Genomic DNA, 144,179 nt, shown 5'->3' on the forward strand with positions numbered 1-144,179 from the left:
GAACTTTCTGAAAAGTCTCCAAAGGCAGCCCCACATAAGAACACAAGAACAGCTGTGACGCTGGGGTGATATATCTCTTTATGTCACGGACAATGCCTTTTCCACAGAAAGTATGTGATTAGGTGGATAATTGGGACTGATAGTTATACCAGCTACAGCCCATTATAAATCATTGTCCGTGGTTGTATATAAGAAAACCTAATAGCGTTGGGGAGAACGCACAAAGAATTGATGAACAGGCAGGCATGAGAGAGACAGCGAATGCCTGAGTAAGGATTGTTTCTGTGGAAAAGGCATTGTCTGTGACATATCAGGTATCTGTATCAATGGGGCAAATTGTGGCATTACTTTGGGATTGAGTATTACATATATGTAATTTTGTAATTTGCATTCATAATTTTGTAGTGAGTATTTGCCCATGAGGAAGAGGGGTTACCTCGAAACAGGCTCAGAACCCAGGTGCCTGTCGGCACTTCTACAGAGTGCTATCGGCTTTATGGTACTTCTACAGAGTGTTATCAGATTTACAGAGCGTTATCAGTCATTCCAACTTGACACTTTGATAGAGTGGAATCTGCGATTCTCAGCACTTCCACAGAGCGTTATTTACAATCTCATTTGAGGACATTTACATCGGTGGAGTGGACATTTCGATACAGTACATTGTGACCTGTATTTGAAGATATCCAGTTTGCTCCAGTTTGTGTTGAATCTTCAGTGATCCTCAACAGTGATGCACACCGGTTAGATCTTCTATGTACTCTACAATTTTATCCTTTAGAATGGATAAAGCACCAGGTATACCTGGACTTCCAAAAAGCTTTCGACAAAGTTGCTCATCAAAGACTACTGGGAAAACTTAGCAGTCATGGGATAAAGGGACAAGTACATGTGTTGATTACTAACTGGCTGAAGGACAGGAAACAGAGGGTAGGTATAAATGGAGAGTTTTCACAATGGAAGTAAGTAAGAAGTGGAGGGCAATCGGCCGAGGGCGGTCTTCTTTCCCCGCTGATTCCGCCAAGCCCGTTCCCTTGGCTGTGGTTTCGCTAGATAGTAGGTAGGTAGTTTCGTGGTCTGTGTTCTACTACCTGGGAGGGCATTGCTTTTAAAGCAATCTCTGGGGAGATCGTTCCAACACCTCCTTTCGAGACCTGTAATTGTGTAAGGGTTTTTGGCTGCCATATAGTATATCTCATTCAACGGTTGGTGACAAGTGTGGTCATCTGGCAATTGGGCAATTGTTGTAAGGTCCTACCATGGCTGGAACTTCAGGCGCAGGTGGGATTTTTGCAGTGGACCTGGACATGCCTCTTTTAACATATTTGAAGAGTAAAGGGTCAAATCCCTGGGCAGAAGATGCTTTTACAGGGATATGCGCTTTTAGAGACTTCCAAACTCAGTTTGAAGAGTTTAGGAAGAATAAGAAGAGGATTTTTAGACCGCAGAGTAACCATAAAGCTTGTCTTTGGGGTTTGTTTTTGACATGCAATGTACTAGACGAAGAGAACCAAAAGCTATCTGACCAATTACAGGAGGTTCAGTCCAGAATGAAGCTCCTAACAGAGCAAATTGAAAATACTAAGTTGTTCTGTTCCCAGATTGTCACACAAAACTCTGAGCTTTCTAATAGAGTTTGTTCCTTGACACAAGATTCCCTAAGAAAGGATGGGATTATCCATGAATTACAAAGGCAGGTAGCGCAATTGGGGCAAGAATTAAAACTCTCAGTGTCTAAAACGCAAGATGCTGAGACCGCTTTTAAGTTAATTTTGGAACGGAAAGAGGAAGAGAGAAAACCCACTGGGGAGATACATGAAAAATGTTTGACAGAAATTCAGAGACTAAGGAATAAGCTCAAAGTTAGGGCTGCTATGATTGCCACAGTAACTAATGATTCCCCATCAGATCGTACCATGAGAGTTTCCCCAAATTCTCCCCATAGTGATCAAATTGGCTCCGACCATGTCGACCCGAGTAGGGATGTGCAAAAAATTTCGGGCACAGAACGATCTGTGCCCGAAATGAACAATTTCGGGTGATTCGGGGCCGAACCGAATCACCCCCGATGCCCCCCGAATTTTTTCGGGCACGAGCCGAATCACCCGAATTTCGGGCACAAAAAATTCGGGTGATTCGGTTCATGGTTGATTTTTGGCGATTTTTTAAAGTTTTAGTGACTTTGGGGCAGTTCGGGGGCATAGCATGGGATTTGGGCAAAAGGAGTGGGGTGGGGTGGTAGCGCCTAATGAGTGCAGGCTACCACCCCAATTTCAGGGGGATTGGGCAAAGGGCTGATTTTTGGTAAATTTCTGAAAATTTCATGTCTTTGGGGCAGATTGGGGCATATTGGGGCAGAAAGTGGGGGATGGGGCAGAATAGTGGGGTGGGGTGGTAGTGCCTAATGGGTGGAGGCTACCACCCCAATTTCAGGGGGTTTGGACAAAGGGGTGATTTTTTGAGAATTTTTGAAGTTTTGGTGACTTTGGGGCAGTTTGGGGGCAGAAAGTGGATCTGCCCCAAAATAGTGGGGTGGGGTGGTAGTGCCTCATGGGTGGAGGCTACCACACCAATTTCAGGGGGATTGGGCAGAGGGCTGATTTTTTGAGAATTTTTGAAGTTTGGGTGTCTTTGGGGCAGATTGGGGGCAGAAAGTGGATCTGCCCCAAAGGAGTGGGGTGGGCTGGTAGATAGTGCCTGATGGCTGGAGGCTACCACCCATCCCCAATTTAAGAGTGATTGGGCAGAGGGGTGAATTATGATGAATTTATTTGTATGAGGTTTGTCTTCATAAGGTGAAGTGTGCTAAATTGATTACTTCCTCATATTATTCATAGTAAAGGAAAGTGTGAAAAAGTGAAAGTGGGGTCATGAGAGTTGTTTAATTGAAAAAAATCTCATTTGCTATGATAGAATGAGAATTCACACCTCAGAAAAAACTTCTGAGGTGTGAATTCTCATTCTATCATAGCAAATGAGATATTTTTCAATTAAACAACTCTCATGACCCCACTTTCACTTTTTCACACTTTCCTTTACTATGAATAATATGAGGAAGTAATCAATTTAGCACACTTCACCTTATGAAGACAAACCTCATACAAATAAATTCACCATAATTCACCCCTCTGCCCAATCACTCTTAAATTGGGGATGGGTGGTAGCCTCCAGCCATCAGGCACTATCTACCAGCCCACCCCACTCCTTTGGGGCAGATCCACTTTCTGCCCCCAATCTGCCCCAAAGACACCCAAACTTCAAAAATTCTCAAAAAATCAGCCCTCTGCCCAATCCCCCTGAAATTGGTGTGGTAGCCTCCACCCATGAGGCACTACCACCCCACCCCACTATTTTGGGGCAGATCCACTTTCTGCCCCCAAACTGCCCCAAAGTCACCAAAACTTCAAAAATTCTCAAAAAATCACCCCTTTGTCCAAACCCCCTGAAATTGGGGTGGTAGCCTCCACCCATTAGGCACTACGATCCCACCCCACTATTCTGCCCCAGCCCCCACTTTCTGCCCCAATATGCCCCAATCTGCCCCAAAGACATGAAATTTTCAGAAATTTACCAAAAATCAGCCCTTTGCCCAATCCCCCTGAAATTGGGGTGGTAGCCTGCACCCATTAGGCACTACCACCCCACCCCACTCCTTTTGCCCAAATCCCATGCTATGCCCCCGAACTGCCCCAAAGTCACTAAAAGTTTAAAAATTCACAAAAAATCAGGACTTTGCCCAATCCCCCTGAAATTGGGGTGGTAGACTCTACCCATTGGGCAATACCACCCCACCCCAAAATTTTGCCCCTGGGCCCCTTTTTACCCCCCCGAATAGATTCGGATTCGGATTCGGATTAAATCCGAATCCGAACCGAATCAAGGGTGATTCGGGTGACCCAGATTCGGGCACAAAACAGAACGGGGGTGATTCGGCTCGGGTCCGAGCCGAATCACCCAAAAATCCGAATTGCACACCCCTAGACCCGAGGGCTAATTCTACGATGTCAGAAGGGATTAATTATGTACCTTCGGCGCCATCTGTTGACACAATAAGGAATTGTAGTGTCCCGACTTATCCCACTGATTTATTAACGCCCTATAAGGATTCTGGGAAGTGGGAGATTATTGATCAATTATTCTCTGAACCAGAGGAGGTAAAGAAGGAGAACGCCAGGCCTGTTTGTGCCCTGACTAAAACAAAAATTATGAGGCAATCTGCTGGTGGAGGTCAGTTTTCCCAGGACTTAATGACACGCCCAAACGGGCCATGGGATCCCAAAACTTTCATGCAAGGGTTGGAAAATATTGAGCATGCAGTGTTTACAGAATTAGAGCAGGAACACAAGACTGAGGACCCCAATTTCCATCAAAAAATGAGAGCACTCATGGTAAAAAAAATTCGAGGTCCTTTAAAAGACTTTGCAGAATCTGGGAATTCTGGTCAATCGATAGGAAGCTTTCCCAAAGTGGAAACTGAGGAAATTACAGCATATAAAAAGTTGGGAATGGTAGAGATCCAGGCGCTGTCCAAACTGGTAGGGCCTTTGGGAATAGACACCTTCGCCAATTGGATACCTAAGGCAGGGTTTGGCAAGTGCATAATCTTAGTGTGTCAGATCTAAATAGCTTGGCTGTTTGTTGTGCCAATGATTCTGTGGACTCCTCCCTGTTTTCTAACCTAACTGTGAGTGAGGGTAGTCCTGAAAAATGGTTTATGCAGGTTGTTGAGTCAATTGTTTCCAGGACTATGGATCCCGGTTTCTTTTATCAGGTTCAACAAAGACCAGGTCAGACCCCAGAGAACTATATTTCTCAAAAGAAGGCATTTTATGCAGTGACTGGCCTAGCCAGATATATCCCAGAGCAGAGGGATTGGGACTTTGAGGATGCAGAATTCAGAAGGGCATTGATTGCAGGATTTCTCCCTACTGTTAACGCATTTGCCAAGTTTGATGCGGGAATATCAGGTGACTATGGGATGGGAGATGACACGGCCACTATTATCAAAAAGGCTAGGGAAGCCTGGAGAATTGCCTGTGACCTTGGTCATGTTAAGAATAGCTGTACTCAAGGGAACAGGATTGCACAAATTCAACCCCTTAGATCCATCAGTAATTTCCAGGAGCAGACTCCACGTGGCTTTTCAGAAAATAGGTCCTTTAGAAATCAGGAACCTAGGGGAGAATACCGAAGCACAATTCCAGTTCCTACTCCCAAAAGGGTAAGATGGGATGATACAGTATATCGTCCTCCCGGCCAACCAAATTCACCACGACCTCTTCCACAAGGGAATCAGGGTGGTTCGCTTCGGTATCGCAATGAACATGCCTCCCCAGGCCCTTTTAGGAGAAATCCAATAGGGGAACCTTCCAATTCTTGGGACGGGCCTTCCCAAGACAACCCTCCGGAAATTATTCCTGTTAGAACCCAGCTCTGGCAAGCCTTGAACAGCCTTGGGGTAGACATGAATAGAATGCATAATCAGTCTACTGATGGGTTGTTGAGAGAATTGCTCCATCTAGTGGGTGATTCAGGTACTGGGGCTGCACAGGGACCCATAAGGTCGTTCCAGGATTCAGGACAGGCAGCCCCTGTCGCTGCTCTGACCTCTGACCAAGGGATGTCCCATTCCGAGTCTATCACCTCGGGGGCTCGAGACTGAAGGTGCCCCGCCCCCACTGAAAACAGACTATTGTTAATCTCTGATTTGAAATTGGATGAACATAGCAGACCTACTGTGAAAATTAAAGTGGGGGAAGGGGATGAAGATAGATTATTTTCGATTGAATCTGGAGCTAGTCTTGATGTTTTCAAAACAGAATGTGCACCTCAAAAATGCATAATTGGACAGAATGTTCCCCTTGTGGGATACACTGGGGCAACACAACTGGGGGTGGTTTTAGAAGATGTTCCTATAGAAATTGGTCCTCTGAAATTTCAGGTGGGTGCAGCAGGCAGTGACATATCTGATGTAGGAATTCTGGGTGCTCCCACTATGATGGCTGGAAATCCAATAGTGGACTTAGTGTCAAAACATCTGTATCATAACCCTGAGGGTGTAAATGGTGTCCAAATTATTCCCTCTGAGTCTCGCTGGCAGAAATCAGGTTCATTGTTTCCGATTGTGTTGGATAAGGAAGATTATTGGGTCAAGAAGTTCCCAAGTGTAGGGATCACCAATCAGGGAGAAGTGGGTCTAGTGAAGAATTATATAGTACCTAAGATTCAGGGAACTCTTACCCGACTAATGAAACAGTATAAGATTCCAGAGGAGGCTCGGATAGCGGTAGGGGAAATAGTGGACAACATGAAGAAACGGGGCATTTTGATACCAGGGTATAGTCCTACTAGCCCTAACCACTCCGCTGCGCTTGATCCCAATGATTATGTTAGGTTTTCAATACAGCATTCTGGTGAGTCATTTAAGGATGACATATCGATGATGGCCAAACCCCTGGCAAAGATCCAAGAACATGCAGAGCAGGCAATGGAGGTTATTCAGGAAACCGGGTTCAAAATGAACCAGGGCAAGGTCCAGTTGTGCAAAGAAGAGGTCAGTTACGTGGATATAACACTCGGAAAGGAAGGAAAGCATCCAAATACCCAAAGGGTCAAGGCAATCATGGAATTGCCCATCCCGGGTCTGAGAGTGCTTTGCACAGGTTTGTGGGAGTAATGAACTTCTCTGGGGACTTCATTCTAGACTTTGCCTCTATCACCAAGCCCCTCTTCTCTCTCCTGAGAAGGGATGCAGAATTTGTTTGGGATCCAGGGGGAGGGGGGAGGCATGATTTCCTGTTTCCTCTGTTTATTTTCTCAGATGACGAAGCCAGGATTTTGGACAGTGTTTTGGCCATGGAAAAGACGACAAGCGTGGTACTCCGCACGGGAGACCATGCCAGAGACATACTGTGGAGTCCCACCAGTTCACTGGAGTCCCTGTCATGCTTAGAAAAGGGGGAATGTGGTTTTCCCCAGTATTTCCCCCACTGTTTCCATGCTTGCATGTTGTTTGCTATTGTTTTCATTTGTTCCTTGTTTGTCTTATTTTCTTTCTTTAGTCCCCTTTTGGTAAGCAGAACTGGCGCTGCGGGATGAACCGAACGCCGGGTTAAGGCACCCGATGCCGATGCTCATCAGACCCCAGAAAAGGTGTTGGTTGATATAGACAGCAGGACGGTGGCCATGGAAGTCGGAATCCGCTAAGGAGTGTGTAACAACTCACCTGCCGAATCAACTAGCCCTGAAAATGGCTGGTGCTGGAGCTTATTTTAGACTAAGCACAGAAGCCAATCAGAATGAATTTCATGTGCCATGGTCTTTTCAAGCAGACTGGAACCAAAAGTGATCATGATACCTTGGAGCTGTGTACACTGTACCGCAATGGACAAGTTATAAACACCATGCCTTGTGGCAGACAAAGATTTTTCCAATATTCCACGTTCAGTACGGACCCAATGTGGTAAAAGCTTGGCCAAATCTCTGTCATTTGCAGAAACAACATTTAAACCCTCTGACAATATAGTCAGAGATTGAATATAGTCTCTTCACCTCTCCTCGTGTCTTCTTGGCTCTTGAGATTCTTGACAGCCAGCACCATAAAAGGAACCCACTGGTAATGTGAGAATTTTTGAAGTCCTCATTTATTCCTGGTTGCAGGAGTTTTGGGGTGACAAAAATCTCTTACAAGTCCCCCAAGTATCTGTAATGGGACTGGTGCTTTTTAATTTATTCATAAATGATCTAGAAGCAGGGGTAAGCAGCGAGGTGGCCAGATTTGCAGATGATACCAAACTCTTTCAGGTTGTGAAATACGAAAAGGATTGTGAGGAGCTCCAAAAGGATCTCTCCAAACTGGGGGATTGGGTGACAAAGTGGCAAATGCGGTTCAATGTTAGCAAGTGTAAAGTGATGCACATTGGGACAAAGAACTCCAACTTCAAGTATATACTGATGGGATCTGAGCTGTTGGTGACTGTCCAGGAGAAGGACCGTGGGGTCATGGTGGACAGCTCATTGAAAGTGTCAACTCAATGTGCGGCAGCTGTAAAAAAAAGGCCAATTCCATGCAAGGGATCATTAGGAAGGGGACTGAAAATAAAACGGCTAATATTATAATGCCCTTATACAAAACTATGGTGCGGCCAATTCTGGAGTACTGTGTACAATTCTGGCCACCACATCTAAAAAAGGACATTGTAGAACTGGAAAAGGTGCAGAAGAGGGCAACCAAGATGATCAGGGGCCTAGAGCACCTTTCTTATGAAGCAAGGCTACAACACCTGGGGCTTTTTAGTTTAGGAAAAAGATGACTGCGGGGAGACATGATAGAGGTCTATAAAATCATGCCTGGTGTGGAGAAAGTGGATAGAGAGAAATTCTTCTCCCTCTCCCATAACACTAGAACCAGGGGTCATCCCATGTAATTAATTGGCAGAAAATCTAGGACCAACAAACAGAAGTACTTTTTCACACAACGCATAAGCAACTTGTGGAATTATCTGCCACGAGATGTGGTGACAGCCAGCAACCTGGATGGCTTTAAGAGGGGTTTGGATAACTTCATGGAGGAGAGGTCTATCATCAGCTACTAGTCGGAGTGCTACAGGCCACCTCCAGCCTCAAAGGCAGGATGCCTCTGAGTCCCAGTTGCAGGGAAGTAACAGCAGGCATGCCCTCAACTCCTGCCTGTGGCTTCCAGTGGCGTCTGGTGGGCCACTGTGCGAAACAGGATGCTGGACTAGATGGGCCTTGGGCCTGATCCAGCAGGGCTGTTCTTATGTTCTTATGTACTTAATGCTTTCCATCAATTTGTCTGGAACAGATGTTAAGCTAACCAGCCTGTAATTTCCTGGAACGCCAATGGATCTCTTTTTGAAAATCGGTGTTACATATGCTACTTTCCTATCCTTCAGTACAGACCCTGATTGTAGGGATATGTTATATATTTTTGCAAGGAGGCTGGCATTTTCACACTTGAGTTCTTTAAGGACTTTTGCATAGATGCCATCTGGCCCTGGGTATTTGCTAGTTTTCAATTTTTACAGTTCAGAACATAAACTCTTGTCACTACTATCTGACTCATTTCTTTATCTTCCGTCCCTGAGAAGCCTGGTTCAGGAACAGGTATATGCTCAGTATCCTCTGCCATGAAGACGGATGCAAAGAACTCATTTGGCTTCTCTGCAACTTCCATATTCTCCTTAATAATCTCTTTTACTCCCTCATTGTCTAATGGTCCAACCACCTCCCTGGCAGGTTTCCTGCTTCTGATGTATTTCAAGAAGATTTTGTTGTTCACCTTGATGCTATTAGCTAAATGTTCCTCAAACTCTCTTTTCGCCTTCCTTATTCACATGGAGCATTCCACATGGAGCAGTACTTATAATGTAGGTACACTTGTGCAATTACTTATAAGGAAATGACTTGATTAGCAAGCCAGAGGTTGCTGGTTTGAACCCCCGCTGGTATGTTTCTCAGACTATGGGAAACACCTATATCAGGCAGCAGCGAGATATGAAGATGCTGAAAGGCATCATCTCATACTGTATGGGAGGAGGTAATGGTAAACCCCTCCTGTATTCTTCCAAAGACAACCACAGGGCTCTTTGGTTGCCAGGATTTGAAAGTGACTCAATGGCACACTTTAATTTTACCTTTAAGTACACTTAATTATTGCAGATTTACCGTTTACAGCAGACAAAGCCATTAGCACAGTGTCCAATTGTTTCGTAAGGACTACATCGACTGAATGAACAAAACCCCCCTTTTGCTTTACACTCTGTCTGAAGTGGATCCCAAGAAACACCTGCAGTTATGAATTCTGCAAAAGAAAAAAACAAAAAGAGAGTGAGTCAGCCTCCTTCTTAACCTCAAGAAAGAAAATGCCAGTGAGCTCAGGTGGCTCCATGATGGATGTCATCAGATTGATACAGAAGCCTCCTCAGTCTCCATTCCTCAAGATTGTTTGGTTTCCAGGTGCTGTCAGTTGAGGAAGCAGACAAATGGAAGAGAGACATCCTATTCCATGTGCACAAGGTTCTTGTTCTTCATGGCTCTTGACAACAACAACAACTACTAGCACTATGAATATGCCTGTACCACTCTTCAACAAAATTCTCAAAGTTTACATTGAAAAATAAATAAGATGCCCCCCTGTCCCCAATGGTCTCACAATCTAAAAAGAAACTTAGGGTAGACACCAGCAACAGCCACTGGAGGGATGCTGTGCTGGTGTTGGATAGGGCCGGTTGCTCTCCCCCTGCTAAATATGAGATAATCCCCACTTTTAAAGATGTCTCTTTGCTCAGTTAGCAGGGTTTAGCTGTTTTTTTTAAAGATGTAAGCCGCCTAGAGTTGAGTTGAGGTGGTATATAAATCCATAAGATAAATAAATAAACAAACTAGTCAAGGAACTGGATTGCCTGTTTCAGCTCGAAATAGTCCCGGATTCAACCCGCCCTGGGTGGCTTGGACTTGATTGAGCCCAGCCTGGTTCCACCATCCAGCCAGCTTAAGGGGCTCAATGGCTATACCTTTAAAGGGGAATCCAGCAAATATTCCCCTTTACAAGTAAAGGGCTATATGTGGTGTAGTGGGCTTGAGTCACTGCAGTTTCCTCCCCCCGACATCCCCATCGCTATGTGGCAGCTTGCTTGCAGACTCTCTCAAGAGCTGCCACACATGGGATTAGCGACGGGTACGCTTAAGAGAAATATATATAAAGAAGATAGTGTAGTGATTTAAGTGACTAGCGAATTGTGGATTTAAGCCCAGCCTTTGTCTTTGAGCAAGTCCATGTGGGGGAAAGAAAAATGCTGATTCCTTCCCACCATGTTTGCTCAACAGAGGCTGTTCCTTTAAAACTTAACTGTTTCTTGGTAAACGCTGCCAACACACCCTAATTAAAGAGTTTTACTCCTCCCTGGATTTGGGTGAGTGTCCAGGGAGACTGTCTTCCTCTTTTACCAGTGGAAAAATACAAACACCCCTCCACGTGCAGCTTCCATGTGGTGGGAAACTTGGTAGGTTTCTGAACAATTAACCTTGAGATCTGTTTGCACCATAGTAAAAATCCCTTTCCTGAGTTAAAAATCCACTCAGAAGCAGGTAAAATACAAAGAATAAAAAAAGAGAAAAACGTTATTCAATATACTACAGACTGCTTCAGTCTGAGGCTTTCCCAGCTTTTAGTTACAGGAAAGAGAAACACTCCGTACTTGCAAGAATACTTCAAAAAGCACTCCAGCTGGTATTTGGAGGGGCACGCTTTAAATTCATGATTACCCAGTTGCATGGATGATTCAAAAAGCACCCCCAGTTGCAAGGAACCTTTAAAAGTGCCTTTACAGGATACAGAGTCTTCTACAATGCCCTAGTTGAAAGGAAAGGGCAGAGGCTCAGTTTCTCTTAGTTTGTTACACTACAAATAAAAAAACATACAATAAACCAGTTGTAAGGATTTGCAATAGCACGAAATCAAAGAAATCTGACGCAGGCTATCTAACACATGGTTCCCTGGCTAAACCCTTCCCCGAATCCAATGCCCTGGCTTCTTTCCTGAACTGACCAAATCCATGGTGGAGACTTTAAACTTCCTGAAATCCTGTCTCTCAAGGATCTGCAGATGTTCTTCCCCTGAGAGAATTCTTCAGGCTAGCTTTTAACCAGGAGGCAGCAAAAGCTCCATTGCTGCTCTTCACTAAGCCTTCAGCCCATCCTCTCTCATCTCCTGACTGGCCACTTCTTTAAAAATCACCCCTTTCACCAATTTCTTTGAAATCTGGGTGGTAGCAGGCACTCATTAGGGCACTACTACCTGACCCACTCTTCTGCCCCCCAAACCCCTTTTCTGCCCTGAATCTGCCCCAAAGACATGCCAACTTCAAAAATTCTTTAAAAAACCACCCCATTGCCCAATTAGTTTGAAATCTGGGTGGTGCCTTCCTTGCATCCATTGGGCACTACCACCCACCACAACCCACTCTGGGCCACCCTGGTGCCCCCCAAATGGAGCTATAAAGCTGCTGAAATCCCCATTACTCCCTATGGGAAAAAACTTAAAGACACACCAACTTCAAAAATTATTTAAATATCACCCCCTTGGCCAATTTTGTTGAAATTTGGGTGGTAGCTTCCACCCATTGGGCAATACCACCCAACCCACTTTGGCCACAAAATGGGGGTCCAAATCTCTGAATTATTTGGGTCCGAATCTGGGGTGATTTGTTTTGTACCCAAATCTGGAAAATTGAGGACAGGGGTGATATGTTTCATCTACAAATCACCCAAATTGACCAGATTTGGGTACAAATCATTTTGTACCCGAATCGTTTCATGGATCCCTAGTTAGCAGTGAGTTATCTCCACTGGGCTGCATTTTTTAAAAATTTTTCCATTCACCTCTATGGTGGGAAATCCTAGTTTTAAAAAAGGTTTTAAAATTGTAGTTTCTGCCATTTTCCTGCTCCTCCCCACAGGAGCATCAGCGGTTGACCATTGCCATGGCTGCTCGTTTCCCTCAGGCTGCTGACAGGCCTTTGCCCGTCCCTTGCCTGCCTGCCTCCCTCCACCAATGGCCTCGGTAGCTCCAAACAGCAGCAGTGGTTGACTGGGCTCTTCCTTACTGCTGCTGCCGCCATGGCTAATCATTCCCCTTTGGCCACTGACAGGCTCGGGCCCATTCCTTGCCCTTCCTACTTTCTTTCTCCCCCTCTCCCCCCCTTCCTGAGTTAACAGCTTATTAATCTTGTTTCTTTATCTAATTCACACAATGGCAGCCTACTTCTCCTGAAGGGGCTCTTTCCTCCCTCACAACCCCTCTCTTCACAGACCCCTGCCCACTATCCTTTTATATATATAGATTCCTCTCCTCTACAATCAAGATCATATTTCAACCAGTAACAATTTCATTCCAACTGACCTTAACAATCACAGCTCCTCCTCCCTATCTTCATATGGAATCCCCTCTGCCCAATCACCATGGTGTTTCTACTCTCACACGCTCCTTCTCCCTATCTGCATATGGAATCCCCACTGCCCTATCACCAAGGTGCTTTTGCTTGCGAACTCTTGCAAGAGCCTCCACACACAGGATTAGCCACGGGTACACCTTAAATAATTATATATATAGATTCTAATATTAGAAACTACCTTGGGATGAATTTTATGAAAGGCAGTATAGAAACACAACTATACACAAACACATGAACAAGTAAAGAATTTCCTCTAATAATTATACTTTCACTAATGGGGCAGATGTGTCCAGCTTCGACCTGTGCAGTTTCTTAAGTAGTCAAACACTTTTGCAGGTGGAGCTCAAATTCTGAAACAGGCAAAGCTTCCTAGAAATGTCACTTTCCCATTCCAGTCCATCCATTATATTTACCTGTATCAATCTGCCAGAAAATATAGCAACACTGTCACAAACATTCCTTTGAATTTGTTCCATTATGTTTAAATGCAGCCTACCTGGCATAATCAGGAGTTCTATGAAGAGAAGCAAGGAGAAAACATAGAACATCTTCATCAGGGTGTTGTCTTTGATCTCAAGGTCACTAAGAGAGAGGAGAGAGCAAAGCATGAAGGTAGTAACACAAGTTTGAGTTGACTTTTCACCCCAGAGATATATAGTCCAAGCCCCTATTGAATCTAAAAATTGATCTCCTAGGGGTGCACAGTTTTGGCCCTCCAGCTGCTGTTGGACTACAACACCCCTCATCCCCAGCCACAGTGGCCAATAATCAGGGATGAAAGGATTTGTGGTCTAACCACAGCTTGAGGGCCAAAGCCGTGCACCCCTGTCCCCTTAGAGTCACATATCAGAGATTTCACATGAAAATGGCACACCCCACCCAAACAAAGACCATTCATGAATCCCCTTTTTCAGACTTATGAAGAAATGAATTCTTACTGAGAGCATAGTGGCTAAGAGCAACATTGAACACATGGAGCTGCCTTAAAGTAAGTCAAACCATTGGTCCATCTAGCTCAGTACTGTCTGAACTGACTGGTAGTGGCTCTCCAAGGCAGGGGTCTTCGCCACTCCTACCCAGAGATGCCAGTGACAAAACCAGCATGCACTGCATTCTGCATTCACTCAACTATAGCTCTCCTCACCCCAGTTAGGCATGAATACATGATCGATCTGGCTGATCAGAAATAATTTAGCGTGACATCACAGCTCCACATAGGCAATTGGATTTGGCAATCTGATGATATCATAAAGTCAAAACAGAGTGAGGGCAATGCTTCCTGCCCTCACACTGAATGGGAGAAATATACCCTTTTTTCCAGGCCTTCCAAATTATCACCCAAATGGAAAGACATTTTACAAGGGATGCAATCCCCAGTGACATTTATTCCTGAGAAGTATGTGGATCCTTTTATTTTGGTGGGGGGGGGCACATTCAAGGAAAGGATGGCTTTCTGCTACCAGCCACCTGTAAGATGCCCTTTAAGTTTCTTCTACCAAATTTCGTTGAGTCCCTGTGAATTCACCCCTGATAAAATCACTTCACTGAATCTGCCATCTGCTCTAAATTTGAGGTTGAAAATTCTTCAATGAAAATGTTTGGCTCATTGCCAGCATGTATGGGGAACAGATAATGTACTCTTTATGGGGAATATGATGGACTTTGCAGAATGATAGTGCCTGACTAGTGCTGCTCAATAATCAGGGATATGAGTGTGCTATGTGTTCAGATCCTGCTCCTCTCCTGGTGCACTGGAGCAATCTTGCCTAACCAGGAAGAGGGGCAGTTGGACTGTGCCACTCCCCCATGTGAAAGTGAAAGACTATTTTAAAAAATTGCCTCATGTTATTAGGCAATGTCCTGATAGGGGTAGCGGAGAGGCAGGTTGTGCCTACTCATGAGATGCTCATATCCCTAATTGCATGGGATGAGGAGGATCAGATGGCATCATTGGAAGGAACCACCCAATGTGGTCTTTCTCTGATCTGGAAAATTCCTTGAGGACTTCTGCAAGAGAGTAAGATTTGTTCAACCTGACAATTGCACCCCTAGACAGATTATGAATGAAAATGCCTAAGAAATCTTTCAATTGCTGGTTCATGATCTTTTGACATTTGTTTTGTGTTTCTTTTAACTTTCAGTGCCAGATACATTCTGATTCTTTGACTATATTCCAGGTTACTGTTAAATTATATTCTCCTGGCTTGGGTCCTTTCTGACTCTGCTCACCAGTGATGTCGTTGTAGTTGAACCACTTTGTGGTTCAGGGAGACATGTCTGGGGCTTCTCTAATGGGGGAGACATTACTAACCTTAATGGCAGCACAGTTTGGGAGGGGTGATGCTATCTATGATACCTTGACCTTTTTGACTTGGCTAAGAGGATCAGTGATCAGCCCGAGGGCTGTGATGCTGCTCGAAGCCAGGGGGTAATTGCTTGACAACAATGTAGGCTTGACAACAATTAGAACCTGTACTGCTGGGATGGGGGAGCAGGTGGAACACCAACCTCATTTCATGTTTCTGTTGGCTGTTGAATTAATTAAAGTTGTGGCCCTTCTTTTCCAAGTTATTCCTTGTGTCTTCATTGGTGGGGTCCGAATGGAATCTTTTAAAAAGATATCATCTGGGGACTTGCAAACTGTGTTTGGGTGTACATGGGGCAAACTACAGCTTCTCCTCCTCCTCCTCCTCCTCCTCCTCCTCCTCCCTCCACTCTCTCCAACATCCCAGTCCAAAGTTCCTTCAACTTTGTCTTGGAGAACCCTGTGGGAGGCACCGAGAATGGAGATGGTGTGGGAGGCATTGGTTTCGAAGCTGGTTTTGTATAATGCTGTTCTGGGTGTGGAACTTAGTGATGAGTAGATGTTCCCCCAATCCATACCTTGATTGTTTCCTGAGTTCACTATTTCCTGCATTCCAGTGACTCTGAATTTGAAGTGGATTCCCAAAACTAATTGGAACATTCTCAGTTTGCTGCAGTTTTCAGTTCCTTCACATGCCTTGCCTGCAGAATAACTGGATCCCCTGTTGAATTACTCTTACTATTAAGAGGTTTCCTCTATGTTTACCAATAGCTAAACTCTAGCTACCAGGGGAAATTAGGAATAAAAAGTTCCAACATATTTGATGCTGTGACTTGGATCTTGAGCAGCTGTCATTTGTTTTGCTTGGAAGGTGAACTACAACACAATTTGGAGTTATAGGATATTGGTGTTAGTAAGTGGGGTCTTGGATACTCTCTTGTGCAGATTTTTAAAAAATCTGAGATACAGAGAAGTTTGTATCTATTCTTTTTATATTGTGGACAAGAAAGGAAGGGAGAGTGTGTGTTTTCTAGAGAAAATTCCAGTAAAAAGTTAGGGATTCAGGTAGGGAAGATGGAGGCAGCTCAATGAAAGCAGCTTTCAATTTGATGGTGGTGGAAGATTCACCATTGGTTACATACCTCAGATCCAAGAGACAGAGCCCCTGGAGGCTGGGAGCATTCCCAGCTAAAGAAACACTGTCAGCATTTGAATTGGAATCTGATAAATTTCACAAGATTAATAAAATGTGTCCTGGTTGGAACAAGGTGAAAGCAGTTTGCTTATGGGGACATCACCAAGTTGCCCAGACCTTGGATGATGAAGTGGACAATTTTTCACTTACCACTTTTCAACAAAAGGTTTGCAAAGCGGTTTACATAGAAATGGAAGAATAAGAATAAGACGGTTCCCTGTTGTGAAAGGGGATCACAATTTTAAAAAGAAATGCAAGGTAGACACCGGCAACAGCCACTGGAGGGATGTTGTGCTGCTGTGGCTGGATAGGGACAGTTGTTCTCCCCCCGATTAATTTAAAGAGAATCCCCACTTTGAATGGTACTTCTTTGCCCAGTTAGCAGGGGTACTGGATGATCCTGGTGAAACACAGAATTGTCTCCCCTAGATCTTAGTGTGTGTGACAAGCTGTCAGTCCCCCTCTGGGGATAGGGCTGTAGCTCAGTGGTAGAGCATCTGCTTTGCATGCAGGAGGTCCGGGTTCAACCCCTGACATCTCCATGTAGGGCTGGAAGAGACTCCAGCTTCTCCTGCTTGAAACTGGAAGAGCCATAGCTAGTCAGTGTAGACAATACTGAGCTTGATGGACCAATGGTCTGACTCAATATAAGGAAGGTCCCTATCCAGAAGACAGCCCCCAATAAAAAATACCACATATGACCTATTGTGTCAAATATATAATTTTTTACCTCAGACATTCATCTCCTAGTTTTGTTATATAAAAACCATGCAATCACTCAGTTGTTTTAATTTACGAATTATCAAGATAACTTTGAATGGTAATTTAATTAAATTTATATAAAGATATGAATATATTAATATGCATATCAATTTAATTTGTTATATAAAAAGCATGCAACTAGTTCTAATTTATGTATTATGAATTTAAGTTTGAATGGTTTTTAATTAAGTTTATATTACTATACATTTGATTTATGTTTAATAATTACAATATACCTACCATATTAAATACTTCATTTACTATATGATTTATATTTAATTTATATTGCATTCTAAATTTAATTATTCTAAATCAATACTCTATAATTGAAATGTGAAAAGTGTAAGTGTGTGTGTGTGTGTGTGTGTGTGTGTGTGGTGTATATTAAAATGAAGTTTATCCCCCCGGGTCTGAATCTATGCCCTTGTATATTACACAAATATCTCATTTCTAGGAACCAGTCTGGGACAACTCTTAGGATAACCCCCCCCCCAATAATTTCATTAAAACAAGCATCTGGGTCTTTTGGTGTATGCTGCAATGTTAGCAATATGTCCCAGCATCTTACCTGAGGTCCTCAGAAGCAAAAGGATGGTGAAGAAGAGGAAAGCATAGATCAGCTGCTTCAATTTTCTCAAAGGACAACCATATTTAGTGTGGGAGGTTCTCCTTATTTATAGGTCACTGAGTGTCAGCAACGCCTGGAGGCAGGGGCGTAGCTATAATTGAGCAAAAGGGTTCAAAGAACACGGGCCCCCAGCTGCTGAGGGCGCTCCAGCATCATCCCGCCCTATTTTCTTCATTATCTCCCTCACTCTGGGGGGGCTGCCAGAGAGAGGGATGAACACGGGCCCCCTCTCCCCTAGCTACGCCCCTGCCTGGAGGGACTGGAAGGAGAATGAGTTGCACATTTCTGGCAACAATGAAGTACAACCTCTTAGTAGCCAGTTTCATTAAGAAGAAACAGCATCAGAAGCACATTTCACCCAACAGGCACCTGTGGTGCTAATATCCAATTCACAATAAAAAGTGGAAAACATTAAAAGTACCAATGAATCTAGGAAGCAGTGTGTGCTGGACATGGGTCCACTAGAGCAGTGTGGTTGATATGAACAAGGGACAGTCCTCCTGGGCCTCAGGCAAAGCATCTGTCCTAGCCCATCTATCTGAAAGCTATTTTTAAACAACCGGAGATATCTGGGATTGAATCCATGATCATCTTCATGCATACAGTACCTTCCACTAATGAGTTCAGTTCCTTCCTCTTAGATGGAGTACATGCATGTTGTGGGAGAAAGTTATTATTAGCCTGGTGCTCAAGTTGTCCTCCTTGATATCTACCATCCATATTTTTATGTGTGGCCAGGGCAGTCAAGCGTGTGGTATGCTACCTGTTCCAGGCTTTTGGGGATGAAACTGATTTCCTAGATCCATATCAGTCTGGGTTTGGGCCAGGAATCAGGATGGAAATGGCTTTAGTAGTCCTAGCTGATAGTCTGCATCCAAAGGCCAAGATGGAGGGTGTGAAGTGAACTTGCTTGGTTTCCCAGGCCTCCCAGAGACATTCAGGTTTCTGAACTGATTACGAATAAGTGTGCATGCCCGAGCATTCAGGAAATGTAGCCTTTGACATTCCCAGTGGAAGCAAAGAGGAGATCAAGGCTGATATCTTCAACAAACAAGTTCCCAAAGACGTTTACATGGGAATAGAGGAAGCAGATGGTTCCCTGTCTCCAAAGGGCCCACAGTAGAAAAAGAAACATAAAGGCAGACACCAGCCAGCAATAGGGCCAGTTGTTCTCCCCTGTTAAATATAAGAAAATTGCCATTTTGAAAGTGTCTCTATGCTCAGTCAGCAGGGCAAAAGCACCATAATAGTGATTTCCATATAAAGTTACTTATGGTTCTCACTGGATGATAAAATGTTGTGAAGTATGTCTAAATGACAGAGGTAGAGATGCGCAAAATGTATCGAGCTCAAAATGTTTTGAGTATATCGAGCTGAAAACAAAATGCCCTTCCAATAAATGACCTGTTTTGGGCTCAAAACAAAACAACACTGCTTCGAAACGAAACATTTAAAGTGCCATTTTGGAGGGCTGTTTTTCCGGGGACAGCTAGTCTACTCATTGGGGCAGATGTGTAGACCAGTCCGAGGTGGGCCGATGCACTAAGTTCTTCGCATGGTAGGTAGACCAGGCCTCCGCTCCGATCACAGCATGTTGGCCACCTCTGAGGACTGGTCTACCTACCACATGAGTCAGGGAGAGCAGGACTCTGCTCCAGATTTTGCACATTGGTCTGCCTTAGAAGACTGGTCTACCCACCAACCCCAATCAGTAGACCAGCTATCCCTGGAAAAACAGCCTTCCAAAATGGTGATCAAAACACTCAAAAAGTTTCATGTTGAAGCGGGGTTGTTTTGTTTCATGCTCTGAAATGGCACTCAAAACACTTGAAATATTTCATGTTTGTTTCATTGAAACACACGTGTAGGCCATTTCCGATATGACACTGACCAGGGCTGCAGGGAGGTATACTGTAGCCAGGTGCCAATGCTTTTGGGGACAGCACCCGTGGGGAGAAAGTGGTGGGGCAGGTAAGGGCACCCTTCCTGCCACTTAAAGGACCCCCCACCTCCGGGGGTGCACAGACTAGTTTGTGTACATCCCTAGTTGTGAGTAGTAAATGTCTACTCTGCTGCGTGTTCTACATTTAGGGAAACACCCCTGCCCCCCTTTACTGGTAAAGGGAATCCTCACCGGGTAAGAAGAATGAAGTAAAAGGCCAGGGGAAAGGAGATAATGCCACCAGGTTTAGGAGAGTGAGATCTGCCCAGAATATGTTAATTGATTCAGGTAGAGTTACTACCTCTGACTGAAGCCAACCCTGGATATTTTAGCCCAATATTTCCATAAGATCAAGCCATTACATCTTCAGGATTGGAGATGGAAGCATATTATGTGGGACTCCAGGCCACTTCTGGAGGGGTAGCAACAGGGGCGCAACGATAGGGGGGGCAGGCAGGGCACGTGCCCTGGGCGCCACCCCGGCGGGTCACGTGGGGGGGCGCCAAAAAGTGGCATCCCCCCTGACCCCCCCTGGATCGCCCGCTGAGTGCGGCGGCGGCGGCAATTCGGTGGTGCTGGTGGCGGCAGTGGCTGGCGGCGATTCAGCTGTAGCAGCCTGAGTGGTGGCGGATCGCTTGCCAAGGAGTGCAGCAGAGTGATGCTAAGGCCTGCCGTCTGGCCCGGCGTCACTTCCCAACTGCGCAGCCACCACTGGCACCGCCGAATCTGCCGCCTGGGGCGCCGGTGAAGGTATGTGGGGGCCTGGGGGGTGGGAGGGGTGGGTGCAGGGGGGCGCAATTTCAGGGCCAGAGCTTGCCCTGGGCGCTGTGTTCCCCCGTTACGCCACTGGGTGGCAACCCTAAATTCAGGACAGGATCTGGCGCAGGGCCATCTTGCACCTCCCCCTCCTTCATTGGGGGAGGAGGCATTGGGTGGAGTCACGCTGGTACATTTTATCAACAATTAAAAGGGCTAGAGGCATTTTAAAAAGGAAACACAGATTCTGGACATTCAGAGAAGGGTCCTGGTGTTTATCCAAGGGGTCCAGGTGCCCATAGCCCCCTGTCGCATCTATAGGCTATGTATCTTGATTGCAAATCATGTTGTGGAAGATAACCCAAATCTTTCAAACACAGAGGGAGATGTAATTGCTAGAGAACTGGTTTTATCAAAGAACTTCCAAGCACACAAAGGCATTTTTCTTTATGGTTCTTCAGTTGATGAAAAGCCCATTATGAAGAGTTCATCCATCCAGTATTAGAGCAGGAAAGGATAATTCTTCAATCAGCACAGATGAGAAGTTCCCCATTACAAATACCTAAAAGTGAGAAGTTTTGATATTCTTGGTTAAAATCAACATATACTAGGACCCATTCAACCCTCAAAGCTCTCCACTTCTGTCCTCCAACGGTATATTTATCTCTTTCCCCTGTCTTTCCTTTTGTACCTATTATCAGTTTGTTCATAATACAAATAGAACAGATTTTGAAATGGTCCTTAACAGATATATACAAGTGGAAAGTGCTTTTGGAGGAAAGAGAGAGACCTGGACAGGACAGGGAAGGCTCCTTAAAGACTCATAGTCCTTCTTCTGTCTCCAGAGGACTGCAGAAAATGTCAGCCATCATATGCAAAGTAAATATCCTATTGTCCTTTTCCATGACCCTCTAGCACCACCCTCTCTGTTTCTCCTGTGGTCTCAATAACCTCCCCATTTGTATTTGTCAGGTCACTTTCCTTCCCTCATTGAATTCACTTCTTGACATCCATTTATCTGGCAAAGCCCTACCTGAACAATCAAGTGTCAGTTCTCAAATGACAGCAGTGGTGTGGGTGCTGCTCTCTTGTGGCTCTTCCTAACATCAGTAATCTCTTGAACCTGTGAGATTATGGGAGAAGGGCTGATTATTTGGTCCTTCAAATAAGACCTGACTTGGCCTTCCTCAGATCACCACGGCAACTTGACACACGGGTTGTGATTTCAGTGATGCTTTTGCCTATCTCTCCTTGAGAAAGACAGACACTCCCAGAGTTACCCGGCTTACAAATGACCTGTACTTACAAACAAGCTCCATAACATGTTATATTAAGGAAGTCCCCAGCATACAAATGCTAATCCGCGGATACAAACAAGTCATCACTCTTGGGAATTCCATGAAACTGAAGGCTGGGAATTCTGGGACCAACAAATGGAAGTAGCTAATGTTTTGTAAATTTATGGAGGAGAGGTTTATCAGTGTCTGCTAGTTGGAGGGCTATAGGCCATCTCCAGCCTCAGGGGCAGGATGCCTCTGAATACCAGTTGCAGGGGAGTAACAGCAGGAGGGAGGGCATGCCCTCAACTCCTGCCTGTAGGCTTCCAGCAGCATCTGTTGTGAAACAAGATGCTGTGTGAAACAAGATGCTGGCCTAGATGGGCCTTGAGCCTGATCCAGCATGACTGTTCTTATGTAACTTCAGTTTTGCAAAAGGGATCCAGGTGAGATCTGGGAAATTACAGCCTGGCTAGATTAACATTGGTGCCGGGTAAATTGATGGAAAGCAGACTTGAGGACAAAATTGTTCAACATATAGAAGAACAGGCCTTGCTGAAGGAGAACCAGCATGGCTTCTACAGGGGCAAGTCTTGCCTCACTAACCTTTTGGAGTTCCTTGAGAGTATCAACAGGCATTGATTGATTGATTGATTGATTGATTGTTAAATTTGTATACTGCATTTCATTAAAACAATCCCAAGGCAGTTCACATTAAAAAAAAAATTAAAATAAGACTATAAAAATTACACAATTAAAATATTAACCTAAAATATAAAAACAGAGATCTAACTAAAATCATTTTTAAAGAACATGCATAAAATAACCATACAAAATACAAAGAAGCAGCAGTAGAGAAAATCACATAAAAGCCTGAGTAAAAAGCCAAGTTTTCACATGCATTTGAAATGCTGTGATGGAGGCAGAGCAACAAATAGCCACCGGGAGAGCATTCCAGTCTGGGGGCAGCAACAGAGAAGGCCCTGTTCCACGTACACAACAGCCGAGCCTCCCTCATAGTCAGCACCCAGAGCAGAGTCCCCTCTGATGACCTCATCAAGCATCCAGCAACCTTTGGGAACAGGCTGTTGCTCAGGTATCCAGGGCCCATACCATTAAGGGCTTTAAAAGTCAAAACCAGCACCTTGAATTGGACCCGGAAACAAACTGGCAGCCAGTGCAGCTCTTTCAAAATGGGTGTGATGTGATCCCAGCAGGCATGTGGATAACTGTGATCCAGTAGACATAGTAATCTTAGACTTTAAAAAAGCCTTTTGACAAAGTTCCCCACCAAAGGCTCTTGAGTAAACTTAGCTATCATGGGATAAAGGGACAGGTTCATGTGTGGATTGGTAACCGGCTGGAGGACAGGAGGGTAGGAATAAGTGGAGAGGTTTCACAATGGAGGGAAGTAAGAGGTGGGGTCCACCGTTCCCTCTAAGGTGAATGGCTGCATGTGCACACATAAGCCTCAAGCTGCCCGTGCAGCGAGCCCGCTCACTTCCTCTGCAGCTGCTGCTCTGACCCACCGCCTTTTCCCATTCCCTCTTCCCACCCACCCCGCCTCTTCCTGCCTGCCGCTCGATGCCATGTGGCGGCAGCAGTAAATGGGACTCAGTTGAGATTATTCCCTCCTTCCCAAGAACCCGAGCAGTGGGCGGGTAGGCGGAGGTTAGGGATCTTGCCCAGAGCCCATGCCTCTGCCTCTCTCCGCCTGCCGCTTGGGCTCTTGTGAAGGAGGGAAATCTCCCTCCAAGTCTTCTTCACTGCTGCCAATCCCACGTGGCAGCAGCAGTAAATGGGACTTGGATGGAGACTATTCCCTCCTTCATATGAGCTATTCCCTCCTTCACATGAGCCCGAGCGGCAGGCAGGGAGAGGTGGAGGGGGTTGGTGGGAAGAGGCGGTGGGGAAAGGTGGCAGGGGGAGCAGCAGCTGCAGAGGAAGTGAGTGGCAGTCTTCACAAGAGCCCAAGTGACGGGCAGAGAGAGGCAGAGGTGTGGGATCTTGCCCTGCAAGTGGGAGCTCAGAAGAAGACAGAAGGGGAACAGCTTGGGTGGGGCACTGACTGACTGCTGTCTTTGCCTCTGCCCCACCTTTCCTCAGGTGTGTGTAACATCTCCTTGGGCTGCTGCTGGGGCTTTGGCTGCTGCTGTTGCTGCTATATAGGGCAGGCTAGCCCAAGGGCGCGAGCCTCTTGGTGTGAGCCGAAGGGCAAGAGCACAAGGGCTCTCGTCCTTGTGGCTCTGCCGTGGGGCGAGCTGCCTGAGGCCCAGAAGATCTCTCTCCTTCTGCCTTGAAGATCCGTCTTCCCACAATTAAGAAGTCAGCAGGAGACTACGCAAGCCTGGTTTTGTTTTGTTTTGTTTTGAATTAAGCCAAGAAGCCGTGGTGGGTTAGTCTGGGGAGATGTGTCTGGGAGAGCAAAAAAGTGGGTCTGGAGTGGGGGCAGCAATATCACAGGTAGCGGGCAGAGGGAGTATGGTGGTGGGAGTTGGGCAGGCCGTTACAGGGGAAATCGGTCCAGGCAATTGAGGCCTGTTCCTTTTTCTGGCCCTTCTCCCAACCCTCTGACCCTAGGGAGCTCTGAGAACACTCCTTCGAGGATTAGGGTGCTGCTGCTGAATGCCAGGTCAGTTAACGCAAAAACATCTGGTATGTGTGACGGAGACCTGGTTGGATGCGCTGGGCGGGGTTGGTCTCTATCAGCTCTGTCCTCCAGGTTTCCAGATCGTGCAGCAGCCCCGCCTCGAGGGTTGGGGAGGAGGCGTTGCAGTCATCTTTCGAGAGACCCTCCCTGTTTCCAGGTACCCGGTCAGGCAATCTCAGAATTTTGAGTGTTTGTCCTTGAGGGTGGGCCTCCAAGATAGGCTGGGGATTCTGTTGGTGTACCGACCACCCCGCTGCACTTCAGTCTCCCTACCTGAGCTGGCGGGGGTGGTCTCGGAGGTGGCCTTGGGTTCCCCCAGGCTTATTGTTTTGGGGGATTTCAATGTTTACACTGAGGCCCCCCTAGTGGGTGTGGCTCAGGATTTCATGGCCTCCATGGCAACCATGGGCCTGTCTCAAGTGGTATCGGGCCCTACCCACGTGGCGGGACACACTCTGGATCTGGTTATTGCCGACCGGGAAATAAATGATCTGGAGGTGGGGGAATTTGAGACCACTCCCTTGTCATGGACAGATCATCACCTGGTGGGGTTTAGTTTGACTGCTCCATCTGCCCTCTGCAGGGGTGGTGGGCCGATTAAGATGGTCCGCCCCTGGAGGCTTATGGATCCGCTTGGATTTCAGACGGCCCTCGTGGAGTTTCCAGTGTCCAGAGCTGGTGACCCTGTCGAGGCCTTGGTGGATCTCTGGAATGGAGAGATGGCCCAGGCTGTTGACACGGTTGCCCCCAAACGCCCTCTCCGGCTTGGTGGAGCCCATTCTGCTCCTTGGTTTTCCTCGGAGCTTAGGGCGATGAAGCAACTCGGATGACGGCTGGAATGACGCTGGAGGAAGAGTTGTCACGAATCCGACCAAACATGGGCTAGAGCCCATTTTAGGGACTATGTCGTGGCGGTGGGGGCGGCGAAGAAATGCTTTTTCTCCGCCTCCATTGCGTCTGCTCAGTGCAGACAAACAGAGCTGTTTCGTGTGGTGAAAACCTTGCTCCACACATCCCCCCGGACAATGGGGGAGGAGTCATCTACAGCTCTTTGTGATCGGTTTGCCTGTCGCTTTGCAGATGAAGTCGCTTGCATCCGTGCTGACCTGGACTCCAGAGTTTTGGCAGTTCCGGCAGACATACCTTTGGTACCATCTGGTCCCGTTGTGTTGGATTCTTTTCGGTTGGTGCGGCCTGAGGATGTGGACAAGATCCTGGGCACTGTCCGGGCGACTTGGTGCGCTCTTCACCCTTTCCCTTCATGGCTAATAAAAGCTGCCAGGGAGGGGACAGGCAGATGGCTGGAGGTGATCGTTAATGCTTCATTAAGGGAGGGCAGGATGCCATCGTGCCTTAAGGAGGCGGTGGTAAGACCTCTATTAAAAAAGCCCTCCCTTGATCCCTCCAACCTGGACAACTATAGACCTGTGTCTAACCTTCCCTTTTTGGGCAAGCTGATGGAGCGTGTGGTGGCGTCCCAGCTGCAGAGGGTCTTGGATGATACGGATTATCTGGACCCTTTTCAATCTGGCTTCCGCCCCGGGTATGAGACTGAGACTGCCTTGGTCGCTCTAGTGGATGACCTACGCCTGGAACTAGACAGGGGGAGTGCATCCCTGTTGGTTCTGCTGGACCTCTCGGCGGCGTTCGATACCATCGACCATGGTATCCTTCTGGGCCGCCTCTCGAGTATGGGAATCGGAGGCACTGCGTTGCAGTGGTTCCGGTCCTTTCTTGAGGGGAGGGTCCAGAAGGTGGTGCTGGGGGACTACTGCTCGGCCCCGTGGCCGTTGGCTTGTGGGATCCCGCAGGGTTCGGTCTTGTCCCCCATGCTGTTTAACATCTACATGAAGCCGCTGGGAGAGGTCATCTGGGGATTTGGACTGAGTTGTCAGCAATATGCGGATGACACTCAGCTCTATCTCTCCTTGTCATCTGAGCCTAGGGAGGCGATGGATGTCCTGAACCGGGGGCTGGAGGCCGTGATGGGTTGGATGTGGGCTAACAAACTGAAATTGAATCCGGATAAGACGGAGGTACTGTTGGTCAGTAGGAGAGCCAATCCGGATGAGGAGATTTTACCGGTTCTGGATGGGGTTGTACTCCCCTTGAAGGAGCAAGTACGCAGCTTGGGGGTACTACTGGACCCGGCTCTGCTTTTGGAAGCTCAGGTGGAGGTGGTGGCCAGGGGTGCCTTAGCACGGCTTCGGCTGGTGCGCCAGCTGCGTCCCTTTCTCGAGAAGGCAGATCTGGCCACGGTTACCCACGCCTTAGTCACGTTGCGGCTGGATTACTGTAACGCGCTCTACGTGGGGCTGCCCTTGAAGAATATCCGGAAACTGCAGCTAGTGCAAAATGCGACAGCGAGGGTTTTATCCAGAGCTGCCCGTTGGGAACATATCACCCCCATTTTGAAAGAGCTGCACTGGCTACCGGTTTGTTTCTGGGTCCAATTCAAGGTGCTGGTTTTGACCTTTAAAGCCCTAAACAGTTTGGGCCCAGGGTATTTAAGGGACCGCCTGCTCCCAAGGGTTGCTGCCCGCTTGACGAAGACATCTGAGGGGGCCCTGCTCCGGGTGCCGACAATGAGGGAGGCCCGGCTGTCGTGCACTCGGGACAGGGCCTTCTTTGTTGCTGCCCCCAGACTCTGGAATGCTCTCCCAGTGGCCATTCGTTCCTCGGACTCCATCACGGCTTTTAGAAAGCTTGTAAAGACTTGGCTTTTTACCCAGGCTTTTACATAATCACTTTTACTGCTGCTTCTGGGTGTTTTTATTTGTTGTATTGTTTTATGCCTGTTTTTATATGTTTTTATACTTTTAGCATGATGTTTTTATTGTCTTTTTATTGTATGTTTTTAACTTTTGTAAACCACCTTGGGGCTATCTGTTAACGAAAGGCGGTATAAAAATGCAAAAATAAATAAAATAAATAAAATGGCAGTAAATGGGACTCAGAGTCCAAGTGGTGGGCAAAGAGAGGTGGAGGGGTGTGTGGGAGGAGGATGGGATGTGGCAGCGGCTCTCCCAAGCAGCTCAAGGAGACTGACAGAATGTCGAGGTGGGGCCCTGGGGTGGGGGGAGATTAAAAAGATTAGTGGCACATTAAATATTTCTCTCTCTGTGTGTATGTATGTGACTGCTGCCCAGAACAAAACTCTTTCAGCTCACTGATGATAAATGTTAGAGGGAACAATGTTGGTGTGTCCCCCACCCCCACCCCAGGATCTGTACTGGCACCAGTGCTTTTAAATGTATTCATAAATGATCTAGAAGTTGGCTAAGCAGCAAGGTGGCCAAGTCTGCAGATGACACCTAACTTTTTAGGGTAGGGAAATCCACAAAAAGTTGTGAGGAACTCCCAAAGGATCTATCCAAACGGGGGGAGTGGGCAACAAAATGGCAGAAGCAATTCAATGTAAGTGTAAAGTGACGCATATTGGGGCAACCCCCCCAACTTCACATATACACTGATGGGGTCTGAGCTGTCGGTGACTGACCAGGAGAAGGATCTTGGGTTTGTGGTGGACAGTTTATTTAAAGTGTTGACTCAACGTGCGGCTGCTGTGAAAAAAGCCAAGTCCATGCTTGGAAACGTTAAGAAGCATATTTGCATATTAGGAAGAACTCAGGTACCTACCCTTCCAGGTACCTACCCTCCCTCCTGGCTATGCAGCCCTGGTGGTGGCTGCTGGCCTCAGCCAGGGAGCATCTGCCTGGCCCCCACAGGATAGCAGCAAGTTGTCACTTGGAGAGAGCGAGTCATTGCAGGATCGGGGGCAACTCATGCAAGATCTTGGCCTGCATTCTCACAACACTTGCCCCACCTGCCAAGGGCTATATAAACCAGAATTGGGCAATGATGAGGGGCCAGTCCAGAAGGAGAGCTACCAGGAGAATGGACTCTGTGACTCCCTTGGAGAACTGGAGGCAGCAGTTCATTGGGGCTGTCTGTGAAAAGGACCAGTTGTCAGACAGTGGAATAGCGCGCCCACAGGGGCCTTTATTCTGAGGCTGTCTGGAACCCTCTACTCAGGAGAAGGTGGAACCTTACATGGCCAGAGGAAGAGATCAGATGCCTTGGTACTGTCCAAGAGAGGAGATGTGATCAATATGTTTGTGTGGGAAGGAGTTCCAGTTAGGTATCCGGAAGGTATAAAAGAGGGGCAAGAAAAATAATTATTTTGACACCCTCCCACCCCCCAAGCCTTGATCTATTAGAGAAAATATTCTCTGCTCATATTTGATGTCAGGAGCCCCTGGAGATAAGCAACTCAGGCTGGTCCCTTGTACTGATATTCTCTGAACTTTGGAAAGGTGAGCATGGTGTGCTAGACATTTGCTGTAACTGTTTTACTCTTTAAGCATTGTAATTCTTTTTATTACTGTTTAGACAATTGGATTTTTAGATATGCAGAGCATATTGGGAGGAGAACTAGTCTTGATTGTGAGCCCTTTGGGGACAGGGATCCATTTTGTTTATTTGTTATTTCTCTGTGTAAACTGCCCTGAGCCATTTTTGGAAGGGCAATATAGAAATAGAATAAATAAATAATATTGGGAGGAGATCTGGTCTTGTGGTAGCAAGCATGACTTGTCCCCCTAGCTAAGCAGGGTCTGCCTTGATTGCAATAGAATGGGAGACCACATGTGAGCATTGTAAGGTGCTCCATCCCTCAAGGGATGGAGCCACTCTGGGTAGAGCAGAAGGTTCCAAGTTCCCTCCTGGCTTCTCCAAGATAGGGCTGAGGGAGATTCCTGCCTACAACGTCGGAGAAGCTGTTGCCATTCTGTGAAGACAATACTAAGCTAGATAGAACAACGGTCTGACTAAGTATATGGCAGCTTCCTATGTTCCTAATTTCAGTGTTTCAAATGCCCCTTTGTCTCTACCCCCAGATCCCCTCTCTCCATCTGACTGCACTTCCTAAACAGATCAGTTAGGGATCTACTAATTATTTCTGAACATTGCAGTTTAATAAACTAGCTCTATTTTATTTGAAAAAGAAGTCCATTTTTGTGCTATTATGAAACCTTTTGGGTATTGGTTCTCATAAAAATGTTGCAGATAATACTGCTGTCCTGCTCCTCCTTATATTTCACAGAACCATAGATTTTTTTGAGTTGGAATTCTCCTAGTCCAACTGCCTATGCAATACTGGAATCTGCTACCGCATCGTTGACAAATGGCTGTTAAGTCTCTCTTGGGAAACCTCCAGTGAAGGGGAGTTCACCACTTTGTGAGGCAGACTGCTCCACTGCTAGGAAAAGCTCCCTAATGCCTCATCCAAATACACTTCCTTGTAAATTTCACCCATTGATTCTAGTTCTTGGGAACAGCAGCTAAGGAGTCTGTTCCTCCTTCTGTGCAACGGCCCTTCAGATAATTGTAAACATTTCATCTGATCTTGTGCCATTTCTGTGTGTCTCTCTTTGACAGGCCTATTTACAGTCATTTGTGGGGAACTTTCTCTCCTCCTTCCTCTGCTTTTTTAGTAAGCCTCAGTAACTTTACTGTCACCCCCCACAGTCATCTTGGGATTAAAGGGTATAAATGGGACCTGCTTGAACTCAGGTTTGGCAAGCAAGTGGTACACACAATCTTGTTTCATCTCAGCTTTGGTTTACTACGATAAAATTGCAAATGTGTTCTCCATCTAACAAAACAATAATAAAGAGCTGAGTGCATGTACAGAGATTGCTAAATGCTGAAAGGTCATCCCATCTCCCTATTGTAATGAAAAAGTTTCATTGCAATGTGAAGTTCCATGCCAAGATAGTGAGGATAGTAGGCTTAAAAATCTAGTAGTATTAAGATTTCTCTACATAACAGCATTCAGGGGAAAAACATCCAGACTCCTGAGCAAGAGGCAGCAGCTTTGTAAACTGGTCTGAAGAAAAAACAATTTAAGTGTATTTTGTCAATATATTTTATCCTACTGTAAAATGTACTCAGTTTTAAAAAGACCTTTCAGGCGTCCTTCCCCAGGTTGTTGTTGGAGCTAGGACCCTGGCAGCATCAGCTCTCAGCTGCAATGCCTCATAGCAACCACTGGGGAAGCAGCGGGGGAGGGTTAAGGTCATGGATAAAAGTGCTGGACTCCTATCCTCTCTCTCTCTTTTTTTGGCAGTGTTAGTCTACATTTTGTCTGTCCATAGATGGCTGTTTGTTTAGTCTCTCTCTCCCCTTTCAGCCTTTAGCTTAGCTTTCCTATCCTCTTTGTAACATCTAAATCCATTTTGTTCTTCAAACTTAGAGAACTGTCTCCAGACCTCTTGCTTAGTTGAATTCTCCCTAAACTGGCTTTTCTCTGCTAATGGGAGTTGAACTGCAGTTCTTCCCCTACAGTTTTGTGTGGCAGGCAAGGAGTGGAAGAAAGAAGGCCTTGACACATATTCAGGTGACCGGTAATGCTCTTCACCTGCCATACAGAGAGCAATAGCAATTTGCATCCTCAGGCCCCCAATGAAGACAGGACGCGCTTAGTTGGAGTAAATAAGGGCCACTTTTATTATTGTACAGAGGTAACAACACTTGCAATGGGGTCCCAATTAACCAGAATGTGGGTACTCATCTTGCGTGGTTGCCCTTCCTAGTGAAGGGCACCCACACCATGGTGAAGGGCCGGGTCCTGATTTGGTCAGGCTCAAAGTCCTGACCTCCTCTCACCATGGTGCTCCACCCCACGAAGGGGGGGTAGACTGACAACCCCCAACCCTAATAATAATAATAATAATAATAATAATAATAATAATAATAAATTATATTATTAATATAATAATATTTTTATTATTGCATTTTTCACACCGTTCCTCCAAGGACCCCGGAGAGGTGCACCACATACGCAAGTTTCTCTTTCACAACAACCCTGCGAAGCGGGCCAGGCTGAGAGAACAGCACCTCCCCGGTCCTACTCCGCCATTCCAACCACGACAACACGCTGGCTTGTAATAATATGGACGCGTTTTAACAGCAATTTATCAAAGGATTGTTATAAGGGTCTGGCTGCTATAAGGGTCTGGTTGCTAACTCTTGCATAACCTGCATAACATATGCTGATGTGGCATGTTCCTGACCCTGAGAACAGAGAGTACGCTAATCCATAAACAGTAATCCAAACAGCATTCATCCTACTTATATCTACAAAGTGGTTGGAAGTAGCCCAGGTTCAGTTCCCGGCCTCAACAGCCAGGATTGGGAAAGACTTCTGCCCGAACGCTGCTGTGCCGACAACACTGTGTTGTCTGCAGTCAGTGCAGGCAACACTGAACCAGACGTGTTTGCAGGCATTCAGATGGAATTACTAATCAAACTATTTATAAGCAAACTAGTTTTCTCAGTGATTTCCAGGCACACCTAAAGTGTAAGCAGTATTGAATTTCAATGGCTTTTCAACCATGATCATTTGCTCCAAAATCAGAAGTGTCTTATGTGGGTCAAGTGAATGTCTGGACTTCGACCTATCGGTGATCTCTTATGAGCTAGCAGTGCAATCACAATGCCTTTACATAAATGGGAAGACAATCAGGTTCAGTCCCCGGCATCAACTGCCAGGGCTGGGAAAGTCTCCTATCTGAAAGCTGCTGCCATTCAGCATAGACAACACTGAACCAGACGGACCAATGGTCCGACTCAGTACAAGACAGCTTCCCATGTTCCCGTGAAAAGCAGCACTGGAACTGCAATTAGAAGCAGAAGAGAGGAAAAGAGTTGTGTAACCCTTTAGATCTGTGCCACTTCTGCCCTGAAAATAACACCCTCCCAAGCTTGATTTCTACCATGGGGGGGGGGGGGAAGGTCCCCCTTATCTTTATACCTGCAGGATAAAAACAGTTTAGGGAAGAGGCTATTTAGAGATGACAAACTGTGGGAGGGGAAAGTTCACATGTCTATCACCTTTTGTTTGGCTTTCAAGTATTCTTAGTGCCAACAGCTTGAGACTGGCTCAAGCAGTGACCCACTATCTGCACGTCCTGACTCAAGTATCTTTCAGGGGTGGGGGAGTAACATCTAAGGGAGAACCATCATCTGAGATGGTTGTTCTTGATGTTACTATGTTTTTCATTTGTGCAGACACTAGGGGAGTCAGGGTCACTGTCATGACAGCACCTTAGCAACACTGGAAGATTAGAAGAGATGAAAAATTTCTCATAAAGCTGCCTCCCAGAAGGCACGGAATCTCCCAACTCTGCAATACAATCCAGGCACTTTGCCCACATGTCAGGTTTATCTGCATGGATTCAAAGATGTAATTTATTTAAGTAGGAGGAGTTAGAACTGGAGGGTATTACCAGGCATTTGTAATAATAATTTCATAAGTTTAATAATAAATATGGAGTTTTCAGATTTGGGAAAAATTTCCAACTACCCTGGCAGGGAATTGAACTCCCAACCTTCGCCTTCCCAAGCAGACGCCTACCACACTCAAACCTAGTGGACTGGATGGACAGTATATCAGTGACTCCTTCATGCCCATAACTTCTCCACTTGTTACACATTAATCTAAGACTGCAACCCTATGCACACTCACTCCACATTCACTCCCAAGTTATACCCATTGAACATCTTGGAGTTTTCATCCAAGTTGTTTTGTGGCCCCTATACACAGTGCTTTACAAAGAATGAGATGGTGAGTTCCTGCCTCAAGGGCCTTCCAATCAAGAAAACGGACACCATGCATAAGACTGCACAGTGACTTACCCAACAAATCTTTAACCCTAACCCTTTTTTCGTTGTTGCTGCCGCCACCACCGTTATCTCTCCTTGCCCAGCCCCTGCTGCCCGCTCTGATCTCTCCTTGCAGACCTACAAACTTCTCCCTCTCTCTCACACACACACTCTCAAAAAAGCGCCTTCTCCTTCTCCCCACTCTGTCTGCCCAGCTCCTTGTTGCTGTTGTTCAATCCCTTGCTAATTTTTCAGCCCTGCTGCTTGGCTTGAAACGAAGCAGGAAGTCGCCTCGGGAGCAAAGGCTCCATGTGGCTGATTTACAGCCTGAAGGTTCTTTCAGCTTGACTAGAGGGTGGCTGCCTTTTTGACCCTTCCTCTTAAGGAGGTGGCTCTGTAAGAGTCAACCTCGCAGGAGCTATGCAAATACCAGGCTGCTGCTCCTGGCTTTGGCAAGATGGGGGGAAGCATCAGTAGCTTTACCTATTCACCTCCCTGTGCTCATCTCGCCCGGCAGTCCAGGAAGGGTCAAAGGCACACAGGGCTCCTCAAACCCCATGGCTTTGTGTGCAGCAGGGTATGGGAGAAGCATGCGAGCCCCAGCCGCCTCAGGATGCTACACTCCGTGTGCCACTCTGTCACTTTGGCTTCGAGATTGTGGAATGCGCTCTCTGCTGAGATACGATCCTCCCCATCTCTGGCAATTTTCAGAAAACACCTGAAAACCCATCTCTTCAACCAGGCTTTACCAGCTTTTTAAAACTTGTTTTTAAATTGTTCTGATTATTTAATTGTTGTTTTATGATGTTTTTAATTGTTTTATGCTTTATTTATTTATTTAGATTTTTTTTTAAATTATTAATTGATTTTAATGGTGTTCTGCCCTGAGCCTTTTGGAAGGGCGGAATAAAAGTTTTAATAATAAATAAATAATAAATAATAATAATGGCCACCTTTACAGTGTATTTCCAGTGGCTGTTTGCTGGTGTTCCCTTGTGTCCTTTTTTGTTTTGGATCATGAGTCATTTTGGGTCAGGATTGTTTCATTTCTTTTGTATATAGGGATGTACACAAAACTTTCATTCAGAACAATACACTATACTATGATCTTAATTACTGTGAACGAAACTCAGAGGTCAGGAATACAGCAATTAAGGTCAGTAGGCGAAAGGTCTATCAGTGCTTTCCTATGGACCCCAAAATTAATTCTTTAAATTAATGGGTGCCTACCACCCAACCCAATTTTGGAGGCTTAAACCAGTTCAAACTGGTTTGAATAGAACCAGGCTCTGTTTGGTTCTAACCCAGACCGGCATTGCCAGTTCAATGCCCTGTTTGGTTTGAGTTCGAACCGAACCGGTTCAAATTTGAACCAGTTCGAATTCAAACCTGTTTGCACATCCCTAGCTGTATAAACTGCTTTGAGAACTTAAAAAAAGTTCTCAAAAAAAGTTGAAAAGCAGTATACAACAACAGCATCATAGGAGACCCTCATTATTCATGGATTTGTATATTCGTGGTTGGATAATGGGGACCCAGTTTCTTTATTCACATGGAGAAAATAGGGCTATTTTTGCCTATCCTTGGTTCTCGAGTGGCCAGAAATGACTTCTGATGTCATTTCCTGTCACCATTTTGTAGTGCAGAGCTATTTGAGTCTTTTCTGCACCACCCCCATGAACAAAAGGAGGATTTGGGAGTTGGGGGGCATTGCTGGAGAGCAAGGTGCTGTATATATTTTGCCCCCCTTTTTTCTTGTGATTTTCAGCACACCTTCACTGAGGAACCTAACTCCTATTCCCATAGGGTTCAGATCTCATTTTTTGTGCTTTTGTTATCTACAGAAATAAGCAGGAATGGAACCACTATGAATAAAGAGGGCCTCTTGTAATAATAATAAACACTCCCCCAAACCCTAAAATTGAAATTGCTGCTTTAAAAAAATTTCATTCTTGTTTTTCTTTTCTCTTGTAGGAATATAGAAAAACAAAGGAGCTCTCAGCTATGAGATTCTTTCTGTTTGTGCTTTTCTGTTTGGTACTCCTGGCTAGTTCAGGTAGGCTCCATTTCACAAGTCTGCTTTTTTCTCTAACAGTTTCCCTTGGGCAAAGTGGATTTCTTTCTTTGAGCAAACTGTCACACAGCATTTGAATTAACTGCATTAACTGATGCAAGGAAATGATATATGTCACATTAGCAGAGCAGAAAACCAGACACACTTATTTCCCCCACTTTTTGTTTGTGCAGGATTTGCAGCTGACATCCGGAGGGCAAAAGCCTGCAAAGAGGCTCGCGGTCAGTGCAGGTACTCATTTTGTATGCATGGCCCTTGGAAACGGATTGGAAGATGCGACGTAAAAAGGTTTTGCTGTATAAATATTCATAATTCATAGGACAGTCAGGGCCAATGCCACCACTAGTTCAAAATGATTTGTGTGCCAAAATATTTTCTTTTGTATTTGAGAAAGATGATCAAAAATTGATGTATTACCTATTCTTGTGATTTAAAATAAATTTAGCAGCTTCAAGTTTTGTGCTCTTCATTTTTTTCTATAAAACATGTTTTTGAAAATTGAAGTTGAATTTTTTTTCGGGGGCGGGGTGTGCAGGTACATAGCCTTGCCTAGGGCGCAAAATAGTCTGGCACCAGCCCTGAGGACAGTAATCTAGAAGCTAGTCTATGGCAGCCAATGCAAAGATGTTTTTCCCCTTAGTGCTTGTGATGTGCAGGGGTAGGCATTGTTTGCTCATCAGCTGTGGCATTACAAGATGGCTGTGCTCATGCTAAGAAATGCTTAAGGTTTGTACTGAAGTGACCAGCAGGAGACCTTTGCCTGGAACCTTGTGGAGCTGCTTCTTAACAGTGCAAGCAACACTGAGCTAGATAGATCAATCGGCTTCCTCAGATCAGGTGGCTTCCTACGGATCTCTCCTCAGCTACAGAGCTGTCATTGGGTGGTTTGAGACAATGGGTAACACTTACAAGCATCTCTAATTCTGAGCCACAATGGGCAACCAGCCCAGCCAACTCCACATAGCCCACTGGAGTCCTAGCTAGCTTCCATTTGCAGTATATTCTCAACAGTGAGAAGCAAGATATGAATTAAATAATGCATGATCTTATTTTCCCTGATCCTTTAAGAATCTTAGAATGTTCCTGTCTAGTGATTTCAACTGCCCTTGTTTCTCTAGTAATAATCCAGCATCTGACAGAGTATGTTGTTTTCCATGAAAGCATGTTCTATATTAAACCATTCTAGAATCCTTTCTACAAGGATTCTATTTCTTGCATTGTATTTCATTACTCTGTGTGTGTGTGTGTGAACAAATATTAATATGACCATGAATGCACAGCATTCAAGGAGAAAACATATCTATTTCTAATAACAAAAAAACTTTATTCTACACACACACACACAGGCAAAACGTGCATACATATATGCTAGCACATTGCTTCACACACATCTCTTCCAGTGCAGCATCTGCTGAGCCACCAACCTTCTTTCTACAGGACATGCAGTAAAATATCTCACAGTCCCATACTTCATCCTGCAGACTCACTTCCCTTCCCTTCCCTAGTGGACACAGACTAGACATGGAGGCTGTTCTCATGCGCAGGCAAAACCGGGCTACGGAAGCCCAGCCTGGTTTTGCCTGCGTGTGAGAACCACCAGGAGCCGTGCAGCTGAGGCCGGGAGACTGCAGGGCTTTTTGCTGGTGTAGGGAGGATCCCCATAATGCACTGCACACTCACACAGTGCATTATGGGTGATATGTCACCACTCCAACCATCCGCGGTGTCCAAGGAGTCAGCTGCATATCTGGGTATGTGATCTCTATGCCCAGACGAGGATCCTCTGTGGGGAGGTAAGCTTTTCAAGGCTCCCTCTCTGCTTGCCATCAAGCCCTTCTCACCAATGGTGAGAAAGGGCTCAAGAGGTACCCTAGATGGACACAGCTAGGGATGGGCCCGGACCAGTCCGGAGGCCATTCTAAAGGCCTCTGGACTGGTCCGGACTGGTCCGGACCTGGCTGGTTTGGTGCGGGTGGGGGGGGTTCCTTTAAGTGGGGGGGAGGGTTTACTTACCCCTCCTGCCGCTTCCCCCCTCCAGTGCGTGTATTCTATGTAGTAATTGGGGTGGCAGGATACCTCCCTGCCGCCCCTTCTCCAGCTTGAGTGCAAAGGCTGCACGGAGCCTTTTGCGCACACGCACGTCGAGCACGCGCTTCACGTCTCTGCGATGTGCGTGCGTGTGGCCACGCGCGTGCGCAAAAGGCTCCATGCAGCCTTTTGCACTCAAGCGGGAGAAGGGGCGGCAGGGAGGTATCCTGCCGCCCCAATTACTACGTAGAATATGCACGCTGGAGGGGAGAAAGCGGCGGGAGGGGTAAGTAAACCCTCCCCCGCCCTTAAAGTTCCGCCCTCACACAGTGCTGGACCGCAGCTCTGCGGTTCCATGCACACCCCTAGACATAGCTACCTCTGCAGTTCCAGCTATCCTAGATTTGAAGTGGCAGAAGGAAAACTGGTCAGTTTCCCAGCGATTAGCCCTAGGTCTATTATACCCTCCCTTAATACCACAGCTCACTCTGAAAACAGCTTTGCCACAATTTAGGAGACAGACTCTTTGCTAAAAGATGCCCTATTATGTTCAACACTGCATAATAGGGCATCATGGGAAGAAACTGCACATAGAAAAATCGAATTAATAATAATAACTTTACCAATCTACCTTCTGTGTACTGCCCCTGCCAAAACAGAAAAGAAAAAAAAGCTTTTGCTATACATTCCAAAGTGAGCGATGGCATTTTAAAATTAGGATTCTACCGCCCTCCAGGACTAGTCTCTGAGTAGAAGTGAGGATAATCCAATATCTGTTGCAGAGATAGTAATGGACTTCATCCTTTCATGCTGCATAAAATATAGGGCAGGTAACGTGACATGTTTCCAAATAAGCTCATAGGAGAATTTTTTTTAAAAGAAAGGTGTGCTGTCTCAGCAGCATCACAGGTTTGTTATGCATGCAGGTAGCAAGCCAGGTTAATATTGTTAGAGTTCCTCTTGGTGTATGCAACTCTAAGACGCATGACTTAGTCTATGTTATTAGAGGAACTGGAATAGGGATGTTCAAATCGATTCTGGTACAAAATGATTTGTACCCGAATCTACCTGTTTGGGGAGATTTGTGGACAAAACAAATTGCCCCTAAGCTAGCTGGCCAGATTTGGGTACAAAACAAAATGCCCAGATTTCGGAACGGAAAAATTTGTAGATTCAGATCTCCATTATGTGGTGATCTCTCTTGCTGTCTCCATTTTGTGTAAGGAATTTTTAAAAAAATCCCACCCTCCCAGGCTTCAGATTGGTGACTTACAGTGTGCAATGATTGGCTGGTGATTCCTCCCCCTGGTTCCAGATTGGCTTGTTTCCATTGAAATCTAGGGGCAACTGACACTGCATTGGCTAGGGGAAGGGTCAAAGAAGGGACAACGTTGGGGGGAGTTCAAAGGAGGGATTTTCAAATGTACTTAAGGAAGCAGCCAGCCACCATTCTGCCTTTCTGCCTCATGGGAGGAGAGAGAGAGCACCAGAGGAGCTTTGCTTTGCCTTGCTTGCCTGCCTGCTACCTGGAGTAGATTCTCGGCTTTTTGTTCCTGATTGAGGAAAAGAGAAAATAATTTTTCTTCACCCCCTTCCTGCTTCTGAGAGAATCACTGCCTGCGCCTGCTGTCTATGCGAATCGATTTGGGTACAAAACTATTTGTATCCAAATCTACCTGTTTCAGGAGATTTGTGGAGAAAACAAATCACCCCTATGCTAGCTGGCCAGATTCGGACCCAAAACAAATTGAGGGTGATTCGGTTCGGGTACAAATCAAATTGAAAAAAATTGATTCATGCATGTCCCTAAACTAGAGGCCATGTTGACCATGTAAGCAGAGAACAGATAATACAGACAATTTAGAATCAATGTATAGGGAAAAGCTTAGTAGGTCTGTCTCAGTCTGAGAACCAATGAAAGCACTGGATCCCCTTTCACCTTCTCATTGTGATCTTACTGGCAGTGGGGAAAGTGCCCTCTCTGGGAAAGAGACTTTTAATCCTCACCTGAACCTGGCTGAAAACAATGGTCTTTTAACCTAATGGGTTTAATGTCCAAGCATCATCAATCTGAATGATCTCACCAACAAACTCTGAGGAAACAGCATCTATTATATGTGAGTTATGCTTTCGCATGTTAGAAAACAAAAAATCATTTAACTTTCTTGGCTATTATCTAATTTGAGTAATACTGCATGGAATTGTTCAGAACAAAAGGAGAGAAGAACAGTCAGAACAGCTACTCTTTGGAAGAGATTGTGAGGTGGTTCCCACAATCAGTGGGAGCCGCCTGGAGAAGGTTTGCAGGGAGAGTGGACTAAGCCCTCTCTCCCCGCAGACGAGCAGTCAGTCTGCTACAGGCGGCCGCAGCGGCCGCCCACACAACTGCTGGCACCATCATGGAGCCGGCGGGGTCTTGGGAGTTTGGGGGTGCGCAGGGCATGCTGGAGAGACCCTTGAGCCAGGAGGCGGCTTTTCGCCACCTCTCTGGGGGTCTCCTCATGAGTTGCTGTGGCACGGAGCCATGTCGCTGCAACTCTCGATCATAAAAACCAGGTTTGCTGAGCGCTCATTGGGAATAGCCTCAGAGACTGGAACTATAAGAATCTGCCCAACCGTAATTTTGCTATGAGTGATGTAATAGTGGCAATTCTTGCCTAATTATACACACAGAGCACATACTTAGAGCAGTATTTATAATGTAGGTATACTTGTGCAGTTACTTATAATGTAGGTATATTTGTGTATACTTACATTGTAAGTATATTTACTTTTAACGTAAGTACTCTTATTGCAGATTTACCTTTTACAGCAGTAGAGGCCATAAGCACAGCATCCAAGAGCTGCATCCAAGGACCACATTCCATGTGTGAGCCTCACACTCCCTTTTGTATTACACTCCTTCTTAATTTCGTCCCAAGCAGCACCTGCAGTTGTGAATTCTGCAGAAGAAAAAACAAAGAGAGAGAGAGAGAGAGAGAGAGAGAGAGAGAGAGAGTCCTTCTCAACCTCAAGGAAAAAACAGACAGCATTGCCAATGAACTCAAGTGGCGCATGATGGATGTCATCAGATTGATACAGAAGCCTCCCCAGTCATGGTGGTTCTCATGGTGGTTTGGATTCCAGGTGCTGTCACCTGAGGAAGTTGACAATTGGGAGAGAGACGTCCTATTCCAGGTGCACAAGGTCCTTGTTCTTCATGGCTCTTCACATCTGTTGTTTTAGGACATAAAGTTGTTTTAGAATGTAAACCACCTAGAGGCATGGGTTGAGGTGGTATATAAATCCATAAGATAAATAAATAAATAAACTAGCCAAGGAACACTGGCTATTGGGATGTGCACGGAACTGGATTGCCTGGTTTGGCTCGAATCCAAACTGGTTTCAAGCCACCTCAGGTGACTCATTCTTGAGCTTGATGGAGCCCGGCCTGGTTCCACCATCAAGCCAACTCGAGGAGCTCAAAGGCTATACTTTTAAAGGGAAATCTGGCAAGGATTCCCCTTTGCAAGTAAAGGCTATATGTGGTGTGGTGGAATTGGGGCGAGGGGAAAGGTCTCCTTCTGTCTTTTACTTTTTCCAAATCACACTTCTGTGTGTTGGGAAGGTGGTGGCTTCAGTGGCTGTGGGGATGGTGGTGATGGGGGGGGGTCCTTGCACCAGCCTCCCAAATGGCAGCCCGGAGACATGTGCAGAGTGACTCCCCCCCTTTGAGGGGGCCTGTACACAGGCCCATATTTAAAATGAATGCATGTACTTTCAATAGTATCATTAGCATGTGTGATGGAGGAATCTAATTATGAAAATCTTCTAAATTGATCCATTTTTCCTCACACCCACTTCAAATTGGATTTAGAATTGTGTTTGTAAGTGTGTGTGTTTGTCAGTTCTAGTGGCTAACATGTTAATATGTTAAAATAATAGTAAGAATAATAACATTAGAATCATTTATTGTTCGGCAGGGGCCCCCACTGGCCTTAGAGGCTCCAACGTTCCCTTGGCAGAAAAAAGCAGGGAGGCCCCAGGAAGAGAAGGCCAATGAGCGGCCAGTCGAGATGCTACAAGACCAAGAAGCAGGGCTAGAGGGACGGAGGAAAGAGTGGGGGTGACTGAGGGAGGAGGCAGCAGCAGACAGAGGCACAGCTGATGGCGATAAGGGTGAGAGCAGCCTGATATAGCAGGGCGGAGGTCCAATCAGTGGGTCAGGGGATGAATAAATTGTCAGGAGGGATTTAAGGCAGGCTCAGCCAGTGATGAGGGGCAGTTGAAGGGTGAGTGGTGGAGGTCTCCAGAGAGAGAGATTGCCACAGTGACCCCAAGGAGCCTGGAGGAGGAGGACTCAGGTGAACCAAATCCCCTCCCCTCAAAAACTCTGAGGCTCTGCCTGGAGGAGGTGAGAAGGAGAAGTAAAACAAGAGAACAGTTGTGGAGAGACCAGTGCTGTGACATTTATATAGTTCAAATACAATAAGTTGAAGACAGATCATCCTGGAGAGAATCTATCTATGTGGTTGTTAAGAGTTGACAATGACTTGATGGCATTAGACTTCTATACTGCCCAAACTTTCATCTCTGGGTGGTTAACATAAAACAATTAAAACACATATTAAAAAACAATGCAACAATTTAAAATCAGCCATAAAATTAAAAACAGACAGTTTTTAAAAGCTGGGAAAGCTTGGGTGAAAACATGGGGTTTTGGGGTGTTTTTAAAAATTGTCAGAGAAGGGGAGAATCGTATCTCAGCAGGGAGCGCATTCCACAATCTTGGGGCAGCAACCAAGAAGGCCTGTCTCTGTGTAGACACCAGATGAGTCGGCAGTAACTAGAGACAGACATCCTCAAATGACCTCAATGAGCGGTGTGGCTCATAGTGAAGATGACGCTCTCTTAAATACCCTGGGCCTCAGCTGTTTAGGGCTTTATAAGTTATAACCAGCACTTTGTATTTTGCCTGGAAATCTATTGGCAGCCAGTGACGCTCCATCAGCAGAGGAGTAATGTGGTCCCTCCGAGATGACCCAGAGACCAGCCTGGCTACCGCATTCTGAACCAATTGAAGTTTCTGGACTATGTACAAAGGCAGCGCCATATAGAGTGCATTACAGAAGTCAAGTCTGGAAGTTACCAACAAATCTACCACTGTTTTGAGGTCATTGATCTCGAGAAATGGGCGCAGCTGGTGTATCAGCTAAAGCTGATAGAAAGCACCTCTGGTTACCGCCTCAACCTGAGAAACCAAGGAGATGTGTGGATCCAGAAGTACTCCCAGACTGCGAACCTGTTCCTTTTGGGGAAGTGTGACCCCCATCTAGAACAGGGAGATCAAGATTGTGTCTGGAGTTCTGACCCCGCACAATAAGTACCTCTGTCTTCTCGGGATTCAGCTTCAGTTTATTCTCCCTCATCCAGCCCATTACTGCTTCCAGGCAGGCATTTAGGGAGGATATGCCAGCTCCTAAAGAAGTTGGCATGGAGAAGTAGATCTGGGTGTCATCAGCATACTGGTAACACTCAGCTCCAAATCCCCTGGTGATCTCTCCCAGCAGTTTCCTGTAGATGTTAAAAAGCATAGGAGAAAGTATGGAACCTTGAGGGACACCATACCTAAGCTCAGATCTGGAAGAGCAACAGTCTCCAATCAACACCACCTGGAATCTGTCTGAGAGGTAGGAGCGGAACCACTGTAAAACTGTGCCTCCCGCCCCCAACACCCTCAGACGTTCCAGGAAGATACTATGGTTGATAGTATTGAAAGCCGCCGAGAGATCCAAAAGGACCAACAGAGTCACACTTCCTCTGTCAACTGCCAATTGGAGATAATCCATCAGGCTGACCAAGGCAGTCTCTACTCCATAGCCTGCCCGAAGACCAGATAGAAATGAGTCTAGATAATCCATTTTCTCCAAGACTATCTGGAGCTGAGAGGCCTCCACCCTCTCAATTACCTTGCCTAGCCATGGGAGGTGGGAAACAGGCCTATAATTGGTCAACTCTTAGGGATCTAATGCAGGCTTCTTTAGAAGAAGTCTAATAAAAGCTCAATCAACGATTGACTTAATCAATCAATCAATACTTATTAGAAATAATAATTTGAATAAAATAATAAGATTGATTTTTAAAATTACAATAATATTATCATTAGGCCTGTACATGCTTGAAAAAGTCAGATCTGCTCCAAATTCAACTTGGACTGATTCTGAAGATATCAGGATTGGATTTGTTACCCCTTGGGCATGTTGGATATCAGGTCGGAATTGGATTTCCAGTCAGAAATCCAATTTAAAATCAGATTTCCTCCTATAAAGGTTAATCTCTCCCCCCTCAAGGTGAAATTAAAAAGAACTAAAAATCACTGGTTGGTACTAGTGCCTTGAAACTTGCCATACCTGTTTCAAGCCAGGACTTTACAAAAAGTTCTGGATTTGAAACTCCTCCTTAGACCATCATTCCACCTCCATGTGGAGGAAAGAGGACATTACTTTGATTTTATTTTAATTTTTCTCTTTCTCATTGCAGGAACAGGCAGACCTTTTAAAAGGGATTAAAAGGACTTCACACCTCTTGATCCCCTAATGTCTAAAAGGGAAAATGAGAAATTAGTTCTAACCACAAAAACAGAAACAATCAAAATACTTCCACTTTTAGTGAATGTGTGCCTGAAACAAACCAGATTTCACAATTTTAGCCATTAAAAAACCAAACCAAACCAGAAGAGTGACCCAAAGCTTTGGAAAATAATAACACAGAGTCCTACCAATGTGGACTTCATGTGTGCAAGATTTCATAACTGTATGCCCATCCCTTCTGAAAATATAAAATGAGGGAAAGGCGGCATGCTGTGTTAGCCCTTTCAGTAAGTCAGGTAGTCAGTGAAGTGATCATCACGATCTCTGTAGTAGGCTACTGCCTTCTGTGGGGAGGAAGCCCAAAAGCGCTTACCTCCCTGCAGATGATGACTGCCTCCTCTCTGGCGAGCCGGATTGGCCGCCCACATGGCTGCTGGCTCTGTCACGGAGCCAGCGGGGGCTGCGGGGATCAGGGGCCATGTGGCCGCCATAAGTTCCAGAATGCCCCGTGCAAGTGCAATGAAACGCGCAACAAAACGACAAACAAGCAACGAAATGAAGCTAATGGAGCGCTCGCTCCATTAACCAACATTAATGGAGCACTTGCTCCATTGACAAATAAGACAAAACAAAAACATTTATACAAATCATACATACATCACTGACAATCATTGATTACATATATATTTTCTTATATTAACAAGACACACTTAAAATGTGCCCTAGATGCTAAAAAACCAGATTTAGGTACTTTATAGGTGACATAGGTGCGCTTAAGCCAGAAATTAATAGTGGCCATCCAAATTCTGGCTTCTACTCTAATCACACCTGCTTCCAGCTTTAGTGCAGCATCGGCAACACATCTTGGAGTTCTAAAGGGGGCTCTTAAAACTCCTGATTGGACCCTCTCAAATAGGTCAAAGTTAATATAAAGGCCCAATTGCGCTCCATACAAGAGTTGTGCTGAAGATTTTGCCAAAAACAATGCGATAGCCGCAGGGAGGAGACTTCCACACTGGGCACAAATAAATCTCAAAATAGCCATAGCACATCTTTGAGCTGACAAACCAGCATACTTGGTCTATGCAGTTTTGTCCACTTTGGTCTGGGGAAAAAGCCTAAATATTTGAAACATTTTACTGGCCTAGAACAACACACCATGATTTACATTTTAGAATAATTTATAACCAGGAGGTCTTCCTCACTATATTACGCAATGGGCTTTAAGAGCTCAGATTAGGCCAATTTGAGTCTGTGATAAAATAACCACCTAATCAGCATACAATACAATAAACAGACGTCTCTCTGCTAAGTTAAGGGCATGAAGATTGAGTCCTTGAAGTTGCTTAATTAAAGGAATATATATATATATATATATATATATATATATATATATATATATATATATATATATATATTCTTTTTATATACAGTGCCAGAATAGATAGATCTAGATAGATCTAGATATATTATTTATTTATTTATTTATTTATTTATTGACACAGTCAGACAGGTGTTATTGACTGGTTTGCTAAGGGGACAAGTCCAAGGGGACGGGGGACAAGACTGGCTTAGCTAAGGGGACAAGTCATGCTTGCTACCACAAGACCAGCTCTCCTCCAAAAGGTCAAGATGTAATGAAGTACTCACGGGTGTATTATACCAGTTAGTGTCTGCATTACTAACCTCATCATTCCATTAACTCTACAAACACCAGCCTCCAACACTGTATCAGAAAGATGATAGCATTTCCCCTTCACAGAATCTTCCAAAAAAAAAAAAAGAAAAAGAAAAAAGAAAGAAAGAAAGATAATATCAATGGCAAATGGTTACTATAAGGCCTTAGGAACAAATTCAAAATGAACAACTTTATTAATCAGATCCCAATATGAATATAAATACAATGAATATTGATTTATTGCTTTTCAATAAAAGTTCCCAAAGCAGTTTACATAGATTTAGATTAATTAATTAAGTAAGTAATAGGGATGTGTATGAATCAATTTTTGTGATTTGATTCAAGGTTGCATTAAATCAACCAGATTCAATTCAAGCTCAAATCTGCAAACTTGAATCTGATCAGATTCAATTTGAATTGGATTCAATTTGATTTGAATTCAGATCGATTTGTCCCACATCTAAAGGTCCTAAGGGCACCAAAATTGGGTGGTGGGTAGGTCCCCATAGGTGCCACCCACCACACAAATTTGAAGGCAGTGGGGCACTTGGTTGATTTTTAATTATTTGTTTTAGTTTTTACTGATTTTGTATATTTCCACCATAGGAAATAATGGGGATTCAAAGTTGTCCTGTTTCTAAAGCTAACATGGACCCCCAGCTCCCCCCACCAAAGCTAAGCTCTAGCCCTTGTAGAATTGGAGTTATGGATTCATTATGAGGAAAGGTTATTAGACACCAAAGAGTCTAAACACTTAAAATTCCTAGACCATAAACTGAGTAATACCCCACTGCCTTGCAGGTGGGAGGGGGGTGTAGTTGGCACATGGCAGTTGACAGTTGGCACTGTCCATTTACAGTCAAAATGAACAGAAGAAATGAAGCAGAATAATGAATCCTCATAGGGATTCACTGAGGAAAATGAAAGAATGAAATAAAATCAAATAAAATGAAACAGTGACCGCACATTTTGCTCCATAACTTCACTTCTACAAGGGCTAGGGCTTAGCTTTTTTAAAAAATGAAAGCTGGTAATATGGAGGAATTAATAGGAGGAACCTGAATCTTACATCGATTCAAATAGAATCTGGTACAATTTGATTCGAGCTTGAATTTGGCCAGGAGTGTCTGGACAGATTCATTTTGAGCTCCAATCACCCGAATCGACCAGATTCAGTTTGCTTTTATTCAAATCCAAATCAATTAACTCATCCCTAGTAAGTAAGTAAATAAAATGGTTTCCTGTCCCCCGAAGGGCTCACAATCTAAAAAAAGAAACATACGATAGACACCAGCAACAGCCACTGGAGGGATGACGTACTTGGGATGGATAGGACCATTTGCTCTCCCACTGCTAAATAAAGAGAATTACCACTTTTAAAAGGCACCTCTTTGCTCAGTTAGCAGTGAGGTATTTCCTTTGGGGCTGCATTTTTTGAAATTTTACCATTCACCTCTATGGGGGGGAAAATACTATCTTTTTAAAAAGGGTTTTAAATAGTTGTTTCTGCCATTTTGTACTTCTGACCTCCCAATGTGGCTCCCAACATGTATTCTGACTTTCTGACATCATATCAGATATTTCTGATCTGATATCAGAAAGTCAACGTTGGACTGGAAATGTCAAATTATTTTTGCCAATTTTTCAAATTTCAGATATATCCCAACATTTCTGATCCGACTTTGCACAGGCCTAATTATTATGACTAATATATACTTATGCATTCTATAATTATATTATTTAACAACAATAATAATTCTAAAATTAAAAACTGCCTTGGGATGAATTTTATTGAAAGGCAATATAAAAACAGAACTATATACAAACACAAGCAAGCAAGCAAAAAAAATAAAATCCTCTAATAATTATACTTTCACTAAAGGGCCAGATGTTTCCAGGTTGGACCTGCTACCTGTGGAATTTCTTAAATAGTCAAACACTTTTGCAGGTGGAACTCAAATTCTGAAATAGACAAAGCTTCGGAGAAATGTAACTTTCCCAATCCATTCCATTCATTATATTTACCTACATCCATCTGCCAGAAAATATAGCAACACTGTTACAAACATTCCTTTGAGTTTGTTCCATCATTATGTTTAAATGCAGCCTACCTGGCATAATCAGGAGTTCTATGAAGAGAAGCAAGGAGTAGTCAAAGAGAAGATGGGATTTGTGGTCCAACCACAGCTGGAGGGCCATAGACGTGCACCCCTGTCCGAGACCCTTAGACTCACAGTTCTCTATGATGATATCAGATAATTCAGGTTGCTTAGAAGCAGATTTGCTTGCTTTGACAATCTCTTGCCTAAATCCTTTGCTAATACGACATGTTCTGTTTTCAATGGTTTGATTATGTTTGCCCTGTTAAACTTCCAGTTTCCTGGGTACTGTTCTGATATGCATTGCAAATTTTATTACTTTCCTCCAGCAAACATCTTGGAAAGATCTAGGGAGCCTTAGGCTAAAACCCTAAAAAGAGAACATAAGAATAGCCCTGCTGGATCAGGCCCATGGCCCATCTAGTCCAGCATCCTGTTCCACACAGTGGCCCACCAGATGGCAGTGGGAGTCTCCAGGCAAGAGTTCAGGGCAAGCACTCTCTCCTGCTGTTACTCCCTTGCAACTGGTGTTCAGAGGCATCCTGCCTTTGAGGCTTGAGGTGGTCTACAGCTCTGTGATTAGTAGCTATTGATAGACCTGACCTCCAGGAAGTTATCCAGACCCCTCTTAAAGCTATCCAGGTTGCTGGCTGTCACTAAATCTTGTAACAGAAAATTCCACAAGTTGTTCCTAAGTTTCCTGGCTATCTATTTCATGGGTTGACTCCTGGTTCTAGTGTTATGGGAGAGGGAGAAAAATTTCTCTCTATCCACTTCCTCCACACCAGGCATGATTTTATAGACCTCTATCATGTCTTCCCTCAGTCATCTTTTTTCTTAATTAAATAGCCCCAGGTGTTGTAGTCTTTCCTCATATGGAAGTTGCTCTAGGCCCCTGATCATCTTGGTTGGCCTCTTCTACATCTTTTCCAGTTCTACAATGTCCTTCTTTAGTTGTGGTGACCAGAATGGTACTCAGTACTCCAAGTGTGGCCGCACCATAGTTTTGTGTAAGGGTATTACAATATTAGCATTTTTATTTTCAATCCCCTTCCTAATGATCCCTAGCATGGGATTGGCCTTTTTCACAGCTGCCACACACTGAGTCAACACATTCAATGAGCTGTCCACCACGAACCCAAGATCTCTCTCCTGGTGAGTCACCGACAGCTCAGATCCCATCAGCGTATACTTGAAGTTGAGTTTTTTTTTTTTGTCCCAATGTGTCAGGGGCGTAGCAAGGTTGGAGTGCGCCCAGAGACGAGATTTTAACCACAATAGAACATTATCCTAAATTATTTTTTAAAAGGTTTTGTAAATTGTGGTCGATGCAAGTCATTTACTGGTACTAGAGAAAGACATGCTGTTCTGGTAGCTCCAGGTCTTAACACACACATCAATTTTGGAGGATGAATACAACTGAAGGAAGCCTGGGTGGGTGCACGGCTGGGGGAGTCCATCATGTGACTTGCCTCTGGGGCCCCCCCCAGGCAGTGGGCCCCCAAACAACTGTCTCCCCTTGCCCTATTATAGTTACGCCCCTGCAATGTGTATCACTTGACACTTGCCAACGTTGGACCACATTTTCCATTTTGTCACCCACTTACCCAGTTTGGAGAGATCCTTTTGGATCTCTTCACAATCTGTTTTGGATTTCACTACCCAGAAGAGTTTGGTATCATCTGCAAATCTGGCCATCTCACTGCTTACTCCTACTTCTAGATCATTTATGAATAAATTAAATAGCACCGGTTTGAGTACAGAAGTTTTCTCAAGAGTCTTTGATGAGGAACGTTGTCAAAAGCTTTTTGGAAGTCCAGGTATACTATGTCAACTGGATCACCTTGATCCACACACTTGTTGACACTCTCGAAGAACTCCAAATGGTTCGTGAGGCAAGATTTACCTTTGCAGAAGCCATACTCCTTCTCCCCCAGCAGGACCTGTTCTTCTATGTGCTTTACAATTTTATCCTTGAGAAGGCTTCTCACCAATATGCCTGGAACAGACGTTAAGCTAACCAGCCTGTAATTTCCCGCATCGCCCCTGAATCCCTTTTTGAAAATGGTGTTACAGTGGCTACTTTCCAGTCCCTCGGTACAGAGTCTGATTGTAGGGATAAGTTATATATTTTTGCAAGGAGGTTGGCAATTTCACATTTGAGTTCTTTGAGGACGCTTGGATGGATTCTGCCTGAACCTGGCGATTTGTTAGTTTTAAATTTTTTCCAACAGTTTAGAACATAATCCCTTATCACTTTTATCTGACTTAGTTCTTTAGCATCTGTCCCCAAAAAGCCTGGTTCAGGAACAGGTATATGCTCTGTATCCTCTGCTGTGAAGACAGATGCAAAGAATTCGTTTAGCTTCTCTGCAACCTCCATATCCTCAAAAATTCCTTTCACTCCCTCATTTTCTAATGGTCTAGCTGCCTCCCTGGAAGGTTTCCTGCTTCTGATATATTTCAAGAAGTTTCTGTTATTCCCCTTGATGCTTTTAGCTAAATGCTCCTCAAAGTCTTTTTTCACCTCCCTTATTGTCCACCTTGCATTTCTTTTGCCAGAGTTTGTGTTCCTTTCTGTTCTCTTCATTTGGGCAGGCCTTCCAATTTCAAAAGGAAGTCTTTCCCTCCTTTTTAGCTTCCGTGACTTTACCTGTTAGCCATTCTGGCATCATCTTGGACATTTTATTTATTTATTTATTTATTTATTTATTTATTTAGATTTGATTTGTATACTGCCCTTCCAAAATGGCTCAGGGCGGTTTACAATTAAAAACAAACTGCTAAAACAATAAAGAGCTAAAACAAAAATTAAGAACAACATAACAACAATTAACAATTTAATTGTTAAAATTGTTAAAAACATTTTAAAACAAGAATTGAACAATTGCAGTAATTAAAACTCCCAAAACCAGGTTAAAATATTAAAACCGATTTTAAAACCCTGGAAAACCAGGCCAAACAAATATCTTTTAAGGGCTCTTTCCTGAAGGCTAATAGAGAATTCAAATTACGGATTTCCGCAGGGAGTGCATTCCACAGCCCCGGAGCAGCTATAGAGAAGGCCCGCCTCTGAGTCGCCACCAGACGAGCTGGTGGTAACTAGAGATGAAGCTCCTCAGATGACCTTAATGTGCGGTGGGGATCACACAGAAGAAGTGCTCTCTGAGGTAACTCAGGCCTAAGCCATTCAGGGCTTTAGAGGTAATACCAAGCACTTTGTATTTTGCCCGGAAACATATCGGCAGCCAGTGCAATTGTTTCAAAATAGGCGTAATATGGTCTCTCCGGGTTACCTCAGAGACCAATCTGGCTGCCGCATTTTGAACTAATTGAAGTTTCTGAACTACATACAAAGGCAGCCCCACATAGAGCGCATTGCAATAGTCAAGCCGGGAGGTTACCAGCTGGTGCACCACTGTTTTGAGATCATCCTCTTCAAGGAATGTGCACAGCTGTCAAATCAACCGAAGCTGATAGAAAGCACTCCTGGCCATGGCCTCCACCTGAGAAACCAGGGTGAGGCCTGGGTCTAGGAGTACTCCCAAGCTGCGCACCTGCTCCTTCTGGGGAAGTGTAACCCCATCCAGCACAGGAAGATCTAACTCACCCCTCAGATTCTGAGCCCCCACAATGAGCACCTCCATCTTGCTTGGATTCAGCTTCAATTCAATTGGATTCAACTTCAATCAAATGCCTGTAGGCAGGCATTTAGAGAATGAGTGCCATTTCCTGAAGAAGGAAGGGAAAAGTAGATTTGCGTGTCATCAGCATACCGATAACACCCAGAACCAAATCTCCTGATAACCTCACCCAGCGGTTTCACGTAGATATTGAAAAGCATTGGTGGCAGAATGGAGCCTTGAGGGACTCCATATAACAGCTCCTGCTTTGAGGAGCGACTGTCACCAAGCGCCACCATCTCGGATCTACCCGAGTGATAGGAATGGAACCACTGCAAAGCAGTGCCCCCTATTCTCAACTCCCCCAGGTGACCCAGAAGGATACCATGGTCGATGGTATCAAACACCACGAAGAGATCCAAGAGGACCAACAGAGTCATACTCCCTCTGTCGATTCCCCAGTAAAGGTCATCTATCAGGCCGACCAAGGCTGTCTCAACTCCATAGCCTGTTCTAAAGCAAGTTTGAAATGGGTCTAGATAATTAGTTTCCTCCAAAACCGCCTGGAGCTGGTTAGCCACCACCCTCTCGATTACCTTGCCCAACCAGGGGAGATTGGAGATTGGCCTATAACTATCCATCGCTGAGGGATCCAGGGAAGGCTTTTTAAGAAGAGGTCTAACTATTGCCTCCTTCAAACAAGGAGGCACCCTACCCTCCCACAGCGAAGCATTTATGACATTAACTAGGCCATCTCCAACAATCTCTCCACTAGAGTGAAGCAGCCAAGTTGGGCAAGGATCCAGAGAACAAGTGGTAGGCTGTACTGCTTCAAGCAGCTTGTCCACGTCATCAGGAGTCACAGATTGAAACTGATCCAACCTAACACTGCAAGAAGGATCATTGGATACCTCCCTCACAGACCCTGCAGAAATAGTGGAGACCAAGTCGGCCCGAATACAGGAGATTTTATCTGCAAAGAACCCACTAAAAGCTGCACAGGATTTCATTAGAATACTGTGTGGGTGAAGATAAAAGAACCATGTTTATCATGCTGACTTTATTGCCCTGCCTTTCAGAGATTTAAAACAGAGCCAGAATGACTGAATCCACTTCTTATAGCATGCAAAGGATTAAGAACCCCATTCTTCACACGTTATGTGGAACGATTGTACAATGAGTGTACAGTGTATACAGATACAGATAAGTACAAAAATCCAATGCTTCACATGTTATAATGAACAAAGGTACAGCAGTCCACTTTCCTTCTGTACTGTGTACTTGAGGGGCCTGTATCCAGATTCACCTTTAATGTAGGAATGTAGGTACAATCATTCACACAAACACATGTATGAGTATGCAGATGTCTGTACACTCTTACCACATAATGTCTGAACTGGGCTAAGGTGCAATAGTACTGTTTAGGTTATCTGTGGAATGACCAGAAATTCTGTTTGAAAGTGGCACACCCCACCCCAAAGAAGACCATTCATGGATCCCCTTTGTTCAGATGTGAATTCTTACTGAGAGGATAGCGGCTAAGAGCAAAATTGAAGATATGGAGCTGCCTTAAAGGGAATCAAGCCATTGGTCCATCTAGCTCAGTACTGTCTGAACTGACTGGTAGTGGCTCTCCAAGGCAGGGGTCTTCGCCACTCCTACTCAGAGATGCCACTGATGAAACCTAGGAATTTCTGCATGCACTGCATTCTGCATTCACTCAGCTATAGCTCTCCTCACCCCAATTAGGCATGAATACATGATCGATCTGGCTGATCAGAAATAATTTAGAGTGACATCACAGCTCCACATAGGCAATTGGATCTGGCAATGTGATGATATCATAAAGGTCAAAACAGAGTGAAGGCAATGCTTCCTGCCCTCACACTGAATGACTGGAAAGAAAATGCATTGCATATTTCTGTCAACACTGAAGTACAACCTGTTAGTATTATCCTATCTATCTATCTATCTATCTATCTATCTATCTATCTATCTATCTAATTTCTATACCGCCCTTCCAAAAATGGCTCAGGTTTGTTTTTACATTAAAACAAACTAAAATCAACTAACAATAAAAAAATCAAAAACTGTAAGAACGAAATAAATTAAAACAATTTAAACAGTCTAAAAATCCTGGAAGGCCAGGCCAAACAGATAGTTCTTAAGGGCTCTCCTGAAGGCTTATAATGAACTCAGATTATGGATTTCTGCCAAGAGTGCATTCCACAGCCCAGGAGCAGCTACAGAGAAGGCCCGCCTCTGAGTCGCCACTAGACGTGTTGGTGGTAACTGAAGATGGACCTACTCAGGTGACCTTAACGTGTGGTGGGGATCATGCAGAAGAAGGTGCTCTCTAAGGTAACTCGGATCTAAGCCATTTAGGGCTTTAAAGGTAATAACCAGCACTTTAGTAGCCAGTTTCATTAAGAAGAAACAGCATCAGTAGCACATTTCACACAAGAGGCACCTGTGGTGTTAATATCCAGTCCACAATACAAAGTGGAAAACATTAGAAATACTGATGAATCTAGGAAGCAGTGTGTGCTGGAAACACACTCCAGTGGTCCACTAGAGTAGTGTGATTCACATGAAGAAGAGTCAGTCCTCCAGGACCTCAGGCAGAGCATCTGTCCTTGCCCACCTATCCAAAAACTATTTTTAAACAACTGGAGATACCTCGGATTGAACCCATGAACATCTTCATGCATACAGTACCTTTCACTAATGAGTTCAGTTCCTTCCTCTTAGATAAAGTATATGCATGTTGTGGGAGAAAGCTATTATTAGTTGATAACAGCCAGATAAGGCCTGGTGCTCAAGTTGTCCTCTTAGATATCTATCATCCATATTTTCATGTGTGGACAGGGTTGTCAAGCGTGTGGTATGCTACCTGTTCCAGGCTTTTGGGGATGAAACTGATTTCATAGATCTATATCAGCAGAGGCGTATCTAGGGAAAATAGTGCCTAGGGCAAGCACTGAAATTGCGCTCCCTGTCCAAACATCTGACACCCATCTCTCAGATAACTTTACCTTAATATCAGCTCAAAAATACAAGTCAGGCTCATTAATCTTTTAATATTTCTTAAACTATTTAGCAGAGGACGTAGCCAGACCAAAAAATGCTGGGAAACTACAAATTTCAGTATGCTGGGGCTCATGAAATACCCAAATACTATGTGGAGGTGTACTTGGAAAACTAAACAGAAGTGCCTGTCTAATTCTCTACTATTCATTGTATTACATACGTTTTAAAAATAAATGGAGAATTTGACTTTTCCCAGATACTCTGAAAATAATTAAAGAATATGCAGAGTAAACTGTATCACTTCTTGGAATATATTCTAGTATTTCAGAAAGACAGTTAAAATGAGAGAAAGAGAGCAAGAAACTCCCAGTGGGCCTTAATACTAAGGATTTCACACTGATTCAAAGACAAACTCACCATTAATAGCCATATTATTAAGACATCTCATTTAACTCACTTATCACAAGAAGCAAAGTAAGAGCAAATGAATACAATCCTAGTTCATAAGCTTCAGCTCATTATTCACAAGCCCTGATTCTCTGTACTTAGTGCCAAACTACATATGTGTACCGTGACATATTTATTTATTTATTTATTTATTTATTTATTTATTTATAAAAATTACCTGTAGCCCCTTTGGGGAGGGCTTCCTAAAGGCCATGTGTGGGGGGTCTGCAAAGGTTCCCCCTCCCCCCGCTGGCTTCTAGGGCCTCGCAGGGACCATTTGAGCATGTGTGGTGGCCATTTTAATTTTAATTTTTTAAAAAATGGCTGCTAAAAACAAAATGGCCACCACACATGTTCAAATGGCCTCTGCAAGGCCTGTCATGCCATTTGAGCATGCACAGTGGCCATTTTGTTTTTGGCAGCCATTTTAATTTTTTAAAAATATTTTCAAGAATGGCGCCCACTTCAAGTGGCGTCCAGGGCATGTGCCCTGCCTGCCCCACTCTAGATACACCCCTGGTGCCTGTACCTTGGCTACCTGAGTGTCAGCAGCAGCAACCTGATGATGCTGATGCTGATGATATCATACTAAAGGCATCCACTGTGTTGCTCACTATTGCTCCTGTCTCAGCGAGCACCACTGTTACCCTAGTCCTAGAATTAGTCATTTCACTTACTTGATCATAACATGTTTTCTCCTGTGTTTTTTCTTTAAGTGACACTGACACCTTTCCCAATTTTGCATTTATGAAGATTGTTTATATTCCCTTTTCCTTTCTCTTCTTGGGATTCTTGGTAACTCTAGGTAAGTTTCACTTAGAGTTAATGGACAACTTAGGGGGATGATCATAAGACGTGATGAAACAAATGGTGTTGGTGGTGGGGAAACTTCAGAAGTGCTGCTTCTGGAATTGCCTGTTCATAGTAGCATTGGTGCTTGCTCTGCAGTATGCAGCAGTGAACCAGTGCTGTCTAACCTGTTCATAAATGATCTGGGGTTAGAAGGAAGTAGTGAAGAGACCAAGTTTGCAGGTGACACCAGTCAATTAAGGGTGGTGAACTCAAGACCAACACTGATTGTCTTGGTGTGTATTGGTTTTACTGACTTTGTTAGCCACCCTGAGAAACTGTGCGATGGAGGGGTGGGGTATACATCTTATAGATAGACAGATAGACAGACAGATAGATAGATAGATAGATAGATAGATAGATAGATAGATAGAGAAGAGCTCCAAGAAGATCACTCCAAACTCGGTGAATGGACACCCTAACGGCAAACATGGTTCAATGTAAATACATGTGACTTAGGGCAAAACATCCTAGTTTCACATAGATACAGATGAGGTATGAGCCATCAGTGACTTAGTAGATCTTGGGGTTGTGATGGATATCTCAGTGAATACATTGACAAAGTGTGCAGCAGCTCTAACAATGGCAAACTCTATGTGGGGTCAGTAGGAAGGAGATTGAAAACAAATCTGCAAATATTATAGTACGTGAACCAGCTACTAAGTGGTCAGTACCATCTAGGGGGATGAATACTCACTGTGATTTTTGACAAGGTTTACACCCCTTGAGATGGAAATTAGGTTGCAGTACTTTGCTGTACATCCAGCTTCCTGTGTGTTCTCATGCTTTTATAGTCTTGACCATCAAGGCTTGCAATGGCCAAATTTGTCATGGTGTTTTGAAAGCTTTTCAAGGTATTTAAAACATAAAATTTCATCAATGTCGTCAAAGGAATGGAAATGAAAATTGGCATGAATGTTCTCAAAAGATTACTCTATGGAGAGCGTACAACAATTTGTTCACTGTTAACCTAACCCTGACCTGAACCCTCTCATCTGTGCAGAAACGACTGCAATTTTACCTTAATTGATGGGTGGTAGATATAGAGAAAGGGAGGTAGCACTCAGAGAACTATAAGTGCAACAATGCTATCACCTATATTTTTCATCTAAGGAACTTGTAATTTTTTAAATTCTGGCAGCAAAAAGACAAATTGTTCAACGATGGAAATATTTGGATCAATTGAGCAATGGTATAATAAGGTGTGGTCTATTGAGCTTTTAGAAAAGATCACTGAGAGCCAGCGTGGGGTAGTGGTTAGAGTGCCGGACTAGTACTGGGGAGACCTGAGTTCAAATCCCCATTCAGCCATGATACTTGTTGGGTGACTTTGGGCCAGTCACTTCTCTCTCAGCCTAACCTACTTCACAGGGTTGTTGTGAGCAGAAACTTAAGTATGTAGGCCTGTTCAAACCTGGGAAGCCTGACTTTCGTACCTTGATGTTTACCGAGGTAGGATGAAAATAACAGTTGTCCTACCTTGATATTTGCTCATGTTCTGAAAGTGCAATTATAAGCAGTCTCCGGCAGCTGGCAGCCATATTTGTCAGGGAGATCTACAGCTAGAGAGGCCAGTCAGAGCAGAACTTCTGGTGCTCTGAGGGCAGGGATTATGATGCATCATGGGACACCTTGGAGGACCCAGCTCCATTTTCTCCGTGTGAAGCCTTCTCTTGCTGCTATAACTTGTGGGGTGAGTTAGCAGAACCAAACAGAGAGGCTCTACACATGGATGGTCTGTAGAGACTGGGAGGGTTTGGCAAGGAGAGTGGGCTTAGCATACTGGGGAGAGCCCCGTGGAAGGAGGGCTTGTTTTAGCCTCCTGGTGTGGAGCTGCAGTGATTCACAATCGCCTAAATGGAACTGGTTGGTTGCATTGTCTGATCCAGTCTGTACTGTTAGAAATGAGAATTCTAAAGCAATGCTTTTAGCATGTTTTCACATTTTCAAAATGAACACAGCGTAGGAAAGTAGAAGAACATGCACTGATTCTTTCAGCAACATGACTGATAAGAGTTTCAGTCTGTGCATGTTTGTGAATGATAACTGTAAATTTTGTGAAATAAATAAATGAAATATGGATCAACACATTAGCAATTGTCCAATGAAATGGGAATATGTAGCAATAGCAGGATGGAAGGTGAGAGCAAAGAATAGAAGGGGGTGGGGAGCTAAACTGGATTGTGCCATAATCTTTCCTTCTGGTGAGTAGCAGTAGGCCTATCCACAATTATAATGCTCAGCACCAAGTAAGAGACTCCCTCCCCCAAGTTCTCCATGCATGGCAGAGAACTCAAGAAAGGCTGAAGTGTCTCACTCTCTAACTGAGAGAGACTCCAGCTGCCATGAAGTCAGAGATGAGTCACCTCCTTTCTCTCTGAATACTCTATGCTTGTGGGCATGTGTGGGGTATGAGTGTAGAGGGGTGGAAATGTCGACCAAAATTTCTAGTTGTCTAAAAAGATCAGACGCAATTTGTGGATCAATGGTTGGTAACGAAGGAGGTCCAAAATATGGTGGAAGATATAACTGATCTCAAACTGATTTGGTTCCCCTCAACATTTCTTGCATTGTTCTTGGATTGTGCTTGGATTGTACTGAGAAGGAACCTGAAAAGATCTTGAAGTTTTGCTTTGATTGGCATTTTGTCACTCTGCAAACTTGTGTGCAAGTTTATTCCTAAGAGATTCCTAGCAAAAGAGATTGTCATGGGACAACTGGATACCTGGCCAGAAGCTTCTGCACAACCCAATGGAGAGAGGTCAACTATGACCCAGGGGAAACCTGAAACACCTCCTGACTGTGTGGTGGGAACAGGACACTCACTGCATATAAAAGCTGGCAAAGAAGCAGGGAGAGCTCCAATGAAAGGACCTGAAGGCTGCAGCTCAACTTCTTTCTTCTGACACCACCATTCCTTGTTGGCTTGGAAGGGGCTGTGAGGTAGGAGAAGGCTTAAAATCCTCATAATCCTCATAATGATAGCTTAGGGCTGGTTCACACAAATTAACACATACCCTGGGCAAAGAGGCAGCTCTTAAACTGGTGGCTGCTTAGCTTTGGCAGGGGGTAGAGCAACTCTCCCTATTTAACCCAGCATAGTACTTCTTCTGGTGGCTGGTTGCTATGCCTCCATTGTGCTTCTTTGAGAGCCTCTTCGAGAGACAGGGAAGCATTTCTTCATTCCTTTTACTATGCTTTGAGAACTTGTTTTGGTTGAAAAGCAGTATATAAATATTTTATTAATGGTGGCCAACATCCAGACTAAGGAAGAATGCATGCAGTGATTCAGTATTCACTCTTTAGGGGGTTACTGTATTTTCATTTATCTTCTCTGCCCTCTGAAACCAAATGTGATTCTCAAAGATATGTCCCTGATGGTCACACAGCCCTCAGGGACATATTTTTGGGAGTTACAGTTGGCTTCAAAGGGCAGGTGAAACCAAAAGTTGTCCCTCCCTGAAAGAATCCACACAGCATTACTGTACATGCCTGGATGTCATCCAGTAATAACATTAATATCACCAGGCAACATTGTAGTCAGGTTTGTGGAGAAACTATCTGCTTGCAGGGGGATAACCACCTGTTTCAGTGATCATGGTTTCCCTGACTAAGAAAAAGGGCTGCCGGAACAGTGGAAAATGGTGCGCCCTTCTAGTGTGAATGGTTGCTTCATGCTCCAGTCTCCCTAGGTAGCTGTTTATTTGAGTCTATAATGATGCATAGCAAATAAAGCATTCTTATTTGGTTGAACCAAACAAGCAGTTCCTATTTTCTCCATGCCATGTGGAGAGCAAGAGCTGCAGCTTTTAATGTTATGGTAAGAGAAAATGGCATGTCTATTTCCATGTGATCAGTCATTCCATGCCAAGTAGAGGAGGCCCCCTTTATGCATGGTGGTCCCGTTCTCATCTGTAGGTGCAAATACAGAAACTGTGAATAAAGAAAGCTTACCCCTAGGGGAATCCAGGGGTTAGGTTTCTCTCACACCAACAAAGGGGCCAAAACAGTGAGGGGGGCAGAAATAAGAGGAGAAAAGCACAGTAACTTGCTCTCCAGGTCTCCAGGAATGCCCCCTAAACTGCCCAAATCCTCAGGGGTTTTTGTGGTGAATATTTGCATATTTTTGTTTGCCAAAAAAAAGAGCCACAAAATTGCTCCATGCTCCAAAATGGCTGCCACAAATGACACCAGGAGTCATTTCTGGCCACTTGGGAACCACAAAGAGGTGAAAATATTTTTTTCTCCTGTGGATACAGAAACAGGGTCTCTAAGACCCATCCACAGATACAGGAAACCATGATCTGCCAAAAAACCCAGATAACGAGAGCCTCCTGTATCTTTAGGTGGCTGTGCAGCTGAGCATCTGACCACATGAAGAAAATCAGTTCTTCTTGTCTATGTGAACCAGGCCCTATATGTGTGTCTGACGTGCATCCTGGTGACTTCCAGATCTTCTACCTCCTCTCTTTTAGTGGTGTCAAGATATAAAAAGAACATTCCACTATGAAGATCCTTTACTTTCTCTCTTTGCTTCTCATCATGGGGTTTTTGGTTGCTCCAGGTAAGCTGCATTTAAATGTTTTCAAAGCTTGTTTCCAAAATGTTTAAATATACAAAGGTGTCTTCAGGAGAGGAGAGCTGGTCTTGTGGTAGCAAGCATGACTTGTCCCCTTATAGCTATGTAGGGTCTGCCCTGGTTGCATATGGATGGGAGACTAGTCTGAGCACTGTAGGATATCCCCCTTAGGGGATGGAGCTGCTCTGGGAAGAGCAGAAGGTTCCAAGTTCCCTCCCTGGTATCTCCAAGATAGGGCTGAGAAAGATTCCTACCTGCAACCTTGGAGAAGCTGCTGCCATTCTGTGAAGACAATACTGAGCTAAATAGACCAATGGTCTGACTCAGTATATGGCAGCTTCCTATGTTCCTATGTAGTGGCAGTTTGGGCCTGAAAAGCCACATGGCTGAAACATGGATATGTGGGGATATATTAACAGTTCTGAATGTTGTAGAAGTAATAATAATAATTTTAAAAGTAAATAAATAAGACAAACCCAGTATTGGGAATTGTGGGGAAGGGATTGAAAATACAAGTTTTATCGTGGCACTGTACCCATTGATAGTATGGCCGCATTTGAGAACTGTGTGCATTCTCATTATGTGAAGCTGCCTTATGCTTGACCAGAACAATGATCTATCTAGTCTGGTTCTACCTTCTACAATGGGCAGAAGATTTTGAAGGTGCCAAGCAGAGGTTCACCTCCACCATGCTACTAAATATCTATTTAATTGAAGATGCTAGGAGCTGAACTTAGGACTTCCTTTATGCATTCCATTGCTAAATATCACCTGTCCTATCACAAAGAGGATATAGAGCTTGAAAACATACACAAGAGGACAACCAAAACTGTGTAGAGGTTGTGGAAAGGCCCCTATAAACTGTGCTTGCTGCCAGTGTCTGACTTCCAGATGAAATTACTCCTGACTAGACCTATTGAACAGAGGGACTCCTGGGTAGGACTATTGCTTGGTCTGGATGGCAGAGAATGATTTAATGTTTTTCTACAGGTATCATTTCAGAATGATAAAGGTTTAGAGGTCTTTAGAAGAATAAGCTGAGCTGGGGCGATCACAAGGAAGACAGAAGTGGGTGGTTCATGTGGGTAGAGTTTGAGGCACTACCACTTCTGTAGGGGGAACACCAGCTGCCACTGATTCCCAAACATATAAACTCCAAGAACTTAAGAACAGCCCTGCGGGATCAGGCCCATGGCTTATCTAGCATCCTGTGGCCCACCAGATGCCTCTGGGTAGCCCCAAGGCAAGAGGTGAGGGCATGCCCTCTCTCTTGCTGTTGCCCCCCTGCAACTGGTATTCAGAGGCATCTCGCCTCTGAATTTCCTGATCTAAAACACAGAAGGACCCAGACAAAATATGGCCACCCCATTTGCAGAGAGTGGAGTCTGGCGCATCATTGTGAGGGCAGGTGGAGCCTTTGCTCCACCTGGCTTCAGGACAGCAATACATTGGACACAACCATCACATGACATCGTGCTGAAGCCAATCAGTGGCCCAGGGAGGATGGTGTTATGAGAGAGGGGGCAAAATCTCTCCTTAGCCACTCGCTCCCTTCCACTGATAAAGTTATCATGTCTCTTATTTTCCCCAATTTATTCTGCAAAGTATCTCATTTGCATGACATCTTCATAACTGAGTTATGGGTAATGTCAAGAAATTTGGCAAGACTTTGCTACCTGGGTCATTACCAACCCCAGTTGCCAATGGGGATTCCCCCAAAGGTAAATAACCATTGTCAGCGGTCTGTGGCTAGATTTTGTTTTTGGTGACTCTCACTACCACTGCCACCACTGCCAGCTTCCTACCTCCTGCCTGCCTTTCTCTGGGGTCCTTTGCCATGGACTCATCGCCACTCACCCACCGGCCTGCCTCCTGCCCACCAGGCAGTGACATCAGTAGACCAAGCTGCTGCCAGGAGGCATGCGGATGATGACGAGTCTGTGGCCAAGGGCCATAGAAGGAGGCAGGCAGGTGGGTGGTTATGTAGGTAGGTGATGTGCAGCCCCCTGCCCTGGAAGCACTGGATGTCCCTCTACCCCAGTTCCACTGAGTGGCCCATGTCCTCTGCACACGGCCGTCCAATAGTAGGTAACATGCTTGAGCAGTTGTGTCATGGATGGTGAACCAGATTGGATATATGGAGGAATTGAATAATATAATTGAATCATAGAGGTTTAGACTTGAAAGGGACCAAGTCTTTTGAAGGTCTTTATCCCAACCCCTGCTCAGAGCAGGAAGTTGCTACAGCATCCCTGACAGAGGACCCTCCAGCCTCTGTTGGAAAACCGCTAGAGAAGTAGAGCCCACCACTGCATGAGGGAGACTGCTCCACTGTCAAATAGCTCTTATACCTAGGAGAGACTCCTAGAAAGGGGAGAAAGCCTCTGTCCCCAACACCACAGCCCTAATCTGGATTGAGGTCCCATTCTCCTTCCTATTTACATTTAAAAAATCAAGCATACCAGCCCCAGTCATGCAACAGACAAATCACCTAGTTTGGCGCTTATTCTGCCCCCCTTCTGACTCCGATGGCAATTTTATTTTATTTATTTATTTATTTATTTGATTTTTATACTGCCCTTCCAAAATGGCTCAGGGCAGTTTACAATTTTGTCTGTATCTTTTGCAGACGCGAGGGCTACAGTAGAAAGCTCTTTTTTCATCTTTAAAGTTAAGTTGGGTTAGTCCACAGAGGAACGTTTTTACACACCTGGAAGATAAACAGTAGTGATTCACCACTTTTTCTGCTTCAGTATCCTTGCATCACATTAAGAACCCGAGAGATTGTTTAGAAGCTGGAGGTCGATGCATTTCAGCAGGATGTAGAAAAGATGTACATGAAGACATTGGAGACTGCCGTCCAAAAGAAGCTTGCTGTAAAAAGTAAGTCCAAAATCTGATTTTGATCAACATGACTGTGTCTATGAAGGCTGTGGGGAAAGGGCTCATAAAGGAGCTGATATGTAAATGCCAATGACTGTAATCCTGCCCACCCTGTACATAGGAAGCTGCTTTATACTGAATCAGACCATTGGTCCATCTTCCTCATTACAGTCTATCTGATAATAAATGTAGTGGATCTATAGGGTACATAGGAACATAGGAAGCTGCCATATGCTGAGTCAGACCATTGGTCTATCTAGCTCAGTATTGTCTCTACACAGACTGGCAGTGGCATCTCCAAGGTTGTAGGCAGGAGTCTCTCTCAGCTCTATCTTGGAGATGCCAGGGAGGGAACTTGGAACCTTCTGCTCTTCCCAGAGCAGCTCCATCCCCTAAGGGGAATATCTTACAGTGCTCACACTTCTGTTTCAGACTTGAACCTGCTTTCCAACAACAGCTTTCCCAAACAGCTTTCCCAATGCAAAGCAGATGCTCTTTCACTGAGTTTCAGCCGCATCCCCCAGGGTATGGAGCAGCGTCTCATAAGAGAGCAGTGTAGCCTCCCTTCCTCCTGGCTCATGTTCACTTTACCACTCCCCTTCTGAGCTCCAGCTCAGGGACTCCTTTAATTCGTATTTATTTGGGCCACAACAAAAATACGGCACATAGGATGACTTACAAACAAAACTCACATCCTAGAGATTAGTCTGTCTCATCTATGATCGCAATAAGGTCTATTCTATTCTATTCTATTCTATTCTATTCTATTCTATTCTATTCTATTCTATTCTATTCTATTCTATTCAAGAGATTGGTTGAAATCTCTAAAAATTGGTTGAATAGATTTAAAGTTGATAACTGATATTAGCCTTAAAGGGAGTCATTAAGTTTGGAGGCAGAGGGATGGAACAGCCTAGACCTAACCACCTTTGGCCTTCCAGTTGATGTTGGACTACAACTAGTCACACTGGCCAATAGTCAGGGATGGTGGGCATTGTAGCCCAACAACAGCTGGAGGGTGGAAATTGTGCAGTCTTGGCCCAAACACAACATGCTTACCATAAATAATAAGGTAAATAAAATTATTTATTACATTTGAATCCAGCCTTTCTTCCATCACAGATCTCAGGGTGGTGTACAGATACATAAAAGGATATAAGAAGAGTCCTGCTGGCTCAGATGCAGGATCTGCCAGTTCTAGTGTCCTGTTTCCAAAAGGGGTCCAGGAAGCTCAAAGGAAGGACACAAAGACAATATCTGCCCCATACTGCTTGTTTCCCAGCCTCTGAGCATGGAGGTTCCTGTTAACTGCCCTCCATGAATGTATCTAACCTTATCTTAAAGGCATCTAAGCTTGTGACCACCACCATATCCTATGGCAGCAAACCATATACATTCACGATGCACTGTGTGAAGGAGTATTTTTCTTTTGTCTGCCTTACATCTATAGCTGATCCAATTAATTGGATGATCCTAGTGTTAGAGAAGAGGGAGAAGAAATCCTCTCTGCCCACTCTTTCTCCTCACCATTCAACTGAGGTATCACCTTAGTTCTGTTGGTTTGGGTTCACAATTTGAGGGGGCTTGAAAAATTTGCCTCAGTGAGAGCTGAGCTTTAAAACCCCCAACATTCTTTTGAGAACGTTTACTCATCCAAGACCCCATCCTTTGAAGTTCATTCTCTCCCTATCTCTCTCCAAATTATTTACAAGATGGCAAACAGAAGCAACTTCTCTGGCTTGTTTTGAATGATGCACGCATGCACACCCACATCCACACACACCCTAAACTTAGTTGCCTCCTATAGGAGGTAAAGGACTGGTAATCTTTCCTAAGGCTGCAGGCATCACAGCACTGCATTTTGGTGAGGAGGGATGGATAGTTTTAGAGCCACTTCAAGGCCAGCAGGGGCAGGGCTCAAGCATTCTTATATTCCTAATTAAAATGATAATGAAGGGCAACTTCCCTCATACTTAGCTGTCTTCCACAGGAGCTCTTGGAAATAGAGGACTAGTAGTCTTTCCTAGGGCTACTGGTACTACAGCAGTGCATTTTTCAGGGTGGTGGAGGAAAGTTTTAGAGCCACTTCAAGACCAGCCGGGGCAGAGGAGAGGGCAGGGCAGGACTTGGGTATCCCTACTATTCCTAATTTCACAAATCTCTGCCCCCGCTCCCCGTGGCAAAGTTTGGTTCATCTGTTACTGAATCTTCTCATTAGAGAAAGCTAATGTGATTTAATTGGTGCTTTAATTGGTGCAAGTGCAGAGGCATATCTAGGGAAAATAGCGCCTAGGGCAAACACTGAAATTGCGCCCCCTGTCCAAACATCTGACACCCATCTTTGAGATAACTTTACCATAATATCAGCTGAAAAATACAAGTCAAGCTTGTTAATCTTTTAATATTTCAAAAACTATTTAGTAGTGGACTTAGCCAGACCAAAAAATGCTGGAAAACTACAAATCTCAGTATGCTGGGGCTCATGAAATACTGAAATACTATGTGGAGGTATACTTAGAAAACTAAACAGAAGTGCCTGTCTAATTCTCTACTATGCATTGTAGCATCACTATTACTTAAGTTTTAAAAATAAATGGAGAATTTGGCTTTTCTCAGGATTTCACACTGATTCAAAGACAAACTAGCCATTAATAGCCATATTATTAAGACATCACATTTAACTCACTTATCACAAGAAGCAAAGTAAGAGCAAATGAATACAATCCTAGCCCATAATCTTCAGCTCAGTATTCACAAGCCCTGATTCTCTGTACATAGTGCCAAACTGAATATGTGTACAGTGACTTATATTATATTAAATTAAAAAAAAAATACCTGTAGCCCCTTGGGTGGCTTCCTAAAGGCTGCTGGGGGGGTCTGCAAAGGTTCCCCCTCCCCCCTCCGACCTCTTAATTCACCGCCACAGCCTGTCCCGGGCTGATTTTTGGGCCTGTAAAGATCGGCATGGTGGCCATTTTGGAGGCTGCCACGCATGCTCAAATGGCCTCTGCGAGGCCTGGCAAAGCCTAGGGCCTCGCAGGGACCATTTGAGTATGTGTGGTGGCCATTTTTAAAATATATTTTTTAAATGGTCGCCAAAAACAAAATGGCCACCACACATGCTCAAATGGCCTCTGCAAGGCCTGGCATGTCCTAGGGCCTCACAGAGGCCATTTGAGCATGCATGGTGGCCATTTTGTTTTTTGTGGCCATTTTAATTTTTTTTTTTTAATTTTAAAAAAATGGCGCCCCCCTTCAAGTGGCGCCCAGGGCACGTGCCCTGCCCGCCCACCCTAGATATGCCCCTGTGCATGTGGGGAAAGGGGATGAGATGCTGTAAGGATTCCTGCTAGTGACAAAGTGTGGGGGTCATGCCTGCTAACTGTTCTTGATGGTGGTTGCTAGAAATGACAATAGAATTTCTTTCCATTGCTTCCCTACCATTAGCTGGATTCACTCATACTTTCTTTATTATCTCTTTCTTTCAACAGTATTGTATAGATGGATGTGTCACTCCTGCAGCCCCTGGCTTATAACTACTGAGAAAAAAAACAGCAGGAAAAGATCCAGTAAAATCCACATTCTATCCATTTCATTGTCTTCACCACCACCACCACCGCCACCACCAACATTGCCACCCAAACCACCACTGTCAAATAAATACATCCTGGAATTGGATGCTTTAGAAGTTCGGACCTCTGCATTGCATTATTTCTTTCCCCCATATCATTGGAATGCATGATTATTTGAAAGGATACCTTTGCAGTCATAACCAATATATGTCCAAGGTCTGAATGGAACATGTTGTAAAGATCTAGTCTTGGAAATTGCAAGATGTATTTAGGAATCATGTGTTTATCAATGGGTGGGTGGGGTGCCTCTGAGGCTGGAGGTGGCCCATAGCCACCAGACTAGTAGCCATTGATAGACCTGTCCTTCATGAATTTGTCTAAGACCTTTTAAAGCTGTCCAAGCTGGTGACCATCACCACATCCCATTGCAAGGAATTCCATATATTAATTATGCGCTGTGTGAAAAAGTACTTCCTCTTGTCAGTCCTAAATTTACCGACCTTCAGTTTCATAGGATGACCCCTGGTTTTAGTGTTGTGAGAGAGAGAGAGGGAGAAAAAATTCTCTATTCACTCTATGCATCATTTTATGCACCCTGATCATGTCTCCCCTTAGTCGCCTCTTTCCCAAGGAGGCCACCGGATGCTGTAGCCTAGCCTCATAAGGAAGGTGCTCCAGGCCCTTGATCATCTTGGGTGCCCTCTTCTGCACCTTTTCCAGTTCTACAATATCCTTAAGATACGGTGAACAAAACTATATGCAGTACTCCAGCTGTGGCTGAACCATAGATTTGTATAAGGGCATTATAATATTGGCATTTTTGTTTTCAATCTCCTTCCTAATGATCCCTAGCATGGATTTTGCCTTTTTCACAACTATCAGTAACATGTCATAGAAACATAATCTTGATACAAGCATACATTCAATTGCACCAGAATCCTCCCTCATTTTTTGCCATATTTTATCAACATGCAATGCAGATCAATAATACAGATGGAGGAAATATACCGTATTTTACGGAGTATAAGACGCACTTTTTCCCTTGAAAAATATCCCCCCAAATTCAGGTGCGTCTTATACTCCGATTGGCTGGGGAGAAGTTGAAAGTTTAGGGCTTGTCGGGAAAGAGAGGGGGAGGAGGAGGAGGAGGAGGAGGAGGAGGAGGAGGAGGAGGAGGAAGGGTTCGGAAGGATTGGGGTGGGGTGTTCCATTAAGGGCAGGGGAGGGTTTACTTACCCCTCCCATGCTTTCCCCACTCCAGCGCCGTATTTCCTTTACAAATCGGGCGGCAGGATACCTCCCTGCCGCCCCTTTCTCCTTGTTCTGTTCAAATCGGGTGGCAGGATACTTCCCTGCCGCCCCCTTCCCCACTGGGCTCCTTTTAGAAATCAGGTGGCAGGATACTTCCCTGCCGCCCCTTTCCAGGTTTGGCTGCAAAAGACCAAGGAGCCCAGCGGGGAAGGAGGAAGGGTCCCTGCCGCCCCTTTTCCGCTGGGCTCCTTTCCAAAATCGGGCAGCAGGATACCTCCCTGCCGCCCCTTTCCCTCCTTGACTGCAAAAAGCTTGAAGAAGCCTTTTTTTGCGTGTGTGCAAAAGGCTTCTTAAAGCCTTTTGCAGCCAAGCAGGGAAAGGGGCGGCACAAGCCTGCGCAGGCAAGAACCAGCCCGCAGGAGCCGCCGGAGGCACAAGGTGAAGGAGGTCCCGGGCGGTTCCCACCAGCGGCCACAATGATCAACAACTAGCAGCAGCCGCTGCCGCGGGTCACCAACGTGGGCTCACTGCTGTTGGCAGGAGGGAAAGGACAGAGCGGGGCTCGGTGGGAGGGTTTGGAGGGGAGATGGAGGCGAGAGGAGAAGGAAAGCTCGAAAACTCAAAAACTGGATGAAAATTTAAGGTGCGTCTTATAGTCTGTAGCGTCTTATAGTCCGTAAAATACGGTAGGAATCAGCTGGAGGAAGTACAGTATAAGCTGTGGACGAATTTATATGCAGTATGCACAGCACTTTTTGCAGAACTTGGAAATCTATAAAAAGTACCGAATTTCTTATGGATTGGTTTTACTTCAGAAACAAGGGCAGGGGATGCAGAACTCCAAAATCCAGAATAAAACATGTAGATGGGGAGGATATAGAAAACATCCCTAGTTCCAATTTTCATTGTGCTGGAATATGATGCAACGTTGGGATAACATCTAAGGAAATGGCTTGTAGAAAGATGGGATTGGATGACATATTAATGAACATTGCACTCACTGAAAGAAGAATGTTTCACTCACACAATGTGGGGTGAACACATATAATATTGACCATGATGGGCAATATCCTGACTAACACTGCATGCATAGAAGAACACTTTGTACATTCAAAAAGAGAAAGGTGATTTCTGCCAGTCACCCTTTCCTTCTGCTGTCCCTGTCCTGGAGGGTTGAGGGACCCTGTAAATATCACCACAACATTTTCCTCCTCCTAATTACACAATGTCCAGATTTGTTGCAAGCTGCTGACTGCCATGTTTTCTTAATGGGTCTGACCAAACACATGGGAATGAGGTGCTGGGTGTAAGCACTGAACTCACAGATTAGTCATTCAAGAATCATAGAATCATAGATGCTTTTCTTGCATGCACCCTAACCCAGGGTTAGGCTGTGCATGAGAACTGCAGGGATCAGGCACAATCCTAGCAGGGCAATGCCACCTAGCCCCACTTTTAAATCCACCTTTTAGCCAGATTTAAGGGCTTGAGTGAGCCCTTAACTTGGGCTCTGGCATCTTGTGTTTGCTGCAGCTATGTTCATCCGATGCAGACACAGAGATGGACGCCTAGAACGGCCATCTCCTGGGGAAATCCCCCAATGCATCATGCATGTCATGCAGTGCATTGTGGGGTATACGTAGGCTTGGACATGTCATCCCAGCTTTCAGAGCTCTGTGCTGCGCCATGCAACATGGATTGTCTGGGAGCGCATGATCTCCACTCCCAGACAATCACTCAACTGGGGGGAAGGTGAGTTCAACCAGCTTCCCCCCATCCCTTGCCCTCCACCCTGCCCACCTAGTTGTATGAATGACCTCATAAAATGTCATACTATGTCCCTATCTAACCCCAGCAGATACAGGGGCCGTTGCTGGTGTCTACCTTATATTTCTTTTTAGATTGTGAGCCCTTTGGGGACAGGGAAACCTCTTTATTTATTTTTATTTCCTTATGTACGCTGCTTTGAGAACTTTGAAAAGTGGTATTGTTGTCATCGTCTTATTAGCTGTAGAGTTTGAACGGACCTTGGTCTTCTCATTCAACCCTCTGCTTAGGGCAGGAAACTGTGACAGGTGGTTGTCCAACTTCTTTGAGCTCTCATAAGAACATAAGAACAGCCCTGCTGGATCAGGCCCAAGGCCCATCTAGTCCAGCAACCTGTTTCGCACAGCGGCCCACCAGATGCTGCTGGAAGCCACAGGCAGGGGTTGAGGGCATGCCCTCTCTCCTGCCATTATTCCCCTGCGACTGGTACTCAGAGGCATCCTGCCTTTGAGGCTGGAGGTGGCCTATAGCCCTCCGACTAGTAGCCGTTGATAGACCTCTCCTCCATGAAGTTATCCAAGCCCCTCTTAAAGCCATCCAGGTTGTTGGCTGTCACCATGAGATGGGAATTCAGTTGCCAGCATAAATACGTAATTCCTGTTCAAGTATTCCAACCCCACCCACGACCTGCTGTATACACTTATATTGTTCAAAGTGGGTCTGGAAGTCCTGCCCCCGACTTATCAGTCATGCTGTTGTCTATGCTCTTTACTCTTAGGGCATTTGTCTGAAAAGACAGGCAAATGCCATAAGTGTTATTCAGCCTGTTTCTAGGCTAGGGCACCCCAAGCCAAACTTGGACCACCAGCTGTGTATTCAGGCCTGCCAGAGACTCATTGTCTCTCTTTCTGCAATCTCAGGCAGACACCAACATGAAAGAATCATTGAACCTCCACTGGGTCACCATCCATGAGCTATAGACAAACAAGATAGGCATCGTATGTCTAAGCATTCTATGAACAGCATATCAGATCATCTCATTATTCCTGAATTGTAAATAGGCAGAAACATTATTAAGATGCTTTTAGATATTTTCAAAATGAGGACAGCATAGCAAAGTGAAAGGGCATGCATTAATACTCTAAGGAACATGATTGGTAAGAATTTCAGTCTGTGCATCATGATCCCAAGATGTTTGCAGATGCTCATAATATTTAGTGAAGCCAATAAAGTCACTCTCCAGAAAGAATGAATGTGCACACTCATATCTTATTAATGGCCTAGTACAAATGTTATGCCTGAAAAGGAAAACTCAGTTCTCTTCAGAGTTTGGTTTATGTGGAATTTTGTTGGCAACTACAGTGGTAATTTAATGTTCCCAGTGATGTTTGTGCTACTGTTTAATTTCTTTGTGTGGCAGTAGTTGAAATAGTTGTTTATTTTGCTACCCACTCTTTTCCTGAATCTTTCACTCAAATGCTGAAATGATAGTGGACACAATCCAAGAGAGAGTTCAGCATCACTAGCCCCACTGATTTGTGGGATTTTGTGGTTCTATTTCAGCATAGCTAGCCCCACCAATCTGTGGGATTTGGGGGAACTTTTATTTCAGAAAAGATACAATGAATGGAGAAAAAGGACACAACAGAAACGATGAGTGGCTCTGGTGAAGGAACAAAAAGAAGGGGTGCCACAGAAGTTTTGTTTAAAGGGGTAACATTTCAGGGATCTGATAAAGCAAAATGTCTGTGGGACTTCTGAGGAACGCTAAAAGCAGGACGGCACCGGTAAGATGGCAGCATGTCCTCCACTTTATAAACAGGAGGAAGAGGAGGGGGAGGGTACACACGGTGGGGGGATCGGCTCTGCCACTCACCTGTCTGCTGGTGGGGGATTGGCTCCACGGCAGCCAGGTGAGTGGCAGAGCTGATTCCCCGCCGCAGGGAGTGCTTGGAAGCGTGCTGCTGCTCGGAGCAACTTGCAGGTGCTTCTGGAGTGGAGGCAAGCACCTACTAATTTTAATTTATGCTTAAAGGTGCTTCTCACTGCCCCCCCATGGCACCCACACCAGCTGCTACTGATGCTCATGAATTCATTCTGACCAGATTTATTACTCTTCATGGCCAGATGACCATGGCTCAATTAATTCAAATTACTGACTGACAATCTCAGCTGCAAAGGAGGTCCATTCCCCACCCCCCAAATATGTTAAATTCAAATAAATGGATAAATAAATAAATAAATAAATAAAATCATGGAATATAGCTGGCTGGAAATCCCATAAAGCAGATGAAAATTTTCTTAGGATACTACAAAAACACTATATAATTTGTATACAAGAGTACTGGGTCACTGAAAAGGAAAGGATGAACTATATCCCAGGCTATAATGTCTGGCCCTTCCAAGCAAAACAATCAGAAGGTAGGCCAGCAAAACAATCAAAGATAGACCATCTGGATGCTTGGCTATTTTTGCATCATTAAGGGGGGAATCTCCAAAATGAGCTTCTAGACTTTCCGGAGATAATTCTTTCCGGAGAGAATCATAATTCAATTAAAATTATAACCAATAGTAGAGTAAGCATGGTCCTTGTTAATCTGTATATCCCACCTATTTATTCAAAGTATTCTTGCTGGGACTTTCTCTTCATCTTGCTTGAGTTACAAGAGGAGTCGTATCCCTATGCAGCTGTAATTTTAATGGGAGACTTCAATAAGAGAATAGGTAGCAATGATAACCTCTTGGCTGCAAAGATTGGCACAGAAGCATAAAATAACTTCTTGCTGCCTCTAAAAAAGCCAGGTATCCTTTTATTAATGCAAACTGTATTTCCCTGATAAAACATCTTTATAAAATCATTTATAGAACTATAAATGGGTGAAAGCCTGCTGACATAAATGGGGATTTTACTTTTACCTCTCAAAGCGGTAACAGTACTATAAACTATGCAGTACTATAAATAGTACTATAAACTGAAACCTCAACAGATAAAAGTGATTGACTTTTCCATAATACATACAGAGACAATGACCACCAACCAATTTGTGTACAATTAAAACTATCTCCTAACTGCTTCCGGTTAAATCAGTCAGAAGTTCTAAGTCAGTCAATGACAAAAGGTGTTAAAAGACTTTTTTAGGGTGATCAAGTTTCTAGCCCTGTTTCTTGCACTCTATCTTCAGATATTTGTTTGGAATTGAGGGACCAGATGATGAGATCTAATTGTGATTCATTCCTCATCACTCCTGAGTATTTTTCAAACTTTAATGAAGACAATTAGACCTGCCTTAGAAATACCCATAGTGAAAAATAATATAACTAGAAAGAGCCAGTCGTGACTTGATAAGAAACACATTCACCAACTGACAATAAATTTAAACTCAGTTTTAACCTCACAAAATTTAGAAGGATTTTTGAAATCTAAATAATTGTTCAAACTACTTAAAAAGACTAAAAAGGCTGCATTTCAAATTCAGCTCTGAAAAGGTTTAGCACTGGCTGTTGAACTTAAAGATTCTGGCAAACAGTAAATTATTGCATGAGGCCTAACTGTATTGACAATGCCCCAAATGTACCACAGCATAAGTGGATGTCTGCTTTTAAATACAAGTTTATCTGATACAAATGTACAGTACTCGATCTCTCCCTTGAGTTAGATAATTTGGACAATTGACTATCAGTTCTAGAAGCTGAAATTGCTGATGTTTTAGCATCCGTATCAAAAGAAAAGGAACCATGTGGGGAGGTTTTCAAGGAGAATTTGAATTGGTGGGTCCCACTATTATGTCATATATTTGATGACACAAATTTGCACTGATAAAATACCATCAAGATGGAACCAAAGCATATTAATTACCATACATAAAAGGAGAGACAAAATCCTGCATTTCAATTACAGTCCAATAAGCTTGATTGATATAGTAGCAAAAATATATGCTAAGTATTTGCTCATAAAATTTGAGTCCTGGGCAATAGAAAACAATAAACCTACTTACATTATCCCTGCCAGGGTGGGGAGGGTGGCATAGAGAAGGCAGGGTTCCACCTACCTTCCTCCCATATTATCCTTGATGTTCTCGTGGGCATACCATTTCATGCCCACACGATCTGTCTGCTCCATGCAGCATGGATTGCAAATGTGAATTGCTGCTCCATGCAGCGTGGATTGCTGGGACTCATTGTCCCAGCTTTCAGGAATCCCACAATGCACCATGTGACAAGCATGGTGCTTTGGGGGATTCCCCCAAGAGCTGGCTGCTCTAGCCACCCAACTCTGTGTATGCTTGGACTGCGTTCAGTCTGAGCATACAAACAACCCCATATCTGGGGTAAAGGGCATGCTCACGCCCTTTAACCCCCACAAAAGCTCATATTAAAAACCTGGGCTTGCAGGTGAGGCCACGCAGGGATCAGGCTTGACCCTGGCAATGCACATGGACCTACCTTTCCAGGTAGGTCTTCCCTAACCTGGGTAGGGCTGCTCATGTGCATAGCTTTAGAGTGCTTATTGAATAGCAGGCAGGATTTAGGAGTGGATATTCCACCATGGATAATTGTTTTTTCTTAAATCATCTTATAAAAATATATGCACAGGCTAGGAAGGGCAGGTTATTTACAGCTTTTGTTGGTTTGAAAGAAGCTTTTGACTGCATTGATCAGGGGCTATTGTGGTCTACGCTATCTAACACTAATATTGACAAAGTCTCTTGCTTCTAGTTAGAGCAATTTATTCTAATACTTATATGAAAGTGAGGCTCCCTTACCACTCCAATTCCATTTAGTAGGAACCAAGGCTATGTCCTGGCTCCCTTTCTGCTCAGTTTTTAAATCAATGGCATTGTCCAACTTATGGAGGACAAAAAATTCTTTTCTCTAACAGTAAGTGGTAGAAGTGTTATACCTCTTTGGTTATACCAGGGCTGCTCAACTTCAGCCCTCCTGCAGATATTGGTCTACAACTAGAGATTATGGGAGTTGTAGTCCAAAACTGCTGAGGGGGCCGAAGTTCAGCAGGCCTGTACATAGGAAGTTAGGAAGCTGCCATATACTGAGTCAGACCATTGGTCCATCTAGCTCAGCATTGTCTACACAGACTGGAAGTGGCTTCTCCAAGGTTGCAGGCAGGAATCTTTCTCAGCTCTATCTTGGCAATGCCAGGGCGGGAACTTGAAACCTAGATGCTCTTGCCAGAACGGCTGCATCCCTTAAGGGGAATATCTTGCAGTGCTCTTGCCAGCGTGGTGTAGTGGTTAGAGTTCTGGACTAGGACCGGGGAGATCCGAGTTCAAATCCCCATTCAGCCATGAAACTAGCTGGGTGACTCTGGGCCAGTCACTTCTCTCTCAGCCTAACCTACGTCACAGGGTTGTTGTGAAAGAGAAACTCAAGTATGTAGTACACTGCGCTGGGCTCCTTGGAGGAAGAGCGGAATATAAATGTAATAATAATAATAATAATAATAAATGATGATGATGATAATAATAATAATCAAGTCTCCCATTCTTATGCAACCAGGGTAGACCCTGCTTAGCTAAGGGGACAAATCATGCTTGCTACTTCATGGCACTTCTTTCTTATATCTAAATAGGACTCTAGAGACTACTGGCCAATTTGGAAATATATTGCCAAAGCAATAAACTAGCAATTAATTAGGGAAAGACCAAAGTTGTGGTTTTTGGAGGTGGTTTCAAAAAAACATAGATGGCATATTGGACAAAATGAAATTGAACAGACCTCATCATATTGTTACTTGGGCATATTATCTGCCTCCACTTCCTCATGGTTTTCTCATATAAAAGCTGTTAAACTAAAGGCAGATCAGACAGTGAAGGGGGTCCTCAAATTATGGAATACTGCTGGGCTACACTGCCCAAATTATGGAATAAACCTGTGCTATGCTGAAGACACCACTGATAGCTCAGAATGCGGATGATCTGCAAGCTCTAGTCATGAAAGTCAAGGAGCACAGTGAAAAAATGGGACTACAACTAAATGTAAAGAAGACTAAATGGGTACAGCAACCAGCCTCAGAATAGGCAATGAAGAAACTGAAGTGGTGGATAGCTTCTGCCTTTTAGGATCGACTGTCAACTGTTAAGGATCCAGCAGTCAAGAAATACGCCACAGACTCGCACTTGTTAGGGTTGCAATGAAGGCCTTCGAAAGGATATTTCGATGCCATGACATGTCTATACCTACAAAGATTAGAATCGTTCAGACAATGGTTTCCCATTGTCAAAAGCATTGACGCTTTTGAACTTTGGTGCTGGAGAAGACTTTTGAGGATACCATGGACAGCAAGGAGAACAAACAAATGGATCACAGAACAAATCAATCCAGAATTTTCACTTGAGGTACAAATGACCAGGCTCAAACTATCATACTTTAGACACATTATGTGAAGTTCCAGCTCCCTTGAGAAGTCCATAATGCTGGGGAAAATTGAAGGAAAGAGAAGAGGATGACCAGCAGCAAGGTGGATGGACTTGATTATGACAGCAATGAATGCACCACTGAGAGACTTTAAAGGACAAGTTGAAGACAGATCATCCTCAAGAGAATCTATCCATGTGGTCACTAAGAGTCGACACCGACTTGATGGCACTTAATCACTGAATCAATCATCACTGGAGGAAGACAGGTACCTCTGATACTGAACCTATTAAAACCAAGATTCAGCCCCAATTACTCTTTGCTTCTGTGATTTGGGCTTCCAACGAGCTGGACTGTGTTCAGAATAGAATTTTAAGAACCATACTAAGGATGCCTAGATTCACTCGAGCCCAGTGTTTACGCCTAGAAAGAGGATGCTGTGCTTGGTCTAGTAAGATCTACCAGCAGCCATTCAGTTATTGGTAAAAACTTAAAGCAATACTAGAGTCATGCATAGGAAAGCAATGTTACCTAGAACAACAAACTAATAGTTGGCAGAGAAAGAAATCTTGGTATTATAATATGATAAGTTCACTTCAGAGATTTGGTTTCTCAGAATTATATTTCTTTAAGAGCAACTGTGCCCAGGCAAAGAAGGAATTTGAATTGCGGACCAATGACATGTTGCTTCAGACTGACCTATTGTCTCTCAGATCAGTAAATATATCCCCATAGTATAATCTTTTAGAATACTATCCTGTCCCAGAGGAATTTCTTTTTAAAATCTATAACTTTTGCTTGAGAAAGAAGTTTACTATTGCAAGGTTCCAATTAATGCTCTCTTCTGTTCTTAAAGGTATATTAACTAAGACAACTCATCACCTAAGTTTCTGTCATTGTGATTTGAAATGATTAGGGGAACTTCCTCAATACTTGTTTAACTGTACTTTGACACAGGATATTAGAAAAAAATCATCCTGTAGATCTGGGGAAAAAATGGGTCAATTGGTCAATCTGCCAGAAGAGAGATCATTTTCTTTTTAACAAAGATCCAGAAATGCTGAGTTGCCGTTTTTTTTAAAAAGGAACTAGCAAAGGCCCAAAAAATGTTTTTAAGGTAAAAGAAGTTGACTTTGTTGACCTTTTTGTTTGATCCTGTTTGAATGACTGTAGAATAATTATGTTTTCCAATTACTGCAAAAGAGATTAAGCTGAGATATAAATGTTAAAGGAAGAGTTTAGCAGATATGTTAATTGTGAAATTGATTCAGATATCCCAGAATCAGACTTTTCAATTGGAAATTTTTACTATTTTTAAAGCTTTTTTTGTGTTCTGATTCTTAACTTAATTCATTTTATATTGTGACTTCTCATTTCAAACCAGATAAACCAATCTTCATTTTATATTGTGAACCTTTTGTTTTAAATTTTGTAAATGTACTTGTCATTTTACATTGTGATGACTTTAGTTTTAAGCAACAAAGAACTTGATTTTTTTAAACTGTCAAATGGAGGAGACTAACCAAACCCTTTGTACACAGGCATGCTGACATTTTAATCCTGTGCATGATAGAAAGGCTGGCTTGTAATTCAGCTATTTCAGACCGTTCTGTAGGAAGAAAGATAATTGTAGTGTTATCTTATCAAAGAAAACATGGAGTAACTGAGCTGGAAGATCATAGAATTGTTTCAGAAACAGAAATGATAATACCCTGCATAGGTACTCCACGGTCCCAAGATGGCTGTGGGTGTTAGCAGTCTTTAACTTGCGAAGCTCATCCAGGTACTATAGGAAAAGGCCAAAGTTCATCATGTTAGTATAAACAGTGTGGTGAAAAATAGGACAAATATGCTTTATGATGTAAGGCTGTTGAAGAACATAAGACGGGAATCTAAACTGGACCATAATAAGTTGCTACATTTGGGTAAGTAGAGTCACTTACATTATAACCATATCAACTATTGTTAGGTCTCTTGCAAGGTGTTTATGATCTCAGCAATTACACTAAGAGGTAAAAAATACTTGTATTTTTATGAAGTTCTGATACCAATTATGGCAGTTAATCACAATATTTATATGATTTCATTAAAATCAATGGGACTAAGCATTTCATAGTGCACCTTAATTCCACTGAGTTCAATGGGATTTTTGCTGCAATCCAAGAGACATTTGCTGAGGAGTCATCATCATCATCATCATCATCATCTATAAAGATATAAAGAATTGTATGAATCTAAAAAGTGATTAATTTAGAAATGTCATGGCCACTCTCAAGTTTTACTCACTTTCTAGATTAATAAAAGCCTTTATATCTTTATTGATGGCGGTGATGATGATGATGATGATGATGATGTTCAAAGCACTTCAGTTCCAATCGGCTTCAGCTGATACACCAGCTGCGTCTGTTTCTTGAGATAAACAACCTAAGAACAGTGGTATATATGCTGGTAACTTCCAGACTTGAGTACTGCAATGTGCTTTATGTGGGGCTGCCTTTGTATGTAGTCTGGAAACTGTAGTTAGTACAGAATGTGGCAGCCAGGTTGGCCTCTGGGGTCCTCTTGGAGACACCATATCACTCCCATATTAAAAGAACTACACTGGCTATCAATAAGTTCCCGGGGAAAATACAAGGTGCTGGTTATAACATATAAAGCTAAAAATAGCTTGGGCCCCGGGTATTTAAGAAAACGTCTTCTTCAGTATAAACCCCGTCGGCCACTAAGATCATCTGGAGAGGTTGGTCTGCTGTTGCCACCAGCTTGTCTGGTGGCTACACAGGGAAAAGCCTTCTCTGTTGCCATCTTGAGGCTTTGAAATGCACTCCCTGCTGAAATAAGAGCCTCCCCATCTCTGACAACTTTTAGGAAGTATCAAAGGACACATTTATTCATTCAAGCTTTTTAACTAGACTTGTGGATTTAAATTGTTTTAAGGTTTTAATTTCTGTTTCAATTTGTTTTATGTTGCTGTGAACTGCCCAGAGATGGAGGTTTGGGGACGTGAACAAATATAATCAATCAAATTAATTTCTCAGTAATTCTATCAACAGTTCTATAAGGTGGATCACTATTATCAACATATTGCAGATATGGATTAAGGTTTAGAGATAGCAGATGGCCTTAACACTTTGATTAGACAATCAAAATATTTGTTCTTTCATTGCTCATCAGATATTTTCCTCAAGTTACATCTTCCAAATCCACCTCAGCAATTTATTGTGGTTAAATAAATTGTTTAGGTGAATCTGGAAGTTCTTACTTAAGGAAAACATCTGACAAACAATAAGAGAAGTCAATATTTTGGTTGGACTATTAATGTTTTCAGAGGTTCCACACATCCAAACATATATAGGCCCTCCAAAGTCAGAGGCAGTATTCCTCTTAATATCAGTTGCTTTTGAGAGGTGGCTATTTCCTTCATGATTTGCTTTTTAGTTTCCTGGAGATATCTGGCTGGCTGGCTGACGCTGGAGGTCTATGGCCAGGCCAGACTCTTTTATGTTCTTTCCTACCTGTGAGTCAGAAAATAGCAATACACATTATGTTGTGCTGTGGGTGTCATTCGCCTCTCACCAGTACTGGGTGTCCTCTTACTGTACAGGGAGTGGGCATAGTTGATAAAAACCGAATTGCCACCAAATTCAGCAAAAGCAACATTTTGAGGGGAACCTGGAGGTCCCTATACAGGTGAAACATCAGAGGCATTTTGAGGGGAGCAAAACATATTGCTATCAATAGCAACATTTTTCAGGGCATGTAACCAAATTATTGTCTATTATTGGTAGAAAAGATAACAAATACGATTTTGTTGGCTCCTTTTTTTTAGTCACGCTGAGATACATCTGCCATGAAGTTCTTCTCGGTCATATCTATAATTCTCTTCTTGTTTCTTCTGGTTGCTCCAGGTAAGATGTATTTCAACTTGATGGAAAATGTAAGGGGGTATTGTTTAGACAAGATAGAGCAAAATGATTTAACTGGGATGGAGAAAAGGGGTTCCATATTTCTTCCCCTTTGGGAAACATGTCCTGATCTTTTTCTTAGAAAATGTTTGTATGGATCCATGTTCTTTTATATCTAAGAGCTGGGCACTAAACCATTTACCAAAAGACTCCAGGCCAGCTAACTGGATAAAAGGAGGCACCTTTTCAGTGTTGTGGTTCTCTTGTATTTAGTGGAGGGATAGAAACTGTTCCTATCCAACCCCGTGTAGTATTCCTTCCTGTAGTTGTTGTTGGCATCTCTTTTGTATTTCTTTTACCTTATGAATCCCTTTGGGACAGGGAATTATCTTATTCCTTTGCTAGGGAAATCACTTTGGAAACTCTTGTGTTGAAAAGCAGTATATGTTGAAAGAAAGAAAGAAAGAAAGAAAGAAAGAAAGAAAGAAAGAAAGAAAGAAAGAAAGAAAGAAAGAAGTATTATAGAGCTAGAAAGGAGAAATTCCTGCCAACATTCATATGTGTTTGTAATATGTCAGAAGGCTCTAGAGAATGTCCTTTGAAGAGGTTGCATCACACTACCAAACAACCAAAAGGTGATAAAACACACCTCCACATAGAAATTTGGGTTGGCAACAGAACAGAAAAACTGGGGAGGAAAAATATTATCTGAAGGGAAAAATAGGAAACTTTGGGAAAATAAATTCTAATAGATCCCCGCCCCGCAAATGTGAGAATAATTTCAAGTGTATTACAGTGAGGTCTGTTTCAAGAAGCAAAGTTCTATATGTTAACAAAATAATTCTTGCTGAAATTCACAATGGAATGCATGGCTCTGGACACCTCACACACTCTAGCAGACCAGATTTCATAAAACATGGATAATGGCTCAGATCCAGACTTTAGCAGTGAGCCCATAACGTGAGCTGCATGGCTGCTTTGTAAGGCAGGAAACAGTTGTACATGCCAGCACTCAGTGGGGAGCATGAATTTTGGGGTTGCTACCTTCCTCTCAGATCAGACTGTAAATGGTAGAAATATGTCCCTGAGGGACCTGCAGCTCTCAGGGACATACTTCCATGTTGGGACAAGTTACAGAAATATGTAACTTGTCCCTACAACGAGGCTCTGTACCAGAGGACTGGAAAGTAGCTAATGTAGCTCCAATTTCCAAAAAGGGATCCGGGGGGATCTGGGAAATTATAGGCCAGTTAGCTTAACACCATAAAATATTAAGCACTCTTGAAATGATTGAACATATGATACATGACATTTTGGTGGGCTGTTCTACTGATTCTCCTACACATTAGTAAAACAAGTGTCAAAAAGCAACTTGGACTGCAGTGACTTACCTAAGGACACACTTACCTGGGAGCAGGGGTGTTGATAGGTACTTAAAAGATCTGGGCTCTGGGCCCACAGCCCCTACTTTAATAATAAAAATTAATCATACACCCACAAGTATAAGTACTTTTTCAAAAGTCTCTAATATTAAAATACAGCACCTATGAAAGTGGAAGCAGCAGAGAGCTAAATGAGGCTAGCTTCTCTCTCCCATTTTCTGCGCGGGTGCCTCCACTGCTACCTTTCTGGAAGAGGTCATGGAGGAAGGAGGTGGCTCCTCCAATTCATTAGGGGCCCATGCCCCATAGGCCACCCCTTAATGATGCCCCTGCCTGGGAGCAAGCCACATTGAACACAGTGGGACTTGCTTCCCAGTGAACATGCTGTAAATCTCCTACACAGCCAGAGTGTGGCATCATGGCTCACTCCTCCTTAGATTGTGGAGAACCGAGCTCAGCTGTGAAGCTCAGCGGCTGACCTTTGTTTCCACACCTGTGTCTAGCAAGGCAGCTGAAAAAAGAAGCAGCTGTTGATCCAGCAGAAGCAAGCTCTATATGTGTGGTGGGTCTATAGTAGCCACAAGCCTTGATTCTTCCCAGATCATCTCAGGCTGACCCCAGTCCAAAGCAGGAACTTGATCAGGCCTGTTCCTCCCTCCCGAGTAGATCCACTGATATGTTGGAAGGGAAGCTCTGAACAACCAGGCAAGCACTCTACCTCCAGAGTGCTACTTGGTCCTGGTATGGCATTGCCTCTGCTCTTAGGGCCCTAGGGGCAATGGAGGAAGTTCTAGGGCAGTGCCGAACTAACGTAGTAGCAAATGTAGCATTTGCTACGGGCCCCACGTTTTCAAGGGCCCCACAGGCACGGCTTCCAACTGCCCCTTCTGCTCTCTACTTGGTGCTGCTTCTCTCCTAGCAGCCTGTTGCCCATTCTCACTCCCGAGTCCCGAGTTGGCCTCTGCGGTGTTGCCACCCCCGATTCCAATTGGCTGCCTTGCCCTTCACCCATGTGCTTCTTGTGTGGGCTGAAAGGTGCAGGCAGCCCACCGCACATGCTCCCTCCTCATGCCTGCTGCGCCACACAACCTCCTTTATTCACAAAGCAAACCACACTTGTGATTGCCAGTAATAGCTGCTCTGCGGGCACTTCTCTCTCTCTGTCGCAGCGCCACCCCTGATCCCTCTTTCCGCCTGCTCAGCTTGTTGTTGGGCTGGCTTTATGCTCACAAAGAGCATCGTGTCTACCCCACCGCCCACCACCACCATTCCTGCCATTCCCTCAGGGTGCTGCTGAACCCACTAACCCCCCCCCAAAGAATCCAAAGAGCCGTGTCTGCCAGGAGGGCACCAGGTATACGTGGGGAAGAACATGCTGAGAAGAGGGCTCAGCCCTCTGGCTCCTGCCTGCCGTGACTCCTGTCTGCGGATTCATTGAACACAAAAGAGGTTGCAGGCTGAGGCGGGTGGGGTATGTGTGTTTTGCAAAGCTGGCTAGCTGGCTGAGTGGGGGTCAGGCATGGCAGTGGCAGTTGGTGGTGGTGGGGGCACTTGGCAGGGCAGGTGATGGGCAGAGCCAGGAATAGTGAGTGGTGGAGACAACCGTGGATATCTCTCTCTCTCTCTATCTCTCTCTCTCTCTCTCCCCCACCCTCTCTCTCACCAAGCCTGTCTATCTGTCGGTCAGTGTGTCTCTCTCTCTATCAGTCTGTGCATGAACAGGGCCTGTCTTTGTAAACATGCAGCAGTCGTAGTCTGGAGCCTGATATACAAATACAAAATATTATTAATATTTTGTATGTGTATATCAGGCTCCAGACTACGACTGCTGCATATTTTGTATTGTATATTATAAAATTTAGGGCCCCTTTAAAACATATGCTACAGGCCCCACACTAGCTTAATCCGACCCTGTTCTAGGGTTAGAACAGGAGCCCTGCTGGGGGCACTGTATCCCCAGGGCTACTCCAAGGGCCAGCTGGAGATGACAAGTCTGGTTACTCAGGGTCTAACAGATCTAGGGGCTTTCATCAGGGCTGGGGGTCTTACGGAGCATGCTCCTCCTCCTCCTCCTCCTCAACTCTGATCTTTGGGTCAGATTCCAGGTGGATCTTGACACTTGGGTTAATCACCATCATTCACCATCAAGCTAACGTCTTAGGCCATTATGAGGCTAAAAGGGGTGTGTGAGAAGTCCAGTCTTCTATACTGCCCAGAGTAGTAGTATACTCTTTTTCTAGGAGGAAAGATGGGCTAAAAATGCAATTACTATTGCGTTTTGGGGGAATAATTATCAGTGAACACAAGAATACAAGGGAAATGCTTGCAAAAAGGAATCTTGATACAATCAGTGGCCCGAGGCCATAGTGGCTGGGGATGACGGGAATTGTTGTCCAACAACCTCTGGGGACCCAAGGCTGGAGACCTTTATGATGGGAGTTATAGAGGAAGCATATGATGGAAGTTATAGGGGAACCTTATAGGGGAGTTATAGGGGAACCTTGCTGATGGGAGTTGTAGCCCAGCAACATATGGAAACCCAAGCTGGGAATTTTGAGTATATGAGTTGATGTCTGGAACCTTGATGAAGGGAGTTGATGTTGGGAGCTTTGATTATGGGGTCTGTCAACAACATCTGGAGATCCAAGGTTGGGAACCCCACAGGGGAGGACACAAATGTAGGAACCTGCACATCCTCTGTACAAAATTGAAAGCTGAAAAACAGAACAATCCATTCCACCAGGAAATTTAGATATCCAAAATCTGGGGACAGGCTTGGAAGATGACAATTTCAGGAGTATCCCTAATTCTGACTAACTCTTTCTTTGTGCAGGATTCACACATATGTCAATTAATTTTAAAGAACAATGTACCTGGGCTGATGGAGAATGCCATTTGTATAAATGTAAGAAGAATTTCAAAAAGATTGGAAAATGTGCCGAAGATGTTAACTGCTGCATTTTTAAGTAAGTCCCAGACATACAGAAGGGCTGCAAAAAAGAGAGGTGAGGTGTTGAGAGGGTGGAAGGGAATGATCTATGACTGAGGAATCATGAGTTCAAATCTCACCTCCCATGACCTGAATAACAAACTAGAAGAAAACTGACTTGTAGCTGCTACTGAGAAGAGGAGACATGTTTAGTTTAGTTTAGTTTAGTTTAGTTTAGTTTAGTTTAGTAAGGGCTAATACAAATTAGAGTATGTTACAATGTATTGTGGTTTCGTGCCAGCAGTAGCCAATTTCATTTATTTTATTAAATAGCAGTTAACATAAAATGGTGCATTCTAGGACTTCGGGTGCAGACCTAGTCAGTCTGAAAGTTTGAGGGGTGGGGACTGGGGAACAAAAACGTGTGCGTGAGGGAGCAGACAGCTTCCAGCCTCGCACACTTAGGGTTCAGCAACGTGAAGGCAGAAAACTCAGCTATTGCTGCCTGTGGAAATTCACAGGAAGCCCTCCAACTCAGCCCACTCATCTGTGGGTAGCCTAAATGTCTTACCTTGCTTTTTACCAAGGTAAGATGGAAATAGTAATAAGCTGTTTCCAGGAACCTGTGGCCATGTTTGTCACAGAGTTCAGTGGCTAGAGAAACCCTTGCATAGAGTTGCTTGTAAGAATGGACAGTGGGGCTGTTTGTTATTAACAGTGCCACACTGGTGCTGGGGTGTCAGTGGAGGAGCGACAGAAGGGAAGCTAAGATCTGCCCCCCCCCCATTTAAAGTGCCTACTCTTGCTCCCTCCTGCCAAAATGTTTCAGCTAGGGGGACTCAAATCAAGTCGAGGTGCCGAAATGCTTTGTGCACATCCCTACACAACACCATTGCTGATCACTTGGCATGCCTGTAAAGGCATCAGCCTTAAGTTCCAGTCCCCTGGCTTTGTGGAGCTTGTCAGACTGAAATAGCCTCAGCTCTGATTTTAAACAAGCAAGTTTGTTGATCTCATATAGGTGTCCCCCCCCCCCCCGCCATTGCTGCTTCCCAAAGTGCATCCCTAAAGTTGTGAAGTTTGCAAGCTCCCATTTTGAAAGGGAAGTAAAAGAACCTGCCATCTTGCGGGGCCTGCATATGGGACAGTGTTTAAATATGTTAACAAGAAAAGAGGCTGCCCACATTCTGAAGGCGGGACAGGGAGAAGTGCTGGCCAATGTGACATATCTCTGATTGCCTAATGGAATTTTCTAGGCCTCGGCACCGGCCCCGGCCCCGGCCCAGGCCAAAAAGAAATATGGAGATCAATGGGCTGAGAAAACTGGATTAGTGAATGCTGACAGGTAAGTATTCAGGTACGAGGGGAGGAAGGATGCTGCCTGGTGTTTGTGAGTGAGAAGGAAGAGGGGCCAGCATAATGCGCCTGACTTGAATGACACGGGGAGAGAGGAGAGAAGCTGGCTGTTTTGTGACTGAGAAAGGGAAGGTACCATATTTACCCAAATAGAAGATGACCCTGAATTGAAGTTAAAGTGTGCCGTCGAGTCGGTGTCGACTCCTAGCGACCACAGAGCCCTGTGGTTTTCTTTGGTAGAATATAGAAGGGGTTTACTATCGCCATCTCCCATGCGGTATGAGATGATGCCTTTCTGCCTCTTCCTATATCGCTGCTGCCCAATATTGGTATTTCCCGTAGTCTAGGAAACATACCAGTGGGGATTCGAACCGGAAACCTCTGGCTTGCTAATCAAGTCATTTCCCCACTGCACCATTAGGTGAAGGTGACCTCTTTAAAAAATAGAGGTTTAAATACAGCTTAAATACCTGTATTTACGCAGAAAGAACAGCACTCTGAATTCAAGACAAACATGCCCCTCCCCCCGCCCCCAAATGTCTAACCACAATCCTAGTCCTGGATTCAGGTAAGTAGTAGTAGTGATGCTGTGAGATCTGCTCCATATGTGTTTTGAAATCTCAGCCATAGCTTTTTTTCATTTGCCTGCTCTGACTTGTCTGTTCCCGACTGGTGACTGTGAGAATTCTGCAATCAAGGTAGGAGGAAGGGGCAAAGTCTGTGAGATGGGTATGAAGGTGGGGAGTGCAGGGAGTGCTTTCTCTCCAACCTCACTCTGGAGCTGAGTACAAGTTCTGGGCTCACGGCTGCCACTTGCCTCTATATCCAGCTTGCAGACGATCATTTCTGCTTCCTCCTACCCAGCTTTTAGAATTCTCACGATCGCCCAATGGGAGCACACAGGGCATTCCATACCCAGCCTGGCTGCTCTGCCTACCCAGGTAAGGATTGTGAGAATTGGCTTGCCTTCTTGAGTGATCTGCTGTGCATCTGTTCTGAACTCTGTTATGAGAAGGGTAAAATCATGCAGGATACTTCAGGAGCAGCAGACAGCTACTAGACACTCACCCTTGCTCTCCCAATATGTTTTGATTTCATATGTTATTTGGAGGGGGAGAGGAACAGGGTTAATTGATGGAGCATGTGGCAGAGGACCCACCACTGGGGCAAACAGGCACTGCTGTTAGTGTCTCTGTCATTATTTCTTGACACAGAAGTGCACGAGAAAGGTGGAAATGAGTTTTGGTTTTATTTTTGGTTTTATTTTATTTAGTCTTGCCGTACAGGCAAGACTAAACTTGCCTGTACGGCTGGCTCTGTTAAATGAATCATAGAGCCGAAGTGGTCTTGTTGGCCATCTGCTCCAACCTCCTGCTTGATGCAGAAAGCCCAGCACTAGAGTAGTAGTAGAAGAAGTTATATTTTGATAAATGATCGGAAATATATATATTTTAAAAATATACCTGTCTAATACAACTGAATTTAACATAAATTAAAAGAGGCAAGAAATCAAAATAACCACCAGTCATTAACCAACTAAATGATAATAACCAACTAATCAGTAATATCCACATAAACACATCTTGTCTAATCTTACAAACTGCAGGACAAAATTTTGCAACCATAGTATTAATTTTCCAATTTAAACCAGGAAGTAACAAAGTGACACAAGAAGCTTCAGAACATCCAGGGTATGAGGCTATAAGTGGAGCAATTAGTGACTCTCATAATTCACTGTAAAGAGGACAGTTCAAGAGAACATGCTCGGTAGTTTCAATTACAGTAGAGTCACAAGAGCAGATCCTCTCACAAAATGGAGTTTCCTCAAGTTACTCTCAAGCTCTCCCAAGTAATAACGCCGTGGGCAAAGCATCACACCTCCCTATGGTATAGCACGACTGGGAGTTAAATGATAAAAATATGCTGCTGGCTTCAATGTACAGTTTAATCTTTCCAAATTGTAGTGCCTGGGAACCAAAGCGACATCATTCTGATGATCAGGATCACTTCTTCTTAGTTTGATGGTTTTCTTGGCTCTCTCGAAGCCAGACCTAGAGAACCGCCAACAGATGGCTGTCCAGCCTCTATTAGAAGACGCAATAGATAGTCCAACACCCCCTAAGTAAGAGAATATGTTATTGAACTGCTCTTACCATTAAACATGTTTCTCCTAATGTTCCATCAAAATTTACTGGCGGGTCTCATGATCAATGAGACCTCCCTCCAGAGGGTTTGTGGGGAGAAAGGGCTAAGCCTGCTCTCCCTGCAGACGAGCAGCAAGCCCTGCCTGGGCGGCTGCTGTGGCCACCCACACGACTGCCGGCTCTGTCATGGAGTCGGCAGGGGCTTGGGAGTTCGGGGGCTGCATGCCCCCCGGTAGTTCCAGCATACCCTGCGCGAGCACACAGGGCATGCTGGAGAGACCCTCGAACCAGGAGGCTGCTTTTTCGCCTCCCAGTCGGGGGTCTACTGGTGAGTTGCTGTGGCGCGGAGCCGCGCCACGGCAACACACAATCCAAAAGCCACAGTTATTGGGGCGCTCCCTCTGCTAACCTTGGCTAAGGGGAGGGGGAATTAGTGGAGTTTGCTGCCGGGAGCCGCACTGCTCCCGTGGAAGCACACGATCCACTTAAAGTGGGCTAGGCTCCCTTAGCCTGCTTTTAGTGGATCATGAGAATCTCCTCACCATCTTAATTCTCAAGTCAGTGAAGTCATTCATGCAATCAAAAAGTGTGTGCTCCCAATTTTTGGTTGTGTGAAAGCAAGGTAGTAGGAAAACCTAGGAAGCTTTTCCTCCTACCTTGCTTCCACACAATCACTTCTACCCAGGTTTTCCTCTTACCTTGCTTCCACACAACCAAAAATTGGGAGCACACACAGCTCTCAAACCTGGATAGAACACAGTTCTTGACTGTGTGAATGACTTCAATGAGATCTAGTTCTGCCTTCTGGCAAGACAGCACACGAGACTGTAGAATGTATATGGGTATGGAAGTTAAGCCCAGGCACCTCCTACAAGAAAAGAAAAAAGCAGAGAAAAGGCCATGCTTATGTGCTTTACCTTGTTGGAGATCTCAACCACAGCTGCTCCATGTGCAAGAAAGAAGCATAGACATTTAGAGCTGGAAGGGACCTTGGAAGTCTTCAAGGTATCCCTAGTGAACTTTCACTTCACTTCCTCAGCATTAATAAGATCATTTATGTTGGCTTGTTGCATGTTCCCTCTTCAACAGATCTTGATTCTTCATCTCTCATAGTAAAGCAGCATTGGCAACGAGGTCCACTAGAGAGCCAAGCATGACTGTTGCTGTCTTCATCACACTAAATATGACACTGGGATACAAACAGAAGGCAAACATTTTAGAAGCTCAGCTTTTCTCATTGCTGAGAGTTTTCTTCTTCCTTTGTCTCATACAGGAGTTGCCTTGCAGTACCTTCATGCCATTCAATTCTGTGCATATTTGGTCAAGAGTAAATCCCACTGTTCAAGTAAGCAAGTATAGAATTGTAGCTGTAATCTCCTACTGTTTGCTGAGACATTGTACAATTACTCCAACTACTTGTGAGGATCTACTGCAGACCTTTTGATCCCTTAGCCGTCCTGCTAATAAGCTTAGCTTTGTCTTATTACTGATTTTCTGTACATTATGTACCAATAAACTGCAGATGCCATGCTGAGTAAAATATGTAATATCTATCTATATATTTATTTCTCTAAGATGAGCCATGTGTGGATGAATGGGGATGCATCCTGGAAATCTCACGAGAGCCACGGAACTCTCGCAAGGAATTCTCGCGGAGAGGCAGTGGGAGAAGCAAACTGGCCCAGAAGGTTGCAGGGCAGGTGGTGAGGGGGCAGCAGTGGCGAGTGAAATGGAAGCAGGGTGAAAAGCAAGTGAGAGGTGGAGGGAGACCCAAAGGAGAGAAAACTGGCCCAGACGGTTGTGGGGCAGGTGGCGAGGCGGTGGCTAGTGAGATGGAGGCAGGAGGAGAAGCAAGCGAGAGGTGGAGGGAGACCTGAGGGAGAGCAAACTGGTCCAGAAGGTTGCCTGGAGGATGACAAGGGGCTGGCGGTGGCGGGCATCAGAACCGTGCTGTGCCCAGCAGGGAAAGAAAGCACTGCTGGACTGGCGGGCGGCGGGGAGGAAAGGTGAGAGCATGCAGGCAGCAGAGACGTGCCACCAAGAGGAGCCTGGCTGGGCGGGCGGCGGAGCCACGCCGTGCCCGGTGGGGAAGGAAAGTGCTGCCGGCAGGCAGGGAGGGAAAGGTGAGAGGAAGTGGGCAGTGGCAAGGGAAGTAAAACGCGGCAACAAACTAGTGGCGCAAATGTTATGCGCCAGGTCTGCTGGTATATATATATATTTCTCTAAGACGTACCCGTTGCTAATCCCATGTGTGGTGGCTCCTGTGAGAGTTCATGAGCGAGCTGCTGGAAGGGGGAGAGGAAAGTGCCAGGTGGGCAGGGGAAGAAAATGGTGGCGGTGGGTGGGCCAAGAAAACGGTGGTGGCGGGCGGGGGAGAAAATGGTGGCGATGGGCGGGTGGGCCAAGAAAACGGCAGTGGTGGGTGTGTAGGCAATGAAAACAGCAGTGACGAGGGGGAGAAATAGAGGCGCAGATGCTCTTCACTCGGCCCAGCTAGTTCACATTTTTTATCAAAATATTGTGACAAGTGCACAGAGAAATAACAGACATTGCAAGTGATGTGGCTTGCAATATGTTTGGTCAGAAGAATTTAAACTTTTTCAAACTGGAACATAATGGCCTTGCTCAACCATAATATCCCTAGATGTGGAGATTAACAACACTCTGGAATCACTGCGTTCTCGAACGAATCTTGCATGAAGGAAAAAAGCTGCTGAGAGTGGACTGCAAATGCTTGTGCAAGAGTTTGTACAAGAGTTTACAAGAGTTCACTCTCTATAAAAATAGAGAGGCTGTTCACACAACTGAAAGCTGGGTAGGACAAGTGTCCTACCCAGGTTTGGGAGTTGTGTATGTTCCCATTTTTTTGTTCTGTGAGAGCAAACAACTAGGTACAAGGAGGGAGAAGTGATTGTGTGGGAGACAGGAAGTGGGTAGAAGAGTGCCGTCCTACCCAGCTTTCATACCCAGCATTTGACCAAGGTAGGAGGAAACGCTGTCCTACCCAGCTCCTGTCTCCCACACAATCACTCCTTTCTCCACCTAGTTGTTTGCTCCCACACAACCATAAATTTGGAGCACAAACAGCTCCCATACCTGGGTAGAACACTTGTCCTATGAGGTTTTTGGTGTTGTGAACAGCCTCAGATGGGTCCACATGATCAAACATAGGATAGGGGAAGCCTCCTCCCCATGTTCAGGAGCTGTGCACGCTCCCCTTTTCTGCTCCTGTGTGAGTTAAAAACAAGGTCAAAGGTCCTGGCAGTGATCGTGCGTTAAGAGCAACTCAGAGGACTTTTCCTCCTACTTCATTCAAGAGCTGGGTACAGTTGCTGGGCAGGAGGTGGCCCTCTGACCCAGCTACTGCTTAGCACATGATCACTGCCGGCATCTCCGACCTTGTTTTTAACATATACAGGTGAAACTCGGAAAATTAGAATATCGTGCAAAAGTCCATTAATTTCAGTAATGCAAATTAAGAGGTGAAACTGATATATGAGACAGACGCATTACATGCAAAGCGAGATAAGTCAAGCCTTAATTTGTTATAATTGTGATGATCATGGCGTACGGCTCATGAAAACCCCAAATCCACAATCCCAGAAAATTAGAATATTACATGGAATCAAGAAGACAAGGATTGTAGAATAGAACAATATTGGACCTCTGAAAAGTATACAGTGTACTGTGCTTGATTGGCCAGCAAACTCGCCTGACCTGACCCCATAGAGAATCTATGGGCCATTGCCGAGAGAAGGATGAGAGACATGAGACCAAACAATGCAGAATTGCTGAAGGCCGCTAATGAAGCATCCTGGTCTTCCATAATACCTCATCAGTGCCACAGGCTGATAGCATCCATGCCACGCCGCATTGAGGCAGTAATTGCTGCAAAAGGGGCCCAAACCAAGTACTGAATACATATGCATGCTTATACTTAGAGGTCCGATATTGTTCTATTCTACAATCCTTGTCTTCTTGGTTCCATGTAATATTCTAATTTTCTGGGATTGTGGATTTGGGGTTTTCATGAGCTGTATGCCATGATCATCACAATTATAACAAATTAAGGCTTGACTTATCTCGCTTTGCATGTAATGTGTCTGTCTCATATATCAGTTTCACCTTTTAATTTGCGTTACTGAAATTAATGGACTTTTGCACGATATTCTAATTTTCCGAGTTTCACCTGCACACAAGCAGAAAATAGGAGCGTGCACAACTCCCAAACTTGGGTAGGGGGCATCTCCAACCCTATTCACAGTTGTATGAACTAGTTTTCTACTTGTGCAAAAACTTGCATAAGCCATTTTACAATGTCTTGTGTAAGCAGAAGAGCATTTTTTGTTTTATTTTCACTTTCCATGCCCAAAGGTCTGACTTCAGGTGGAAAGCAGCCCTCCTCTGAGCACAAGACACTGTTCAGGAAACACTTGTTTTTGTGGGGGAGATATGGGTTATTAGGCTTGGTGGTGGGATGGAGGGATCAGTGAAATGGGCGTGCTCCATAAATGCTTATTGGGGTGGATCTGCACCCTTGTTTCGATCTAACCCTTTGTAAGCAAGTGATATATATATTTGAAACCTGCTTTAGGAATGGAATTGGGGTAGAGAGCCCACTAACCTCATGACAAGTCCTGTCCTCACAAATCTCACTCTCTTCACAGACATTTGATCTAGAATTCAAAGCAACACAGGAAGCTGCCATATACTGAATCAGAGCATTGGACCATTTAGCTCAGTATTATCTACACAGACTGGCAGTGGCTTCCTCAAGGTTGCAGGCAGGAGTCTCTCTCAGCCCTATCTTGAAGAAGCCAGAGAGAAAATTTGGAACCTTCTGCTTGAAAGCATGTAGATGCTCTTCCCAGAGTGGTTCCATCTCCTAAAGGGAATATCTTACAGTGCTCACATTAGTCTCCCATTCAAATGCAACCAGGGCGGACCCTGCTTAGTAAAGTGGACCATTCAAGCTTGCTACCACAAGACCAGCTCTCCTCTTTTCTCAGATTTGTATACTGTCTTTCATTTAAAAATTCCAAAGAGGTTTACAGTATCTTTAAAACAATACACATCTACTTTACACTTAAAACAATACAAATATTACATTTCAATATTAAAAATAATACAAATCTAAAAACATGTAAACAGTAAAATAACATAGCACAATATCCAGAGCAGCAGCAGCAGCAGCAGCAGCAGAGAACATAATATTCATCTGAAGCCTGGGTAAAAAACCCACATTTTTACTTGCTTTCTAAAAGCTGTCATGGAAGCTGAAGAGCAGATGCCAGCTGGAGAGCCAGGGGGCAATGACCAAGAAGTCATTGTCAGCACATGGAGCACAGCCTCCTCCGATGATCTTGTCCTGTGCAAGAGTGGAAAGGGATTGCAGTTGATGGGCCCAATGCTGCTTCAAGAAGATAGCTCCAGATGGTAAAAGGAATGAGACAAGCCAGACAGGACACAGAAAGCCAAATACCAGTGGCCCTCGCTATCTGTGGGATTTTTTGTTATTGCCTATAGGCTCAAATATGGAAGCCATGAATAACAAAACCTTATCCTATAGGTAAGGCAATAACAAAAAATCCCGCAGATAGCGAGGGCAAAACAGTAGAATAACCCGCAAAACAGTAGAATATTTGCCTTTTGGTTTTTTTTTTAAGAAAGAGTCACAAAATGTCTATCCGCTGTAAAATGATGACCAGAAATGACATCTGTTATAAAGCTGTTTAACTAGGATGACATTTTTGGGAACTAATCTTTGCTCATTTTGGTGTGCAATGTCCAGAATGCTTTGCCTGAGTGCAGCTTCAATCTGGTCATACTCCAAGGATATAAAAAACCCAAGGGGAAATCTATAGATGTGCAATTTTTCTTCCAAGGATCGTTTCCATGCAGTTTGAAAATTATCAACTAATGTTGTCCCATGAAATTGAAGGTTGGGAAATTGAGGATGGACAATAGGGATGTGCATAAAACCGGTTCTCCCGGTTCGGTTCGGGTCCGAACTGGGTCCGGACCGGACCGGGGTGGTTCGGTTTTGGTTTTGCCAGACCACCCCCCCGGTCCGGTTCGGTTTCGAACCGGTTCGGATCCGAACCGAACCGGTTCGGATCACAAAAAGTGGCTGGTTTTGAAGGGGACATTGTGTTCTACCTGCCACCCAAATTTCAAGTCGATTGGACCTTCCTCTGATTTTTTACAAATTTTTTTCAAAAAATAAATTTTTGCCCATAACTCACAATGTGGAGCCCTTAGGGGCAAAAAAGCTGGGGTGGGTGGTAGCCACCCATGGGTGTCCTCCACCCCAAAAATCCCAAGGCAATTGGTGGCTCCTAGTATTATTGGTGAATTTCTGAAGAAATTTTTTTTCCCATTGGCTAGAATGGGGGTTCGGGGCTGCCCCAGACCCACCTCTGTGGGGTGGCAGCACCCCCAAAGTGGGTCCGGGGCCATGGCAAAAATGCCCTCAGTCCCTCCCAGCAATCCCCGTAGAGATAGGAGTGATGGTTCTGTTGTTTTTCTGAGGTATTCTGAGTGTAGATTCTATGATAGCTTATGAGATTTCCAATGAGACACCATGAATCCACTCTCATTTGCTATCACAGAATCCACACTCACTCAGAACACCTCAGAAAAACAACAGAACCATCACTCCTATCTCTACGGGGATTGCTGGGAGGGACTGAGGGCATTTTTGCCATGGCCCCGGACCCACTTTGGCGGTGCTGCCACCCCACAGAGGCGGGTCTGGGGCAGCCCCGAACCCCCATTCTAGCCAATGGGAAAAAAAAATTCTTCAGAAATTCACCAATAATACTAGGAGCAACCCAACAATTGCCACCCCATCTTTTTGGCCCCTCTCTCTGGGCGCCCTAACACGTAACACCTAGTCAGTCCATCTTAATGCCTACCTACTACCACCACTCCTATCCAAGCAAGTAAGAGGAGGACACTCAGAGAGACAACACCCACTCTCTGATCTAACAAAAAGGCCACTGCTGTGCTGCCTGCCAGCACAGCAGCAGCAGCGGAGCAGCACACTAAGCACAAGAGCAGCACACACAGAGAAGAAGCAGGAGGCGGAGCAGCAGAGCAGCAGACCTGCCGCTCTGCATGATGGGTGACGTGATGCCCAAAGGAACCACCGCCTCACTCAGTGCCTGCCACTGACTAGGCCCGACAGACAGAAGCCAGCCAACCTGCTCTGCTCTGCTCTGATGCTCCCCATGGATGATGCACACACACCCTACATCTGCATCCCAATGACCAGACCAGACCAGACCAAGTGCGCAGAGTCAGCACAGGCCAGCAGCCACCAGCCCAGCAACAACAACAGCTACTACTGCTACCACCACAACCAGTGTTGCCGCTACAATAACATTCCCAGTCCAGTCACGCGCGCCACAGCCTGAGCCTAGCACACAGCCAACAGCTGCTGCCAGCCAGTGCCTGGCAAGCCCAGCCAACATGAGGAGGAGAGAGCTAACAAGTAGACGGCGCACGCACATCACCAACCCATCACGACGGCGCAACTGCAAGGGGAGAGGGCACAATTACAGGCAGGAGGAGGAGGAGGAGGAGGAGGAGGAGGCGGGCGAGGCAATCCTAGCACAGATTTGAAAGTTTAAAATCCACCAGGACATCTTCTAGAATCTAGACTTCTGTTTTTTCTACCACCAGCTGTAGTGTCTAGTTAGTCAGTGTGCTGTGCAGCTGAGCTGAGCTGAGCTGAGCTGCATGTGAGGAAGGGTGATTGTAGCTAGTTCTTTAGTTTCAGCAGACTGAGCATTGAGCATGGGCAGTGGCCTTGGGAAGCAACACAATTACACGACACTCACCTGCTGCTGCTGGTTCTAGAAGTTGCCTCTTCTCGTCTTCACCTCTTCGTGTGTGTGTGTGTGTGTGTGTGTGTGCAGTGAGTGCATGCCTTTTGCCTTGCTGGAAAGAAATGCTTCTCTGGTCCACCACCACATATCTGCTCAAGGACACAGAGGCCCAAGGCAGAGGTGGTGGCACCAGTGTGAGTGCATGTGTGCTGGTGGTGTTTGCCACCACAGGTGTTTTGTGTGTGTATGTGTGCGCTGCTAGCTAGGAGGGGGGAGGGAGGCAGGGAGGGAGGCTGGGAGGCAGGGGGGAGGAAAGGGGAGGGGGAGAGGGATGTAGAGGGGATTGAAGGGGGGAGGGTCCGGCTCAGAGTTGGTCAGCCACATATTTGTGCACACACGTGCTCACGTGTGTGCTTCGGTGGGAGAGACCAGACTCTCATCATCTGCCAGACCGGGGTTGGGGGCAGGTGAGGCGGTGGTGGGCTGGAAGGGAGGGAGGATGGAAGGTGGTGAAGAGGAAGGGGAGAGGATGAGAGGGGAAGGATGGAGGGAGGCATGGGGGGGAGGAAAAAAAACATGTAGACAGACACACACCACACTACACACAGAAAGCATCCACACACAGAGACAGTGCTAGGCATCCATTCACACAGACAGACAGACAGACAGACACACAACAGGAAGAGACAGACTGAGCCTGCACCACACACACACACACAGACCCAATTCCCCCCCTGCACAGTTATCAATCAATATGTTGTGTTGGCAGCCAGTTCATTGCTATTCTGATGGTTTTGGGTTTTTTGCCATCAGCCAACATCAACAGTGACCACAATCAAGATGAACATAAGATGATAATAATTCATTCGTTTCATTTCAAAAAATCACCCAATCATCTTCTCCATGTAAACCAAGCCCCCCACACATGATTTCTGGTGACATTTTCAATAAAATCAATTCATTTGGCATTCATCATTTTGTTCTCCCTTTGTCACCTTTTTTTCTTTCTTTTGCATAATTTTGAGGCTTGATTTTGACATGGGGTTTTTAAAGAAAAAATTATTTACATGTTTATTTACATACAGTATTTACATATCTACACTGCATTTTTGAACGTATACCCGCCGCTGCCGCTAAGTCTAGTACTCCGTGGGCTGTGCTACTTTGGGGGTGTGTGCCGTGCCCACGCCAGGTCCCCAAATGCTGACAGGTGGATAGATAAAGGGCCTGTGCTGGTCAGCATTGGGTTTCTTTTTAGGTGGGCGTGGGCATTGTAAACATCTGGCCAGTCGCAGCACTACAACTACTACTACAACTGCATCTCTGTGTGGGCACACTACACGCTGCGACTGGCTGGCACGGCTCAGCATCTGTCACGTCAGCTCAGCTAGAGGTGGAAGGGGGGAGGGTAGGGATAAGCACAGAGTTCGAGCCAGGCAGGTGACCAACCATGGGGCAACCCACGGTAATCACTCGCCCGTCTCAAACTGCAGCTTGGGGTAGCCCAACAGGGGGAGGTTCACCTTAAGGAAGACCAGCTGCTCCACCAGACCAGGGTCCAAGCGGGAGCGAGAGGGTGTCACCACGTCCCCGGCACGTGAAAACACCCGCTCGCTCTGGACACTGGTTGGGGGGCAGGAGAGGAGGCGCACAGCCACCACCGCCAGGTCCGGCCAGACTTGGCGGCGGCTCGCCCAGAACTGTGCGCAGTCCACGCCGTCTCCCTCCACAGGCTCCTCCAAGTACTGCGCAACGCATTGCTCAGCACTGGAGGGGGGCCTGGCAGGTCAAGCCTCCCGCATACCAGGCATGGCGCCATAGCAGAACCGCTGAAACCACTGGGCGGATCTCGAGTCGGTAGCAAATGGCTGCTGCGATGGCGCCGCCTGGGATGCCGCGCTGCTGGACTGGGAAGAGGGAGGGGAAGGGGAAGCTGACGCCGGCTGGCCGCCCATGCTGCTGCTGGGTGCGGGTTGGGCCGCGAGGGCTGCCCCCGCACCACTACCAACACCCTGGTCTCTGCGGGCCCTAGCGGCCTCCTCCTCCCTAACCTTCTCGACCAGGATGCCCTTCCACCTGGGCAAGTCGTCGGCACTCACGGCATTGCCCTTGAGGGCTGGGTGACAGAGACAAGCGAGGACATACTCCTCCCTGTCTCCCAGCACATCAACGAGCCGCTTGTCAACCCCAGACTTCAGCCTCCCAGCCAGAGCACGACCCTCTGGCGTGGTCAGAGAGATATGGAGTCCACCCATCAGCTTCTCGAGACCAACAGCTGTGGGCAGCGCCTGGCTCAAGGGAGTGGTGTCGCCACACAAGCCCTTCGTGGCAAGCTGGAAGGGCTCGAGTGCCGACACCGCCTCGGACATCTGCTTCCACTCTGCGTTCGAGAAGTCGCAGACATCCAAGGACTCGTCCCTCGCCAGGGCGACAAGGGCTCTCTCCTGCTCCAACAGGCGCTGGAACAGGAGGAAGGTGGAGTTCCACCGCGTCTCCACATCCGTAGGGATGAGATGGCGAGGAAGGCCAAGGTCATCCTGCTTCTGGCGAAGCAGTCTCCTGGACTTCTCGCTGCAGTGGAAGTGGGCGGCCAGCTTGCGGGACTTATCCACAAGCGTGGCCATGGCAGCAACAGCACCTGCGATGGGGCGGGCCCCCTTCTCCTGGGACGCCCTCAGCTCCTTAAGGCCAAGGGCGTCCCTGACGGTCAGATGGAGCGTGTGTGCCATACACCGTATGTTCACACAGTCCATGACTGTCTCGACAGCGGCGGTAACGTTGGCTCCATTGTCGGTGACAATGAAGCCGCGGGAGAGGTGTGGACACCCGCCAATCCACTCCTCTATCTGGCGGTCGAGTACGGCCGCCACCTCCTCCGCGGTGTGCCTCGTGTCCATCGTCTCCACGTGCAGGACGGCCCACCTGTGCCGTAGTGCATCGGGAGCCGCGCCGGACCCGGAAGCATCGCCCGCGGAGGTCCCCTCACTCTCCGGTCCCCACCAGTGGGCAGTGAGGGCCAGGAAAGAAGCGTGCATCCCACTGACACTGGTCCAGAGGTCAGTCGTGAAATGCACGCTTGTCCCGGCCGGAGCTGCACGCAGCTCGGCCGACACGAGCTCCCTGCACCGGCGGTACAGGGAGGGGACCACGTTCCGGCTGAACGTCGTCCTTGAGGGGATGACGTATTCGGGAGCCAGGTATTGGAGAATACGGCGGAAGCCGTTGTTCTCGACCACCTGAAACGGCTGGTCATCGGTGGAAATCATCTCCCCTATGAGGCGGGTGAGGTGATGATGGTCCACGCGAACAATACGCTGGCTGCCCGAGGACTGCGTCCACCGCTGGACGGGCAGTGTAGCCTGCCTGCTGGCTGGCACACTGCCGCTGCCCGCCCTAGTGGCAGATGCACAAGGCGCACTAGCGCTGCCAGCCTGTCCCCTGAGACCTGGGTGGTGACGCTCTAGGTGTCTCCACATAGGCGTCGTACCCAGGTGCGCAGGGTCCCTTCCACGGCTGACAAGCATCCTGCAGTGGACACAGCGGGCGTGGAATGGGGCATCTTGAGGGACCTCAAAATGCACCCATGCACCACTGCCCTTGGCCTCCTGCACCCTGGGCGCCGTCCTAGGCCGTTTCTCGCAGGGTGGCTGCAGTCCTAGGGGGGGGGCGGCCGCCGCTGCCTGCCCACTGCTGCCACCCAACCCGCCCCTTCCGCCCTCCACAGCGGAGGAAGGGCCCGGCTCAACTGACATCGGAGAGGCAGGCCTCTCCTCCACCACCTCGCCAGACCGCTCCCCACCAGAGTGTCGGGCTTCACGAGGGGGGGCCCCACTGAGCGGCGAAAGGATAGGGGGAAGGGGCCCCAGAGGGAGGGAGAACCTGGCTGCATCGCTGCCAGCCGCACGGTCCTCACCGCCCTCTACCTGCTCTTCCAACTCCACAGTCTCCTCCACCTCAACAACTGGCGGTAGCTCAGCAGCACCTGGTGCCGCCGGCGAGGAGGGACCCGCCACAGCCCTAACGGTGCCTCTGCCTCTGCCGCGATTGGCGGCAGCAGGCGTGGGGAACTGAATCCTGCGCACCAAAGATGGGGCCGGAGCAAAGAATTCTCCAATGGGGAGAACTGGGGTGTCCTCAGGCTCCCCGCGTCCTCTCCCTCCCCGTGCCACAGGCGCACCCCGCACCTGGCCTCTCCCACCTCTGCCTGCCAGCCTTGAGCGAGCCCTGCCCGCCACACGGCGCTCAGACATGCTGCTAGGTCAGAAGGAGGGAGACTTTAGGAGGAAGGCCAGACAGGGTCAAAAAAAATAATTTGGAGGGGCGGCGGGGGGGAAGTTTGTTTTCAAAAAAGGAAGCCAATTGGGGGGAAAGGAAGACTTTTTGATATGGGGGGGGGAAGCCAATCGAAGTGAGGGGGAGGGTGTCCTTTTTGAATTTGGGAGTCAACCACCAAGCCAATTGGGGAGATGGGTCTGGGAGGGGTTTTTTTTTAGAAAAATAGGGGGTTAAAGGGTGGAACCCCGGTGTGGGAGGGTGGCACGGGCAGTTGGGTGGAGTAGTTGTGGTGTGGGTGGCAAGTTTTTAGCTTTTTTTGGGGGGAGAGTGGATGGGGGGAGGGCACAGCACCTACCGGGGGTGGGGGAGGGATGCAGTCAACGCTTGGGAACCTGCAGATCAAAGGAGGAAACCCTTATTTAGTGAACTGGAACACAAAGTGTGGGTTCTGGGGGGTGGTTCTCAAGTAATGCTCCTGTGGGGGGAGCATCAAACTCAATGCAGCCTATTTAGTGACTCTAAATTGCACACAACCAAAACCAGAACCCAGTCACACCAACACAGAGGTTGAACCCACCCACTCTGTGACTCTGCCTGCCCAATGCCATGGCAAGCAAGCAGCAGCAAACACTTGATGGCAGCCTCATGGATTGAACATCATGATCATCATCATACGTGTGTATTGGCCCAGCATGTAGTGGCAGCATCAGAGCCCAGCCAGGACCCCACTCAGACTGCCCCAGAGGCAAGGAAGCACTCTGGCATGGCATGGGCCCAGCATGTAGTGGCAGCATCGCATCAGAACCCTGGACCCCACTCAGACTGCCCCAGAGGCAAGGAAGCACTCTGGAAGGCACCTGTTCAAAAACCACCTGCAAGACGCATGCAATGCAACGCAACACACAGCAGCAATTTCTTTACTGGGCATGGGCATGAAGACACAAGTTTTACAACAGTACATCTCCTCTCCAAGGTTCCCTCCCTCCTCCCCACACCCAAATGCATTTCAGAATAGGGGTGTCCCTATTTAAAACCGCCAGCTAGGGAGAGAAAGGGGCAACAAAAGGTGCACAATCGCACACGCACTAACCCCTCTTCTTCCGGTCCTTCTCCTGCCACTCACTGCTGGTCACGGATTCGCCGCCGCCAGCCAGCCACCCTGGGCTGAGACACAGCAGGGCGGCCGCACGAGGCACACAGGCAACCGGGGTAGTTCAACAACGATGGAGGGGCAGAAGTGAGGAGACAACACTATTTGTGTCGCTCAACTCACCCCCAAGCAGAGACAAAATCAACCAAAAACTATAAAAAGAAAAAAAAAAACCGATGGCAGCCGCCAGGTGGGTAGGCTACTGTGTGCGGCTGCAGCTGTGGGAGAGGAGGTGGAAAGTGAAGGGGAGCAGAGAGAGAAAAGACTAAGAGAGAGAGAAAAGAGAGGGGGGGCAGGGACAAAGAGAAAGAGAGGAGAGAGAGAGAAAAGAAAGAGAGAGAGAGGAGAAAGAGAGATGATAGAGAGAAAGAGGAGAGAGGAGAAGCGCAGCGCAGCAGGGAGGGGGGATTCAGGTGTGGGGGGAGGACACAGCAGTAGCAGCGGTCCAAAGAGGTGGGGGGAGCAGAGAGGGTGTGTGTGGTTGGGGGCTAGTGTGTGGCAGGGGGCCTGGGGTAAGTGGAGAGAGTCGGGGGCAAGGAGGAAAAGAGGTGGGGTGGGGGGAGCAGAGAGGGTGTGTGTGGTTGGGGCTAGTGTGTGGCAGGGGGCCTGGGGTAAGTGGAGAGAGTCGGGGGCAAGGAGAAAAAGAGGTGGGGTGGGGGGAGCAGAGAGGGTGTGTGTGGTTGGGGCTAGTGTGTGGCAGGGGGCCTGGGGTAAGTGGAGAGAGTCGGGGGCAAGGAGGAAAAGAGGTGGGGTGGGGGGAGCAGAGAGGCTGTGTGTGGTTGGGGGCTAGTGTGTGGCAGGGGGCCTGGGGTAAGTGGAGAGAGTCGGGGGCAAGGAGAAAAAGAGGTGGGGTGGGGGGAGCAGAGAGGGTGTGTGTGGTTGGGGGCTAGTGTGTGGCAGGGGGCCTGGGGTAAGTGGAGAGAGTCGGGGGCAAGGAGGAAAAGAGGTGGGGTGGGGGGAGCAGAGAGGCTGTGTGTGGTTGGGGGCTAGTGTGTGGCAGGGGGCCTGGGGTAAGTGGAGAGAGTCGGGGGCAAGGAGGAAAAGAGGTGGGGTGGGGGGAGCAGAGAGGCTGTGTGTGGTTGGGGGCTAGTGTGTGGCAGGGGGCCTGGGGTAAGTGGAGAGAGTCGGGGGCAAGGAGAAAAAGAGGTGGGGTGGGGGGAGCAGAGAGGGTGTGTGTGGTTGGGGCTAGTGTGTGGCAGGGGGCCTGGGGTAAGTGGAGAGAGTCGGGGGCAAGGAGGAAAAGAGGTGGGGTGGGGGGAGCAGAGAGGCTGTGTGTGGTTGGGGGCTAGTGTGTGGCAGGGGGCCTGGGGTAAGTGGAGAGAGTCGGGGGCAAGGAGAAAAAGAGGTGGGGTGGGGGGAGCAGAGAGGCTGTGTGTGGTTGGGGGCTAGTGTGTGGCAGGGGGCCTGGGGTAAGTGGAGAGAGTCGGGGGCAAGGAGAAAAAGAGGTGGGGTGGGGGGAGCAGAGAGGGTGTGTGTGGTTGGGGCTAGTGTGTGGCAGGGGGCCTGGGGTAAGTGGAGAGAGTCGGGGGCAAGGAGGAAAAGAGGTGGGGTGGGGGGAGCAGAGAGGCTGTGTGTGGTTGGGGGCTAGTGTGTGGCAGGGGGCCTGGGGTAAGTGGAGAGAGTCGGGGGCAAGGAGAAAAAGAGGTGGGGTGGGGGGAGCAGAGAGGGTGTGTGTGGTTGGGGCTAGTGTGTGGCAGGGGGCCTGGGGTAAGTGGAGAGAGTCAGGGGCAAGGAGGAAAAGAGGTGGGGTGGGGGGAGCAGAGAGGCTGTGTGTGGTTGGGGGCTAGTGTGTGGCAGGGGGCCTGGGGTGAGTGGAGAGAGTCAGGGGCAAGGAGAAAAAGAGGTGGGGTGGGGGGAGCAGAGAGGGTGTGTGTGGTTGGGGGCTAGTGTGTGGCAGAGGGGTGTTGGGGGGAAGGGGAGGGGGCAACAACAAACAGCAAAGGAGAAACTGGAACAACTCGGGCAGCAGCAGCGATTAGGCTGGATGGGGTGGTTGGGGGAGGAGCTGGGCCTGGGCTAGGGTAGGGTCTGGGAGGAGGGAGGGTGGGGGGGCAGGCAGGGGGGGGAGGAGGAGGAGGAGGGTAGCAAAATATATAAAGCAATATATATCAAGAGAACACAAGCCAGAAGTTTAAAAAAAAAATTAAAAGAAAGACTATAACCAGCAGAAAAAACTTGGGGGTGGGGGTGTGGGGAGGGGGAACCAAACACAGACTCTGAGGGGGGCCACTAAGTGAACAGAGACAATGAAACCACAATTGCTGCAAATTAATAATAGCAAATGAATAAGTGGAACCAAGCAAAGAAAACTGGACTCGGTTTGGCAGCAGCAAACTTGGGAGAAGGCTGGATGGGGAGGGGTTGGGGTGGGGTGTGGTTGGACTTGGAGGGGCAAGTTTGGAGCAGGGAACCAAAACTGATTATATGGGACAACAAGAAACAACAACAGAATCCTCTGGGGGTGGGGGGGAGGGATTCAGGGAACCAACTCGCAGGGCAGCAGCAGTCAGCAGAAACAAACAAAATGGTACAATTTAAGCAAAACCAGCAAGCAATATATAACTGAAACCAATGGAATGCAATGTGAAAATCAAAAAGTTGGACAACAACAAGGCAGGACAAAGAGCAATAATTAATGGAAGAAGATTTAAAGCAATGAGGATGCAGTGGGTGGGAGTGGGGGAGGGGGAGGGTAGGCCCAAAGGATGAGAAGGGAAAGGGGGGGGGGAGGGGGGGGGAGAAAAGCAGACAGACAAGGAACAGGGAAAATTGGGGGAAATTAAGAAGAAAGTAAAGTGAAGTAACACACAGTATACAGGCAAGAGAAGAGACAGACAGAGAGAGGAGACACACAGAGAGTCACAAAGGGCTGGTGGACAAAGGATTAGACAGAGCACACACAGAGAGACACAGGACACAGTCAGGACTCACAGAGACACCAAAGCAGCCAGCAAAGGGCAAGCAGGTCTCAGAGATGATCCCACAACTGCAGCCAAGAGAAGTTTCCAGAGAAGAGGCTTGGGTTTATATAGGTTTGAAATTCCCTCCTTTGGGAGCCCCCACCTTTGCACTCCCCCCACGGCCAACAGGGTGCCAGCTCTCAACAGTGCAACAGCCAAGCAGCCTACCAGACCAAAGGACTCATTCTGGCCAATCAAGGATCAATAGCGCAGCCAATACAATGCCTGGAAATAGCATCACAAAATGGATGCAAGGAGGAGCAAAAGTTTCGGGAAGGAGACACAAAATGGAGGACACACTTGGAACTTTAAAGAGACACTCCAGAGACTCAATTTCGTTCCCGAACCGGTTCGGGAAACCCGAGCCGGTTCGGTACCGAACCGGCTCGAATTCGGTCCGGCTCGGTCCCCGGGAGGGCCCGATTCGGTCCGGGATCGAGCCGCCGGATCCGGACCGGTTCGGACGAACCGGTCCGGATCCGAACCGAACCGCACATCCCTAATGGACAAGAAGTCCTTTTTCACATTGAATGATTAAGTGCCGCCAAGTTGGTGTCGACTCTTAGCAACACATAGATAGATGTGTCTGTTGTTGAAGAGAGACATATCTATCTATGAAGACAGGATGATCTGTCTTCAGCTTGGCCTTTAAGGTCTCTCAGTGGTGCATTAAAACTTAAGAACAGCCCTGCTGGATCAGGCCCAAGGCCCATCTAGTCCAGCATCCTGTTTCACGCAATGGCCCACCAGATGGAGCTGGAAGCCGACAGGCAGGACTTGAGGCATGCCCTCTCTCCTGCTGTTACTCCCCTGAAACTGGTATTCAGAGGCATCCTGCCTTTGGGGTTGGAGGTGGCCTATAGCCCTACGACTAGTAGCCATTGATAGACTTCTCCTCCATGAAGTTATCCAAACCCCTCTTAAAGCCATATAGGTTGTTGGCTGTCACCACATCTTGTGGCAGAGAATTACACAAGTTGATTATGCGTTCTGTGAAAAAGTACTTCTGTTTGTTGGCCCTAGATTTCGTGGCAATCAATTTCATGGGATGACCCCTGGTTCTAGTGTTATGGGAGAGGGAGAAGAATTTCTCTCTATCCACTTTCTCCACACCATGCATGATTTTATAGACCTCTATCATGTTTCCCCGCAGTTGTCTTTTTTCTAAACTAAAAGGCCCCAGGTGTTGTAGCCTTGCCTCATAAGAAAGGTGCTCTAGGTCCCTGATCATCTTGGCTGCCCTCTTCCACACCTTTTCCAGTTCTACAATTTCCTTTTTTAGATGTGGTAACCAGAACTGTACACAGTACTCCAGGTGTGGCCGCACCATAGTTTTGTACAAGGACATTATAATATTAGCAATTTTATTTTCAATCTCTTTCCTAATGATCCCTAGCATGAAATTGGCGTTTTCACTGCTGCCACACATTGCGTCGACACTTTCAATGGGCTGTCCACCATGACTCCAAGATCCTTCTCCTGGTCAGTCACCGACAGCTCAGATCCCATCAACATATACTTGAAGTTGGGGTTTTTCGTCCCAATGTGCATCACTTTACACTTGCCAACATTGAACTGGATTTGCTACTTTGTTGCCCACTCAGCAAATTTGGAGAGATCCTTTTGAGCTCCTCACAATCCATTTTGGATTTCACTACCCAAAAAAGTTTGGTATCATCCTCAAATTTGGCTACCTCGCTGCTTACCACAACTTTAGAACATTTATGAATGAATAAATTAAAAAGCACTGGTCCCAGTACAGATCCTTGGTGGACCCCACTTGCCTCCATTGTGAAAAGTCTCCATTTTTACCTACACTCTGTTTCCTGTCCTTCTACCAGTTAGCAATCCACACATTTTTTAAAATTTATTTTACATTTTATATCCCGCTCTTCCTCCAAGGAGCCCAGAGCAACATACTTAGGTTTCTCCTCACAACAACCCTGTGAAGTCGGTTAGGCTGAGAGAGAAGTGACTGGCCCAGAGTCACCCAGCAAGTATCATGGCTGAATGGGGATATGAACTTGGGTCTTCCCGGTCCTAGTCCAGCACTCTAACCACTATACCACGCTGGCTCTCTTGTCCCCTTATCCCATGTACTTGTACTTGTCCCCTTAACCCATGACTGCTAAGTTTTGATGATGAACTTTGTTGAAAGCTTTTTGGAAGTCCAGGTATACTATGTCAACTGGATCACCTTGATCCACACACTTGTTGACACTCTCAAAGAACTCTAAAAGCTTAGTGAGGCAAGACTTGCCCTTGCAGAAAACATGCTGGTTCTCCCTCAACAAGGCCTTTTCTTCTATATGCTTAACAATTTTGTTCTTGAGGATGCTTTCCATCAATTTGCCTGGAACGGACGTTAAGCTAACCAGCTTGTAATTTCCCGGATCACCCCTGAATCCCTTTTTGAAAATCAGTGTTACATTGGCTACTTGCCAGTCCTCCGATAGAGTGCCTGATTGTAGGGATAAGTTATATATTTTAGCAAGGAGGTTGGCAATTTCACATTTGAATTCTTTGAGGGCTCTTGGAAGGATGCCATCCTGCCCTGGTGATTTGCTAATTTTCAGTTTTCCCAGACAGTTTAGAACATATCTTTTGTCACTTCTATCTGACTCAGTTCTTTAGCCTCCATCCCTGAAAAGCCAGGAGCAGGTATATGCTCAGTATTGTCTGCCATGAAGACAGATGCAAATAACTCATTTAGCTTCTCTTCATCTTCCATATCCTCCTTCACAATCTCTTTCACTCCCTCATTTTCTAATGGTCCAACAACCTCCCTGGCAGGTTTCCTGTATCTGATGTATTTAAAGAAGTTCCTGTTATTCCCCTTGATGCTTTTAGATAAATGTTTCTCAAACTCTCTTTTCGCTTTCCTTATTGTCACCTTGCATTTCTTTCCCCATAGTTTGTTTTCCTGGATGCTTTGGCCTCCTTCAGGCCAAGGGCGTCCAACACAGTGCCATACACTGTATGTTGACACACTTCATCCACTCTACAGCCTTGGTGATGTTGGAGGCATTGTCCATGACAATGAACCCCCGGCTGAGGTTTCGCTAGCCATTCCTCAGTCTGGCGGTCAATGGCAGCCACCAGCTCCTCCTTGCCATGTGCATTGTCCATCGTCTCCACATGCAGACTGACCCACGTTTGTTGAACCTTACAATCTCTGTCAGGTATTCCCTGGAAAAAGCATGCTTCCTTATAAGATGGTGTCTTTAAAACATGCCCCCATCACTTGCAGCAATGTTTTAACAGCTTTATTGTCATTATCAGTCAAGCTCTCTACCTTTCCCATTAGACAATCTTCAGAGTCTGTAATGTCTGTACATGCACTTCTGACTCACTCAGTGATGAATGCTGCATTCCTTCTATTCGTTTGCAATTGAAACACGTTGAGCCTCTTCTCACAACTAATGAGAAGGGCTCCAAAGTGGTCTGTGGGGAAGGTGGGTTATACCTACCTACCCCTCAGACATGCAGCTTTCTCTCCTTGGGGCAGGCGGATCATCTGCCCAGATGACCACTGGCTCCTGCCGCCATCTCTGAGAGTTGGGGTTCTGGGGTGTATTGACTTATGTTGCCCCACCCTGGAGCTCCAATAATGCACCTTGTGAGTGTGTAGTGCATTATTGAGATCCCCCCCTCTTCCCAGTGTTTGCCAGCCAGGGTGCATGCAGCCGTGGCTGACACACGATTAGAACAACTGGGTTAGAAGAGCGCTCACTCTCCTAATCCTGTTTTGAAGGGTAGTTAGGTAGGCCGATTTGCTGCTGTGCAGCCACCAGGACTGGGCCCAATCCCAGCAGTTTCACACGTGTCTGCAAAAATGGGCTGGGTTCCCTTAACCCGGTTTTGCATGCCTGTGTGAATAGCTTCATTGTACTGTAATTAAACTGTTAAACAGAAAGCAATGGTTAGGAACACTGATAACTTGCTCTAAATTCTAGTTGCTGGATAAGGGTATAGCCTTCTAGCCCTGTTTGTGTGCTTCCCTGATGCATCTGGGTGGCCTGTTTGGGAAGAAAGAAGCTGGTCCAGCAGGCCTTTTCTTAAGTTTATGTAACTCACGGTGTAACGATTTCCTCGGGAACATGAGCCAAGACATAAAATCTGGAGAGCATGGCAAATCATTACCCAGAAATGCTGAGAGTTTAATGAGACAAACAGAACAGAACCAGTGAAAGGGGGACACGTTGCAGTAGCAAAAATATAAGAGGATTTGAAATAGGCAGTACACGATCTTCCTATGACTCCAAGAACCAGGCAATTCCTTATTTATAATCAGCTGAAATATCTTGATGCCTTTCTATCATCTTAGAGGACTGTGAGTATATGGTCCCAGGATAGCCTTAGACAGGTGTTTCTAGACTGAGAAAAGAACTTAAATGATATCTTTTGGGGGGTGAATATGCTGCCAATAATAGGGCCTGCCAGCCACTGAGGTCAGATATTGGACATCTTTGAAGGAATCAGACACTCAGTTGATGTGTACATTCATTACTGGATAGTCCACATAACAGTAAGAAGTAAAGAGCAATAAATAGGAGGAAAAATGAAAGGGCAAAAAGGCATGGGATGAAGACAAAGGAAATATAATTTTAAAAAAACTGAGTTCTGTACTGCTTCACCTAATACATACTTAAAAGTATGGCATGTCTTGTACATAGGATGCTGCCTAATACAGTATAGAGTCACTCAGACCATTGGTCCATCTAATTCAGGATTGTCTACACTGACTGGCAGCAGGTCTCCAAGGCTTCTTCAAGCAGAGGTCTTTCCTAGAGCTACCTGGAGATGCCAGGGAATGAACCTGGAACCTTCAGCATGCAAGCAGATGCTCCATCACTGAGCTATGGCCCCATCCCTTGAGGAATGTAGTAGGGAAGAATTCATGCTCGCTACTGCAAGACCAGCTCTCCTCCCTTATCACACAAGGTAGTGATTGTAGTTCTGGTCGGACATTACATTGTACAAGTATAAATATGTCTGTATACATTGTACATGTTTTGTGTGAATGACTGTACAGGTGGCCCTCGTAAAACATGGGTCCGGCACCCCTGGGTTTGCATATCTGCAGTTGGGTCATGTGCACCCAGCCTTGTTATCTGTGGATTGAAAAATACTTGAAATTCACCTATCCACAGCTCCCAGGTGGCCAGAAATGACCTCCGAGGTAATTTCTGGCCACCACTTTGCCGAACAAAGACATTTTGTGTCTCTTTCATGCGGGGGGGGGGAATACCCATTATTTTTCCTTGGCAGATCATCAGAATTAGAGGTTTGAGGGGCATTGCTGGACAGCTAGAGACCTGGAGAACATGGTACATTGCTTTATCACTATTATTTCTGCTTCTCTCTCTCTCTCTCTCTCTCTCTCTCTCTCCATAAGATGGGCTTGTATCTATCATGGCTGTAAAAAGCATTATAGAAATGCATGGACAACAATGATAACAATGGCCTAATTAACAGAACCATCGTATTCATTGATTGATTGATTAAGTGTCATCAAGTTGGTGTCAACTCTTAGTGACCACATAGATAGATTCTTTCCAGGATGATCTATCTTCAGCTTGGCCTTTAAGGTCTCTCAGTGGTGCATTCATTGCTGTCGTAATTGAGTCCATCCACCTTGCTGGTGGTCATCCTCTTCTTCTCTTTCCTTCAACTTTCCCCAGCATTATAGACTTCTCAAGGGAGCTGAATCTTCGCATGATGTGTCTGAAGGATGATAGTTTGAGCCGGCTCATTTGTGGTTTGAGTGAAAATTCTGGATTGATTTGTTCTATGATCCATTTGTTTGTTTTCCTGGCTGTCCATGGTATCCTCAAAAGTCTTTTCTAGCACCAAAGTTCGAAAGCGTCAATACTTTTTCTATCTTGCTTCTTCAAAGGCCAGCTTTCGCATCCACAGACTGTCACGGGAAAAACCATTGTCTGAACAATTCTAATCTTTGTAGGGATAGACACGCCACAACATCTAAATATCCTTTCCAAGGCCTTCATTGCAACCCTACCAAGTGCGAGTCTGTGGCGTATTTCTTGACTGCTGGATCCTTTACTGTTGATGGTCAATCCTAAAAGGCAGAAGCTATCCATCACTTCAATGTCTTCATTGTCAGTTCTGTGTCTGGTTGCTGTACCCATTGTCATTAGTTTAGTCTTCTTTACATTAAATGTATGAGTCTCCCCATCTCTAGCGACTTTTAAAAAGTGTTTAAAGACATATTTTTACCCAGGCCTTTCAGCCATGATAGATGTTTTAACTTTTTAACTTTTTAAATTTTGGATTGTTTATTATTTGTTTTAAAATGTTTTTAGTATTTAATTGATTTTAATGTTTTGTTTTTGTTGTGAACTGCCCTGAGACCTTCGGTTGGGGCGGTATAAAAATGCTCCAAATAAATAAATAAATAAATAAATAAATAAATAAATAAATAAATAAATAATAAATTGTAGTCCCATTTTTTCACTGTGCTCCTTGACTTTCATAACTAGAGCTTACAGATCATCCACATTCTCAGCTATCAGAGTGGTGTCATCAGCGTAGCACAGGTTGTTGATGTTTCTTCCTCCAACTTTAAAACCATGCTCATCTTCTTCCAATCCAGCTTCTCTCAGTATATGCTCAGCATATAAATTGAATAAAGAAGGAGAAAGTATACAGCCTTGTTTTACTGCTTTGCCAATCTGGCATAGTTTGGTTAGAGCCTTGACTGCTGAACTTTCTTCTGTTGCCTGCCATATTTCTGTAGCTATGCCATCAATTCCTGTAGCATTCCTGTAGCATGACCAGAGTGCTTGATCTAACTTCATCTTCCCATACTAGATGTTCTTGCAAGTAGGGAATATCTTCTAGAGTAACTTGGATGTTGACATCCCTGCTGTATAGATTTTCAGTATACTCCTTCCATCTCTGTTTGATCTTCTCTGAATCAGTTACTATCTGTCCTTTGGCATCCTTTAACATACCAATTCAAGGTTGGAACTTCCCTCTTAGTTCAGAGATATCTTGGAAAACTTTCCTTGTTTTTCTGCATCTATTTCCATCCTCATGGTCTTTACAGATGTCACTGTAGTACTGCTCCTTGTCTCTTCTAACAGCTTTCTAAAATTCCCTATTAAGCTCCTTCCTGAGGTCTTTATCTTTCTTGACTTTGGCGTCTTTCCTCCTCTGGGCAATTTCCACCATCTGTTCTGCCATCCATTTTGCTTTCTTCTGTTTCTTGGTCTTTGGCTGTCTCTTTTCACATGCATCCTTAACACCTTCTTTGATTTCATTCATTCAACAACTTCTTTGATTTCATTCTAAGCAAGTGAACCTTGCTTAGCACAGGGGCAATTCATGCTTGCTACCACTAACGACCAGTTCTCCTCCCTTCAAATGTCTTCATTTGCATTTGATAGGCATTTGGGGGAAACAGATTTCAACAAGCTACTTTAGCTGGAGGACGTTTACAAACAGACATGGTTTGAAAATTCAAATTCTCTTCAGTTATCCACTCCATATCTGTGTGGTGTACTTCCCCATAGAGCAGTTTTGCAGCTCCATCTGCTGGCCATTTGCTGCTAGTCCATGAGGAAATTACATCTTTTGAAACCAACTTAAAATGGCACTGACACTATGCGGGTTGACATTGGCCTTCTCTGGGTCTTCTACAGTGATGTGACATTGCCAGCCCCTGATCTCAGCCCTTCAAGAGAACTGGAGCATTGCTCAAGCTCCACCACAATAGCACTTGGCCAGATTGAACTGGTACTTTCATGCCTTTCTGATTCTTGTCTCTTAGTTACTACGTTGAAGACCTTGTTCAACATGAAGTATGTCCACATTTTCTCTTTGCTTCTCTGTATGGCAATTCTGGTAGATCCAGGTATGTTGCATTTACACTTAACAGGAATTAAAAAATAAGTCAATTGTTTGTGAGAGGTTGGGCTGATCAGGTGGCAAACTACAAAGTTGGAAAGAAAAATCAGAACCACCAGTCCTGCTTCATAGGCACACAGGAAGCTGTCTTCTACTGAATCAAACCATTGGTCCATCCAGCTCAGTATTGTCTACACAGACTGGCAGTGGCTTCTCCAAGGTTACAGGCAGGAGTCTCTCCCTGCCCTATCTCGAGATGCCAGGGAGGGAACTTGGGACTTTTGGCTTGCAAGCATACAGGCGCTCTTCCTAGAGCGGCCCCATCCCGTAAGGGGGATATCTTACAGTGCTCACATGTAGTTTCCCATTCAAATGCAAGCCAGGGCAGGCCCTGCTTAGCAAAGGGGACCACCCATGCCTCCTACCACAAGACCAGCTCTCCTCTCATTCAGAAATAGAAAGTAATTCAGAGGTCCAAAGTCCCTGGAAAAATGTGAATTAGGAGTATTAGGAAGCATCACTAACACTCTCTCTCTTTCTGTGCAGGTCTAATGTACACTAGGTATGAATTTCAGTGTAAAAAGGCCAAAGGCCAGTGCTTTCCAAAAATATGTCTTTCAGAATTCAAACTATTGGGAGAGTGTATTGAAGTCTATGATAATAATGGATATTGCTGTGCACCTAAGTAAGTCCAAAACATAAAGATGTTCTATAGAGACAAATGCAAAACTCTGCACTTGGGCAGAAACAAACCCAGTGCAGAGGTGGAGGGTGGGGGAATCTGGTCTTGACACAGTAGCAAGCGTGAGAAGGATTTGGGACTGGAGTCGATCACAAGCTGAACAGGAACAGTTGCAAAAGGAGCTAATGTGGTCACGGATATCCTCTCGGGGAGGCCAAATGGAGCAAGGATACTAACCCTGTGGTGGCCCGGCCCAAGGACAAGGAGGAATGATAGGAGAAATGCAGTGGTCGTGGTGGCTAGTGCAGAGAGACTGCCGGGGGCAAATGGGCACAGCGGCACCTTCTCCTCACTTTCTTCCCTGCCATTGCTGCATCAGGGGTGTCGCGAGACCCCTGGGGGCCAGGAGACAAAATCTTCTTTGGGGAGCCCCTTTGCACATGCAAAGTGTGCATGCCCCCAACACCCTAAGCCATGCTCCTTGCATCTGATGTCAGGTGCAAGGGGTGTGGCAACCAACATCTCCCTGCCATTGCCCCTACCCTGCCCTGTCTCTGCCCCTGTCCTGCTGCAGCTATTCTGTTTACCTCCAGAGGGTGGGCGGTGAGCTGGGTAGCAGTGGGTGCTGTAGCTGGCCGACCTGCCTCTCCAGCCGAACTGCACGGCTGTCATGGGCATGCAACATCCACATCTGGACTTTGCAGGCATGCAGTTTGGCTGGAGAGGCCCGGAGAGGCCGTCCAGAGAGCTACAGCGTCCACTGTCGCTTGGAGGCCCCCACTTGCCAGAGGCCAACAGAAATAACTGTGGCAGGGCTGTGGCAGGAGCGGAGGCAGGGAAAGGGAAAGGACAGGGGTAGTGGCTCCAGCAGGGGTGGTGGCAGTGAGGCGGGGCAGGGGTGGCTTGCTTGGGGGCCCTCGACCCTCTGGGCCCAGGGACATTTGTCCCTGTTTGTCCAATAGGTGCAACGCCCATGGGCTGCATGCTGTAACTAGCTCCAGAGAAAGCATAAAGAGAAAGGTATGCTGCACACGCCAGGTGAATTCCATCTTGGAAGGCCCATATATGGGAAAGAAAATATTGGATAGAAATACTTTAGTAGAGAAACAAAGGCACAGAATGATGGGGTGTGACGGGGCACTGTCAAATCCAGCCCATGTCTGATATGCTGATGGAATCTTCCAGGAAGAAGAAGAAGTTGAGAAACAGAGTAAATCTTAACACCACCTCGAGGCCCAGGATGGAGGACTGACACACACCTGTCAGGTAGGAAAGGAAGAACATGAGTGTGTGGGAGAGGAAGAAAGATCAGGGCTGCTATCGGTTTTTTTGATTGAAGGGGAAGGGAGGGCAGTGACAGTGGGTGGCCTCACATGACTGCCAGCCAGTCTATATGTGGGAGATATGTTGGGAACTGACAGCACATACTCCTGGTGGGCATGTTGTTCGAATCTGCCCAAGCCCTTAATGGTTTGGGCCCTGGATATCTAAAGGAACGGCTGCTCCCAAACGTTTCTGCCTGCCCAACAAGATCGTCAAGAGATTTTGCTCAGTGTATCAATGTTGAGAGAGGCTAAGTTGTCATGCACATGGGACAGAAATGAAAATAAAAGTGCTAATATTATAATGCCCTTATACAAATCTATGGTTTGGCCACATCTGGAGTATTGCTTACAGCTTTGGGCACCGTATCTTAAGAAGGATATTGTAGAACTGGAAAAGGTGCGGAAGAGGGTAACCAAAATAATCAAGGGCCTGGAGCACCTTCCTTATGCAGCATCTGGGGCTACAGCATCTGGGGCTCTTTACCTTGGAAAAGAGGTGACTAATGGGAGAGATGATTGAGGTGTATAAAATTATGCATTGACTGTAGAGGGTGGACAGAGAGAAATTTTTCTCCCTCTCTCACAGCACTAGAACCAGGGGTCACCCCATGAAACTGAAGGTCGGGAAATTTAGAACTGACAAGAGGAAGTACTCTTCATTCAGTGCATAATTAATCTCCCAGGCTTTTGGTGCTGGGGGACTTCAATATCCACTTTGGGGCTGGCTTGTCTGGTGCTGCTCAGGAGTTCATAGCGGCCATGACAACTATGGGCCTATCCCAATTAATCTTTGAACCAACTCATGTTGCCGGCCACACACTGGATTTGGTCTTCTGTTCGGATCAGGGGGGTGTTCCGTGGGTGGGGAATCCGTTGGTTACCCCATTGTCATGGACGGATCACCACCTGGTTAAGGTTGGTATCGCGGACGCAACCCACCCCTGCAGGGGTGACGGACCTATTAGGATGGTCCGTCCAAAAAGGCTGCTGGACCCAGCAGGTTTCCAAAAGGCCTTGGAGGGTTTCGATGTTGGTGCGGCCGGTGATTCTATCGAGGCCATGGTGGGAACATGGAACAGAGAACTCACCAGGGCAGTAGATATTATTGCTCCTAAGCGTCCCTCCAGGCCTGCTTCTAAGATGGCCCCCTGGTATACAGAAGAGTTGCGGGGGATGAAGCGGCTTGGTAGGCGACTGGAACGCAGGTGGAGGAGAACTCGGCTCGAATCTGACAGGATGCAGCATAGAACCCATTTGAAGACCTATGCAATGGCGGTGCGTGTGGCAAAAAAACAATTTTGGTCGGCGCGAATTGCGTCTGCGGGCTCACGTACGGCAGAATTATCCCGGGTGGTGAGGAGTATAATTTCTGCTCCTTCTGCCTCAAATCAGTTCCCGGAGACACTCTGCTGTGACGCCTTTAGTGGGTTCTTTGCAAATAAAATATCCTGTATTCGGGCCGACTTGGACTCCACTATTTCTGCAGGGTCCGGGAGGGAGGTATCTAGCAATCCCTCTTGCAGTGTTAGGATGGATCAGTTTCAATCTGTGACTCTTGATGACGTGGACAGACTGCTTGGAGCGGTGCGGCCTACCACTTGTTCTCTGGATCCTTGCCCGACCTGGCTGCTTCGATCTAGCGGAGAGATTGTTGGAGATGGCCTGGTTAATATCATAAATGCATCTCTGGGGGAGGGGAGGGTGCCTTCTTGTTTGAAGGAGGCAATAGTTAGACCTCTTCTTAAGAAGCCTACCCTGGATCCCTCAGTGATGGATAGTTATAGGCCAATCTCCAATCTCCCCTGGCTGGGCAAGGTAATCGAGAGGGTGGTGGCTAACCAGCTCCAGGCGGTTTTGGAGGAATCTGATTATCTGGACCCATTTCAAACTGGCTTTAGAACGGGCTATGGGGTTGAGTCAGCCTTGGTCGGCCTGATGGATGACCTTTACCGGGGAATCGACAGAGGGAGTGTGACTCTGTTGGTCCTCCTGGATCTTTCGGCGGCGTTCGATACCATCGACCATGGTATCCTTCTGGGTCGCCTGGAGGGGTTGGGAATAGGGGGCACCGCTTTGCGGTGGTTCCGTTCCTATCTCTCGGGCAGATCCCAGATGGTGGAGCTTGGTGACAGTCGCTCCTCAAAGCAGGAGCTGTTATATGGAGTCCCTCAGGGCTCCATTCTGTCACCAATGCTTTTTAATATCTACATGAAACCGCTGGGTGAAGTCATCAGGGGATTTGGTGCTGGGTGTTATCAGTATGCTGATGACACCCAAATCTACTTCTCCTTTTCATCTTCAGGAAATGGCACTCAGTCTTTAAATGCCTGCCTACAGGCAGTAATGGGCTGGATGAGGGAGAACAAATTGAAGCTGAATCCAAGCAAGACGGAGGTGCTCATTGTGGGGGCTCAGAATCTGAGGAGTGAGTTAGATCTCCCTGTGCTGGATGGGGTTACACTCCCCCGAAGGGAGCAGGTGCGCAGCTTGGGAGTACTCCTGGACCCAGGCCTCACCCTGGTCTCTCAGGTGGAGGCCGTGGCCAGGGGTGCTTTCTATCAGCTTCGGCTGATTCGACAGCTGCGTCCATTCCTTGAGGAGGATGACCTCAAAACAGTGGTGCACCAGCTGGTAACCTCCCGGCTTGACTATTGCAATGCGCTCTACGTGGGGCTGCCTTTGTACGTTGTTCGGAAACTTCAGTTAGTTCAGAATGCGGCAGCCAGATTGGTCTCTGGGGTAACCCGGAGAGACCATATTACACCTATTTTGAAACAATTACACTGGCTGCCGATATGTTTCCGGGCAAGGTACAAAGTGCTGGTGATTACCTTTAAGGCTCTGAACGGCTTAGGTCCAAGTTACCTTGGAGAGCGCCTTCTTCTGCACGATTCCCACCGCACATTAAGGTCATCTGGGGAGGTTCGTCTCCAGTTGCCACCGGCTCGTCTGGTGGCGACTCGGAGGCGGGCCTTCTCTGTGGCTGCTCCGGAGCTGTGGAATGCGCTCCCTGCGGAAATCCGTAATTCGAGTTCTCTGTTGGCCTTCAGGAGGGCCCTTAAAACATATTTGTTTGGCCTGGCCTTTCAGGGCTTTTAAAATGTATATATGTGTGTATGTGTATATGTGTATATATATATATATGTATATGTGTGTGTGTATATATATATATATGTATATATATGTGTATGTGTGTTTGTGTGTATGTATGTATATGTATGTATATATATATATTTTAATCTTTTAATTTTTTAATTTTTAACTTGATTTAGTGTTTTTAATGACTTAATAACCCCCCCCCCCGCCTTGTGCAGATGGGAGGGAGTTTGTCACAGCCTGTCCTGCGCGAAGCCCAGGAAGGGTTCCGTTTGACCTCTTTGGTCAAGGGCCGGGCTTCGGCCAGGATTGACCGATCCCGGCCCCATCCTCCATTTTCCATTCTCTCTTCAGTTGGGGTCGGGCAACCACAGGAGAAGCGGCTTTCCCCTCCCTCCCTCCCCGGTGCAGAGCGGGTCTAGCGACTGGCCGCCTGACGGGGCCGAGTAGGAATTTTTTGCTCCCAACGCATTGGCCACTGTTGGGGTTTTTTTCACCTACTCCGTTCTGTGTCCTGGGTGCGTATTTAGAGTTAGGTCAACCACAATGGCAGGAACAGTGCGGGCGGGGTGGCAATTTGAGGGTTAGAACATCGGTGAGCACCCTTGGATATGTAAAAGGGGTGTTTGGTTAATCGCTCCTTTGTAGCCTGTGCGGCACGGGGAGAATGATTGCCATGAACCCTGCTTCAGGACTTCTCTAACCTTTGGGCTGTGCGGTCCGGGGTGGACGAATGCCTAGAAGTATCCAGACCCTCTCTTACAGAAGGGGGGGTTGGCTTTGAAGGAATTGGGTGGGATGTACCTGCCCATTCCCGAGCCAGGGTGTCTCCCCCCCAGTAGGGTGCTGGGTAGGATTTCAGAGTTCTGACCTGCTTCTATTGGCCCGCACTGTTCTTTAAGGGTGATTAATCACCTGGTGTTCCAGTCTGCCATGCTGTGTGTAATAGTTAACAAAGTTGTGGCCCTTTTCCTCTATACTGAGTCTATGTTTTCTTGAGCTGGGGTCTGGGGATAATGTTTTATTTTTGTTTAAAATGTTTTAAATTGTTAGCTGTTTTATTGTTTTAATTTGTTTTAGCTTTTTACTGTTTTATAAGTTGTTTTAATTGTGAACCGCCCTGAGCCATTTCGGAAGGGCGGTATATAAATCAAATAAATAAATAAAATAAATAAATAAATAATTAATCTATGGAATTCTTCCTCTCAATAGCAGTTGCAGGGGAGCAACAGCAGGGGAGAGGGCATGATCTCAACTCCTGCCTGTGGCTTCCAGCAGCATCTGGTGGGCCACTGTGTGAAACAGGATGCTGGACTAGATGGGCCTCCTTGGGCCTGATCCAGCAGGGCTGTTTTTATGTTCTTCTTATGCTCTTTTGTAGGGCCTTCTCGGTTGTTGCCCCCAGGCTGTGGAATGCTTTCCCAGTGAATTTCTGGTCCTTGTCATCTGTGGCTGTTTTAAAAACACAATTAAGGTTCAGGCTTTTGCCCCTTAGGGGCTGCCAGGTCTCTCAGCTCTCCTGCTTCTGCTTGTCTCTTTTATGGTTGTTTTTTGGTGTGTTATGGTTTTTACTCTCACACTGATTTTAAAGTTTTAAATGTAACTTTTATAGAATTTTATTATATTTTAATTTTTGTAAACTGCCTTGAGAAGCATTATGAAAGGCGGTATAAAAATAGAACAATAAATAAATAAATAAAGTCTGTTTCCTTCAGTCTCCACCTAATTGTCTTGACCCAACCAGACTTAGGTAGGTTCCGATGGCACACCTGCCCCCTCAGTTCTCAACATATTCCTGACACATCCCCCACTTACCAACTGTCTGGCAGTCACTTGGAACTGTTCCATGTCATGTTCCTTGTATTCTGCGTTTTGTGTCTGTGAGTGGTCTACTTGGTATGCACCTTGTGATCTCTGCTGTGGTTTTACTTCACAATCTGACCTGGCTCATTTCTTGAGCAATCTCTTGAGCATCTGTTCTGAGATCTTCTTAAGAGACGAGTTGGAGTGAAATTATTCTTGCACCCAAAAGCTTGTAAGGTCATATGCTTGTCATAACTCTATGCTGCCATTTTATTATTAGTGAACATGGTGTTCCAGTGCATATCAGTTTGGACATGAAATGAGGCCACTCAAAAAGAAGGTTGTGCTTTCTACATATGCTTCCAAGAGTTTCTGTCCACCCAACAAGATTGTCAGGTGGACCTTTGCTCCATGTGCCAAAATTGAGAGAGGCTACATTGTCGTGCACATGGAACAGGGCCTTCTTTGTTGTTGCCCCCAGACTCCGAAATGCTCTTCCAGTGAATGTTCGCGCTGTGTCAGCTGTGGCTGCTTTTAATAAACAACTCAAGACCTTTTTATTTATTTAGGCTTCTACCTCCTAGAGGCTGCCAGGTTTCTTAGCTTTCTTGCATTTTTTTAATTGTTTCCTGGTACTTTATGGTTTTAATGTTTAATTGATCTTAAGGTTTTAAATGTAACTTTTATGGAATTTTATTGTATTCACTTTTGTAAACCGCCTTGAGATGCTTAATGAAAGGCAGTATAATAACGGAACAATCAATCAATCAATCAATCAATATTTGGGGGGACTCTCTGGGTATGCAGAAGGAGATTGTTTTCTAAAAATAACAAAAGGCCCTTTCCCAGGACCTCTATGAGATTTCAGGATCTTTCAGATGCTGTCAGAATTTTGACTCACTCATCGTCTGGAGAAGGAGAACTACCCTGTTTTCTATTACCTTTTGCTATGGCAAGAGTAGGGGACACATTGTTGCTGCCCAATCACAGAGCTAGTTTGGACAATCATCCGCTGGCACATGCAATAATGTTGGGGACTCACGGAGATTGTGCCCACCCTGATATCTCCGACAGATATCCCAGCACACTCTTGGCTCATCCTTCAATCATGTGAGAGTGGTGTTCATCTGAAACCCCACCCCGCTACACACACACTCTAAACACCTGTTTAAACATTACTGTGTGTGCAGGTGGATGTTTGTCCAAGCCAGCTAACCTGAATTTCTCCATTCTTTTCTATGCTGAGCTCTCATTTCTTCCCCAGGGAGAAAATAAAGGCTCTATGAAACCAGAAGTCAGGAAAGCTGGATGAATGCATCAGCTAAGTCTATGGCAGGGGTTCCTAACCTGCAGCACTCCAGCCGTTGCTGAACTACAGCTCCCATTATCCCCAGCTACAATTTATTGTGACTGAGGCTGATGTGGGTTGTAGTTCAGCAACATCTGGAGTGCCACAGGCTGGGAACCCCTGGTCTATGGCTCAGAGCACTTGAAGAGACCAATTGAAAAGGATTATCAGGTGTTAATTGAAAACAGGAAAAGAGATGTTGGGGAAAGAGGGAACCTTGTATACCAACCTTGTATACTTCAGAAAAGGGAGTTTAAGTTCAAGAATGTGTGTTCCCAATCTTACTCCACCCCCACAAGACACATCTTATAATAAATCTTTAAGGCTTACTCAAGCCTTAAAAATTTATTTATAAGACATGTCTTGTGGGGGTGGGGTAAGATTGGTATCACACATTCTTGAACTTAAACTCCCTTTTCTGAAGTATACAAGGTTGGTACAAGAGGGAGAAGAGGTGTACCTAGGTCATTTCAGAGCCTGGACCTAAAGGCCTTTGGAGTCCCACCCCACCCAACCCCGGCTGCAAGTTAAGCATCATTTTTTAACACGTAGGTTTTTGAGGGCACAAAACAGGACAGACTAAAGCCAATGGCTCACCACCCTGAGCCATTTTTGGAAGGGAGGTACATCCATCCATCCATCCATCCATCTATCCAAGAAACAACCAACCAACGCATCTGGGAGGGAGGGAGGAAGAACCACATGGCTGTCTGAACAGTACTTTTCATCTAAGCGACCTGGGTTAGGCGGCAATTCTTTTGCTATAAGTCCCACATAGATGTATTCTGCACATGTTGTGTTGTCTTACAACTTTTACAATCAATCCCTATACAACTTGCAGAGTCCAATTCTATGCATGCTTTCTGATAAATGCAGGGCTTACCACTTCCTCTCTCATGCTGATTTGTGTGCTAGTGATATGGTCGTTTGTCTCAACATAGGAACACAGGAAGCTGCCTCACACCGAGTCAGACCATTGGTCCATCTAGCTTAGTATTGCCCACCAAGACTGGCAGCAGCTTCTCCAAGGTTGCAGGCAGGTTTCTCTCTCAGCCTGATCTTGGAGATGATGCCAGGGAGGGAACTTGGGACCTTCTGTGTGCAAGCATGCAGATGCTCTTCCCAGGGCAGGAACCTCCTGTCTTTCAGGCCCGCTCCATCATGACTAACATATAACATTCTCACTGACCCCAATAAAAGATTATAAGGAAAGGAGGAGGTGAGTGTGCAATTAGGTGGCCACTACTCTCATTGTGTCTAGAGCTCCAGTGTTTTCCCCTGCCCAACTGTCAGAGTTTCATGGCTAAAAGACATGGGGAAGGTGTGCCTGCAAGGAGGAAAGGTTGGAAACTAGCACAACATGGAAGACTGTAGAATGTTAAGATCATCTGGGGAGGTCTGGCTGTGGTTGCCACCTGCTCGGCCAATGGTGACTCGAAACTGGACCCTTTCTAGAGTTGCCCCGGGACTCTGTTCTTCCTAATTAAATTGGTGTTTCTCCTTCCCTGAATGTTTTTAAGAAGGGCCTAAAAAGCATACAAGTTTAGTCAGGCTTTTAGTTTATAGTTTTAAAGTTTTGGTTTTAGAGTTTTTATTGTATTTTAAATTGTTTTAATTATGTTAACGTTTTAATGGTTTTATATTTTGAAACGCCCAGGACTTTTTGGTATGGGGTGGTATATAAATGTACTAAATGAATAAAATATGTGCTTATTTCCTCTGTGGAATCAAGATTAAAGTAGCCCCTTATCTTACAATTTCCGTGCTTTTTGGTGCATGAGTGGCTTTGCTAATGCCTTGACTCTTCTCTGAAGCTGATTTAAAAAAAAAAAATCCTGTATGATATCCATGTGGCAAGTGCCTTCCTGCTGCCTACTGCGGAGGAAGGAGAAGGCTCTATCCCTTACCTTATTAGGGATCACAACCACTAATGCTCTATGCACCAGAGAGAGCTTTCACTTGTGCCCCTCACATTTCTGAGCTCATTCACTTTTGTTTTCATTCTTTCTCCCCAATAGATCCCAATTCCTCAGCTCAGACAGCTCCAGCAGCCTTGGCAACATGATTCAACACAGAGCCATTACTTCACTGTTGTCACTGCCACCATCAAGCAGAACACTGGGAAACGGACATCCCTCTTGTTGACAGTTTTCTGTTTTCCCTCACCATTGAGGCTTTTTGGGGTGATTTGATTTGAAGTTGAAGCACTCGAATCAGCCAGATTCGAGTCAAATTGATTCTGATAGGTATTGCACATCCAAATTGATTTGCACAACTCTAAAATATATCCATACATAACACTCCTATCTTTCTTATTTGACTGTTCTTTCTTTCTTTCTTTCTTTCTTTCTTTCTTTCTTTCTTTCTTTCTTTCTTTCTTTCTTTCTCATTCATGCTCTCACATCACACACCCCAGTCAAAGTTTTCCATAGGAAACTTGAGTCCCAAATTTTGTTCTAGGATTTATGGGTGAACTAAATTTAGTGGCTAAGGAATGTTTTTGAGGGGAAGTAGCAGAGAAAAAAATATTAGGGTTTTACCCTGTTCTTTTCAATGAGGACAGTATGCAAAAAGAGCCCTTAAGCTCCTTTAACTGACGATCTTTTTAGCTCTGTCTCAATTTCAGGAGCATAGCGGAGGAGTATCAGACAGCACCACTCCTTCCTCCTCTTCTTGTGGATGGCTGGCTGGTGGATGCTCAGTGGCCTTTCCCTCATCACTGAGTCTGACACTCAGGCTAATGGAGGGATAGACTGAACCTGAGCTGACTGCTTCTCCAGTGTTGACTTTCACGCAAGAAAACCCCTGCTGGACCAGGCCAAAGGCCCATCTAGTCAGGGCCGGTACTAACATTAGGCCACCTAGGCAGTCGCCTAGGGCGCAGACCTCAGAAGGGCGCAGACTGTAGAGTGTCAATGTGTTAAGAGTGCCTCTCTAGTTCAAAATGATTTGTGTGCCAAAATATTTTCTTTTGCATTTGAGAAAGATAATCAAAAAATGATGTATTGCCTATTATTGCAATTTAAAATAAATTTAGCAGTTTCAAGTTTGTGCTTTCATTTTTTCTACAAAACATCTGGTTTTGAAAATCAAAGTTGAAATTTATTTATTTATTTATTTATTTATTTATTTACTACATTTATATATCGCCCCATCCAAACAGCTCTGGGCAATGCACAGCAGCAAAAATAAAACGGGTGAATCAGTCCTTTAAAAACAATCAGCTACCCAGGTTAGTAGTCATTGATAGCTCGATCATCCATGAATTTCCCAATCACTTTTTGAACCCATCTAGATTGGTGGCCATCATCACACTTCCTCTTGTCTATCCTGAATCTTCCAGCATTTCGCTTCAACAGATGACTCTGGGTTCTAATATCATGAGAGTAGGAGAAAAGCTTGTCTCTCTCCATTTGATCCACACCATGCATAATTTTATACATTCTATTTTGTCCCCCCACCAACCCCTTATCCCCCTTTTTTCTAAATTACAAAGGTCCAAACATTGTAGTATTTCTTTGTAGGATAATTGCTCCAGCCAACCTCTCCTTGGCCAGTGAAGACACCTACCCAGTGAACAAAGAGGCAGCTTAGGTCTCAAGTGGTAGTTAATGAGGTAGAGCTTTCATAATGTTTTTGGTGTGCATGAGAGTGAAAGCTTGACTGGGCTGCAGGGGAATACACTTGGGATACAGACTCAGTCAGCCCTTTCCCGGGCTAGGTAGATGGCTGAGGTTTATTGGTCACTGATGTGCTCTACTAGGACTGAAATCCAATCTACACTTATTTAGGAGTAAACCCCAGTGAACATGTTAGGACTTACTTCTGAGTAAATATGCATGGATTGTGCTGCATGTATTTAACCATGCTTATTTTTCAAACACAGCTCATGAATATATGGGAAGTGGAGCAAATACCAGGGCTTTGCAGCTGGATACGTCTGACAGCATTATCTGATCCAACATTGGGCTTGCTGGGATATGTCGGATTAATTCCAACACAACTTTAATAGGGGCCTATCATATCAAAATTGTTGAAATGCGTTCTACAGTGTCCTGGATTTCTGTTGTAATTACCAGATAGGTTGGGATTAAAAAGAGCTGTTTCTCTGGGCTCTCTAGAAGCCAAGGAAACAATATTGCCATAGCAATTGTCTATTTGTAACAGGCTGAAGGGGTGAGGGAAGAAATTTGGTGTGGCAGATCAAGCTGGCCATTTGCAAACGTTCTGAGTTTTGCCTTCCAGTCACAGTGCTTCTGGAGAGGGACACAGATCTCTGTATTATCCTTGTTCAGCTTCCAGTCTCCACCATTTTTGCTGTCAATTTCTTTACCTTACCTTACCCTACCTTACTTACCTTACCTTACCACACCACACCACACCACACCACACCATACCACACCACTCAGATTACCAGTTTTAAAGACCCATGCTTTTACAAAACATCAAAATGGCAGAGGATACTGAGCATATACCTGTACCTGAACCAGGACTCTCGGGGATGGAGGCTAAAGAACAGAGTAAGATAGAGGTGACAAGAGATGATGTTCTAAACTGTTTGGAAAAACTGAAAACTAGCAAATCGCCAGGGCCGGATGGCATCCATCCAAGAGTCCTCAAAGAACTCAAATGTGAAATTGCCGACCTCCTTGCTAAAATATACAGGTGAAACTCAGAAAATTAGAATATCGTGCAAAAGTCCATTAATTTCAGTAATGCAAATTAAAAGGTGAAACTGATATATGAGACAGACGCATTACATGCAAAGCGAGATAAGTCAAGCCTTAATTGGTTATAATTGTGATGATCATGGCGTACAGCTCATGAAAACCCCAAATCCACAATCTCAGAAAATTAGAATATTACATGGAACCAAGAAGACAAGGATTGAAGAATAGAACAATATCGGACCTCTGAAAAGTATAAGCATGCATATGTATTCAGTACTTGGTTTGGGCCCCTTTTGCAGCAATTACTGCCTCAATGCGGCGTGGCATGGATGCTATCAGCCTGTGGCACTGATGAGGTATTATGGAAGACCAGGATGCTTCATTAGCGGCCTTCAGCAATTCTGCATTGTTTGGTCTCATGTCTCTCATCCTTCTCTCGGCAATGGCCCATAGATTCTCTATGGGGTCAGGTCAGGTGAGTTTGCTGGCCAATCAAGCACAGTACGCTGTATACTTTTCAGAGGTCCATGCTAGGGATCTTAGGAAGGGGATTGATAATAAAACTGCTAATCTTCTGCATGATTCCCATTGTACATTAAGGTCATCTGAGGAGGTCCATCTCCAGTTACCACCAGTTTGTCTGGTGGAGACTCAGAGACGGGCCTTCTCTGTAGCTGCTCCTGAACTGAGGAATGCACTCCCATAAATCCCTGCACTTTTTGTAACTTTCTGCCATGAAACAAAGCATTTGCAGCACTTTTTAAAAGTTTTTGAAACTAAAAAATCCATTACAGTCTATAGATGAACTGCTATCATTCAAGTGCAACATGCTCAATGCTATCATCATGTCCTGCTACCAGGAGAAGTTTGAGAACCCTCTGCCCAGCTATTCTGGAGTTATAATATTGATTAACTGATTGATTAATTCCGTCAAGTTGGTGTCGACTTTTAGCGACCACATAGATAGATTATCTCCTGGATGATCTGTCTTCAGCTTGGCCTTTAAGGTCTCTCAGTGGTGCATTCATTGCTGTTGTAATCGAGCCCATCCACCTTGCTGCTGGTCATCCTCTTCTTCTCTTTCCTTCAACTTTCCCCAGCATAATGGACTTCTCAAGGGTGCTGGATCTTCACATAATGTGTCCACAGTATGATAGTTTGAGCTTGGTCATTTGTGCCTTGAGTGAAAATTCTGGATTGATTTGTTCTATAATCCATTTGTTTTCCTGGCTGTCCATGGTATCCTCAAAAGCCTTCTCCAACACCAAAGTTTAAAAGCATCAATGCTTTTTCTATCTTGCTTCTTCAAAGTCCAGCTTTTGCATCCATAGAGTGTCACGGGAAAACCACTGTCTGAACTATTGTAATCTCTGTAGGTGTAGACATGTCTCAGCATCTAAATATCCTTTTCAAGGCCTTCATTACAACTCTACCAAGTGCTAGTCTGCGACATATTCCTTGACTGCTGGATCCTTTACTGTTGACAGTCAATCCTAAAAGGCAGAAGTTATCCTGCACTTTGATGTCTTCATTGTCAATTCTGAGGCTGGTTGCTGTACCCGTTACCATTAGTTTTGTTTTCTTTACATGTAATTGTAGTTCCATTTTTTTACTGTGCTCCTTGACTTTCATTACTAGAGCTTGCAGATCATCTGCATTCTCAGCTATTAGAGTGGTGTCATCAGCATAGCGCAGGATATTGATTTTCCTTCCTCCAACTTTAAAACCACACTCATCTTCTTCCAATCCAGCTTCTCTCGGTATATACTTAGCATATAAATTGACTAAAGAGGGAGAAAGTACACAGCCTTGTCTTACTCCTTTGCAGATCTGGAATCAGTCTGTTTCACCATGTTCCATCTGGACTGTGGCTTCCTGTCCAGTGTATAGGTTTCTCATGAGAACAATGAGATGTTCTGGGATGCCCATTTTCCTAAGGATATTCCACAACTTGAATATGCAAACTTGGGCAACCATTAACAAACCTCTGCACCGTTATCTAGCACCTGGGTCTGCAGCTGACATAGTTCAAGGTGGTGGTAAGACCACTATTAAAAAAGCCCTCCCTTGATCCCTCCAACCTGGACAACTATAGACCTGTATCTAACCTTCCCTTTTTGGGCAAGGTGATAAAGCGTGAGGTGGCGTCCCAGCTGCAGAGAGTCTTGGATGATACGGATTATTTGGACCCTTTTCAATCTGGCTTCCGCACCGGATATTGGACTGAGAGTGCCTTGGTCACTCCAGTGGATGACCTACGCTGGGAACTAGATGGGGGAGTGCATCCTTGTTGGTTCTGCTGGATGTCTTGACGGCGTTCGATACCATCAACCATGGTATCCTTCTGGGCCGCCTCTCGAGTATGGGAATCGAAGGTACTGTGTTGCAGTGGTTCTGGTCCTTTCTTGCGGGAGGGTCCAGAAGGTGGTGCTGGGGGACTACTGCTCGGCCTCGTGGCCATTGGCCTGTGGGGTCCTGCAGGGTTCGGTCTTGTCCCCCATGCTGTTTAACATCTACATGAAACCGCTGGGAGAGGTCATCTGGGGACTTGGACTGAGTTGTCAGCAATATGCGGATGATACCCAGCTCTATCTCTCCTTGTCACCTGATCCTAGGAAGGTGGTGGATGTCCTGAATTGGGGGCTGGAGGCCATGATGGGTTGGATGAGGGACTCTGGACTGTTTTCAAAAGGTGGGAAATGTTAGTCAGAATAATTTAAGTAACTGCAGTGGAGCTATACTTTACCCCTTCTCCCCAAGCAGTGGGTCTACACTTTATCCCTCACTTAGGTGGGCGGCCAGACAATTACATCCTTGTCCCCAAAAACTGTTTTGGTCACCACACCCTGGTCCAGAGAAGTATATCAGAGCCATTTGCATCTGTCATATTCCTCATCAAGCCTCCATGGGTCCCAGGTAATATCAGAGGTCTCACCCACTATACCCTTTGAAGGGGATGGGGCTACCAGAGTCAGGGAAAGTCCTAGTCTTAGCACTTACGTTGCCAAGCTATTAAGGGCTGATTGACCACTCCCCTCTTTACTGAGCATGCACAAAGATGCTCACCAATAGATCTTCTGCACTACTATATTGGGCCCACACTGAACTTGTCTGTTGTGACCTAAAACTGGAGAGGACAGATTAGAGCAGATGAAATAAATAAATTATCAACTGGGCCAATCTATTGGGAAGCAAAAGATTCCTGCTTGGTTCCTAAAATGTGACCAGCAATGTCCATTCTGTTCCAAGGGAGGGAAGGAGGGAAGGAAGGAGGGGATATATAAGAAGAGCCCTGCTGGATCAGGCTCAAGGCCTATCTAGTCCAGCATCCTATTTGCCACAATGGCCCACTAGATGCCTCTGAGAAGTCCACAGGCAAGAGGTGAGGGCTTGTCTTCTCTCCTGCTGTTGCTCCCCTACATCTAGTATTTAGAGGAATCTTGCCTCCAAAGCTGGGGACAAATATCATGCCAAATGAAGCGCTGATTGGGGAGGCATGCCAACAGCTATATGAAGATGCCTCCCTTCCAGATGCCTGCCTTAACCCTACCCACTGCCAGCCTCATGCCACATCAAAGCTTGGTCAGGCAAAGCCACCACTCCTGGCATGCGGCAGGGTGATATTTTAGTATGTGTAGGCAGGAAGATAGCTAAGATGTTCCCTTCATGGGAAAGACACTGAACTGCAAGTTTCTTAATAGAAGGAACACAGGTACTAATTGACTCCATGATGCAGATCAATGTAATTTCCTCAGGGAGGAGAGTTCCCACTTGGACATCATGTGACTAGAATGTCTGTGGGTGGCAATACAGTGTGTTCCTCTGAGAAGGTGGAATGTTGCCAAAATGTGTCTACATGTACCAATGAAAATTAAAATCAAAGAGAGGATATAGAATAAAAGGTCGGAATCTAGACTGCAGGATGAAGGAATCTTACATCCTCTAGGTAAGTTGGTGCATAAAAGTCCTTCATTCTAGCTGTCTTTATTCTTTGTTATTGTGGGTTTGGAAAATGAGGTCTGGGAAATGAGACCTGGAGGCTATTCACATGCGCAGCAAAAACCGGGCTCGGCGGCCTAAGCCGAACTTTGCTGTACTTGTAAACTGCCAGGAGCTGTGCACCTCCTGGTGGCACGGTGGTGAACCTGCTTAGGGAGCCCGCCAATTAGACAAGGTTAAGGGTGCAAGGGTGGTCTCTGGGTCATCTAGGAAAAACCATATTATTCTTGTATTGAAAGAACTATACTGGCTGCTGATATGTTTCTGGGCAAAATGCAAGGTGCTGGTCATTACCTATAAATCCCTAAACTGCTTATGCCCTGGGTATTTAAAAGAACGTCTTCTCCACCATGAGCCCCCACTCCCTGTTAAGATCATCTGGAGAGGTTCATCTGTGGTTGCCGCCAACTCATTTGGTGTCTACTCGGGAACTGGCCTTCTTCGTTGCTGCCCCTGGACTCTGGAATGCGCTCGCTGTTGAAATAAGAGCCTCCCCATCTCTGTAAACTTTTAAAAAGGCACTTAACACGTTTATTTACCCATTAGATTTATGGTTTTAGTTTTTAATGTTGGTTTTAAATTATTTAAATGTTAATGATTTTATATGTTTTGATGTTTTAAATGATTTCAATTGTAAACCACCCAGAGAGGCAGGTTTTGGGCATTATAAAGAATATGTTGAATCAATGAATGAATGAATATTCCTTGATGCTTTTGGTTGGTTAAGAAGAGCAGCCATGAGCTCTAGGCCACAAGGCTGTTCCGAGGTGAGGTGTAATCACCCAAAGCATTTTTGGGTTAGGAACTAGTGTGCTGTGCAGTGAGTTATTAGTATCCTCACTGTAAAGGGGTGGGACATGGAGAACCAATCCCTTTGTTGCTTGCTTGAACTGGATTAAATAAAATGGTGGCCCTTAATCTCCAACTAAGTCTAGTGTCTTCACTGGTGTGGGTGCAAAAGCAGGTTCCAAATTAAAAATGAAATGACCTCCTCTCTCTTAGTGACGCTGTTATCAAAGACACTGTGTGCACTATGAAGAAATTCCACACTTCCTTCTTGCTTCTCTTCATAGCACTTCTGGTTGCTCCAGGTAGGTTGCAACTCAATTTAATAGGAAAAAAACACCTGCAACAAAGGGATGTTTGTGAGAGTGTATGTAGACACATTTCCTGGCACATTTACTGGGCTGATATACCCTTGTACAATATGCCATCCACTGAAATATAATGGTGTAGGAGACATCAAGGGCATTGGCAGTTGTGGAATAAATGTACATCAAGTGTGTAAATCAAAATTGTGTCTGGTACTATCACTTCAATTGAAATTTCAATTTGGTAAGCAATTTCAATTGGATTGTGAAATGAGTTTCTTTAAGGCAAATGAGTGGTCTCGGGGAGCAGGGGGAGGATTCTCTACAAACCTTCTTGTAATACAGTGATCACCAAATCCAGGCCCATGTAACCTAGATCAAATAAATAGCTATGTATTCTTCTGCACTAACTATACAGATTATAGATGAAAAAGAATGTGAGTGCCCATCCTATCTTGATCCAGAAAGTTCTTTTAACCTTCAGGAGAGATATATTGACTTTGATAAGGGTAGTAGGGATGTGCGAAACGTTTCGGGTACAGAACGATCTGTACCCGAAAAAGCGAATTTTGGGTGATTCGGATCCAAACCGAATCACCCCTGAAGAGCCCCCAAAAATTTCGGATCCGAAACGAATCACCCCTGTTTCGGATCCGAAATATTCGGATGTTTTGGACCTCCATTTTGTGGCCAATAGATGCCTTCTCCCCCCCTCCATTTTGAGCAATGACATCTATTTGAATTTCCCGCCTTTTTGCCTCCCATTGACTTCAATGCAAAAAGGTCTGATGTGACGTCTGCTCGAATTTCGGGTCCCGGGGCAAAATGGTGGGGTGGTAGTGCCTAATAGGTGGAGGCTACCACCCCAATTGCAGAGTGATTGGGCAGAGGGCTGATTTTTGGTGAATTTCTGAAGTTTACACGTCTTTAAGGTTTCCCCCTATTTGCTATAATGGAGGGTGTATCGCTTCACGTCAGGGGGAAAGGGGTGGCCTAGAGCGGTGTGGGGTTGGTGGTAATTCCGGGTAGGGGGAAGGAAGCTACCTGAATTTTTTCAAAGGATTTGGGCAGAGGGCTGATTTTTGGTTAATTGTTGAAGTTTACGTGTCTTTAAGGTTTTTCCTCATAAGGTATAATATAATGGAGCTTTCAGCAGCCCCATAAGTGCACTTGGGGGGTGCTGGGGTGGCCCAGAGCGAGTGGTGGTGTAGTGCACATAGGGTGCCAACCACCCCCATGGGTTTCTAACCCATGGGGTACAGGGTTCTGTTGTTTCTGAGGTATTCTGAATGTGGAATCTATGATAGCAAATTAGAGTGGATTCATGGTGTCTCATTGAAAATCTCATTTGCTATCATAGAATCTACACTCAGAATACCTCAGAAAGAACAGAACCCTGTACGCCATGGGTTAGCAACCCATGGGGGTGGTTGGCACCCTATGTGCACTACACCACCATTAGCTCTGGGCCACCCCAGCACCCCGCAAGTGCACTTATGGGGCTGCTGAAAGCTCCATTATACCTTATGAGGAAAAACCTTAAAGATGCGTAAACTTCAACAATTAGCCAAAAATCAGCCCTCTGCCCAAATCCTTTGAAAAAATTCAGGTAGCTTCCTTGCCCCTACCCAGCACTACCACCAACCCCACACCACTCTAGGCCACCCCTTTCCCCCCGACGTGAAGCGATACACCCTCCATTATAGCAAATGGGGGGAAACCTTAAAAATGCGTAAACTTCAGAAATTCACCAAAAATCAGCCCTCTGCCCAATCACTCTGCCATTGGGGTGGTAGCCTCCACCCATTAGGCAATACCACCCCACCCCACTTCTGGCCCAGATCCCACTTTCTGCCCCTGATCTGCCCCAAAGACACTAAAACTTCAAAAATTCACCAAAAACCAGCCCTTTGCCCAATCCCCCTGAAATTTGGGTGGTAGCCTCCACCCATTGCGCACTACCACCCCATCCCATTATTTTGCCCCTGGGACCTGTTTTTTAAATCCAAATCAATTCAGATTCAGATTCAGATTAATTCGGATCTGAATCGAATCGGGGTGATTCGGATGGGCCATATTCGGATACAAAACAGAACAGGGGTGTTTCAGTTCGGATCCAAATTGAAACACTGAAAATCCGAATTGCACACCCCTAAAGGGTAGCTCATCATCCTGTTTGTGAGGGCAACTGGACCACTGCTAGGAGTTGGGATAACCAGTAAAGTGGCCAAATCTGCAGATGACACTAAACTATTTAGGGAACTGAAATCCAAAACAGATTGAGGGGAGCTCCAAAAGGATCTCTCCAAACTGGGTGAGTGAGTGACAAAATGGAAAATGCAGTTCAATGTAAGCAAGTGTAAAGTAATGCATATTGGGGCAAAAAAACCCCAACCTGACATATGCACTGATGGGGTCTGAGCTGTGGGTGACTGACCAGGAGAGAGATCTTGGTGTAGGGATGCGCAGCTCATTAAAAGTGTCGACTCAGTGCCATGGAATGCAGCATTCTCTGCCATGGGATGTGGTGATGGCCACTAGCTTGGGTTGCTTTAAAGGGGGCTTAGACAAGTGCATGGAGAACAGGTTGATCAATGGCTACTAGTCTGATGGCTATAGACTACCTCCAGCCTCAGATGCAAGATGCCTCTGAACACCAGTTGCAAGGAAGAAACATCAAGAGAGAGGGTGTGTCCTCAGCTCTTGCCTGTGTGCTTCTCAGAGGCATCCGGTGGGCCATTGTGTGAAATAGGGTGCTGGACTAGATAGGCCTTAGGCCTGATCCAGCAGGGCTGTTCTTATTAGGGATGTGCACAAATCAATTTTTTAGATTTGATTTGTGCCTGAATCGAATCACCGCTGATTTGTTTTATGTCTGAATCTGTCCCCTCGAATCTCCCCAGATTCAATTTGGATTTGATTGAATTTGATTTGGATTTGGATTGATTTACACCACTTATAAAGGTCCTAGGGGCACCAGATTTGGGTGGTGGGTAGGCCCCCATGTATACCACCTACCACCTAAATTTCAAGGCAGTGGGGCACTTGGTTGATTTTTAATGATTTTTCTTAGTTTTTACTGATTTTGTATATTTCTGCCATAGGAAGTAATGGGGATTCAAAGTTGCCCTATCCTGACCCTAACATGGATCCCCAGCTTTCTTTTAAAAAAGAAGAAGAAGAAGAAGGCGGCTAAGCTCTAGCCCTTGTAGAAGTGGAGTTATAAAGCAAAATGTTCGGTCACTATTTTTCAAGTGTTTGGATTCTTTGGTGTATAATAACATTTCCTCATAATGAATCCCTCTGAGGATTCATTGCACATCTTCATTACGTCTGTTCATTTTGACTGTAAATTGGACAATGCCAACTGCCATGTTTCAACTACACCCCTCCTCCACCTCCAAGGCAATGTGGTGGGGATCCAGGCATGCTCCCAATTTTCTGTCATGTGCTTGCAAACATTAAGGTAGGAGGTGGAGAGAATGATCATGTGTGAGGTGGCAGCTGGGTAAGATGATCTTTGTACCTCAAAAATAAAGACACAAGACATAATTACGTATTAGAAATAGGGCCACAACTTGCAAATAACGAGTAGAGAGAGGATTGGCACTCCACCCCAAGAGTGCGGTCCCAAAGACTTGCTGCTTACGCATGAACCAACTGGACTAAGACCTAGGGCAAGACACCTCCACTCTGGGCAGCATCCAGCCTAAGGCCACCTGCTGACCATCTTAGCCCACCTAATGTGCAGGGAACTGTCGTAGGATTCCCCATCCCCAAGCTGGAAAGCCTTATAGGAAGTTGATTCTGGTAGCAGGTTGGAGTAAGACATCAACCTGCACTCTCTGAGCCGTAAAGCCTCTAGGGATTGACAAAGATTCCTCCTTACACCAAACGTGTGCCTGGAAGGTGCTCACCAGAACTCAATTACCCAAGAAGCTGCACTGTACCTGCCGTTGTAACAAAGGAAACCAACTTGACTAACTAACTAGGGCATATAGTGTTGCCCCCCGAACAAAGCCAATCCATCGAGGGTCAAAAAGCCCCTGCCCGGCCCCCCAAAGGGCAACCAGCAGAAGCCCACACTATAGCCAGGGATGGGTGGGAGCGGTTGCTTCCCAAGAAACGACTGAGTTTGGGGCAGGCTGGGAGCAGCATCGGCAGTCAAAGCCCCGCCCCTGGATGGCCCTACAGCCAATGGCTGGCCAACTCATGAAAGGCTGGGGCAAAAAGCCCATGCCCCCAGACACAATGGAGAGGAGCAAACCATTCCTCCTACCTTGGTAAAAACCTGGAGACACAATCTGGGCATGGCGCGTTTATCTTTCTCAAATGCCACCTCACATATGATAATTGTCCTTGTTCTCTACCTTAATGCTTGCAAGCACGTGAGCAAAAATCAGGAGTGTTCCCAGCTCCCCTACCCAGACCGGGCGCTTCTCCTTCCCTGCCAGCAGTCATGTGACTTGCCTATTCACTTGTCGTTCTTTCAGCTCCTGATGGGGTTGAAGCATACAATATTGCCCTGGGAGGTAACAGCCTTATTAGTTTTGCCAGAATAGGAAGTGCTGATTTAAATTGACGGGCCAGCTGTGACTAACCAAGCTCGACTCCACTTTCTTTATTTTTCTGCACAGGAATGAGCTATGTCTGGAATCAAAGAGAATGTCGTGATACAAGGGGGATATGCAGAGAGAGGCTACCTCTGGACTGTGAATTTGGCTACATGGTTGGGTTTTGTGCTAAGAATATCGCTTGCTGCATAGGTGAGAGTAACATTCCTGATTACAAGGGTTTCACTAATTTCTTTTTTCAAATAAAACCCATCAGTGAGTTGAAGGTAGTATGATGGGAGTTTCACTGCCTATGGGGAACATAGGGCATTATTTTGCTCTACTTCTGGAAGTGTTTAAACCAGTTTATGGACACACACACACAAAGCCAATGAGACCAGTTGGAACTCTGATGAGTGCGGCGGTATGACACAGGTAACATGATGCTGCACACCTCAGCTAGCCTTGGCTGTAATGTTTTGGCCCCATCCAGTCTTAGGTACAGCATAAGACTGGTGGGGTGAGTTGATTGATGGAGGGTTCAGTTGGGGAGATCCAAAGAGCATTTGGAGTTCTCTCTCATGCAAAGCATCAGGGTGCTATCCCACCTTCCCTGGGGAGCAGGGTTTCAGCTGGACACCATTTGGGTATGATTTTCTGACTGAAAGTGTTCCATTTGAGTCCATTTTAATTCAGTGATGCACAAGATGTCAATCTGTAGTCGAATCATTTCATCTTTCACTGTGTCGAGCTTTCCCACATTCATGCGTCTTACATTCCATGTTCCCACTGAAATTCTGTCTTTGCAGTTTCGGATTTTCTTTTCCTGCATGGCAACATAAGCTCCTAGACATCCAAAAGGCTTTAGTCTAACTGCATCATAAACACCATCAGTACTCTGAGAGATCCTCAGCTCTTCCTCAGTAGCATGTTGAGTACCACCCAACCTGAGGAGCCCATCATCCAGCATTACATCGACAATCATTCTATTTTGTCTATCCATGTGGTTTTCTTGGTAAAATATAGGAATGGTTTACCATTGCCTTCTCCCGCACAGTATGAAATGTTGCCTTTGTCATTGTCACTGAAGTGATCGGCCACCTACAGCACCTTCCTATATTGCTGCTGCCAAATACAGGTGCCTGGCTGCCTGCTTGCTTTAGCTGGGCAGCTGGGATGACTTTCCCGCTTTGGGTGACCCTGCTGGGAGTATACCTCCTGGTGTACTTTGCTCATCACTCTCAGGAACACCCCCATCCCACCATAATGAGACAACATAGCAGGATTGAAGGGGGGGGGGAATTTACTACTCAGGACATGAAAACCAAAGAAGGAACAGTGTTGCTTTCATAGTCAGGAAGTATATAGCAAAGACAGTACTTGGGTACAATGTGGTCAGTGACCGACTAATTTCAATTAGATTTTGTGGACAACCCTTTAACATGACAGTTCTTCAAGTCTATGTCCCAACGACTGATGCAGAAGAAGAGGAAGTTGATGAGTTTTATGCTCAAGTTCAATCTGAAATTGACAGAACATGCAAGCAAGATGTGATGCTGGTGGCTGGAGACTGGAATGCCAAAGTTGGAAAAGGTAAGGAGGAAAACACAGTTGGCCTATATGGCCTAGGAAACAGAAACAAAGGGGAAGAACGACTTTTTAGTTTCTGCCAAGCCAATGATCTCTTCATTGCCAACTCATTCTTCAAACAACCAAATTGGTGCCTATACACATGGGCATCACCAGATGGAATACACAGAAATCAAAATGATTACATTATTGGTGTAAGGAGGCGGAAGAGCTCAGTTATAACAGCAAAGACATGGCCGGGGGCCGATTATTGGAACTGATCATGAACTGCTCATGTGCAAGTTCCAAGTCAAGCTAAAGCAGAAAAACAAAGCTATCCAGCTGCCATGATATGATCTTGAGAATGTACAGTACCCACCCTTTTCAAGGAGAACATCAGGAACCGCTTTGAAGTTCTGAACCTCATTGATAGGGAACCGGAGGAACTATGGAATGAAATCAAAGAAGTTGTTAAGGATGAATGTGAAAAGAGACAGCCAAAGACCAAGAAACAGAAGAAACCAAAATGGATGTCAGAACAGACGGTGGAAATTGCCAAGAAGAGGAGAGAAGCCAAAGTCAGGAAAGATAAAGACCTCAGGAAGGAACTTAACAGGGAATTTCGAAAAGCTGTTAGAAGAGACAAGAAGCAGTATTACAACGACATCTGTAAAGACCTTGAGGATGGAAATAGATATGAAAGAAAGGGCAAGTTTTCCAAGAGATCTCTGAACTCAGAGGGAGGTTCCAACCTCAAATTGGTATGTTAAGGGATGCTAAAGGACAGATAGTAACTGATTCAGAGAAGATAAAACAGAGATAGGAGTATACTGGAAATCTGTACAGCACAGACGTCAACATCTAAGACACTCTAGAAGATATTCCCTACTTGCAAGAACCTCTAGTACGGGGAGATGAAGAAAGATCAGCACTCTGGTCATTACCAAGCTGGAAGGCTACAGGAATTGATGGCATAGCTACAGAAATATGGCAGGCAACAGAAGAAGAATCAGTCAAGGCTCTAACCAAACTATGCCAGCAAATTTGGAGAACAACACAGTGGCCAACAGATTGAAAGAGGTCAGTCTACATACCCATACCAAAGAAAGGAGCCTTAACAGATTGCGCAAACTACCGCACAATATGCTTAATTTCAGATGCTAGCGAAATAATGCTCAGGATCATCCAACACAGATTAGAGCCCTACATGGAAAGGGAAATGCTGGATGTTCAAGCTGGTCTCAGAAAAGGCTGAGGAACAAGAGACATCATTCCTGATACGCACTGGATAATTGAGAAAGCCAAAGAATATCGAAATAAGTCAATAATATATATTATTGACTACAGAAAAACCTTTGATGGCATCAACCGGGCCAAGTTGTGGAATATCCTTATGAAAATGGGCATCCCAGAACATCTCATTGTTCTCATGAGAAACCTATACACAGGACAGGAAGCCACAGTCCAGATGGAACATGGTGAAACAGACAGGTTCCAGATAGACAAAGGAGTAAGACAAGGCTGTATACTTTCTCCCTCTTTATTCAGTTCATATGCTGAACATATACTGAGAGAAAGTTGGAGGAAGGAACATCAGTAATCTGTGCTATTCTGATGGCAGAACTCTGATAGCTGAGAATGCGGATGATCTGCAAGCTCTAGTAATGAAAGTCAAGGAGCAGAGTGAAAAAATGGGACTACAACTAAATGTCAAGAAGACTAAGCTAATGACAACAAGTACAGCAACCAGACACAGAACTGACAATGAAAAAATTGAATTGGTGGATAGCTTCTGCCTTTTAGGATTGTAAAAGGCAAGTAAAGGATCCAGTAATGGATACAGCAGTCAAGAAATATGCCATAGACTTGCAGCTGGTAGGGTTGCAATGAAGGCCTTGGAAAGGATATTTAAATGCCGTGATGGGTCTACACCTACAAAGATTAGAACCGTTCAGACCATGGTTTTTCCCTTAACACTCTATGGATGCGAAAGCTGGCCTTTGAAGAAGCAAGATAGGAAAAGGCATTGACGCTTTTGAACTTTGGTCCTGGAGAACACCTTTCAGGATATCATGGACAGCCAGGAAAGCAAACAAATAGATCATAGAACAAATCAATCCAGAATTTTCACTCAAGGCACAAATAACCAGGCTCAAACTATCATTCTTCAGACAATTATGCGAAGACTCAGCTTCCTTGAGAAGTCCATAATGCTGGGGAAAGTGGAAGGAAAGAGGAGGAGAGGACGACCAGCAGCAAGGTGGTTGGATTTGAATATGACAACAATGAATGAACCACTGAGAGACCTTAAAGGCCAAGTTGAAGACAGATCATCCTGGAGAGAATCTATCGCTAAGAGTCAACACTGACTTGACTGCACTTAACCAACCAACCAACCAACCAACCAACCAATCAATTAATTGGTAGGCCAGGTAGGAAATGTTGGCCTTCATCCAATTTGTTTCACCTACCACATACTATTCTCCATTTCTCTGTCTGTCTGTCTTGCACATTTATATCAATTGATCAATCAATCAATCAATCTTTTTATGGTCACAGACAAGCATAAGCACATTTATAGACCACCACACTTTTGTCTCTAGGTGTTCTACATCATAAAACATAAAAAGGTCATTCGCACGACTGGCTCTTTCTGGGTAGTATTGTGTTTTTAATAGTTTTAACATTTTAAATTTCAGTTGTTGTAATGTTTTAATCTTTTTATCTGTTTTCATTATTTTGTTGTAAACCGCCCAGAGACTTGTGCTTTGGGTGGTATATACATGTTTTAAACTTGCCAGGTGAGTGGAGAGGTACATGCTAGGGTGTGCGGGCTGCAGGATAGGCCAGCCTTGTGGGATGACGGGTGGCAGGGGGAAGTTTTTATCAACGTTTCAAGATATACTCTACCATCTGCTCTGTCCCGCTCCAGCAGTCATCAGACACCACTGCTTGAATGCCACAGCATGTTCAATACTGAACTTGCTGTAAAGATGATTATATTCATAGCTCTTTTTTTTTTTTGGTACTACAGGTAGGAGAACGACATGCAAAGGTTCAATTGAGGGGCTACATCTCCCCACAGGAAGAAAGAAAGGCTGTGGAATACAGTTTTGCCCTATGGAATAATGATTGGTTGAGTCTAAAAAGGCAGGAAGTGCTGGTTTATGGCAATGTACTTATTTGTTTCTAATTCAATATACTGGTTATTTACTCAGCCTTGCTTTCTTTTCCTTTTGTTTATGCGTTTTTGTGTGCACAGAAGAACCAATTGACGTAAATTCCTATTCTGAATGTATGCATAGAGGAGGGGAATGCTATAGCAGTCCCTTTGGAAAGTGTTTGAGTGGAAACTACATTGGACACTGTACTGCAAAACTGGCATGCTGCAAAGGTGAGAAAAGCACATTCAGGCAAAAAATTATTCCAAATGTATGTTTGCTTCAAAGGAAATGAAATCAGTCAGTTAAAGATAGAACGAATAAAACACCATTGCTTGTGGTGCACACATGGTCTGATATTTTGCCCAGTGTTGTTGTTGGTGAAACATTTTTAGGGACTTTGGAAGCACTGGAAAACCCCATAAAACCTCTCTGCATCTCATGAAAAGCCTAGACTGTTCCAAATTCTCTCTAAGAATTGGGCCCATTTTCATAAGCACAAATCATGACGTATAGCTTGTTCCAAGGGCAGCACCATTAGGGGTCTGAGCCCCCAATTAATAGCTTTGAGCCTTGAATCTCATCAGCCAACTCTCTCCTCCATAAACCTTTCTAGAAAGGAAGTGCAAAGTGCATGTCAGTATGCGGGTGAACACTGATCCCATATTTTACCATCTGATAATTTCATGGAGTATGTGGGGCATTCTGAATAAACTCTGTTCTGCTTCAGCGTTTAGAACTCCTAACTGATGGGATGATCTCATCCGTGCTGTGTCTCATCTGTGCTGCATCTCAGCTTGAAGATCCATGGACTTCTGCTTTCATGGCAACCTGAAAAACTCAGCATTGTTGACATATTGCACACCAGGGAACCACAAAACAGCTTTGCTTTCTTTGCATTAAATTTCTTCTTATGATACAACAATGCAATGGTGTGAATAAACATTTATTGTTGTCTGTTTTGAGGTGGGAGATTGCTATTGCATTATCAACCAGAACTCAAGTTATAGAGTATATATGGACAGCCCTACAAGGATATGGAGTGGCTTTCCTTGGCCCTTTATATTGATGCCCCTTTATGTTCTGAAATCCCATGTATGTTTTTTGATACATATTCTGTCACCAATGCTTTTTAATATCTACATGAAACCGCTGGGTGAGGTCATCAGGAGATTTGGTGCTGGGTGTTATCAGTATGCTGATGACACCCAAATCTACTTCTCCTTTTCATCTTCAGGAAATGGCACTCACTCTTTAAATGCCTGCCTACAGGCAGTAATGGGCTGGATGAGGGAGAACAAATTGAAGCTGAATCCAAGCAAGACGGAGGTGCTCATTGTGGGGGCTCAGAATCTGAGGAGTGAGTTAGAACTCCCTGTGCTGGATGGGGTTACACTCCCCCAGAAGGAGCAGGTGCGCAGCTTGGGAGTACTCCTGGGCCCAGGCCTCACCCTGGTTTCTCAGGTGGAGGCCATGGCCAGGAGTGCTTTCTATCAGCTTTGGCTGATTCGACAGCTGCATCCATTCCTTGAGGAGGATGACCTCAAAACAGTGGTGCACCAGCTGGTAACCTCCCGGCTTGACTATTGCAATGCGCTCTACGTGGGGCTGCCTTTGTACATAGTTTGGAAACTTCAATTAGTTCAGAATGCGTAAGTCAGATTGGTCTCTGGGTTAACCCGGAGAGAACATATTACACCTATTTTGAAACAATTGCACTGGCTGCCGATATGTTTCCAGGCAAAATACAAAGTGCTGGTGATTACCTTTAAAGCCCTGAACACCTTAGGCCCGAGTTACCTTAGAGAGCGCCTTCTTCTGTGTGATCCCCACCGCACATTAAGGTCATCTGAGGAGGTCCGTCTCCAGTTACCACCAGCTCGTCTGGTGGTGACTCAGAGGCGGGCCTTCTCTATAGCTGTTCCGGGGCTGTGGAATGCGCTCCCTGCAGAAATCCGTAATTTGAATTCTCTATTAGCCTTCAGGAGAGCCCTTAAAACATATTTCTTTGGCCTGGCTTTCCAGGGTTTTTAAATTCTAACCCAATTTTGGGGCTTTTAATTACTGTAAACTGTTTAATTGCTGTTTTAAAATGTTTTTAAATTGCTAATTGTTGCTATATTGTTTTTAATTTGTTTTAGCTTTTTATTGTTTTAGAGGCTTGTTTTAATTGTAAACCACCCTGATCCATTTTGGAAGGGCAGTATATAAATCAAATCAATCAATCAATCAATCAATCAATCAATCAATAATAAAATAAATAATATCCCATGTATGTTCTGAAATCCCATGCCCCTCTAGTATAATTCACATTCAAATGGCCTGCCTATCACACTCACTTGTCATTGCTCACATTAAGAGGGAATTGAGGTTAAAAGACAGATGAAAGGACCAATGACATGAAGGAGTCATTATAGCAGTATAGGACATAGGAGAATAAGCTCAGACTATAAGGTGTTGCAGAGAACATCAACACAAAACCAGAGGCCCCTTCACCTCTGGTTTCATTAACTGTACATCTGAATGCGGGCAACCAGAGTTTAGCCAAAAAATGGACCCATACTTTCTCTCCCTGGACACCAGGTTGTACCTTCAGTTATTTCTAAGTTTCACCGCCTTCTACTCTGGTTTCGGGGTGCCAGCATAACATCTGAACTCTGGCACACGGTTTTCCCCTTCTATAACCATAGTTGAAGAAGGAAGCTCCTCCCTTGCTCTGGCTGCTATTGGTTGCTGGGGGTATCCTTCATTAATGATGGATGTCCTAGCAGCCAGTTCCCTCTTCTCTCTGCAGTCTCACTGACTGCAGAGAGGGAGCTCTCCATCTTGTCCGAATGTGGATGGGAGAGTGGGGAGAAGGGCCCCCTGCATTACATCTGAAGGTAGCCTAATTAAGATTATCAGATTAACAGATATTAAGAGATTATCAGAGATCAACACCTATAAGATTAAGAGAGTATTTCCATTAACAAAAAACATTTAGGCTTAACATGCTGTATTAAAGGTTTCCACATTCACTCAAGCTGCAAAATGAAGGGAAATTGGGGCTCTTATGAAGGCCAAATATGGTATGATTTTCCATGCTGTGGTGAGTTCTAGCATAACCACTACCTTGCACCTGGATGACAGCCAGTGGCAGAGTGGTAGAACCAAGTCCCAGGTTGACTGGAAGAGATACATGGAGTCTATGCATTGATGCAAGTGAAGCTATCATGAAACTGAAGCTACCATTCCATGTTGTGAATAGCCAATTGGCAATCAATACCACCCACATAGAAAGATAGAGTTGGAATGAAGGTCATCTAGAATGTCCCCTACTCAGTGCAGAATAGCCAACGGCAAAGCATTTTCAAGCATCTTGCCGTTTAACTCATTAAGTGAGACATAGAATAGGATGCAGACTAATGTTGTGTTAGTGTCAGGCATGGAGGTACCACAACGTTGCTCCCTATTGAGAAGTTGGGTGGCAGCAGGAAGACCGCAGTTTAGTGATCAATATGTGTCAATAATGTAAACTCCACCCTACCACAGATACCAGGACACTCTGCATCCTCCAAGACCCACAGAAGCTTCATTCCTGTTGAGCCTGTATTTCTCTTAAAAAGAGGCCCAGGCCAAGAGGTACTAGCAAGTTTTCCTTAAACAAACAAACAAACAAACAAACAGGAGAAGAAATAGAGGGTGAGTTTGTGGGACTGATTATAGGGGAGAAGTTCCATTTGTGTCTCACTGGCTGCATCACATGTAACATGAAACTGGTGGTCCAGGGACCTCTGATTTATAAAACTGTATGTCCAAATGTGGACAACCACAGTTTCGTTAAAAATGGACAAGTGGTTTCCCTCCCTGAACTGTGTTTTGTACCTTTGGTTTGTAGTAAGTTCCACCACCTGGACTTCCAGTTCCATGGTGCCAGCCTTATGTCCGAACGCTTGCACCATAGTCTCCCTCTTCTGCAACAGAAGTTGAGGGAAGCTCCTATTGGTTGCTATGGCTATCCTTCAGTAAAGAAGCAACTCCCAGCAGCCATCCCCCTCCTCTTTCCAGTCAGTGATACTGCAGAAAGAGATCTCTCCTGAATGTCCAAATTTGGATTGGGGGGGGGCAGGGCACAGTCCTGTGGGTTCATTGGTAGAACAAAGCCAAAAGGATCACAACAGCAGCAACCACAACATGTCAGCTTCAGTACCCAGAATGTTGGGGGCAATATGCTAAAATCATTGTAAACCGCTTAGAGAGCTCTGGCTATAAAGCGGTATATAAATGTAAGTGCTATTGCTATTGCTATTGCTAATAAGCCTGGCAACAGTGGATCAACCATCTGTAGTAAATCTCTGGTCTTTTCCCATTACTTCTATTGGAATAAAGCTCAGAATGGCGGGTGTGGGAGCTTGGTTCCAGGTGAAGAGAGCATGAAGATGAAGAGGTGAGATATGTGGTCCTGAACTATGTACTGAACTTCGCTCATCTGTCATTGAAGATGTAAGGACCAGACCCAGCCAGCCAACTCATGTGAGAGGAATTATTGCTGAGTCTCCCTTCTACCTGGCAAGCTGACTGGGTTTTAAATTAATTAAAAAGAAGAGAAGAATCTCCGGTAGACTGTATCGCTACCACCAATAGCTCCTTAGTGATTTTTCCTAACTGAAAGCGAGCGATAAAACATCCAGTCTCAACTTTGCTTTACCTTGCTAACAGGCAAATATGAATACATGGTTCATCTTATATGTATGCTTAAGTGGGGCTGTTGCTGGTTGTTTGGAAGCATGTGAACTAGAGGCTTCCCCTCCCCCTCTCCCAGAGTAAGTCAAATACTCTGAGAGGGCTTGTGAATAGGGGTGTGCATGGAACCGGCTGGTCTGGTTCAGTTTGAGTCCAAACTGGACCCGAACGGGACAGGGCCAGTTCAATCCGGGCCCCCCTCAAACCTGGTTTGGTCCAGTCTCTCTCTCTGTGTGTGTGTGTGTGTGTGTGTGTGTTCCCAAGCCTTAAAAAAAATTAAAGGCCAATTCGGGGGGTTTACGATCGTTGGTTTATTTATTATTATTATTTATTAACACAGTCAGACAGATGATATTGACTGGTTTGTTTTATCCAGAC

Source organism: Hemicordylus capensis, chromosome 1, assembly GCF_027244095.1.
Source record: "Hemicordylus capensis ecotype Gifberg chromosome 1, rHemCap1.1.pri, whole genome shotgun sequence".
In the NCBI taxonomy this organism is placed as follows: Eukaryota; Metazoa; Chordata; class Lepidosauria; order Squamata; family Cordylidae; genus Hemicordylus; species Hemicordylus capensis.